At 47.5% G+C, this 143,466-nt stretch overlaps 1 protein-coding gene and 1 long non-coding RNA gene across 2 annotated transcripts in view; one reads left to right on the plus strand and one right to left on the minus strand.

The window, feature by feature from the left end:
* The window catches only part of LOC142818287 (uncharacterized), a 6,776-nt gene extending 3,619 nt beyond the window's left edge, over positions 1 to 3,157 (minus strand). Inside the window, exons 1-2 of the long non-coding RNA XR_016350678.1 lie at positions 3,066 to 3,157; positions 1,359 to 1,594 (exon numbers count right to left, since the gene is read on the minus strand). This is a non-coding gene — a long non-coding RNA (uncharacterized LOC142818287). The remainder of the gene's footprint in view (positions 1 to 1,358; positions 1,595 to 3,065) is intronic.
* A 5,009-nt stretch (positions 3,158 to 8,166) lies between these two features.
* Positions 8,167 to 108,390, plus strand: SMAD6 (SMAD family member 6). Its single transcript, XM_006132107.3, has 4 exons — positions 8,167 to 10,596; positions 20,398 to 20,454; positions 24,250 to 24,327; positions 107,491 to 108,390. The coding sequence occupies exons 1-4, from the start codon at positions 9,888 to 9,890 to the stop codon at positions 108,030 to 108,032; spliced, it is 1,386 nt and encodes a 461-aa protein (XP_006132169.3). The 5' UTR covers positions 8,167 to 9,887; the 3' UTR covers positions 108,033 to 108,390.
* Positions 108,391 to 143,466: the final 35,076 nt, after the last annotated feature.

Genomic DNA, 143,466 nt, shown 5'->3' on the forward strand with positions numbered 1-143,466 from the left:
TTTAGCTTAGAAAAGAGGAGACTGAGTAGGGATATGACAGAGGTCTATAAAATGATGACTGGTTTCACTTTGGAGAAAGTGAATAAAGGAAAGTTATTTACTTGTTCCCATAACATAAGAAGGGGGTCATCAAATGAAATGAATAGGTAGCAGGTATAAGGCAAACAAAAGGAAGTATTTCTTCACATAATCAATCTGTGGAACTACTTGCCAGAGGATGTTGTGAAGACCAAGACTTTAACAGGGTTCAAAAAAGAACTAAATAAATTCATGGGGCACATCTACACAGCAGGGCAAAAGTCGAATTAAGATACGCAACTTCAGCTACATCAATGGTGTAGCTGAAGTTGAAATAGCTAAATTTGGCTTTTGGCACTGTCTACACAGCAGGAAGTCGAAGGAAGAGCACTTTTCCTTCAACTTCCCTTACTCTTTGGCTACGTCTAGACTGGCAGGATTTTCCGGAAATGCTTTTAACGGAAAAGTTTTCCGTTAAAAGCATTTTCGGAAAAGAGCGTCTAAATTGGCACATACGCTTTTCCGCAAAAGCACTTTTTGCGGAAAAGCGTCTGTGCCAATCTAGATGCGCTTTTGCGCAAAAAAGCCCCGATCGCCGTTTTCGCGATCGGGGCTTTTTTGCGCAAAACAAATCTGAGCTGTCTACACTGGCCCTTTTGCGCAAAAGTTTTGCGCAAAAGGGACTTTTGCCCGAACAGGAGCAGCATAGTATTTCCGCAAAAAGCACTGATTTCTTACAGTAGGAAGTCAGTGCTTTTGCGGAAATTCAAGCGGCCAGTGTAGACAGCTGGCAGGTTTTTCCCGAAAAGCAGCTGATTTTCCGGAAAAACTTGCCAGTCTAGACACAGCCTTTGTGAAATGAGGGTTATAGGAGTCAGAGTAAGAAGTCCTCCATCTCCATATTATTTCTAAATAATGGCTTGCTATGAAGACATGCACTTTGTTATTTCAGAATAACGTCAGTTATTCTGATATAACGCTGCTGTGTAGACGTACCATGGAGGTTCAGTCCATCAATGCTTATTAGTCAGGATGGATAGAAATGGTGTTCCTAGTCTGTGTTTGTCAGAGGCTGGGAACGGGTAACAAGGGTGGATCACACCATGCCAACTAAGAGTATGTTCTTTTCTTTTCTTTTCTTTTCTTTTCTTTTCTTTTCTTTTCTTTTCTTTTCTTTTCTTTTCTGTTCAATTTTCTGTTTTTAATAGTGAGTAGTACATGTTCAAGCAGCCCAGCTTGTATAAATAATGAGCCTTAGACATCTAGAAACCATCATTCTTCAACTAGCTTCACCTACGTATAAAAGTTTGAAGCTAATAAATACATCAGAAGGTCCTTACCCTATTCTGTATTAGTAGGAGATCTGTATTCCTTCATTCCTTCAGGCATGCACGCCTATAATGCATACCTTCTATAGTCATCTATTGTTAAGTGCTGCAGAAGTCAAATAGTCGGGTGGTTAAGGCACTGGATTTGGACTCAGGATACCTCGGTTCAATTTTTGCTTCTGATTTGGTCTTCCTGGGGAACCTTCTGCAAGTCACTGGCATGGTGCAGAAGATGGAAGTTCGGTTTCCTGAAGAATTTCAAGATTTCTAAATTTGGTTTGGTTCCAAACTGGAATGCCCAAAGAACCTCCACATTTTGAAATTCCTCACAGGACAAAAGGCCAGGCCATGGGATGACTAAAACATTTGCTTTCTATTCTGACTTTTTTTACGTTTTGTTAATACAACATAGCACAAAAGCTAAAAAGTTCCAAAACGAAGTAATTTCAAAATGAAAAATCAAAATGTTCCATTCAAAAAATGTCAAAACTGGATGTTTCAGCAGTGTCAGAACTCCCTCCCTCCCTACTCCTCCTCCTCCCCACTCCTCCCTCCCCCCGGCTCTCTTCCTAGACAAAAATCTGGCAAAAGCTACCCGGTTTCGCAAGACTTCTTGATTTCGAAGGAAACACACGTTCTGAAGGAATGGGATTCTGTTGAAATTTTCCCAGCCAGCTCAACAAGTCACTGGCTCTGGCTGTGATTCAATTCCTTGTTTGTCAAAGGGTGATAATAATTCTTGTCTCCTAGCCTTTGTCTGTTCTGTCCCTTGAGGTTGTAAACTCTGAGGTAGGGACTGTTCCTTGCCACATGGAAGTACAACACTCAGTCCAATGGGGCTTGATCTCAATGCAGTCCTCCAGGAACTACCTCAATACAAATAATATCACATCAAAATACAAAGGTTTTTAAAATGTAAATGTTAATCTTTCCGACTATTTTTCAAATCACTTCTTATCCCTTCTTAATTCGGTTCAAAGCCTTTTAAAAAATACTGAAGTTATAAAATCTAGACAATTACTAGGTTCTTTTTCTTACAAGAAGATTTACCCAGCATTGTTCGGGTCATTAACGAAACTGAGTTTTGTTTTTCTTCATTTACATCATTGCTCTGGGGTGGGGTTGAGAGGAGGGTTCAGGATGCAGGCTGCCCTGGGGAGAGAAAACAACCCCAGCTCTCTCTCACCACAGCAGCTTGAGGCCAGGTGAAAAGCCCCTCTCCATGGCAACTACAGCTCAGCGGGCACAGTCAGGTGAGAGGTGCATGCTCCCCAGCTGGGAGGACAGACAAACACACAGACAGACACACAAACAGGCAAACTCTCTGAAGTATACAGTAGATAGCTGTCCCTTTCTCCTCTGTTGCCCCAATGGGGTTATAGCTGTCCCGGTCCCTATTTCTGGCCTCTTGCTGCCCCCCTGTGGTCATTCTGCAGTATAACTGTCCCTTCTGCCAGATCCCTCCCTTTCCATTTTATGAGAAACAATCACATTCCAAGCACATCCCATTGTCCTGGCACAACCAAACCTGCCTTTGCTCTAAGTTAGGATAAAAGGGAGCTGCATCCCAAATTTGGTGCTCCTGGCTCTTACCGATTAGGAGGAGTTCTTGAACAGGCAGGCTCACAGATGGACAGACAGACAGGTGGACATTTCTAAAATAGATAGCAAGAAGATCAAAAGAATAAAATAAAATGATCCCTCCATGCAGGCATTGACCTCAGTTTTTCCTTACACTGGTGTGCTGGCCACTGCAAGTCTCTGCCTCCTCTTTCCCTCCCGTAATCCAGATGCACCCTGGCTCTCTCTGGCTGACTCATTCCTCTGTCTCTTCTACGGCTTAGAGTTTGACCTTGCACAGTACCTGTGGGTGGAATAAAAAAAGGATCAATTTTAGGCAACTGGCAAACTTGCACTGCCTTCTAACACTTTATCCAGCTTTTATTTGGAGACCTGTGTGATAAACTGAAGAGTATCTCACAAGCGCGTTTGCCCTTCTGAGAGGCCAAAAATGCAGGGAAATAGCACACCACAATTAATGACTAAAAATCCTTTAATAACCAACATTATTATAAATTATATCCCCATTATGAAAAGTACAATTGAGTTCTCTGTTTTTCCTGCCCCGTTTTGTAGCGCCAAACAATGTGGTCTTGTTGAAAAAAAAAATAATGAAATGGATGGCACATTTAGTGAAACGGGGACTCCTGTATTGCATACCTCTGCTTGCAACGAGAGCAGGCCTCAGTTATTATCGTGAAGGCTCCATTGTTCTTTGAGCTATACCGTATATGCTCTTGGAGAAGCATTTTGTATTACTTGCCAACCCTATGTCAGGTTTTTATGTTTCAATGCCCTAGTAATTGCACGTGTGTGACAGCTGAATTTGGGCACCACCTTGCAATGCTGGTATTACAATGAAAGGAGTTGGCTGCATGTAAAGGGATAGATCTGTGAATCACCGTGGATTGGTTCGGCAAAGACAATTTTTAAAGGCATTGGAATCCATCAAGTTCTGACCTATAAAAATGCATGAATTCTGAGTAGCTAGAGGCAGGATTACCAGATGGTTTAAAAAAAAAATATTGGACAAAAATTTGTCGAACAAAAAAAAACGGTGGTGGGGAGTAACCAGAGAGACTTGGGGGGTGGGGATTTGGGTCAGGCCGAAATGCGGTTACAGTCGCGTCCCCTTTAATTGCCACGTGTCCTGAGCAGGCTTCCCTTGGGCGCCTGAGCTGGGCCCGGGGAAAGTAGAGAAACGTCCTTCCTTAGAAAATACCGGACACATAAATGTCAATTTCTTTACCGGACACAAAGTCCAAATACTGGGCTGTCCGGTTCAATACCGGACCGCTGGCAACCCTAGCTAGAGGTCTAACCACGGCTCTGGGATCTCATGAATTTTGCGTGTGGCTCTGAAATTGACTTTTTCTGTGACCTTAACAAATCATGTAATGTGCATCCTAGTTCTCCATTGCAAAATGAGGATAATACTTATGGCAGGAGCTAATATTTGTAGATAAGTGCAAAGTGCTGTCAAGCTTGCAGTTCACTCCTGAGCATTGAGGTATCTTAATATTTGCATCAGTGTTCCAGTAAGCTGAGCGCTTGTGCAAGCCACCAGGAGAAATCCAAATGCCACCCAGCTGATTAGCAGAGCGCCCACAGCTATGTTTTGTGTTTTTATTGGTGGTTGCCTCGGTGCACATAAAAATTTATTCTGCGCATGGATGGAAAAAAATCCACGCATGGATGAAAAAGATTAGAGGAAACTTTGATGATCATGGTCTCTTACATGACATAATTTCCATGAATAGTGAGTCAACCTTCACAGGAGAGCCTCTGTATTCACTCACAGCCAGATTTCTGCATAGAACCCTAGTGGGTCTTCCTGGGACAGTACTGGAGAGAACAGCTAATCAATCCCCCCATAAGCCCTGAAAAACCTGGGAGGTGGAAAGAGGATTGAGTGGGGAGGGATAGGCCTCCGCTTTCCCCACTTTCATTCCCAAAGGAACATAACGTCCCAAGCACCTCTCCCCAGCCCAGTTAAAATAAAAAGAGTTTTGCAGCGTGCCCTGAAGGTCAATACATTTGGGTTGATTTGGACTGGGGCGGAAGTGAATTTGGGACTTGTCTGCTCATAAATGTAGCTAAATCACTGCAGCCCTGTGTGGACATACTTACACAGGTTTAAAATTGGTTATATTGTGTAAGCATCCACACAACAAAATCAGTTAAACTTCAGTTAAAGTTGTGATTGGAGAGAACTTGAAATAAGTCTGTGATGATGCCTGGGGTTAGTGAGAAAATGGGGGAGAGGGAGGAAATCATGAACATTTTAATTTCCTCTTGTTATGTTTTATATTGAAATTGTATTTTCATAGAAATTTCTTGACGGGTTCAATCACTGGTTGGAAAGGGGAGGGGTGGGGTAGCTTGGGGGTAAACGATGAACATGTCTAGTCTGTGTATGCTATCATTTTTCAACTGGTTCTAGGATCAGGGTTAGAAGGTCTCCAGGTCTGTTCATTTTTTGTTATATTTATCTCTGATGTGTAGCTTTGAATTCCCAAACAATTACTTCATTAAGCATTTGTGTCTGTGAGAAACCTCCCTCTTTAGCTGCCAAACTACCTTGTTCTGATGAGTGAGAATGAATGGAGACAGGGGAATTGAGCAGGTAAAAGCCCAGGAAAATGATGATGTGTTACGAATTCTTTTATTATCTGTAGCACAATAAACCATGTTTGGCAAGGAGTTTGGAAGCGTCTCTTTGCTACTCAAGAGAGACCTTTTTCCAGGTCTAAGTCCCTGTATAATACTGTGTTATGAGAGAGCTACACTGCAAGCATCAGTCAAGCAGGTGTTTGCTACCAGAGTAAAGTTATTTTACAGTAGCAACCTCTCCCTCGATATTTAAGTATTTGTATCCATGTTCCTGCCTCACAAGGTAAACATCCAAAACGCTGTACAATAAAGGTAACATTTAATAAGAGGCAGGTTTCAGTAGGGATGTGATAGTGTAGTCGATTAACTGATAAGCAAAAGCGTATAGGTTAATGCTATAGACTACATGCATTTCTTCCCCACTACACCAGTACATTATTTAGCAAGATGGCCAACAGCCCAGATCAGTCCTGGCTTGCCCCAAGTCTGGGACCTACCCCAGGCTGTGATTCTGCATTTAAAGTGTATTAGGAGCCAGGTGGGCAGGCAGCCCAGCTCAGTTCTGGCTTGCGCTAGGTCTGGGAGCTCAGCTCCATCTCTGGACAGGGGCTGCTGCCACCCTGCACTGCTGCCTCTGTATCAGGGGAGCTGGTTTTTAAAGTGGCTCCCCTCGTGGACCAGCGGCTGCCTGGCCCCCCCATACCTCTGTATCAGAGGCAGCAGTGTGGAGTGCCAGGCGGCTCCTTGGGAGTGGGGCCGTAATGCACTGGCTGCTGGCCCCAGCCCCGGCAACTATACAATAGGGCTACGTCTACACTGGCATGAATTTCCAAAAATGTTTTTAACGGAAAAGTTTTCCGTTAAAAGCATTTTCGGAAAAGTGCGTCTAGATTGGCAGGATGCTTTTCCGCAAAAGCACTTTTTGCAGAAAAGCGTCCGTGGCCAATCTAGACGCAGTTTTCCGCAAAAAAGCCCCGATCGCCATTTTCGCGATCGGGGCTTTTTTTTGCAGAAAACAGTACTATGCTGTTTACACTGGCCCTTTTGGGCAAAAGTCTTTCGGAAAAAGACTTTTGCCCAAACGGGAGCAGCATAGTTTTTCCAGAAAAGCACTGATGATTTTACATGAGATCGTCAGTGCTTTTCTGGAAATTCAAGTGGCCAGTGTAGACAGCTGGCAAGTTTTTCCAGAAAAGCAGATGATTTTCCGGAAAAACTTGCCAGTCTAGACACAGCCTAGTCGAGTAACCGATAAGATTTCATGAGGTTAATAGACTATTCAGTTAAATGATATTTACCACCCCTTGTTTGCAGTATCACTCAGAAATCTCCCGGAGGGGTCAGTTGCCACTTCAAAGTGAAATTCAGTTGAGTTGCAAAGGCCCTACAATTATAAGTCATATTTTCAGCATAATAAACCCATCGAGTTTTCAATAAACTTTTGTAGTCCTGAGATGATAAGTTCAGGAAAGCAGGCTGGTTAGCCATCCGGTTTCACGCCAAAAGCTTATGTTCCTAGCAGGAGAAAGCTGCTGCTACTTTTAACAAACTGTACCATATTAATGGGTGGAATAAATCAATTTCTCTTCCCCAGAAAATGTTTCAACACAAACTTGGCAGCTGTGAGGTACCAGAGCCACCCTCTAGTGGACGGACATTGTAATACAGCTTCATTCCTGTGACCTGCAACAGAGACAAGGCTGCACTTTAAAGATTAACAAACATGCCCTAATAAATGTGTTAGTCTTAAAGTACTTTTAGCTGTTTTGGCTGAAACAGACTACCAGGGCTACTCCCTCTGACACCTGTGACATACAGGCTGAAGTGCTCATGATATAAAGTCTAAGAGGGGCAGCTGTGTTAGTCTGTAACTTTAAAAACAACAAGTAGTCCTGTGGCTCCTTAGAGACTAACAAAAATATATGGAATCATAAGCTTCCCTGGGCAAAAACCCACTTCCTCAGCTGATTAGCTGCCATTTGAATCAATAAATTCGCTGCCATCTAGTAATTAATCCCTCAGTGGTATTTTCTAGCCCAATATTCATTTTATTTCGTACACCTGAAACTCAGGACCTGGGCATTTTACTTAAACTAGAGACAGACCTATGATATCCACGATCTAAACCCAAGCCTTCTAACTTCCTCAGGGAGACTTATTTTTAAAGGGAGTCAGGTTTTGAGAGCAAGTGTAGCCAATTACAGTAAACTACTCGGAAGAGATTATAAACGGGAGCAAAACCAAATGCAAAGGCTTGTGCTGGTGGACGGTAAAGTCGTGGATTGTTTTTGTAAAAAAAAAAAAAAAAGTCAAGTTCCTATCCCTCCTAACCAACATCAGGTGAATGGGGCATAAATACCGCTGAGGACCAATGACGATAACGGAATTTCTTTCATTCAATGACAATCTGTGCTAGAAAGTAGGTTGCTCTAGTTCACCAGCCCGCCCAATCAGCATGGAAGGGGCGAGGCATAGCTCTGCGGACAGCCAATCGGGACTTTACAAGCCTGAACTTTTGCCACCCTGCACAAGTTAATACAGCCAGGGGGTGTGTCCCAGTCTGACTGACTCCAGGGGAAGAAACTACCTTAACTCTTGCAGTGCTGGCCGCCTAGCTGGAGCAGCTGACTCAGAAGAGTTTCGGCAGCTTTTTTTTTTTTTCGGAGCTGGTTTTCCACGTGCAGTTGTGGAAGGGCGCAGGGTGAAGCAGCACCATAAACCAGCAAACCAAACCAAAAAGTCCTTGGGGGGGGGGGACCCGCCCCCTCGCGGGGAGGCTGTCAAGCAACATTCAGTAGAAAGGGATTTCCCGGGAAATGTCCCACGAGCGGGCCAAGGGACATGGACCGCTTCAAGAACTGATTGAGCTCGGAGATGCTGCTTCCCTAATCCCCGCCGTGCCGCCGATGAGGAAGCCAGACCGCCCCGTGCGCCCTGCCCGTGGTCTCCGAGTGATGGTTCCCCTCGCTAGCAGGGCGTCCCCAGGGACAGGCGTGTGCGGACCGCAGGCCCCCGAAGCGCAGCCCCAGGCGTAGCCCTGCTGCAGGGAGGGCTCGCTCCCTGGTTCTGCTGCGCGAGCAGCCCCGTCGGGCCTGCCCGTCTCGCCCGCCGCCTGTGCCCAGCGCGATCAAAGTCCTCTTCAGCCGCCCGCGAGTCAGGTGGCCTGGGCCGGGCGCCGCTTTTCGGACAATGAAAAATGAGGGGGCGGCGGAGGCTCTGAAACAGGCTGGAACCAGCCCCCATGCGCCTGGCGCCAGCTCGGAGGAGCGGTCCCTGGACCTGCAAGCCCGTTTCTGGTGCCCAAATGGCCCCTGTCATTTTTGTTGGGGGGGGGGGCACGTCTTGGAGCAGCCGCTGCCCCGGTGTGCCACACGGACGGCTGCCCTACGCCGGGCACAGAGCATGCCCCCCTCCCCGCAAGCCTTCCCCCCGGGGCCGCGCCTCTGCGAGGGAGGTGTTTTCCTTTAAGAGTTAAGAAACTTGAAACCTTGTTTGCGCAACAATCTGTGCAGCAGAGAGCCGCCAAAGTGTCTAGACTGGCACATGATGGGAGGCAGCCAATGACTCCGGCGCGCTCCTAGGGGGCCCTGTGTGTGTTTTAGAAGAACAAAAAAGAGCGAGAAAGAGAGAGCGAGCGAGAGAAGGGGGAAGAAAAGCAGCGCACGGGGCTGCCTGGCCAGAGCCGAGCGCAGCCGAGCACGCAGAAGTCACTTTCCTATCCCGGCCGCTGGACAGTGGATTGGACCCCTCTCCCCCCCTTCATTAAGGATTTCCAGCCGCGCTCTCCGGGATATTTACAATTTCCATTCATGTGTTGAAACGCGCCTGTGTGGGGGTTTTTTTAAAGGGAAATCGCTCCCAGCCTCTTGCAAGGCTCGGACCTAGGGCAAGCGACTGAGCCAGCCTGCGCTTTCGGATTTGCCACCTCCCTTTCCAGCCCGTGGATGGGGCTGCTTTTCCAGGCGGGGCTGCTAGTGGAGACGCCGCGGGGGACCCTGGCTGCCCTCTCGGGGGCTGGGAGTTGCTAGTCCATGTAGGGCATCTCCTTCGGCGGTTCCCGGGTCACGCAGGAGCCTCTGCAGGCGACCGCTTGGCGCAGCCTCCCCCCCTCGGGGGCGCGTCTCCGGACCCCCCCCCCCCCCCGCCGCGGCGCGGTCTATGCCCTTCCTGCCCCCCCTCGCCGCCGTCTCCCCCATGTGGCAGCCCTGTGGCCATCTGCCGGCGATTCGCGGGGCGAGGCTGCTGCACGGCGCTGCGAGGGGCCGCCGCTGCAGGCGGGCTGGCGAGCGCGGGGCTTGCGCCGGGCACGGCTGGGAGCGCCCCGCCAACTGAAGCAGCCCCCCGCGGATCCCAGCCCCGAGCTGTCGTATGTTCAGGTCCAAACGCGCGGGGCTGGTGCGGCGCCTTTGGAGAAGCCGGGTCCTGCCGGACAGGGACGGGGGCGATGCGAGCGCCAGGAGCAGCCCTGACCAGGGGGGCGGCACCAGCAAACCCCCGCCGCCCGAGCCCGCCTGGGAAATCCGCCCGCTGACCCGCCGCCCGGCCGGGGACGCCGCGGAGGAGGGCAGGGGGAGTCCCATGGCGGCGCCGCGGCGGCCGGCGGGGGACGGCGAGAGCCCGGCGTGGGCGCCGGAGAGCGAGGGCCAGACGGTGACCTGCTGCCTCTTCAAGGAGGCGGGCGCCTCCTCCCCGGCCCGGGCGCTGCGCCCCGGCGCCTGCCCGCAGGAGCCCCGCAGCCGGGAGGCCCGGGCCCGGCTCCTGCTGCTGGAGCAGGAGCTCAAGTCCGTCACCTACTCGCTGCTGAAGCGGCTGAAGGAGCGCTCGCTGGACAGCCTGCTGGAGGCGGTGGAGTCCCGCGGGGGGGTGCCCGGCGGCTGCGTCCTGGTGCCCCGCACCGAGCTGCGCCTGGGGGGCCAGGCGGCGGCCCCGCAGCTGCTCCTGGGCAAGCTCTTCCGCTGGCCGGACCTGCAGCAGGCGGCGGAGCTGAAGCCGCTGTGCGAGTGCCAGAGCTTCGGGCTGGCCGACAGCCCCACGGTGTGCTGCAACCCCTACCACTTCAGCCGGCTCTGTGGGCCAGGTAAGTCGCGGGGAGGGGGGGGGGGGCTATGGGACACACACCCCATCGCCGGGCGGGGGGGGGGGGTCTAGCAGTCCCCCTCCCCGAGAAGATGGAGCCCGACTTCTGTGCACGGGGGGTTCCCGCTTCACAAGGGGTGGGTTGGAAGATGGAGGGTTCACCTGGTGGTCTTGGTCGATCTACAGGGCGGGGGCGGTTTGGATCCTGGTCTTTGCCCCTTTCTCCGCTATTCCCTCCACGCAAACACACCCAGGCAAATCCTTTGCAGAATGGTTTTTGGGTTTTTTTTTTTAAACCAGCAGCAAAATCTGTCAGATCTGTCAGTAACTTGCCCTGGGCATCTGACGCCCTTTCAGACCACTCTCCAAAAATGCCCCTAAGGATCCAGCAATATCCAGGCGGGGGAGTTAAAGGGGAGATGGAAAGTTGCATAAAGGCCTATGCAAGCCCAGAGCTCAAGCCAAGAGAAGTGGCAACATCACCTTTTTGCTCATTTCAGGGCCCCTTTGGGACTAGATTGGAAGTGTGCTGTGCAGGCAGCCTTCAGGAACTATTGGGGGGGAGGGTCATAAAAGGGAAAGATGGGACGTGATTGGCCATTTAAGGGTTTCAGACCAACAAACAAAACTGAAGTGGGGCTAGTGGGAAGGGACATTTTAGTTCTAGCACTGCCAGGAGCATTGGGGTTGGTTTAACTAAGATACCTTTGACCACCATCTAGGTTCAAGATGATGCTCTTGGCTTGTCTCCTAAAGTGGACCGGTCTGTACCAAATAGCCCATCACAGCTGTTTTAGTAGCTTGTATTGAAACATAGCTCTTGCTCATTCGGATTGGGACAGTGTTCAGCAGTGCACTGCCTGGTGGGGGATCTCTTGCAGTGAAATGCCCCCGCAGGTCTGGGTCAGAGTTGGTCCCCAGCCTTGGGAAGGTGCAGAACCGTTTCCTTTATGTGTAATATGGGGTACCTAGGCCTGCATACCAAGCCTGAGCTTCCTGATTTTCGTGGCTTTGGTGTGTTCAGTGATTTGCCCCATTGTTTCCCAACGGAGCCAGGGAAACACTCTTAAGATGCAGCCAGCTGATGTTATGAATTATGATTTTCCACCCATTGAAGGAGTTTGAGAAGGCCTCAGTGCACTGGAACTGTTTGTGCATAGTCTCTTGCTGTCTCTGTCTCCCTTTTAGGCTGGCGGAGCACTGTCCCTGTGTGCAAAGGCCAGCAGGAGGCGCCAGAGTGAGGGGGTGCCGAAGGCTGCTCTCAGTTGCTGTTGCTACCATTCTCACACAGCATCTGTGCAGGTCACCTGGAGCAGGTCTCAGTCCCAGCTCCCCTGCACCAGCCACACGACCCAACAGACCAGGGAGCTCTGGTGGCATGGGGCAAACATGCCAGGCTGTGTTGCCCTGGTATGCTGCTGAGCACCGTTTCACCTGCTCTCCTGGGGCTGGACTAGCTGCTGTGCTGAGAGCTGCTCTTGCTGTCAAGGGCCACAGCTGGTGTATTGGCATTTACTGCCCCTGGAGCGTGTGTTGTGTGCAAGCAGGCAGGGGGAGGTAGCAGCCACTTGGGGCAATAGGCCCTCCAGGATGCAAAGCCCATAGTGAACTTGGAACTGTCACTTAGTCAGTTTGCTGTTCCCCCACAGGCAGCTGTCAGGAGTGAATTTATCCCCCGCCCTGGCCTGGGCTGTGAGAGGATGAGGGGTTGAGAGACAAGGGGGAGGGGAGGGAGAGAGACCAAAGCCTCCCAAAGCTGGGGGATGTCTGAGACCCCCTTCCCATCCGCTCTGTGTGAGCTAGCCCTCCCCAAAGGGAGCCTGCAGTCCCTCTTGGAGAAGGAGCTGGGCTCTGGTAACATTGTGCGCATAGCTCGTACTCATCGATGCATGGCTTGATAAGGCTCTGTAATTTCTGTCATTGAGGGAGGCGAACTGGGCTTTTCCTTGGGCCCCTTCTCCAAACATGCTTTTCAAAGAAGGATGTAAAAGATGAGCCCCTCCCCTTTCTCCTTTACCCCCCACTTCCAGTGAGTTGCATTTGCAAAACCAGTGCTTTGGAGAGAGGTCTGTCCTCAGTTAAAAGGTGCCTGGCTTTCACCCACCAGATCATGGACATGGTGCATGTCTGATGTTTAAAGCCCCTTCTCCCCAAAGCACCCATTAACTGGGAATAAACCCCCTCTCCATGCTTCCCCATTTCTTATTTCGCTGCAAACATCTTCCCGAAATTGTTAGTCTCTCCCTCACACTGAAGGAGACCCAACTTGTAAGTGACTTAGAAGGCAGCTTAGGAAAATCATAGGTTTGCTGAAGCAAAGAAGAAGGGAATTAAACAGACAAAAACTTTTCTTTTCTTTGGCCTGGCATTATCCCCTTTGAATTGAGATCAGTTTCAAGTTGTGCTTAAAAAGCTCTTTTTTTCCTAAGGAGGGGTCCCCCCTCTGCTATTTAGGTGAAGAAGTGGTGATAATATGCAGTTTGCATATTGCTGGCGCCAGTCTGACTAGCTGTTTATCTGACGGAGTGGGGATCTAGTCAATTACTGCTGCTTTCTTAAAGCTGCAGTGCTCCCTTCTTCCAGCCAGCTCAGGCTTTCTGGGGGGGAAATAGCACATACTCCTGTGTGGGAGCTCTTAGTGCAGAGAAAACCGGGAAGAGTGAACCACCTAAACAATGAAAGCAAGTTATCCATTGTCTATGTAAAAATACAGTTTGGAAATATAAGAACAAAAGAGATTCCAAGATGGAAAGTGCCGACCAAAGAAAACGTTTAACTTTTTGCGTGGTCTAAAGTTTCTTGAGGTGCATTAGCTTATTAACATGCTGGTTTTCTTTTGTTATGAGCAGACATCCCGAAGAACATTAAATATCATGTTAATTCTCCTTTTTCTTGGGAAAAGCTTTTATTTATTTATTTTGAAAACAGAAATCCTCTTTAGTTCTGTACCAATTATTTGTAAGAAACTACTGTATTTTATGCCGAGAAGTAAGGCAGTTTTTCCCCTTGGAGATTATTAGGTGCCTGAATGTGAAATCACATTTTAATTGTAGCAGATGTGCATTAGAGAAGGCTACATCTGTAGAACTTTTCAAGTTACCTTTTTATGTAAAAGCTCTCCAAATAATGTAGAATTAAACCCACAAACAGCACAGCCCTTAACTGGGTAGAGTATCTTTTGATCGTTTCCATACTGCCAATTTGTGGTGAGCTACCCACTGGGGGCTAGATTTTGCTCCCATTGAGGGCAATCTGGAAATGAGAGTCTGGTAAGAATTGTATCTGGCCGTAATGCCCTTTCTTCAGACATGCCTGTGTGCCTACCCGGGATTCCGATTTGTGTGTGTGTGTTTGCACCCATATCGCTGCCCATTCATCAGTGGGCTTACAGTATGTAGCTAGCAGAGCCAGCAGCAAATGCACTCTGTGCTGTGACAGATGAACTAGTACAGTGTTAAATGTGTCTTTAGCATGGAGGAAGGATATGGTGCAGACACAACTTATGCAGCGAGGTCCCATTCCTTTAGAATCAGCACAATCTGGCAGGTTGGCTATTTTTTTTTCTTTGAAGCTCTTAAATACTTAGGAGCAAGCAATCTTGCCTGTGCAGATCCGGTGCGCTTAGCAGCGTAAGAGCCCTGCGTATGGTGACAGGTGCTCATTTCGGGAGGCAGGGCCTTAACTCTAGCCATCAATGACTGCAGTCCAAATTGAAACCCTCACACAGTGCAGATTGAGGTCAGTTTTAAGAAAGTAATCCAAAGGGTGTGGCAGATCGGGTAGGGGGGTCTTTGTGCCGTCAGGGCCACTTGTTTTCGGGCACCATAGAATGCTGAAGAACACAGGGTAATACCTGAGAGCCACATCTTGCTGTTGAATTTTAAGCAGAACTCATGGAAACCAGAGGGAAAGTCTGCAGAACGCTCCTGAACCGATACAAGCCCCTGCCCCTAGCACCCTAGCATCCCCTCCCCTGATGTCCAACTTCTGGCATCAGAGGCTTAGGAACACCTGGCCATGAAGTTGTGTCTCTGACCGGCTTGGCTGATAGCCATTGATGGACCTCTACGAACGGGTCTCATTCTGTTTTGAACCCAGTTCTGCTTTTGACCCTCACAACCTCCCGTGCCAATGCGTCCTGGATTGTGCGATTGTGCGTAGTGGGAAGAGAAAACTTCCTTTGGTTTTTCACCCGGTTGGCCATGAAGTTACTTGGGCCACCTTGAGTTCAGCATTTTTCAACTTTTTTTTTCCCACGGACCCCGTGGAAGAAAATGGTTGATGCCCATGACCTAGCATAATGATATTTCTTCACTAGAGTGCAGGTTTCAGGGTGGGGCCGCAGGGAGGAGGGGTGGAGGGTGCAGGGGTTGAAGACTTTGCCTGGAGATGTGGGCTCTGTGGTGGGGCCAGAGATGAGGGGCTTGGGGTGCAGGCTGGGGGGTGGGGCAAAAGGGTTCAGTATATAGGCGGGTACTCTGGTGTGGGGAATGGGTGTGGGATGCAGAGGGTCAGGCTATGGGACGGGGGCAGGGATGAGGTGTTTGGGGTCCAGCAGGGGTTTCTCGGTTGGGGGGGGGGACCTCAGAGCTGGGGCAAGGGGAGTGTTGGGACACAGGCTGACCTCCAGCGGCTCCTAGTTAGTGATGCCTCAATTGGAGCACTGATTCAGCCTCAACTGGAGGTTTGTGTCCAGTTCTGGCCACCACATGTCAAGAAAGATGTGGAGAAATTGGAGATGGTCCAAAGAGGAGCAACAAGAATGATGAAAAGTCTAGAAGACAGGAGCTGAGGGAAGACTGAAAGAATTGGGCTTGTTTAGAAAACAGCAGACTGAGAGGGGGCTTGATAGTGGTTTGCAAATATCTAAGAGGGCGTTACAAGGAGGAGGGCTCATGTTGGGTTTGGTTTGCAGTGGGACTGGCTTCATTTTTTGGCTTGTTTAGCTTTTTTCTCTTGGGAGAGTTGGCGACTCGCCTCCACCTAGGAGCCAGACCTGCTGTGACAGCTCCCAGGGCACAGCGTGGTCCGCAGCGCCAGGCCAGACAGGGAGCTGCCTTAGCGCGCCCACTGGTCACCGTACAGCCAGGCGGCCTAGTTCCTGGCTTTCCGCCACCTCGTAGTGGGTTGCTCCCCGTAATGAAAGCCACGGCTCCCGTCCACGCATCATGTGACTGGGTAGATAACACTTCCTCAGTTTCTCTTCGCCGCGCACCAGTGTATAAACCTTTAGGGGAGCTGACGGCCACACTGGGCCCTTGTGGGTGGGTGGGCAGCGGGGGGAGGTCTGGCTCCATGCTCTCAGAAGGGGCGGTGTCTCACGCAGAACGAGTAGGGCCACACCAGCTCCGTTTACCCATAGAGCTGCCCGGAGCAGTAACAGGGTGATGTTGCTGATTTAAAGGGCAGCACTGGGCGCCACGGCCCTTTGGAATCACTGGGCCACAGCTGTTCCATACCCCTAGTAAGTCTTGTTGCTCTTCTCTTTACCTTTTCCAGTTCTACTCTATTTCTTGGAGCTAGAGGGAGCAGCACTGCATGCAGGGCTCAAGGTGTGGCCGTACCCGGGATTTTTACAGGGCCTTTGAGAGTCGCCGTTCCTTTCCCCACACCTCCATACATTCTCTTAGCTGCTTTGACAGCTGCCCCACATTGAGCGGATGGGTGCAGAGAATCCCCCACAGAGGATCTCTTTCGTGAGCAGTATTGCCCTGTGGAAACCCCGTCCCTTTGTCTGTCCCGCTGGGATCGTGTTTCCCGATGCACATGACTTCGCACTTTCCGACACCGAATTCCATCTGCCATTTTGTCGCCCTGTCACTCAGCTTTGTGACGTCCCTTAGTAACTTCTCAGTGAGCTTTGGACTGAACAATCTTGAGGATTTTGTGTCACCTGCACACATTGTGACCGTGCTGCGTCCCCTTTATCCCGGACCATTTATCAGTGTGTTGAACGGCAGTGGTCCCATTGAAGATCCTTGAGGGGAAGTCTCCACTCTTTGTTTCCTGACTTTGAACCAGTTACAGATCCATGACAGCTTAGTTTGCTTCAGATCCATTGGTGAGGGACCTTGTCCAAACCTTTCTCAAGGTGCCAGGATACTGTGTATCTCAGGGGTCTCAAACTCCCGGCCCATGGGCCATCCCCGGCCGGAGCCGTTGAACAATCCAGCCCAGGACTCCTGGCGGACTGGGGGAGGGGTGTCCATTCCCATTCTCCTAGCCCCGCCCCTTCCTGCCACTGCCCTGCCCCTTCTTGCCACTGTTCCACCCTCTCCCGCCCCATGGCTCCCTGTTCCCTGAGGATGTGGCTGCAGGGATTACCAAGGGGCAAGGGAGTCTGGTGTGGTGCAGCAAGAGCGGTCGGGACCATGGGGAAGCGGGGTGCACTCGGCAGGCGCACTTGCTCTGCTGCACTCTGCTTCCCTGCGCCTCCTGCCCCCCGGTAATGCCCCAAGCCATGTCCTCGGGGACGGGGTCACATGGGGGGAGAGGACGGGGTGATGGCGAGAAGGGACAGGTCTTGGGGAACAGGAACAGGTCCCCAGCTTGCCTGGACTCCCAGGCTGGATTGCACAGCTGCTTTGGCCAGGGATGGCCTGCAGGCTGGGAGTTTGAGATCCGTACAAGCTCTGCTGGATCACGCTTGCCCACATGTTTGTTGGCTCCCGTCCCCTCAGAATTCAAATAGATTGGCAAGGCATGAGATCCTTTTATGCCAGCCCTGTTGACTCTTCCCCAGCATATCGTGTTCCCCTGTGTGGATAACAATTCTGATCTTTACTATGGTTTCAGACGATTGCGATAGTACTGAAGTTAGGCTTATCGGCCTGTAATTGTCAGGGTCGCCTCTGGAACCTTTTTTATTTATAATCACCATTGCGTTAAGTACCCACCAGTCATCTGGTGCAGAAGCTGATTGACGTGATCAGTTACATACCACAATTAGAAGTCCTGCAGTTTCGTATCTGCTCCTTCAGAACCCTTGGGTGACCTGGATCTGGCTGGGTTCATCCCTGTGTAATGTATCCGTTTCTTCCAAAACTTCCTCTTTGGCATCTTAGTCTGGGGCAGTTCCTCAGATGTGAAACCTAAAAAGAAAAGCTCAGGTGTGGGACTCTACTTGACATCCTCTGCAGTGAAGCCCAGTGTAAGAATACAGTAACTCCTCATTTAACACTATAGCGATGTTTCAGAAAATGATCGTGTTAAGTGAAAATGTGGTATGCGGGGTCAGTTTTCCCATTGAAAATAATGGAAAAGGGGGGTTGCGTTTCAAGCGGTGGTGTCTGTTGGGACTGGGACATAAGGTTGGGGGAGAAAGGGGACTGGATTATAGCAGGGAGGGGAGGTGTTTGGCTCTGGGGAAGGGGAGGGGAGGAGGAGGGAGGGGGATTGGGTTGGGAGTACAGTATGCCCCTGTGATGGGTCTGCTGGGACCCGCACTGTGTCCGGCAAGGGGGGGGTCGCTGGGGAAAGGTGCAGCGAGCGGTGAACCCTCCGCCACTTTGAAGGGAGGCGGGGAAGCCCGGTACAGCCGCCAATGACAGGCCGGCTGGGGAAATCGTGTTATTCCGGGGACGGTCGTGTAATTCAAAAAAGAGCCCAATTTTTTTTTTAGGGAAATCGTGAAAACGTGTTAAGCGGGCACGTGTTAAATGAGGAATTACTGTACATTTAGCTTCTCCGCAATGGCTTTGTCTTCCTTCGATGAGTGATTCTTTCTTATCGTGCATCCCTTGCTTAAACTGCAGCAAGGGAGGTTTAGGTTGGACATTAGGAAAAACTACCTGCTTGTCAGGATGGTTAAACACTGGAATAAATTGCCTAGGGAGGTTGAGGGATCTCCATCTCTGGACATATTCAAGAGCAGGTTAGACAGACATCTATCAGGGATGGTCTAGATGGTACTGGGTGCAAGGAGGGCAGGGGCGTGGACTTGATGACCTTTCGAGGTCCCTTCTGGTTCTAGTGTTCTATGATTCCATCCAGTGGCTCCTCTGATCATTTGGCGGGCTTCCTGATTCTGAAGTACTTGCAAGTAATTTTGTTGTTAGTTTTTGTGTCTTTTGCTAGTTGCTCTGCACATTCTTTTTGGCCTGTCTGATTATATTTTTACATTTGACTTGCCAGAGTTGATGTTTCTTGGTAGTTTCCTTGGTAAGATTTGAAACTTCCAATTTTGAAAAGAAATCTTTTGGTCTCCCCTGTTGTTTAGCCATGGTAGCATTTAGTTATTTAGTTATTTATTTTTGATCCTCTGTTTTTGTTTTTTTTTTAATTGGGGGTATACGTTTAGTTTGACGCTCATGGGGCGTGTTCAGAAACTTTCCCATACCGTTTGCAGTCCTTTCACGTTTGTGACTGTTCCTTTTAATTTCTTTTTTAACTGGCCTCCTTGTTTTCCTGTAGTTCCCCCTTTTTGATGTTAAATGCTGCTGTGGTGGGTCTCTTCAGTATTTTCCTCCTGACGTGACTGTTCAATGTAATTACATTATAGTTGCTATTACCGAGTGACTCTGCTGTATTTGTCTCTTGGACCACATCCTGTGTGCCACTTAGGACTGAATCAAGAATTGCCCCTCCCTTTGTGGGTTCCAGAACCAGCTGATCCAAGAAACAATCATTAATGTGTCTAGACATTTTATCTCTGGATTTGGTCCTGAGGTGGCAGTCAGCACTGGGATAGTAAAAATCCCTCATCATGGAGTTTTCAGTTTTTCTGGCCTCGCTAAACTTTCTGAGCATTTCACAGTCACTATCACCATCTTGGTCAGGTGGTAGAATATTCCTACTGCAATCCTCTCGTTATTCAAGTCTGACCCATTATAAGGCTTTATTATATGACATTATTTTTTTGGGTTCTTACCTATGAAAGTGGTCCGGGAGCTACTTAGGTGGCCCTGTTTCGAAAGATCACTTAAGCACATGCTCAACTTTAAGTCGACTGTCAGTAACTTAGTCTCATGAGTAAAGCTAAGCACGTGCTTATGTACTTTGTTTTTGTTGAATCAAGGCTGATGTAGTTTTGCAAGATTGGCTAACGTGCCATTATGGTAGGCTATTACTACTGACCTTTTATTCTGTCTAAGACAGTGTTTCTTAAACTTTTTAAGACCGAGGAACACCAAACATTTTTTTTATGAGGAATACCAAAGATATTTTTGTTGGGGGGGGGGGAAAAAAAGGAGGGGCCGGGGAAAAGTTATTGACCAAAAAACAAAAAAGGGTCGGGAGGAAAGTTATTGTGGGGGAAAAAAAGAAAAGGTTGCCTGCCCCGTTAAGGGTGGCCATTTTGAACTTTGTTGTTCTCCGCGGCGCCGCAGAACACAGTTTAAGAAACACTGATCTAGGAAGTTTTAGAGACAGAGCAAGTTGCTTCATTGAGTTTCCTGGATTTACATTGGTGTATAGATAGAAAGTCTTTTTATCAACATTGTGCAGCTCCTTAGTCTTTGTGACACAGTATCCAGGGAATCCCATGGTTATGTCTTGAAACAGGAATATTTTAGACAATAAAAGCCAAGCTTTTCAAAAAGGACTGAAGTTGGATAACTGGATTTTTGGAGATGCCCCAGAGGAACCTGATTTCAGGGGATGGGTGCCCACTACTTTTGGAAACGCCTTACAGGTGTGTTACATTGGGCACCACAAATCACCAGCTGCTTCTGAAAACTTTTGGCCAAGATTTATTTGCATAGGACTGTTCTGAACCAGGATTTACCTTATCACTGAAATATTACTTCGTAGGGTTGGAACTTTTAACCTGATATAGCATTAATGCGAGGTCTTGTTTTTCCAGAGTCGCCACCGCCTCCTTATTCTCGGCTGTCTCCTCATGACGAGCAAAAGCCACTGGGTAAGTATCTTCACTTTACAAACTCTCAGGATATTCACAGTTCACAACCAACACATTGTATTATTTTCTACGGGGCTTGTTTCCAGCTTGGTATGTAAGACAAATGTCAAAATATAGGACTGTGTCGCTCCTCACTAAGGATAACAGGTAGTCGGTTACCCAGTTAGCATCACCCCTAATGGGCGATGCTTACAAGTAATGGTTAACCGATACCTGGGAGCAGGACTGTAGGCAGAGAGCTGCTCCATCCCTGCTAGGCTCCCCATGGGGGGTTGCCGGCTCCCAGCTGGCTTGTTCTGGGAGCCAGCAACCCTTGTGTGGGGAATCAGGAGAGGAGCCATGGCAGCCCCCACATCAGGGTTGGGAGCTGCGGTGGGAGCAGTGAGGGCCACTTTAGCCCGACCCCAGCAGGCGGGGGGGGGGGAGGGTGCCTCCCCAACACTCCCCCCTTTAATCAGTTAAACCAGATTTTACATCCTTACTCCTCACTGATTCTGATCAAGCATCAGCTGATGGAGTGATCAGAAATAGAACGACTAGAAACAAAATAATGTGTATGTTTTTATCATATTTTAATGACCACATTTTAATTTTTATTTCTTAATTCGCATTCCTTGCTGCCTCTGTATTTTTCAGATTAATCTGCACTCAAGTGAAACGCTGTCATTAATAATGAAGATGTAATGATAGACAGATCCATTTTTTATCATATAAATTGGCTGGCTTAGTGGAAAGAGGGTCAGAATGCCTGGTTCTATAAGTGTCCTGCTCTCTCATCGGGGGCATATCACCCCGTAACATGGGGTTGATTATACTTTTACTGAAAAGTTCCTTAAGCTCTTGAGACGAAGAGCGCGATGTAAAGTGCTCAGGATTACCAGTATAGTGTTTATCAAACGGAGACATGGGCTCTTTAAGCTCCACACTGTAAAACATTTGAATGGAATTTCACCTTTTCCAATGAATTATTCTGACTTTTTAAAATATTCATTGAAATAAATGTGGTCACGGCGAGGCATAAAATTTGACCAACTTTTAAAGTTGGCAAAATTCAATAGCGAATGCCTTTGGCTATGTCTAGACTGCAGGCTTCTTTCGGAAGAAGCTTTTCTGGAAGAGATCTTCCAAAAAAATTCTTCCAGAAGAGAGCGTCTACACAGCAAAAGTGCATCGAAAAAGTGATCTGCTTTTTCGAAAGATAGCGTCCACACTGAATGGACGCTGTCTCGCATGTAAGCTGTGATTACTATGGACAGAGTGGCCACCAGAGCACCTGTGCTTTTTTCTCTTTCCTAGTCTTTCGAAAGAACTCCCTCTTCTCCGTCCACACACACCTTTTTCTGAAAGAGCTCTTTTGGAAAAAGGCTTTTTCCTCGAAGAAAGAGGTTTACCAATGTCGGAAAAACCCCTCTGTTCTTTTAATTTCCTTTCAAAAGAATGTGATTGCAGTGTGGACGTAATTGAAGTTTTTTCGGAAAAACGGCTGTTTTTCTGAAAAAAACTCTGTAGTGTAGACATACCCTTCCAAAGCACATATTGTCACTGGGAAATTTTAAAAATACCCCTTAGTAGATGCTGTGCTAAATTCTGCCCTGGCTTTCATGGTATTCAGGTAAATAGGAAGTAACAAGTGCACCTCAAAGAGGAAAGGTTTGATGTGGTTTTCTTGTGAGACTCTATAGGCAGTGGGCCAGATTCTGAGATTGTGTGGTATCTCAGGGCAGGTCTACACTAAAGGGGAAGGTCGAATCAAGATATGCAATTCCAGCTACGTTAATTACACAGCTGGAGTTGATGTACCTTGATTTGAGTTTCCCTGCTGTCCCTGCAGCAGGAGGCTGATCGAAGAAAATGCTCCCATCAGCTTCCCTTACCCCTCGCAGGAGTAGGAGTACCATCTGGCACTGAGGGCACCCTCTGAGTTTGATTTAGCAGGTCTTAGCCAGACCCGCTAAATCAAACTCTGGAAGATCAATTGCCATCTAATTGACCTTCCACTGAGTGAAGACATGGCCCTACTCCTCCAGTTCTCCCATAGGGTATGTCTACACTACCACCCTAGTTCGAACTAGGGTGGTAATGTAGGCAACCGGAGTTGCAAATGAAGCCCGGGATTTGACTTTCCCGGGCTTCATTTGCATAAAGCCGGGCGCCGGCATTTTTAAATGTACGCTAGTGCGGACTCCATGCCGCGCACCCACACGCGGCACGGACTAGGTAGTTCGGACTAGGAAGCCTAGTCCGAACTACCTAGTCTGTGCCGCATGTAGCCGCGCGGCACGGAGTCCGCACTAGCGGACATTTAAAAATGCCGGCGCCCGGCTTTATGCAAATGAAGCCCGGGAAATTCAAATCCCGGGCTTCATTTGCAACTCCGGTTGCCTACATTACCACCCTAGTTCGAACTAGGGTGGTAGTGTAGACATACCCATAGTCAGTAATGTTGGCTCACAAAAGAGGATGTAAAGAAAGATGTTCATTGCAGAGCTGTTAGAATCACAGAGGGGGATAAGGAAATATTCAGAATTTACCAAATAGATAAGGACAGTCTTGGCAAATGCATTGCTGTGAGGTCTCACAGAGATTTAGAGAGGGCCTGTTCTTGAATTCTCTGTGCAAACACCAGATTGGGACTTGTGGGCTCATACAAAAGGTAGAGTCAGACCCAAAAGACTGAGTAAAGATCACAGAATCGTGCCTTTGAGCCTTTCTAAAAAACACCAGAACACACACCAGAAAATCGAGCAACCAAAGAAATCCCAACCAAAGCCAAAGGCTGGACCGGGTCGTGGACCATGCCCCTATGCAGGAGCCTAATGAGAAAGGAGAACCCTTTTGTGCAGGTGATTCACACCTTAAGCCCAGCTGTGGAGCAGCACTTGGGCATTGTGTATTGTGTGCCTAGTACTCTCTCCATCCTAGAGCAAGTGGCAGGGAAGGATAAGCAATGCCAGCTGAATTAGTGTGGGAAGTTTCCTAATTCCCGGATGGTCTGGGTCAGCAGCGAAGTACTAACCCCCACAGCAAGAGAATTCGGGAGGGGGATGTGTCTCGGCAGGGTGCTTCTGAGACACAGTGCTTCCTGGGACTACATTTAGAGGGATGCAGTCCCTGCCCCTTACTAGATTCACCAGCTCACCCTGAGAAGTTGCTCACAGTGGGTTTTGCTTCATGTCTAATGGTTCACTCCAAAGGTCCAACCATGGAGTATCTCAGAAAGCAAAAGGGCCAGTTGTGTTCGTTGACATTACATAAGAAAAGTAATCTCATCATTAATTCCGTTTAGGAGCTACCTGTGCTGCAGGTACGGAAAACGGTCAGATGTATTTCAAGGGTGTATTTGCCTGAAAAAATAATCTGTGAGCAAACACTGGAGCGCTTAATTAAAGGGGCAAGAAAGAGAATAACAAGGACTCTTAACTTGTTAAAACAAAGTTTCCTTAGCTTCAGCAAAGAGGAAGGAAGGAAAGAAGCAAGAATAAACAGCTTCAAGAATTTTAATGGTGATAATTAAGTATAGTAACTATGAATTGTTTAGCGGCTTAATGTAACTTTATCCAGTGCGCACCAAGTTTCTACTTGTTTCATCAACTGAACTGCAGTTATTTTTGTGGTCAAAGCAATTGAAACGTTTCATTTTTGCGTGGCAGAGAAGAAAAGTTAAGCACTTAACTTGCCACCTTGGCTCAGCCGCTGTTTCTCTGTGGAAGGGCTGAGAGTGGCACCGTATGCCCGTGGATGATTATATCACATTTGTGGCGCATAAGTACTAAACACTCTCCTTCTGTTTTCCAGATCTATCAGATTCCACGTTGTCTTACACTGAAACAGAGGCTACTAACTCACCAAACATCACCCCTGGAGAATTCTCAGGTTGGCAGACGTTAACACATCAGTTGAATGATTGCTGGGTTGCAGCTGTTCTGGCTGGGTTCGCAGAAAAGCCGAATGAAATATAGTTCTGCATGTGAGATTCCCAGGGAAAACAAAAAAGTGAAGGGGCTGTTCAAATTGGTTGGTCTAGTAGAGTTATTTGTATAGGCCAAGCTTTATCAACATGGTTTTAATTGGCTGAGGAATGCTTGGAAAAGCAAGGAGATTCAAAGGTAGGGCAGGAACGCCGTTCCTACTCTGGAGAGTTGTGCAGACTTTAAGAAAAAATCACTGTGAGAAGATCCTATTGAAACCTTGACCCAGAAGGATGAGCTGCGAATGGTCTCTAAGCGCCCAATATTTTGATTGAATAGAGTTCTGTTTCTGTCCCTGGCGAATAGTCACTGTGTGGATTAACTGTGATGTTTCAGGAGCTAGTATGCAGAGCCTTGCTCAGGGGGCGAGGGGGAGGGGGCTGGGGGCAGAAAGTATTCTCCCGTACAATTCCATTGAAGTCTTGGAGCAATAGTTTGCAAAATCAGCCCATAGATCCATGGTGTCCGACACGCTAGCCTCTAGGCAATGTGGCTGTTTGCCCGGTGGAGTGTGGCTAGTGGCTAGTGCTTTCAGAACTGGGTGGACACCACGGTTCTCGACCCTTCTTCTGGGATTGGCTCCCCTCCATCTGCACAGAACTTCATTGATTTTCATGGGACTTCACTGAGGTCCAGTCCCTGGCAAGCCCGTTGCAGTCTTGGAGACTTCGATTGTAAGCTGCTGTAGAGAGGAACTTGGTGCAGCTCCATGTCATTCATCCCCGGTGTAATTCCACTTCCTGGAGTGGAGCGGTGAGCCCGAACCATTCTTTCAGCTTGTACATTTCGGGTGGGAGGTCACAGTCCGCAGCCTGAGACCTAGTTTTCATGCTAAGATACCACAGCTGAGGGTGAACCTCAGGTGGCAGGGACAAGATGTTGGCGGAATGGCTGGTGGTCTATCACATGCACTCAGGGAGTGAGCGTCCTTTCATCCTGCTTTTGGACCCGTTTGCAGAATCATGGCTGGTCGGTGAACTTGCCCATTCCCAGCCAGCCTGAGATTGCCCCGACCACGGGCCTTCTAGTCCTGGGTTTCCAAAACAAGGTGTGTGAGCTTGATGTTCCACCCGCTCACTTCACAGCTGTGTTTAAGACAGTGGTTCATCAACCAAGTAGATCTGGGAGCTGCTGCTCCGGTCCTATGCCGCCTTTGCCTAGTAGGATTATATCACACTTGTTCCGCACACCAAAAGGTACAAGTTTTTTGTGTGTTCTAAATCCCGAGACCGTTGCTGATGATTGGGTTTACAACCACGCTTAAAGATCAGAGAATTCTGGCATCCTGTGACGGGGCGAGGCAGCCCCGCACTGAACCTACAGGTCCCAGCCAGGGTTATCTGGCTGCAGAGGCCCCTCCCCCACAGCTCTACTGAGCATGTCCGGGCTGCAGCAGGGCTATAAAAGCCTGGGGAAAGACTCAGTCTGGAGAGACAGCCGGAGGAGAAGGACCGGGGCAGGGAGCTCCCTCTCAGCTGTTGCTGGGGACGCCAGGAGAGGCGGAGAAGGACGCGGAGGCGAGTTGGGGCAACCCCGGGACTACCGACCGAGGGGACGCCGGCACGGAGCTCGCAGCCAGCTGGGCAGGTACAGGGGAAGGCACCCCCGGGGACTGGGTAGGAAGTGGCCCAGGGCAGGAGCGGGAGCTGCCTCTCCCACCCAGAGAACCTTGGTGCGTTTCAGCCGGACTGCCCCGCCGAGGGAGTGACCCGTTACCCGGTCGCTCACAGGGCCCTGGGCTGGGACCCGGTGGAGTAGGGTGGGCCCGGGTCCCCCTACCCGGGGGTGTGCCCCGCTATAACCCCTGAGCTGCATTGTGACTGTGCTGTGGACTCAGGCCAGAGGGCCTAGGCCTTGCTTAAAGGGCCAGCTATAAACTGCATCGTAGCGGTGTTGGGGACTCAGGCAGGAGGGGCTGCGAATGATCAAAACATCAGTTGAGGTACTATTGGCCAGTCTCATAACTGAGGAGACCTCCTCTTTGTCCTACTCCATTTACCTCATCAAAGAGTTCGCCCTGAGCTCTGGGAGAACGCTGTATTTCTTAAGCTGTTTAAGTGGTTCCCTCATTGTGGAAGAGCTACACGGTGTGGATTGGCATTGCTCTTCTCCCTGGTACGTTTTTCCTTGTCTTTTGGGATTCTTCTGGTGCCGTTGAATATGCCGTCCTGTTTTGACATACTAATCACATGGGACTGTTGCCCATGGCAGGGGAAAACTTGATAGCGGGGATTTGGATTGGTTTGAGTTGCATTGTAAATAAAACTATGTTGGTGATTTTGAGCAAAAACTCCTCGTGCGATGGAGCATGTGCTAGTTCCGTGCTGTGTCCACAGTGCTGCTGATGTGCCTAGCTTTTAATGGCAACTTGTAAATAGCCATTCATTGTCGCAGCAGAATTTTAGAACCAGAGTTCCGATGGATGTTGTTGGTTTAGTTTCTGTGTTATCTGAGTTGGACGTCTGGAAGGTTTTCCGCAGTAGAAGAGATATTTTAGCTTTTACTTGAACAACGTAATGATAATGTGACCCGGGTTGTACTGAAATTGGATACCTTCTCTCCCACTGTGTAATTTCAAATGGTGCAACACTTAATAAGAGTCTGGGGCTATGTGATTTATTTTCTCCCGATAGCCGTGATTACAGATAGAAGATAAGAGTTGCATTGAAGTTAACGCATGCGTGTTGTCAACCAGGAAGTGAGAAACGTAACTTGGAACAATATGAGTGCCATATTTTGGTTTGTTTAGTTTCGGTTGCAACTTACATATGCCATGCCATTTAAAACTTGTGTCGGTCGTGCCTTCTCCATGTAGCTACGGAACTGAAGTGTGCATTTAACTCCTGTTCCAAACATAAGAAAACTTTGGATGTAGCATCAAGCCACTACTGTTTATTATATTAGCTTTGATCACCAAAAATGCCTTTCCTACTAAAACCACAAACTTCAGGTTGTGGGTAACAAAGAGGTCCATTCTTCATAGTTGTTAGTTTAGCAGATGAACTTGTAGCCAGGAAGGTTTAGCCACTAGTCAAATGGTTATCTCTGTAAAACAAAACAAAACCCCTCTCCCTTTGAACATGACCTTATTTTCATGTGCACAGTATTGATCCTAGGAATTTTGAAAAGTCTCTAATGGACCAACAAATCCACTCTAAAAATTGCCAAGTCTGGGTGGCATGGTCCTAGCTTGGAAAAGGACACCCACAAGTTAATCTTATCTTTTTCTCTTTATCAAAAGCCTTTTAAAGATTACATTGGGGGGGAAAAAACATAGACATTTATCAAGCTATAAGAGAAAGCTTCTCAAATGTATGGTGCAAAATATGATCACGTTTGTCCTGTGCAAATGCATGCAACGGTGGAGGCCCGGGACCCTCCCTCAGCTGGGGTTTCAAACATTTTGGACACAAAAGGGAATCTTTTAGTCTGGGATAAGGCTGTGCCAAGCATACTCTCCCGTGAGAAAGCAGCTGTAAAAGGCAGCGAAGTCTGCAGCGTCTGGTTTCTTGATAAGATAGGACAGGTTTGGAAGATTAGGATTGCTCAGAAAAGGCAAATACGAGTGTTTGGTTCCAAAGTCTCCAGTCTCTGAAGTTCAAGCAGCAGCTGATTTAGGGTTAGGAAGTATAGAGAGAGGTCACATATTTTCGTGGGGAGTTCTTTCCCCTGCTCTCTGTCATTACTGCTGACTGTTGGGGGTCTCTGCTTAAGAAGCCTGGGGAGGACAAGTCACTGTTGATCCTGCAAAGGCCTGTGGCCGACTGGGCCAGCCACATGTCCATTCTCACGCCTGAGCCATGTGTCAATCTGTGTGCAAGTGTGCGCAGGTAAGGAATTGATTCCGAAAAGGGCTGAGCTCTCAGGTTCTGAGCCAAAAAGGCACTTAAGCGTATGCTTAGCATAAGCACATGTATGGGTCTCACAAGATCTTTACTTCACGGGGCCTTGTGTTCACGAGACTTCTAAGCATGCTTATGTTAAGCATGTGGACCCTCGTGCTCACGAGACTTGTACACATGCTTATGTTAAGCTTATGGACCCTTGTGCTCACGAGACTTGTACACATGCTTATGTTAAGCATATGGACCCTCGTGCTCACGAGAGTTGTACACATGCTTATGTTAAGAATATGGACCCTTGTGCTCATGGGACTTGTACATATGCTTATGTTAAGCATGTGGACCCTTGTGCTCACAAGACTTGTACACGTGCTTATGTTAAGCATGTGGACCCTCGTGCTCACGAGACTTGTACACGTACTTATGTTAAGCATGTGGACCCTTGTGCTCACGAGACTTGTACACGTACTTATGTTAAGTATGTGGACCCTCGTGCTCTCGAGACTTGTACACATGCTTATGTTAAGCATATGCTTAACTGCCTTCTTGGCTCAGAACCTGAGAGCTGTAACCCAGTCCCCTTTCTCCCCCAACCTTATGTTCTGGTCCCAACAGACACCACCGCTTGAAACGCAACCCCCACCTTTTCCATTATTTTTTATGGGAAAATTGACCCTGCATAACATGTTTTCACTTAACATGATCATTTTCTGAAACATCTATAGTGTTAAATGAGGAATTACTGTACACCAAAGAGATTTTGAGTTCAATACCCCATGGAAGCAAAAGGGGAGATAAGAGCTACCGAAAAGGGGAAAAAAGATTCGTTATGGACCAAGAATTGTAATGAGATGGAGAGACGGTGGGGGGAGAAGAACAGGAAAACAACGGCAGAGGGCAGGTGTGAAAAAGGAGAAGGCTCTTGCACTAACAATGGTAGGTTATGTGGAGCTGGGCAAATGCAGCAGAAATGTTTCTGTGTGTGTGCTTGTGGATTTTCGAATGATTCACTTCCCCCGGGGCGTTTGTGCCCCACAGACGTTCTCGTGAACGGATGTGCTGGCAGGAGCGTGCATCTGAAGCGGTGACAGTTCAGTCAGTCCTGTGAGACCAGTCGTGAAAAGCAGAGTTCCGTGCCACACTCTAGCTGTTCACACCAGAATCCTTATTCAGAGGGTTACGGTCTCCAGTGAGGACGCAGAAACCGGCCCACGTGGCCTCCCTGCCGCCGCTCAGACCAGCTCGAATGTCCAGGGCTTGCACCAGACAAAGAACGATTTGTGGGAATTAATGAATGTTGTGAATAAGGAGTCGAGTCTAGAAAATGCAGGCCTGCTTGCGGATGGCTCCCGAAGAGAAGAGGTGAGAGCTGTCACATAAATGGTTTGTTACGAGTTACTCACCCTGCACTAATGCGGAGAGGCAGAGAGGGGAGGCCAGTGCTAACGGAGCAGAGGAGCAAGGAGTGCAAGGGAGAGAGCCTGGCTATGAAGCAGCTTGGAAGAAATCCACGGACGTTTTTGAAATACAAGAGGGGGGTGGTTTTGATGTAGCCCTGTCGCTATCTGGGGAGCCAGTGTTTGAGGAGGAGATGACACGTGGGTGGCTGTGTGAATGGGGGGGCAGCAGGAGGAGGGAGCTTGTTAAGATGGAATTGTCCTCGTGTTCAAGATGGAATATGCCCCCGAATTACAACGCAAAGCAGTACGCAGGCAATTCCCTTAGCACAGGGGTGGGAAAGCTACCCCGGGCTGGATCACCGGCACCCTACTTCCCACCCAAAGGCCACAACCCCTGCCCTCTCCTATACCCCCACTGCCCTCCTGCACCCTACTCCCCTGCCTGGCTCCCCCACCCTGAGCCTGCTCCTGCACCCTCCGCCTTCCCAGACCCACTAGCCCCCATCACACTTCTACACTCTTCATTCCCACCCAGACCCCACATCCCAAGGCCTCTTCCCGGCAGTCCCTCCCACACTCTGAACCCCTCATTTTTTACCTCACCCCAGAGCCTAGGGGGGCCCACAAACTCTACTAGCCTGGGTCCCACTGATGTGAGAGGGGGTGTGGGGATTGACTTTCTGCTTCTCAGTCAGGGGCCGTGTCCGTGAGGTGTTGTTGGTTTTTTTTTGGGGGGGGGGGGGGTTGCTTCTCACATTTGTGCGGCCCCCGACGGATTTTCCTGTGGGTCACTGGCCCCCAACCCAAAAAAGGTTCCCCTCCCCTGCCTTAGCACAAAGCAATGGGTGTGCTGATAGCAAGCAGTCTGGATGAATGGAAGGGAACATATTTTGAGGCCCAACTGTCTGGAGACATGAATACCCCCCTCTCCACCCCACCTCTCAAAAAAAGCCTGGCAAGATTTGTGCTAAGGAGGAAATGTATGAAGATGTCCTCTGTTAGGAGTGTGAAAAAAAAGTCTCTAAATATGTGAGGCGGATGTGTGTGGAAACTGGGCAAACATGAGCCTTTCCAGGTTTGAAGAGAGATTGTGAAATTATCTGTTAATAGAAAACCCAATACTATTTTTCACCGGAATTAAACCAGGAAGGAATTTCTTGCTGGAGGTAGAACATTTGTTTCCCAGCTCTGTAGCAGTCCCTACTAGCCTGGGAGGGCAGGCTCTTCCTCTTGCTGTTTTTCCGCTCTGTGTTTGAGATTGTGGCAATAACTGAAATCTTTCTTCACTCCAGGCTCTCCATTATTCTGTGTAGGCTCAGTCACTGCTCCCTGAGTGTACGTCTACACTAGCCCCCTAGATCGATCTAGGGAGGCAAATGAGGGCAACTGAAATTGCAAATCAAGCCCGGGATTTAAATATCCCACGCTTGATTTGCATGTTCCCGGCCGGTCGCCATTTTAGACATTGACTAGCCCGAAGTAACTGCCTGCGTCTACACGCGGCAGTGAAACAGGATTCCGATTTAAACCCCTAACTCGAATTAGCTGGTATTCCTCCTGCAATGAGGTTTACCAGCTAATTCGAGTTAGGGGCTTTAAATCGGAATCCTGTTTCACTGCCGCGTGTAGACGCAGGAAATTACTTCGGGCTAGTCAATTTCTAAAATGGCGACCGGCCGGGAACATGCAAATCAAGCGTGGGATATTTAAATCCCGGGCTTGATTTGCAATTTCGGTCGCCCTCATTTGCCTCCCTAGATCGATGTAGGGGGCTAGTGTAGACGTACCCTGAGTTAGACCCGGATCCTGCAATTAACCATGTACAGCAAACAGGCCCCTTTGATTTTGTTGGGGCTCTGTGCAAGTACACAGTCTGCATATGCAGAATCAGAGTCTCCACAGTATTGTATAATTTTTTTAAAAAGGATGTCGAGTTCATTTGGAAAAAGCCAATGCCTGTCTGTGCATCCAGGTTAATCATAGACAGATGTTTATTTATGCTAGTAATGTTTTCCTTTTTCTTTCATATTTAACTTCAGGTTACTTGGCAAGTCTCCTCGCTCTGAGCCGTCTATAACAATCAGGGCTTGGCTAAAAAGTTTTCTTGTCAGGGCAGCATGTTTGTTGCCAAGAGCTACTTCTTTGATGCAAAAAAATACATCCTGGAGGTGCTTTGTCAAATGTTTTTATATTAAATATTTTTCCTCCATAGTCCTAGTTTGCCAACGGGAAATAAAGTGCATCTATTTTCCAGTTTACTTTAGAAAATAATTCTTGGCTTCTTTCCCTATATGGCCCATACAGCTTTATAAACCTTTAAATTAAAATCCGAGGGCACGATTGAGCAATATCATTTCTCAATGAGTTGAAAAAACCCAACCCCAAACAGTAATGTACCTTCACTTTAGTTTTTGTTAATACAAAACTTTTTTCCTTGTCTGGAATTGACATCAAAGCTAACACTTGCATAAAGCAAGGTGAATCACTGTTCAGATAACTAATTAATCTTTAAAAGGAAAGTTAGGGAAAGTCTGTGATATGTCATGTTTAATATTTTGGAACTCGCAGGTGGCAGGGGAAATCCAGGTGTTGTCGTTTATTTTATAGCCAAAGTTTAATGTCTTTCTGGATCGACATTAAATACACCAACAGCCAGCAAGGCAAGACACTGATGGGCATCTGGATTGGATTTAGAATTATATCTGACTCCATAGGTGGCCCAAATAATAACTGTATGAATAAAATTGGTTTTCTAATAGAAAGCTGAAAAACTGACAATAACAGACTGTGTAGTGTGGTTGACTTTTAGAAACATAGAAAGAGAGCCCATTATGTTTGTGTAGGAATAAAGAACATTATATAATATAGGATGGTCCGCTAGCACCAAGATAATATGCTACTGAAAACATTGTCCATAATAATTGGACTTAATTAATATAAGTTGGATGTGATTTGCAAATGGAAGGAAAAGCTCCCAAGATCAAGTTGCATGTTAAATGCCCTGTATTCTACAACAGACTGCAGAAGTTACATTTCTGTGCACAATTACTACTATATTTAAATATTACAATACACCACTGATTGGCGGCAAAAAAAAAAAAGCGAATCTGGTATTTGTGTCTGCGTATAACTATTCAGAGAAAACTTGCCAATGAATATTTAATATTTGATGTCAGTGAGAAAATTCCCATTCATTTTAGAGTGGTTGGGAAATGCAGACCTTAGGCCATGCCTCCACTCGCGTGCTGGAGATCAATCTTCTGGCGTTCGATTTATCAGGTCTAGTAAAGACTCTCTAGATTGAACGCTGAGAATGTCCCTGGTTGGCGCTGGCAATTGCAGTCCCTAGGAGTAAGAGAACCAGATGGGAGTGTTTTCTCCTTCCATTATGAAGACAACGCCAAGCTCGTTTTAAGGTATGTTGACTCCTATTACGTAGCTGGAGTTGCGTACCTTAAGCCGACCTTCTGGGTCTAGTATAGATCTGGCCTTAGTGTCAGGCATCTGAAAGGAGAAAACATTCATCCAACAAAGTTAGCAAATGTAGAAGAATTTCTGAGGTGAGTTCATTAAACAGCCCTGCTCGCTATGGGCCTACTTGAAACCTTCTGCTCTGTGAAGTAAAGTCTAAACTAAGCCATGGAATCATAGAATACTGGAACTGGACTACTAGGACTGGAAGGGACCTCAAGAGTTCATCAAGTCCAGTCTCCTTCCCTCACGGCAGGACCAAGCAACATATAGACCAGTGTTTTTTAAACTTTTTAAGACTGCGGAACACCAAACAATCATTTTTTTAATGCGGAACACTGGGGGAAAGTTATTAAGGAAAAAAACCAAAAAAAAGCAGTCGTGGCCCCTTTAATTGCCGCACGTGTTGTCCCAACTGAGCTTCTGTCTCTGCCGGGGGAAAAAAAAAGTTGAGGCGGCGGTACACCTCTGACTGTCTCACTGCACACTGGTGTGCCGCGGCACACAGTTTAAGAAACACTGATCTAGATCATCCCTGATAGATGTCTGTCCAACCTGCTGTTAAATATCTCCAGTGATGGAGACTCCACAAACTCCCTAGGCAATTTATTCCAGTGTTTAACCACCCTGACCATTAGTAAGTTTTTCCTGATGTCCAACCTAAACCTCCCTCGCTGCAATTTAAGCCCATTGCTTCTTGTCCTATCATCAGAGACCAAAGAGAACAATTTTTCTCCCTCCTCCTTGTAACACCTGTGTAGATACTTGAAAACCACTATCACGCCCCCTCTCAGTCTTCTCTTTTCTAAACAAGCCCAGTTATTCATCCTTCCTTCATAGGTTATATTTTCTAGACCTTTCATCATTTTTGCTCTTCTCTAGACCCTCTCCAATTTCTCCACATCTTTCTTGAAATGTGGTGCCCAGAACTGGCCACAATACTCCAGTCGAGGCCTAATCAGCACAGAGTAGAATGGAAGAATGACTTCTCGTGTCTTGCTCACAACACTCCTGTTAATGCATCCCAGAATCACATTTGCTTTTTTTACAACAGTGTCACACTGCTGACTCATGTTTAACTTGTTCCACTATGCCCCCTAAAACTCTTTCAGCAGGACTTCTTCCTAGATAATCACTTCCCATTCTTTGTGTGAAACTGATTGTTCCTTCCTAAGTAGAGCACTTTGCTTTTGTCCTTATTAAACTTCATCCTGTTTACCTCAGACCATTTCTCTAGTTTGTCCAGATCATTTTGAATTTTGACCCTCTCCTCCAAAGCACTTGCAACCCCTTCCAGCTTGGTACCATCTGCAAACTTAATAATCAAACACTCTATGCCAATATCTAAATCATTGATGAAGATATTGAATAGAACCGATCCCAAAATGAACCCCGTGGAACCCCACTTCTTATGCCCTTCCAGCAGGATTGTTTACCGTTAACCATTCTCTGAGAGTAGTTATTATCCATCCAGTTATGCACCCACCTTATAATAGGTTGCATTTCCCTAGTTTATTGGGAAAAAGGTCATACAAGACCATCTCAAATGCCTTACTAAGTAGACTGCATCCACTTCTTCTCCCTTATCCACAAGGCTTGATATTCTGTCGAAGAAAGCTCTCCGAATGGTTTGACATGATTTGTTCTTTACAGATCCATGTTGGCTGTTATCTGTCACCTTATTATCTTCCAGATGTTTGCAGATGAATTCTTTAATTACTTGCTCCATTATCTTCCCTGGCGCATAAATTAAACTGACTGGTCTGTAGTTTCCTGGGTTGATCTTAGTTCCCTTTTTATAGATGGATACTTGATTTGCCCTTTTCCAGTCTTCTGGAATCTCTCCTGACTTCCATGTTTTTTCAAAGGTGATAGCTGAAGGCTCAGATACCTCCTCTACTAGCTCCTTGAGTATTTTAGGATGCATTTCATCAGGCCCTGGTGCCTTGAAGACATGTATCTTTTCTAAGTAATTTTTCAGTTGTTCTTTTTTTCATTTTAACCTCTAAACCTACCCCATTTCCACTAGCATTCAGTATGTTAGGCATCCACTCACCATCAATCTTCTTGGTGAAAACTGAAACAAAGAAGTTTTTAAGCACCTCTGCCATTTCCAAGTTTTCTGTTCTTGATTTCCCTCTTCACTGAGCAAAGGGCCTACTCTTTCCTTGGTCTTCCTCTTGCCTCTAATATATTTGTAGAATGTTGTCTTGTTACCCTTTGCATCTCTAGCTAGATTTAGCTCGTTTTCTGCCTTTGCCTTTCTAATCTTGCCCCTGAATACCTGTGTTGTTTGCTTATATTCATTCCTTGTAATTTGACCTAGTTTCCACTTTTTATATGACTCCCACTTTTTATATGACTCCATAGGATCTCTTGGTTGATCCAAGGTGGTCTCCAGCCATACTTTCTATCTTTCCTATGCAGTGGAATAGTTTGCTTTTGGGCCCTTAATAATGTCCCTTTACAAAACTGCCAACTCTCTTCAGTTGTTTTTCCTCTTAGTCTTGCTTCCTATGGGACCTTACCTACTAGCTCTCTGAGTTTACTAAAATCTGCCTTCCTGAAATCCATTGTCTCTATTTTGCTGTTCTCCCTTCTACCATTTCTTAGAATCATGAGCTCTCTGATTTCATGATCACTTTCACCCAATCTCTCGAGGTCCCTTCCAGTCCTAGTATTCTAGGATTCTATGATTCAATCTGCTTTCCACTTTCAAATTCTCAACCAGTTCCTCCCTATTTGTTAAAATCAAATCTAGAACAACTTCCCCCCTACTAGCTTTCTCAACCTTCTGAAATAAAAAATTGGCTCCAGTGGAGTCCAAGAACTTGGATAATCTGTGCCCTGCGGTGTTCATTTCCCAACAGATGTCTGGATAGTTGAGGTCCCCCATCGCCACCAAATTTGCACTTTGGATGATTTTGTGAGTTTAAGAAAAAGCGCCATCCACCTCTTCCACTTCTTGTGTGCAGAGGTGCAGGGCCTTCAGGCTGTTCCATTGTGGATGCAGTAAGATACTTGTGCATAATGAAATCGGGTAACTCATCTCTCACTAACATCAAGTAAGAATTATTGTTCTCCACTCCTCTGCCTTTTACAAGGCCAAAAGGAAGTAATCACAGAATCCGATTGGCTTTCTGAGAAGGGCCTTTTCCAGGCTGGGATGAGGGAACATTTCCCTTGGTGTAATATCACGTAGGGAGAAACCATAAGCTCTTGCACCACCTTCTTGTTGAATGTCTGGAAAGGGAACTCAGCAAGAGTAGCGTTCTTCCCAGCTTCATTGGGTGGTGCAGAGAGAGACAACTGGAGGAAGACTGTGGCATGGACCTGTATACGGGAAGGCCAATGCCCACTTGGTGTCTTGTGTCCCCAAACACTATCACAATGCCATACAGTAGCCATGTGTGGTGCTTTACAGGTCATAAAAGACACTTTCCCTGCCTGGAGGAGGTTCTTTCATCCATGCTTTTGTATCCTGGGGGCAAACAATGCTACTAATAGTTCCCCAACTAATTTCCACTCAGGTTGCACAATGGGCGTGCACATGCCCCGTGCAGGCAAGACTGGATCCTGTTTGAGCGACGGTGTTTGTTGGGGCCACACCTGCCTGTTGGGAGCACTCGCAACTTCAGTAGCCAGGATTACAAAGGTGGATTGGCCCCAACCACCTCGTGTTTTCTGGTTAGTGAAAGTGGCTGCACGACAGGAGCCACCAGTTTTATGGCCTAGCTACTTTAGGCCTTTGATAAATTTTCTTGTTCTTTTCCCTGCCTCCCCCGTGCACCATACCAACTCCTCCAAACATATGCCCCCAAAGGCACGAGTTAAGTCTCTAGGGTTTGCGATTAGTCCATCCTCGACACAGTCATGCCATGAATTGGGAGTTCTCCAATTTCATTGCATCGTGACCCTTCTTCTAACCATAAACATTACTACATGGCCCCAGAAAGGAGAACCAAAGCTGGGCGGGGGGAGGGGAGGCCAAACCCCATTACTTCAGGTGAGGGGGGAGGGGGGGAAGCCAAAATCGAAGGTCTTCAAATCCAGGTGGGGGAGGCCTGTGACCTGAATCCCATGCAGGGTGCACTGAGAGCCTATTTTCATTTAGACAGGGCTGGGTCAGTTAGACCAGAGGTGCTCAACCTTTTTTTTAATACGTTGGATACAAAGCCAGGAAAACAAAATGGTGGCCGGCCCGGCACTGCAACCCCCAGGAAAACAACCGCGACCCCCTTGACCATGGGTTGTGCACCGCCGAGTTGGAGCCTCCTAGACTATTTGCCACAGGTGCAGAACAAATGAGAGGACGACTGATATTCTTGCCCAAACTATCTCAAAGGGTTGCAGGAAGGTCTCAGTCTGACTGAACCCAGATGCCATTATCTGCTTCTTTGAACGTCATCCCACTGACTGAGATTCATAGGGAGTTCAGTCCCTACCTTTACTACTTGCTATGTCTTGTGGCAGGCCGCTAGAGCAGCGGCCGATTTCAGTAGAATGGTCTTTCAGTTGACACTTCAGTAGAACTCCTCCGACTTGCCTCTGAGCTTAGGTTCTTGCTTGTTAATCATCAGGAGCCGCATTGGTGAGGAGAGTCACGCGAAGGCGCAAGAATGGTTACTGCCCTGGGTCACTGCCAAGTTGGCGTCCTGACGTATGGGAGTCTTGATTGGCAAAGGGATTGAGAGGTGCTTGAGGTTGCCCTGCCTCTTGGGTGTGGCGCCTCAGCGGGCATTGCTGTTCCCAAAGAATCTGATCTCACACACCTCGGGCATGTGCTTCCCAAGGGTGGAAACTGTTGTGGTCATAGTCACTGTAAGGGAAGTGACCACACGACTACAAGATCATTAGTGGTAGCACTAGAGGTGGGACCTCTCTGGTCCGGCATCCTCGGGACCTGAGAGGTCCCCAACCAGGGAGTTTGCCTGGCTACAAGAGGTCAAGGCTCCTCTCCCGGCCATCAGCCCCTCTAGGATGCCAGCCCTAACCACTGGGCTTCGCTCCTGGCCCTTGTCGATGAGATCCACTCCCAGCTCCCCACCATGCCAGCTTTGCTCCTGACCTTGTCCGGCCCGTGCATCCATCTGGGCTCTCTGGTCCAGCAATATCCGAGGTCCTGCCAGACCATGGATGTTGCCGGACAAGAGAGTGCTGGATTTTAGAGGTTCAACCTGCAGTATAATAGTCTCTAGCAACCTCAGCCAAGATCAGGGTCCCGTTGTGTTAGATGTTGAACACAACACTGAATAATCCTCACCTGAAGAATATATGTCTAAGTAGATAAGACAGATGAAGACTCGGAGAAAAGGATTCGTACCCCGTTTTTACAGGTGGGGTACTAAGGCACTGAGAAAGTGATTTGTCCAAGGTCACCTGAAAAATCTGTCTCAGAGCTGGGAATTGAGTCAAGATATCCTGAACCCCAGCCCAGTCTCTTAACCACACCACCATGTTTCCTCTCCCAATGTTATAAATATTGCTCGCACGTCTATCTTGGGACATGCCCCTAATCTTGGGGCACTTTACAAAAGTGGAAAATCACCGCTGTCCCAATTAAAAAAAAATGGGAATGAGGCACTAAGAAAAGACTTATCCCACATTGAATAAACAGTGATAGAACTGGGAGTCCAAATTAGGTCTCATTAGCATTTAGCCTGTGCCAAATCCACTAAATCAGAGCTACCCCACAGACCACACTTCTGCCTCAAGATGTGCACACGCAGCTCCCGTTGCTTTACACGGGACACCCAGAATGCAATCATGGAACATTGCCCTATACTTCCAGACAATTTTTAAATTGCTGCATCGTTGTGCTTCTGAATCTCAGCTGTGATTTACAAAGACATAAATTTTCTAACGCTTATATTTGCAAAGGAAGCCTTCCAAGCCTGAACTCAGTGCGAACTGGTACAGTGATGCCTGTCTGAATTTATAGACAGCCTGAAAGAATAACTCCAGGAGCACCTTGTTTTTCAACAGAGTTGATTTGTCTAATCAGAACGACACTGGCTCAGACGGGGAAACTGTCTGAGACAGGCAATATTAGAGGACGGCCATCCTCCTTTCAGTAACTTAGCAAAGTGCCCTTCCTCCCCCCCTTTACCTGGAATTGGAAGTGGGTTTTCATAGTTAGTGAGAATGTTTTTCATGTACAAGTTCTCTGAGCAAGCACAACACCCAGATAAACTATGTGTTTGTCTCTGTTTCACTGAGTAGTTATGATGTTTGACCTTGAATCACAGAATAATCATAGCCCTTGTTTCTCTAGGCACCTAAGCATCACACTTAAAAAGGAAACATCAGGAAATACATAAGTTATTTAAAAATAAATGAATTTAGTCTTTCTAGCCAAAACATTACAATCTGTTCCCTGTTAGGATTTGAATGTGACTTTCTGGGTCGTAAAAACGTGTGTGATGTCACTCCTGTTGTGTCTTTTAAATAATGTAAATCTGAGGGGACGTCTTTGTTTGAACTTGACCTTTTTTTCTCTGTGTGTGTTTTGCTGCTTAAAAGGATTTGCCGAATGCTAGAGATAACTTCCAACCTTTGAAAATAGGGAACGGTTTGAAATAGAAATTCTGGTTTCTGATGTGAACTGGTAGGGAGACGTTAGAATTCGGAGTCACAGTAATAGGTGTTTTGTTTTGGTGCTTTGATGAGGAGAGGTGTTTTATAGGCTTGATTCATAACTGAGTTACTAAGGTTTTCCACGGAAATAACTTATTAAAAGCATGGCGCTCACCGAAACGATTGAAGTCTGTAGATTTGGTATGCATCAAAGGCACCTCCTTTCCTGGAAGCCGATACCTAACAGAGTTTTTCACCTCTGGAGGATGCTGAAGTCTAAAAGGGGTATGTGGTGTGGGAGTGGGAGGCATGTTTGAGTAAGGGGGGAAAAAACCCAACAAAAAAACCTCTCCTAACACAAACTGGAAAAAAAAGTGACTTCAGGAAAATATCCACCGTTCTTCAGAGACCCTGATGGTTAAACCTGCCTCTCTGGAACACTGGATATTTGTGTGGATTTTACGGTGTTTTTCAGCCGCTGACAAGTAACTGTCCTTTCAGTTTCTGGCTCTGCTGCCGAAGACTTTGAACTGCCTAGCTTCCTTGGGACCACAGGTCAAATTTACTGGCAGAGTAGGCTGGGCTCTGGATTGGAGGGGGCTCCAGACATGTGCATTGCTGTTTATGTCTTCATTTCCAGGCTCAGTTACGCCCTGCTTGGTGTGCGAGTCGGGGGAAGAGAAAGCGTGCAGTCATAGAATCATTGAACACTAGGACTGGAAGGGACCTCGAGAGGTCATCAAGTGCAGTCCCCTGCCCTCGTGGCAGGACCAAGCACCATCTAGATCAGCGGTTCCCAACCTTTTCCAGGTGGGGACCCATTTTGATAATTCAGGAAGACTTGGTGACCCAAGGCAATTCAAAAATGGGGGGAGGAGGAAGGGCAGAGCCACCTGGGGAGACACTTAGTGACCCTTTTGAAATGTAATGGCGACCCATTGGTTGGGAGACCCTGATCTAGATCATCCCTGCTAGATATCTGTCTAACCTTCTCTTAAATATCTCCAGTGGTGGAGATTCCAATACCTCCCTCGGCAATTTATTCCAGTGATTAACCAGTTAGAAGTTTTTCCTAGTGTCCAATCTAAGCCTCCCTTGCTGCAATGTTAGCCCATTGCCTCTTGTCATGTACTTTGTAGAGCAGTGGTCACCAACCAGTCGATCGGGATCTACTGGTCGATCTTGGAGCCTCTAACAGGGGATCCTGACTGGTTTGGCCAAGAGGCTGGCAAGCGCTGGCTCTTCAGCTGCCCCTTCCCACTACTGCTGCGCACCTCCTGCCCTTTGCCTTGGAGCTGCCCCTCCGTCCCCCAGGAGCCTCCTGCTTGTTATGCCGGGCAGGGCAGAGGAGGGAGAAGAGGGGCGCTGATGTCAAGGTGCCTCCTCTTCCACCCTGTATCCTATCTCCGCAGAGCAGGGTGGGGGGCACAGCAGGACATGGGAGGAAGTTCACTGGCTGTTTTTGGGAGTAGTTCAGGGCCAGGGCAGGGGTGAGCTTTAGTCCCACTGCACCACCACCCAGGAGCCACCTGAGGTAAGTGGTGCCCAATTGGAGCCCACATCCTGAAACCCTACCCCAGTTATGAACCCCCCTCCTGTACCTCCCCTCCCTGGTCCGGAGCACCCCTGCATCCAAACCCCTCCTCCCAGAACCTGCACCTAGAATCCCCCTCCAGCACCTCAACTGCCTGCCCCAAGCTCAGCTCAGAGCCCCTCTCACACTCCAAGTCCCTTAATCCAAGACAAGAGCCTGAAGCCAACCTGCTGCCCCGGCCTGGTGAAAGTGAGGGAGGATGGAGTCAGGGCCGCATTATGACTTTCGTGGGCCCTAGGCACTTTTGCTTTCGTGGGCCCCTTCCTCCATTAAAAAAAATATTAAAAATGATTTTTGATATAACTTTAAATACTTCAACATTTTATTTTTTTCCATTTTAGGCAAAATGTAATCGATTTTCGTGGGCCCTAAAAGTTTCATTTTTTTCTGATGTGAGGGGAAAAAAATTAAAACATTTCCTTCGACCCTACAAGTTCATTTTTTTTCTTCTGATTTTAAAAGAAATTAAAACATTTTCGTGGGCCCCTAAAAGTATTGGTGGCCCTAGGCACTGTGCCTAGTGGATAAGTCGTCCCTGGATAGAGTGAGCAGGGGCGGGGCCTCGGAAGAGCACAGAGGAGGCGGGGCCAGGGTATTTGGGTTTGAGGTAGCTCTTGGATTGCACTTACATTCCAAAAGTGATCTCATGCTTCAAAAGGTTGGAGACCGCTGCTGTAGAGGATCTGCTGTAAGCGGTGGGCTAGGCATTCCAGAGAGGATGAGGGAGAGCCCCATTCTGCCGTCATGAGCGGCGGTAGGGGACGTTGGCTCCAGGAGGGGAATAGCAGCAACTGCATTCCCAGGTGCACTGCGTTTGAGGCATAACGCATCATGGGAGCGCCTCTTGGGGCAGTACCTCCGCCACCCATGCCCAGTGTCGGTCACATGGGCTAACCGTGCAGCCTCACTCTGAGCACTTGTGCAGGTTTCGTTAGCTGGAATCGTCCGCCGTGGGACGATACGCTTTCTGGCCTCTAGTACGCCTGGCCTCCGTCCACTGGGCATCACTCCAGAGAATGTTTTTCCCCTCTCCTTTAATATCAAGGCAGTGTTTATTATTTCCCACTGTTCACCTTTGGCCAGAAAAATGGTCCATTGTACACATCTCCTCAGAAATGGCTTGCCCCTTAGAAGCAAAGATATGCAGCCTGATGGAAGCCACAAGCAAAGACCGACTCCTCATGGTCATTTTCTCTGGCCAGGCCAAGTTTTGCATGTGAAACGCTAGCTTTATCTACTGCTCCCTCCCAGCAGCCGGCTGTATTTCCTGTCTCTTATAGCTCACATTCCTGCCTCAGGCGCTTCCCTCAGAAAGAGGGTACCAGGGTTACTTACTGCTGTGGGGGTTAAGTACCTGCACAGTCCTCAAGCAGAAAGGAGGGTCTAGGGTGACCGACTGCCGTAAAAAAAAACGTACGCAATAAACTATCAGCATGAAGTACGTTGAAAACTGTAGTTTGGTTTCTCGTAAGTATAAAAATATTTTTCATGGAAATGCCTGTCTTGGCTGACCTCCTCCTAAATTACTACATGCTGTATTGTAATAGCCTTTACAGCTTCTTGGTTTGGAACAGGGATTAGACCAAGTCCAGTGATAAAACACTGGAACTTGTTAACAGTCTGTTCCGCTAGCCCCTTCCTTGATCTATTTACTTGGCTTGTTGCCCTCGATAGGAATCTGAATGTCAATTGAGTTAGTCATACATGCGGTTCAGTTGGTGTAAATATGGACAGCATCGGACTTTAAAGTAGATAGATGCACTTTAAAGTAACCCCTCCCCTCCCCCCCCGAGCCAACCTGTCTGCTAAACATTATCATGTATTTTTAAAAACATTTGAAATCAGTTTGCTCATAGTGTTGGAAGCATTTTGCTTTTAGCCCACCACAGGCGTTGTGTGCATGAATTTATTGCTCCACCCTTCTCCCTGGCCCAGAAAACTCAGGGTTCGAACCTGACATCAGGGCATTTGGTGCTCTGCAGGGCTGCACCAAAGGGGGGCAGATCGTAAGACGTGCCAGTCTTCAGGGAGCTATTGAGCTGAGATTTTTAGTCACTGTCTAAGGCCAGGTCTACACTAGACCTAGCTGCTCGGCTTAAGATATACAACTCCAGTGTTGTAGAATACGTAGCTGGAGTCGGCTTACCTTAAGCTGAGCTTGGCAGCATCCCTTACTTCTGGCAAGAGCAGAAGTACTGGACGCTGTCACGAGTGCCCTCTGAGTTCAATTGATCAAGTCCTAACTAGACTCACTAAATCAAACTCCGGAAGATTAATCAGGGCAGTGTTGATCTTCCGCAGAATGAAGACATGGCCTGAGTGGAGGTAAACAAACATCCCCAGCCGCTTGTTGTGACTAAGGAGCATTCTTGATTTCCAGGCCTGTGTAATAAAACCTGTTCTTGGGTCCAAAGCTGGGTGTGAGATTCTTTGAGCTATGCAGCTGTTGTATTAGCATTCTTAAACTTTGTGGTTTGTCATGCCCGGTGTGTATGAAAGGCAAGGTAGAAAACCAAGTAGTCCCAAGTCTCCAGTGGTGTGAATGAGAGAACCCAGTTGACGTTCCTGGAGCAGTAGAACATCCAGGGGCCGTGGTGAGTAGATTGTAACCCGGAAGAGCTGGGTTCGGGTGCTCTGCGCATGCGCAGACTGTCGGACAGCGCAGCTGGTGAGCGGGGCTCGCCGTGGTTTGGCGAGCCCTGAGAATATCCATTTTCTGGGAAGGGGAAATCCTGTTTTCCTGGTTCCTTTCTGAGCGCAGAGGGCATCCGGCAGCAGGACTAGTGTGCAGCGTTTGCAGGGCTGCACATTGGGTGCGCACCCCCATCGTAGAGTGGAGCTGCATGTGCTGTCCCTGGGGGCAGAGGGCTCTAGAGGCGATGGAAAGACGGTGCTGGCAGATCTATTACTTTGCAGCTTCTCCAGTCTATCCTGCGAGGGAAAGGAAGGAGCAGGACAACAGGGGCAGCTTGGGAGCAGTTCCCTCCGCTTTTCGTTCACTCCCTTCCTAGCCTCTAGCCCATTACTCCGCCACAGAGGCCTTTGCTGTAAGAACGTCAGTGAATTGACAGTCTCAATGCCACAGAAGCTTTGGAAACTTGCCTTCCGCACCGTTTAACGGTGGATGTTAGGTCACATGTGTTCTTCCACCTCCTAACTGCGATGTTCATTGAAAGGGTGGTTTGAATCTGGGGGTTAAAGCCGGTCGACATCGAGACAGCGCAGGGAAGATGCTACTCTGCCGACAGAAGAGCAGCTCCCGTTGGCGTCGTTCATCCATCACCCTGAGGAGTGGGAGAAGCTGTCCCATCAGCACTGTGCAGTCTCCACCGGGCTTAGGTCAGTGTAACTACGGGGGATTTCTCACCCGCCAAGCGATGTGGTTAGGCTGAGATTGGTCGGTAACATAGACCTGGCTTGAGGCTACACCGCACTGGATTTATGTTGCCTTCTGCATTTGGACGAACTTGCTGTGTACCGTGTATAGCAGTGATGAAAACTGTTTCCCTCCCTTTCCTGTGGTCGTGGACAACCAGGAAGGGTGTGCATGACTTTGAAGTCACTGGCATCTGTTTTACGTCTTATCCAAATCTGAAGTGTGGCCCATATTAAACAAAGACATTTGAAGGCAGAGGCTGTGTCCCTAATCGGCACTGCCCTACCACCAAGGGGAGGGAAGGGGGATGGGATAAAGATCGTTGGGTTCTTGCCGGTGATTCTCCTGGTTCTTTTTTTTTTGTCTTAGTTTTATGTTGCAGCTGGAGGGAGGCAACGTCAGCATGTTTGGCTTGGGGAAGCCACAGAAGCTGAGCTGTGTGGTTGAATGGTTGGAGGTCTCCCCCCATTGATCCAGTTCCGCGAGGAGCCTTCTTCCTGTCCCTTGTTCCCTTCCTACTGTGTCCCCTCTCAACAGAACCCAGCCCTGCTCCCTCCTTTCCCAGCACAACGTGCGTGCTGCCTGTTGGTGCCACTGATCTAGAACTCGGGAGCTGCCGTTCTCACCAGCGATGGTTTCCATTTTCCATCCCAGCAGGCCTCTGAGTCTCACCTGGGCTGGCTGTAGACTTAGAACCTCCCAGTCTCTGCTTCGTTTATTTGGGAGGCTTTCTGTCCATCCCGCTCCACGACCCGCCCCCTGATTGTACAGGTTTGGGGTGCTCTCTGGTCGGTACTCCTCTCTGGGGGCGGGGGAGGGACACGTTCCTTTTCAGCAACAGCCTTTGGGGAGGAAGAGTAGGCACGAGCCTTTCTTCTCCTGTAGACACCTCTGGATAGCATGCAGCAGAGGCCTCATTTCCACTACACTCCTAGACTCTCTCCTGCATTGTGTTATCCTGCAATTAATTCCTTCTGACGGGGACTATAGCTCACTTGGGAAGGCAGAAGCATGTGTCTAATTTTGGTCCCGGGCCTAGTATTAACCCGTGGGATTTCAAAAAGAACAAACCCCCTTTAAAAGCTGTTTAATGGCCAAGAAGAACCTCATCTGAAATACCTGGGCTGGGGAGCGGGCTGTTCCGCAGGGCTCTCGCGGGGAGCGTGCCAGACTGATCACCATAGTCCGTCAACGGAGGAAAAATGCTTCATCAGGCCAACTGGTTTTTTGGATCTTTTCATTTATGAGGGCCCAGATAGATTTTTTTTCCCCCCCCCACCCAGGGGAAAAGCCAAAGAATGCGAAAGGCTTTGTTTCAAAAGAAAAAGGCCGTTGACCGTTTCCGTTGTTTTTTAACGCAGTTCTCTTTAAATAATTACCTCAGAAAAACCAACCCCCGCAAAGCACGCCTTGATTGACGAGGAGGGGTTCACTACTAGAGAGGTGAACAGTTAACTGGTAAGCATCCCTCTTACTGGTTCCAGTTAACTGGTGGGGGCTGTTTGCCAGTTAAGCTGTTACACAGGATTTTACAGCCCTATTCACAGGTTGCACAGATGACAGTGTGGAGCCTTGTACTTCCGAACATTGTAGTGGTGTAAAAGGTTAGCCGGTTACCCAGTAAGCATTAGCCGTACCAGCATGCTTACTGGGCAGTGGGTTAACTGCAGGGCTGGGTCTGGTTGGAGCAAGACTCCCTACTTTGCAGTGTGGCAGGATCCCTGCCCGTGGGACCCCAGCCCTCCACGATTAACCAGTCAAACGTGTCATTTAACCACTTCACTTTTGAAATGGGTCTTTCCATCCCTAGAACATGGGGGCCAGATTCGCCGCTGATGTAAACTGGGCCAACTCCATTCAGTGGGGAGATGCTGATTTACACCAGCTGAGGTTTTGGTCCCCGCAGGTGCCACGTACGTGCCGACCCACAGCACTTCGCCTTCCGCCTTTCCTTTTCGTGACTGCTACAGAGAGTGGCCGTTGACAACCGAGCGCTTGTTCCCCATTCTCGCCCGAGCCTGCGGGCCAGCGCCTGCTGTGGATTCAGACAACAGTCTGTTTGTCAGGCGATACGCCGGGAAAATGTGCATCTGTCTAGTTCAGAGAATGACTCGGTTGAGTCACCCTTTCCAGCGGCCAGGCTCAGTAATCTGTGAACATCCCCGTCTGCTCCCTACCCGGGGCACGTGGAGCAGAGAAAGCAAACATTGACCGTTGTCACTGTAAACTCCCCAGCTTGGGTCTTAGGCGCTTCTGAATGAATGGCAAGTTGTCCCTATTCACAAGGGCCGAACGCTGCCTTTGAGAACCCATCTGCAGCTTCCCTCCAAGCCAATAGGAGCAGCGTGGACATACACAAGGGCAGAATCAGGCCCTGAATCCTTCAGCATCTTTTATTCTTGTGACCTCTGCGCATTAAAAGTGAGCTCCTGTTTACTGTCACAGCTGCCATTCACACTACGTGTTACACGGGTAACAAGCTGCACTTGTTCCGTTCCTTCCTGCATTCATAGAATTGAAGGGCAGAAGGGACGGCTTGGTAGCCTGACATCCTATCAAAGGCAGGCAGACCAGTCACTTGTGTTGGACTAAATCATCTCTGCCATATATTGGCTGCCCACCATGTATAGCTCACCCATATGCTAAGATCATCAGCTACTGCAGTCACCAGGGCTCCCTTGATTTCCCCCAGTTGAAGATATGACCCAAACACTTGACCTCTCCCTGTGAGGAGGTTCTCTCATCTCTTTTCTGTACTAGTCCAGACACCTTAGCCCGGCATGGAGTCATAGGGCTAGCAGAAAAAATGTCCTCCGTTTCTAAATGTGCAGAGACAAGATCTGTGCACGGAGCTAGGAACTTTCTGAATAGAATGTGTTACACATCGACTAAAGCCCGCTATTTAAGGTACCACACAAAAATAGGGATCGTACGGCTATAGGCTACTTCTGGAAAGGATGCAGCCAATATCACGTTAGGAATATAGTTTTCTACTTCTTGGTCTTCTCTATTTTGTGCCGTCATGTAAAGTATATTGTCCACACAACTAAGACTACATTATTAGCCTTTAACATTCTTGTGTTGTGATTAATATATCATTGTACTGGATTCTGTATGGCATGAAAAATGTAGTGGCATTTTATAGTGCAAAACCAGGAAGGAGAAGAGTTGGAATTCTCTTCACTTTTCTGGTCGTCTTTGGTTTTTGTGACTATACCAGGGCTGTCAGACACTCTGTTCTCAGATTATGGATTTTTGCCACCGTGACTGGTAAGGGACTGGTCACTTCCATTAACGAACAAACGAACAAACCGTCCATTCCAGTGGGTGTGTGCAGAGCCGGGGTGACAGGGAGCAGGGGGTAGTCTTGCTAGTCCCTTAAACATAGGACTCACGCTGAACTTAAGAAATAGTCGTTCATAATTAGTGACAAGCCCAAGCTGTCAAATTCAGATCTGGATTCCAGGTAGAGACGGGCCAGGAGTGAAATCCAGCTCGAGGTTGGACTCTGAAAACATGGTTCTCAAAGATTTGCAGGTGTTTATATTTGAGAGCCAAGTTGTACCCATCAGAAAAAAAAAGGAACACGGGATAATAAGCCCCCTCTCCCCCCCTCCCCCCGTTCTGGGGTGCCCAGTGCTGCAATCGCGGCCCCGCCTCCCAGCTGGGACTCCCAGGCTGGAAGGCGGGGCCTCCATTGGCGCTGGGAGCCTGTGATTGCACAGAAGCCTGGCGGGGATGGGGGGAGTGGCTTGGAGTCCAGCCACTCCCCCCCTCCCGCCCCTGCCATGCTTCTGCGCAATCACAGGCTCCCAGCGCTTATCATGGCCCCGCCTTCCAGCCACTCCCCCCGCCCACGCCAGGCGTCCGTCTGGTGCACAGCCGGAAAAATCAGGGAATACATTGCACATGTCCGGTATTCTCTGAATTTTTTTCCCGGACAAAGAGCACAAATACCGGACTGTCCAGTAGAATACTGGCCACCTGGCACCCTAGCCACAACCGCCCTAGAGATCAGTAGGTGCCGGGGTTTTGGTTTCAGGCTTATCCCCATTCAGAATGAGAGGATTTCTTCCCGTAAAGAAGCAGCAGGGCACCACCAGGTGTTCATCTCACCAGTTGTAGTGCTGGGGTTTCTGGCCACCCTCGGTGAGAAGCGGGGGAGACGTTTGCAGGGATGTGGTAGCTGTGTTGGTCCCCGATAGCTGTTCTTCAGGTCTGAAGAAGACCCGCGTAGCTCAGAAGCTTGTCTCCCTCCCCAGCAGCAAAGATGCTACCTCTTCCGGGCTTGTCTGTGTGGCAGGGTGTCACGCAGCAAGCGACATGTTTCTAGAGGCTGCAGACCACCCCCGGGGAGGCTGGGTCTGTCCCGCCAGCGGCTGCGAGTCGAGAGCCACCATCTTTTGTCGGTTTTGCTTTTCTGAGAGTAGGAGCAGCAGACCAACGAGCCTGTGGTTGATGCTTTATCCTGTGTACCCTCTACCCGCGAGCAGAGCAGAGGTGATGAGTTCGAGGTGATGTCGGGCTTTTATCCCACTACGACTCCACTTCAGGTTTCCAGACTCTCCCTGTGAAGCGAGAGAGGACTGGATTCTCAGTGGACATGACCAGGCACGTCACCATTAAAGGCAGAGGGATACCACACACGCTGCCAGCCTAACACTTCTAGGGGAGTGCAGGGCCTGGGACAAACCCTCACATCTGCCCCAGGTCCTGGCACACCCTGCTTCTTCCCACCCCTGCCCCCAAGCCTCCACCTCCCCTGCCCCTTCTCCACCCTTTCCCCCAAAATCCCTCCCCTGAGCGATGTGACTGGGGATTTGTAGGGGGCCTGGTGCCGGCAGCAGGGGAGGACCTGCCCCCCACCCACGCGCCACGATGGGAAGCAGAGCAACCCAGCCCCAGCCTGTTCTGCCCCCTGCCCCCCACTGCTGCGTCACTGCACTGCCCACCGCCACTAGTGAGAGCAGGCAATGGGGGGGATGTTCCACCCCATCTTCCAAGCCCCCTCGCCCTGCGTGAGGCAGCGGGGAGCCAGGGGAGCAGAGAGGGCTGGGGCCGGGTCTCTCTGCTTCTCACCCCTGCCGATGATTGTGGGGATGGGCCTGACCCCCTCCTGCCAGCACCAGGTCCGGTGCCCTGCGGCGCCCCCCGAAGCATGGGGCCGGGTGGTTGCCCCGAGCTGTCCGATGGACGAGGCGTCTGTGCCGAGCCATTCACCCATTTCAGTTTGGTATCGTTCATTGCGCTGGAGGCAGGCACCCACCAGGCCTCAGACAGGACCCTGGCCTGAAACGATGTCAGGATGGGATTTCAGCGCTTCTCAGGGGATGCCGTTAGCTCTGCCGCTCAGACGGAAAAGAGGACGAGAGGCGGCCCAGGTCAGACAGGCTGCAAAGAAGAGACATTTTCTGAACTTCGGAGAGCACCTCGGGGAACAGGATTGTCCTGCTTTTTACACGCCCCCCACTCTCCGCATTTCTTTGACGTCTGTCTCTTTTATCCCACCGGAGAGAGAACCCTGTGGGGGGAGCGGTTGTGGGAGTCAAGCAGTGGGAAATCAGGCTTTTTAATTCCCTCCCAGACTTGGTAATATGCTGCCCACTCTAATTTCTGAGCTGGATTTGTCTGTCTGCTTTCAGTGGCTCGCCGCGCTAGGAGCTGAGCTTCGGAGGGCTCCTCTGTATGAGAAAACTGCGTTAGTCATTGAACGGACGCAAAGGGCTGTGTGGCCCACGTATCTGCAAGAGACAGGCTTTTGGAGACCAGTTCCTAATCGTCTTAGCGCGACCGAAGTAAACCGCCCTTTTACAGAAATCAGTCTCCTCACAGCCTCACCGCTTTTACTCCGGCGAGACCGGAGCCGCTGCCTCAGGGAGAGACATTCTAAAAGACAAGTCATTTCGTAAGGGCCAGATTCTGAAATCTTGCCTCCACCGTGCTTCACACCCGGTCCCATTGAAACTGATCGTAAGGGCTAGATCGTTCCGTCCTTCTTCCTAGCAAAGTCGTGCCTGACTCCTTGAGTAGTGCTGTCAAACCCAGCATGGAGTAAGCTGCAGCTTGCGGGGAGGGGAAATCTTGCCCCAGTTGAAGCCCATGGGAATTTTGCCGTAGGTCAAGAGCATCTATCTATTTACTTTGATCTACTTAGGTTTAAGTGCCCATTCTCCAGATACTTAATGATGCTCTGTCTCACACACCCCCTTCCTTTTCTCTTTTTTTTCTTTTTCTCCCCCCTCTCCTTCCCCTCTCCTATTTATTTCTAGTTTTCATATCCCCTACTCATAACATCTGAAGAAGTGGGCTGTGCCCATGAAAGCTCATGATACCATCTACATGTTTTGTTAGTCCTATAAAGTGCTACCAGACCATTTGTTGTTTTTTTTCTGTAACGGACTCACTCGGCTACCCCCTGAAGCCCATAATGTAACAGAGGCGGCAGGGGTGCAGAGCCAAACCCAGATGTGAATCAGACTCACTGAAGCTTGGGGAGGGGCGTGGAAGGTGGGAGGAAAGGCGCTTTTTTGTCCTTGGTTTTTGTTTTTGGCCCATCTCTAAGCACAGCAAGATGTTTCCTGTGTGGGAACCCTGGCTACTTCAGCGTCAGCATTGCGGCGTACAAGAAAAAGCGCGGAGACCCAGGCAAAAAGCCTCTGTAACTTTCTCCTTTTTAAAAAACTGGAGTCCAAACTTTTGTGGCCTGCCAAGCGAAATGAAAGGCAAAGTTTCTGATTTTCTAGTGCTATTAACCAGACAGGTTGGTGTGTCACTGGCAAGAACAAATACGTCAACCTACAGCAGTGGTTAAGGGTTTTTTGCCAACAGTTTAAAGCAACTGTTTGTTGTTTGTAGCCAACTGCATATCCCTCCGTCTCCTCCCTGCCTCCAGGCACCTCCATGGCTAATCCACAACTGTTTTCGCATGGAGGCAGGGCAGCTCTTTTAAGTGTACTCTGGGAACACCAGTGCGTAGGAGACAGGCATTCTCACAGGGATGGCGTGGTGTTTACCCGGGGCAGGTTTTACTGCCCTGGGAAAAATTAAAGAGGGCCGGCGTACAAAAGAAAGAAAGAAATACTGCAAGTGGGGCTCAGCCGAATATATGTAATTAGACTATTGAACAATGGAATGTCGGTATACGTTTTGGTTTGGTATTTTTTCCAGGCAGTTCTACATGGCGTGACTCATAGTTCAGTTTTCAATATTGTATAAACAAAAGTCAAACGCTCAGTTCCATGAAAACGCCAATCGTGCAGAATTGCAGGCTCGAAGCATTAGGCAGCCAGGAGCACGGACTGTTCCAGGCGCCGTGCCGGTTGGGGGAGCCATGCAGCACTGTGCCGCAGAAGACCAACTGTGGCAGGATTGCATGGACCCATCCACAGTGGAAAAAGATTCATTCTGGACTTGCTGGGCACGGATGCAATTATTTGTTCCCGCTTTCCCAGTTTGAACTGTGTTTAAGAGGGTATTAAGCTCGTTTTTCCTGGGGAGTTTCCAGCCTTGCCTGTTCACACGGTGGGTACATCTGTATTCTCTTAGCTAAACTCGTTTATGCCCGTGCTGGAAAGATTTATGCCCATTGCGCATCAAAAAGAAACACGTGAAAGAGAGAGACCCAGTTGTCGCTGTGCTGCAAGGCACTTGGAGTGACTTGCATGCAGCGGGAGGCCGATGTATGGAAACTTCCACTCTGAAAGAAATCAAGGAAATTCCTTTGCAAGGACAAAGTACGGTAAAGATCCTATATGCATGGGGAGTTGTTCACCCCTCCTGCCTCCATTATTGAGCTATTTTAATGAAAGGGAAATGTCAGCACAAGTACGTACAAACACGGCACTGGTTTTCGAATGGAAACCCTCTGGGCAGCTCCAAAAACTAGTGGCTTTTGAAAGTTTTCAGGTAATTATGGCCATATATTCTTAAAATACTCATGGTGTTTTCCACTCAAAACCAGCGATATGAATCTTGGGAGCTGGAATTGAATTCAGCTGTGCTTGAAAGGGTCAGTCACTTGAAACTCTGAACATTAAAGATCTTTGCAAATGAGTTTTGCTCTGGCCATGCTGAATTTGTTTGTGCAAAAAACCTCAGTGGCTTTTGGAATGTGTCCTTCTTTGAAGGGGTTTGCTTCAAAGGCTCCCTCACACTTCGTATTTTAGACCAGGAGATACGTTGGTTGTTGCTTTTGGGGGAAACCTCAATGACTGGCTCAGTTCAAATCCCCAAGTAAGAAAAACGAGGCCGACATTTTCAAAGCCACCTACGGATTTGGAGGCCCAGTTCTCGTTCGGAATACAAAACTAACCTCTCAGGTTTTGAAGCACTTGGGAAATGGCCTGGTCAGCCTCTTTTAACCGCAGCAGGGTTGTGTGTAAAACTGTCAGGGCAAATATCAGAGGCTGTTTTGGAAGTTTGGCCAACGGGACGCTGGCCGTTGGAGTGGACACGCTCAGTGGGGATCCATGGGATCTTGCTGTTTGTTGGGTGTTTACTTTCTGTTGTGTTGCAAATGGGCCCTTCCTCAAAACCGCAACCGTGTCTCCCTTGAAATGGAACGGGGTTGACTTAAGATGGGGCGACCGGCTTCTCATCACTTGTCTGAGACTCTGAAGCCCTGCTGATGCACCTCTTCTAGGGGTACCGTTAGCCTTGCAACGCCGTTGAGTTCAATGGCCGTGCAAATGGTGTAAATCAGTACTGAATCTAGGGTGAAGAGTCAAGAGAAGGGCTTGGGCGAGTTCTTCATCAGGATGGCTTCATTGGAGCTGGCGGGGTGGCTGGCCTCATTAAGCGGGGGCTACAGAAAGCTACTGGGAAGAAAGGATGGGGAGAGAGAAGGGAGGCCAGGTCATGCAAGGCTGTGCTTCCCTTCTAGCAGTAGAAGTTAGTGGTGCTGGAGGCTGCAGGCCTGAACTTTGGAGGTGGGGGAAACTGACACTGTCAACCAAGAGAACAGGCGATTGCACCAGAGCAGAGATCTCTGGCTGATTTGTGAGTGCAGAAATGGCCAAAGGTTGAGACATCTGGCCACCCTAAGAGCATCTCTTCCCTTCTGCAGTGAACCCCCTCGGGCATCGTTTGGCCCCGCTCTGTATATTGCCACAATGAGTCTTGGTGCCTGATCCTTCCCGCACTTCATGGCTTCACGCCAGCTTTGCACCGGGGTGCGAGGAGAACAAGCCCTTTGGAATAAGAAGGGCCACACTGGGTCAGACCAAAAGTCCACCCAGCCCAGTGTTCTGTCTTCTGACAGTGGCCAATGCCAGGAGTGAACACAACAGGGAATCATCACGTGATCCCTCTCCTGTCACCCATTTCCGACCTCTAAAAAACGGGGGCCAGAGACACCATCCCTACCCATCCTGGCTAATAAGTATTGATGGACCTAACTTCCATGAATTTTATCTAGCTCTTTTTTGAACCCTATTAAAGTCCTGGTCTTCCCCACATCCTCTGGCAAGGAGTTCCACAGGTTGACTGTGTGCTGCGTGATGAAATTCCTCCTTTTACATAATGTAAAATGAAACAAGACTGAAATGATTTCAGCCTGTGGTGAGCACCCACAGGCTTCACAGTTTTGAGGGCTTCTCTCTAAACATTTGCTGTCCCTCAGTGCCAACATACCAATATTGTGGTGCATCAGGCCTGCAGAGAGATCAAAAGGCTGCAGTGCTGACAGGGCATTGCAAGGTGCCTCCAGGACACTGTGGCAGGATGCTCCTCTACGGGGTGTGACCAGCACACACCTGTGGCGCCGGGCTTTGACTAACTCATGCATCTGTAGACTGCAAGTCAGTCCCTTGCACCTGGTTCCCATTGCTGCTGCTCTTTCCCTGAATGCCTACTTGATTGCTTCCCAAATGAGACTCTGAAATCACTATTCCTTATGTTTGGGCCTCCTGGGGATTGGCTAATACAGCCCTGCGCGAGGGGCACGGAGAACATGCGGCCATTTTAGACTGTGTCTTAGAGCGTGCTGCATCGAATGATAGGGGGCCAACGGTTCACTTATCAATGAAACTTAGATCGTGAAGAACACAGAGAACGTGGGCCAGCGTTATCGATCGTCGCATTGTGGCACCGATCCCGCCGACTCTCTGCCCAAACTGCCCTGTGGAGCGCACTAGTGGTGAAATGATTTGCGAGTCTGAGAGCCCTGCGAGGGCTGTTAGCCATCATGGAATTGAATAGACGTGTAAGCGCACGAAATCTTAGCGGTGACACGACTATTTGATAGTCCCCGGGGGCAGGGCTGGCAGCCAGTGCGCTCCCATCCCCATTCTCAGGGAGCCCCCTGCTATCCCACGCTGCTGCCTCTGTATCCGAGGCAGCAGCGTGGGGTGCCAGGCAGGAGCCGGTCCACGAGAGGAGACAGTTTAAAAACCAGCAGCACAGCAGCAGCTTCTGTTTGCTAGCGAGCTCGCCCCCTCCCGCCCCCACGGAGAGAGGCTGCTGCCACGGACAGCCTCAATCCACGGTAAGCCCAGGCCACGGCGGACAGAGGCTGCTTCACGACAGCCTTCCCTGCCCCACCCCCAGCTGCCTCTGATAGAGGCAGCAGCGTGGGGGGGGGAGCAGAGGCAGCACTGTAGAGCTAGTGCTAGTGGGAACTGGCTTTTACGTCGGCTCCCCCCAGCACCGGCTCCTGCCTGCCCCTGTTTGCTGCCTCTATAGGAGGCAGCAAGGTGAGAGGAGTGGGCTGGTCCTCGGAGCCACACGCACGGGAAACCTGTTCGAAAACCGCTCCCCATATCAGCTCCAGCCTGCCCCCATCACCCTCCGCACTGCTGCCTCTCTATCAGAGGTAGCAGTGCAGGAGTGGGGGGGCAGGTGGATCCAGTGCTCATGGAGAGCAGGCTTAAAGCCAGGTCCTTGTGGGCATTAGCTCCCCCCCCCCAACTTGCTGCCTCTGATAAAGCGGCAGCAAGGGGGGGGGTAGTGTGTGTAGTCGACAAGATTAACCGATAAGCCCAGGCTTATCATGTAGTTGACTAGACGTTGACTTCCCTAATCATTTCATGGTATGAATGCAGGTTTCAGAGAGGTCGCCGTGTTAGACTGTTTCAGCAAAAACAACAAAGAGCCGGTGGCGCTGTGAAGACTAACAAATGCAGTAGGGTATTACAGCATAAGCTTTTGTGAGCTACAACTCACTTCCTCGGATGCTGAAGAGAAAAAGAGACAGACCGACTGACGGACAAATCGGACATGAAGAATGGTAACATCCAAAAGCCAGTGGGAAGCATTTTCACTTGCTTGGGCAAGAGCTTCAAACTTGCAAGTTGCCATTCTCAGACAGAAAAACGGCAAAGAGAAACTGCTGAGCTGGCATTCGTATGCAAATTCAACACCCTGAACCACACACATGGACTGGTTCTCCCTTTACGGGTACAGGTACGGGTACAGGTACATCCACCTTCTCACCGCTGCTGGAGATTAGCCACAACCATTTTGATTTCATGAGCAGTGTTGTCACACTCCCATCTCCCTTCCTTCCTTCCTAGCTCACAAAAGCTTATGCTCTGATACCATAATAAATTTAATTTAAAAAACAACAAATAGTCTGGTAGCACTTTAAAGACTAACAAAACATGTAGATGGGATCAGTTCTGGACATCCAACACTCTGGTCATCTGAAGAAGTGGGCTGTGCCCACGAAAGCTCATGATTCCATCGACATGTTTTGTTAGTCTATAAAGTGCTACCCCAGACTATTTGTTGTTTTTTAAGTTTATCCTGCGCAGACTAACTCGGCTGCCCCCTGCAGCCATAATACATTTGTTGAAGTTCCACTGGACTCCTTGGATACGTCTAGATTGCATCCCTTTTTCGTAAAAGGGATGCAAATTAGACATATCGCAATTGCTAATGAAGCGGGGATTTAAATCTCTCTCGCTTCATTAGCATAAAAATGGCTGCCGCTTTTTTCCGGCACGGAGCTTTGCCGGAAAAAAGTGCCAGTCTAGACGCGGATCTTTTGGAAAATAAAGCCTTTTCTGAAAGATCCCTTATCCCTCTTAAAATAAGGGATAAGGGATCTTTCGGAAAAGGCTTTATTTTCCGAAAGATCCGCGTCTTGACTGGCGCTTTTTTCCGGCAAAGCTCCGTGCCGAAAAAAAGCGGCAGCCATTTTTATGCTACTGAAGCGGGGGAGATTTAAATCCCCGCTTCATTAGCAATTGCGATACGTCTAATTTGCATCCCTTTTACGAAAAAGGGATGCAATCTAGACGTAGCCCTTGTTTTTTATGATATAAATGCCAGCAACAAAAGGACCAGTTTCTTTCAAACAGCACGCATTCATCCTGCGGAATTATTTGCTGTTGGTGGTCGTTGAGTCAAAACATTGTGGCTTGATTTTGCAAGAGCTGGATTAGTTTGTGACCAGTAATAACATTTGTAGCTAAACATACATGCTAAAGCACAGGAAATAAAACCTCATGTTTCAAGACATAAGCAGATAGAAAAAGAATCTGGAAAATAGTGTCTTCTGGGATAGCATCGTGTCCATTGACTTTTCCGTGTTTGTATTATCAAGGTGGAGCATTGTACTTTGGCATCAGGGTGTTCCTTCTGATAGGCCTGTGCTGTAATCTGAAAGGTTGTATCTTTCACTGATAAAAATCCATCAACTTCTGTTGGAGGATGTAGGACATGTATAGAATCCATCAGGTTTGTCTGACTGAGTATCTATCTAGCAGAGAAGCAAATAATCATTTCAAACAGAACGCCTGATTTAACGTCAGACTAAAAGAACATATTTCCCTTCATTACTACTATCCTGCCCTCTTCCTTAATATGTTACCCTTTTGGGAGGAATAAGAGTTTTTCCTTGTTGCTTTATGGGGCACAGTTTGTTTTCCCTGAGTGCATCTACACTGCACCCATAGCTCGAAATAAGCTACTCAATTTGAGCTACACAAATTTCATCGCTTATTTCGAGTTAATTTTGAAATAGAGCACTAGTCTGAAACAGCCCTTAATCCTCATGGAATGAGGTTTATAGGGATGTCGGAATAGCATGCCCATTCTTTCAAAAGCTGTCGCGCTGTCGGGATACAGGAAGTATCCCAAAATAGCGCCACTCTCTAGACGTATCCCCTGTGTTTGTTGCCTTGTGGCTGTGTTTGGCATATTTGGGGCTGGGAATGATTTCTGCTGTAGTTTTTGCACTCTCCTTGCTTAGCATATTTCCGAAAACACCCAAAGAAGACAATGCACTCAAACACTGTTCCAGCACTCTTCTAACAATGTACCTGTCAGATGTGGAATACTATTACTACTACTATTACTGCTTCTGCTACTACTACTACTACTAAAAATAATTTAATTGCTTATAGACTACTAAGGCCGTTGTCCACGGAGATGTTGGCAGAATGCTGTAAGAAATTATGGTGAACAGCATTCTCTGGAAGGTTTGCAATATCTGGGATAAAATTCCACCAACCAAGGGATGGAGACGGCTCACAGACCTCTGTTATATGGTGCATCAAATCTGTTCTCCATGGGGCTTTAGGTCCCATCAAGCTTTGTGGTCGCACAGGAATGGACTGACTGGCAAATGATCTCGATGAAGAACAGTTGCTTGAGGCTCCAGCGAGATTGAGGGATTGTGCTAGATGCTAGACATAGAGTAGGAGATGGTCCATGCCCTGAGGGGTTTACAATCTATTTAGGCAATCAAAAAGTGGGGAAAGAAATACATTATTATCCTGTTTACAGATGAGGAGCTGGGAAGTAGAAGGTGTTCTCCAGAGTCTGTGGCTAGGGTCAGAAACGTCTGAGAACTGGCCAAAATGCCATGACTATCTTCTCCCTTTGTCATCCATCAATTCCCCCCACCCTCCTACTTGTGCAGAATTCTCAGTAAACAGACATTTCTGAGATTCCCTAAAAAGAGGAACGTAGGCCTCATCCTGCAGAAACTAACGACATCCGTGTAGGATCTGTATGCAGAGCAGCTGCAAGAGCTCGGTCTATAGTAGTTGTGATTGCTAGGCACACCATGGACAATACAGCAGGATGCTTTGGAGGGAGGGATAGCTCAGTGGTTTGAGCATTGGCCTGCTAAACCTAGGGTTGTGAGTTCAATTCTTGAGGAGGCCATTTAGGGATCTGGGGCAAAAATTTGTCAGGGCTGGTACTTGGTCCAGCTGTGAAAATAGTAGACTGGACTCAATGCAAGGTCCCTTCCAGTTCTAGGAGATAGGCAATCTCCATTGCTTTATTTTAATTTATCCCCAACATTCATATAAAGCCATTTAAAAATGAGACAACTGTGAAAAATACTCATGCCGTTACTGCCATGGCCAACCATGTCCCTCTTTGCAAGGAGCTGATGGCCCATGTCAGATGCCTTTAAGAACATAAGAATGGCTGTACTGGGTCAGACCAAAGGTCCATCTAGCCCAGTATCCTGTCTGCCAACAGTGGCCAACACCAGGTGCCCCAGAGAGGGTGGACCGAAGACAATGATCAGCGATTTGTCTCATGCCATCCTTCTCCAGCCTCTGACAAACAGAGGCCAGGGACACCATTTCTATCCCCAGGCTTGTAGCCTTTTATGGACCTAACCTCCATGAAATTATCTAGCTTCTCTTTAAACTCTGTTATAGTCCTAGCCTTCACAGCCTCCTCTGGCAAGGAGTTCCACAGGTTGACTACACGCTGTGTGAAGAAGAACTTTCTTTTATTAGTTCTAAAGCTGCTACCCATTAATTTCATGCAGATGCAGCCGTTTTCAAACACTGAGATCCGCTGGTTCTGTTTCTTTTTTTGAAGTGTGAATTTCAGGGTTAGGCAAAGGAGCCACATGGGCAGCCTTGGGAGACCAAAGTTCTTTCTTCACAGATCAGGAGAGTACAGGTGGCGGCACTTGAAGGATTAAGGAACCGTTCAGTGTCCATGATCCGTAGTCCTTGGGCTGGTTGTTGTGACTGCCAACGAAAGGAATGTGATGGTTGGTTTTGAGCTCTGAGGCTAATAGGCCATGAGCAACGGCGCTGAAGGCCATTGGTTTCGTTCTGATGGCTACAGAAACGTCTTACGTGGTCTGGATTTGAACCAGCGATGGCTCACCATTCTCTAGACGTTCAGTAAGCAAATATGAAAAGGCTCGGGACGTAAAAATGTTTTTTCCCCAAAATAAACTGGTTTCGAATGCAAAAACGCCAGAAACTGGCAAACGTATTTTGGACAAGTAATTAGACCCGTATCTGAACAGCCTTTATGAAATAAAAGCTAGGGGGCGGTGCTTCCTGCTTGCTACTCCTCCCCTTCCCCCACCTGAGTCTCTGCACTCGCCCCTCCGCCCAGCCGAGCCTCTGGCTCCCGCCTCTGTTCCCTCCCCCACCCCCTGCTTCCCCTCCTCCCCTACCCCGGACAGCACAGGAGCTGCGTGGTTCAATTTGAATTCTGGCAGCCGCCCACCCATGTGACAGAGGGACACTCAAGGGCCGGGGGTGTGGGAGGGAGAGGATTATGGGGGGGGAAGAGAACAAACTAGGGCGGGGATGGGGGCCGATAAGGGATCAAGGGAGGGAGAGAACAAACTAGGGTGGGGGGGAGAGGAAGCCGCACGCACCAGGAGCCACCCAGCTCACGGCTCCTGCCACCCCAGGCCTCGGCGTGGCAGGTGGAAGCATGGCTGAGGATGGAGGGAGGGGCTGCATGCAGGGCCGACTTATCCATTAGGCACAGTAGGCACAGTGCCTAGGGCCCACAATACTTTTAGGGGCCCACGAAAATGTTTTAATTTCTTTTAAAATCAGAAGAAAAAAATGAACTTGTAGGGTCGAAGAAAATGTTTTCATTTTTTTTTCTCACACACGAAAAAAATGAAACTTTTAGGGCCCACGAAAATCAATTACATTTTGCCTAAAACAGAAAAAAAAATGTTGAAGTATTTAAAGTTATATCAAAAATAATTTTTAATGTTTTTTTTTTTTTATGGAGGCAAAAGTGCCTAGGGCCCACGAAAGTCATAATGTGGCCCTGGCTGCATGACCTCACTCTGTCGTCCTGCAGGAAAAACCTTTTTAAAGTATAGTAAGATCTGAAAGGCCAGAAAGCAATTTTATCTGTATGCAGAGTTTCAGCACGGTGCGAATCGTAATGACGGTTTTTTAAACACAGGATAAAAGGGTTCTAATGGAACCACCTTCGGACTCTTAAGTCTTGTGAGGCTAATGGGGATTGCTTTAATAGCAGAGTACAAAACTAGTGTAGGCATTATGCAAAAAAACCTTGGTTTGTTGCCCGCATCGAATGTAAATGCCCCATTTGTGGCAAATTACCTTTGGATTGTGTTACCCAGCTGATTCAAATGAATAGACTGCGTTTGAGAGATTTATGTACATCACACGAGCAATCCCAGTTTAAATGAGGACAAACGAAATAACACAAGAACATTTTTAAGAGCTAAAAGATAATCCTAAATCAGCTGCCGTTTGCTCTACCATAGCGCCCCAGTGTCTAAAAATCGTTTCCCTTCCCCCCTTTTGACTCTCACTGACATTTGTACACAATATGATTATAATCCGTACGCTCCCTAGCCTCCCACCCCCAGGTATCTAGGCAGGCTGTGAAAAGTACGCAATTAGAAACAGCTGACGACAAAAATGAATTTTCCCTTGAAGGCAGGAGCAAGCTGTGAGCAGAGGCCTGGCAAGGTAGAAATTGGCAAGCAGCAACGCCAGTGCATGTTCATTGCTTGTTTCTTGGTGCTGTTTGGTGTTCTCTCAGCTCTCGTAGCCTTTGAAATGTTTTGCTTCTAGATCTGTTGCTTTTGAAACGTGGGTTTTTCCCTCTTTACAGCTGGCCCGTGGAACCATGTGTCGTGTCAGGTTTATGGAGAACCATCCAATGAAGTTTCGCATGCTGGCGGGGATTTCTGTGTAATTTCTGTGTCCTGCTTACGTGCTTCAGAAAATCCCAGTGCACACCTACCTGCATCTTTAGGGGCCTAAGTATCTTTGAAATCAGACCCTGGTGCCTCCGGCTGGCTTGAGGTGCTTATACTACAAACGTTTTGAATTTGAAATGTAGCCCAAACACATACAGGGAATTATGCTTATCTTACAGATGATCTGTTCTGCTGGGTAGATCATATCTCCGCAGCGATCACGCCTCTACTGCTGAAATGCGTCCACCTTATGGGTGGAATCAAAGCCGTTGCTTAGTACTGCACAGCAGCGTGATTCACTGCAGATTAGGATGGGAAGTGTCTGGAATACTGTAGATTTTCCAACTCCTCCCCTTGTGGGAAAGCCCTGGAGAGTTGAGTAGGGATTAATCCAGGAGGTTACCATAGAACGTATACTAAGGAGTTATAGCCAGGGCTCATCAAGCGGCGCCGAGCCCCACTCGCCAGCCACGCGGTTCTGCGGTCTGCGCATGCACAGACCAGGCTGCGTCGGCTTTGCAGCTTGTAATGTACTCACCCCGGGTGAGTAGATGACATAATTTGTCGAGCCTTGGTTATAGCATTCATCAGACAGTGCTGTTTCTCCAGACTTCCATACCAGAAAGCCTCTACTAGAGGGATAATTTTCTGTGCCATTCAGTTGGATGGTCCAAAAATTCCTCTTGGATAGTTAACCCTTTCTGCTAAGGCCGATTCCTGGGCCGGGATGAGGGTAACAAACATACTGAGCTTTAAGAAGCTACGCTTGGGCGAGAGGCAGCAATCAGATTACTTCGTGCTTCTCATCCTGGTGTTATGGCTGACTGCCAGCCTGGGATGTATCTGAACCAGTGGCCGAACCTCGTCCTACATCCAGCGATCCCCCTCAGCCGTTTCCTTTGGCTTGGGTAAAACACGAAAAGCAGACGGGATCGTCAAGTGGTCGCCCGGCTTTCGGTTCTCGCTTCAGACCCCTCACTGGCAGCCGCCTGCGTGACCTGCCGGCACGGCTTTCCTCTTTGGTGAGCACAGTCTCCATGGCGCAGACGGTCCTTTGGGCCGTGAGAGTGGTTCCTGCGGAACTCAGCGCTCCCGCGAATCCAGCATCCCCTCCCAAGTGACGAGCATGTGCCGGATACTCTGCAGCTTCCCAGCGAAACACTAACCCCACTTCCTCGAGAGTCCGCCATCGGCTGAAGGGCTGACTCCGCGAAGGACGGGGAGCCATTTTCAGCCCCGTTGTGTTCACTTACCTTGGAGCTCGATTTGTCTGACAGATTCCACGGGAAAAAGTCTCCGGGGGGAAGCTGTGTGAGTCTGTAACTTTAAAAACAACAAGTAGGGATGTGACGGACTAGTCCACAGCCTTGTCGATTAATTGCTCTATCGGGGGGGGGGGGGATGAGAAGGGGTACTTCAAAGCGGCAGTGCCATGTGAAGCCAGGCTACAGGTGGTACTGCTGCTTTGAAATGCCGCGTGCAGCCCGGGGCCAGCTGGGGTGTCCCCAGGCTGCACGTGGTGTTCGAAGCGGCAGTGCCACATAAAAGCTGGGGACTCCCCTGCTGACCCCGGCCTCCGTGCGGCGCTGCTGCTTTGAAACGCTGCAGGGAGCCCGGCGTCAGGCTCTCCGCGCCGCATGGAGCCATGTCCCCAGCTGATCCCCGGCTCCACGGGGCACTTTCGCCTTTGAAGTGTAGCAACAGCTCTTGGGCTGTTGCTGCACCTGAAAGGCAGAAGCGCCCTATCGACTAATCAAATAGTTGATGCAAAATTCATCGGCTGTTTGATTAGTCAATAACTCACAATTTAACATCCTTAATAACGAGTAGACCTGTTGCACCTTAGGGACTCGCAGAAACATGCAGCTTTGAGAGTGTGTGGCATGAGATTTCATGGGGCTGGAGAGAACCTGTGCTTTATGCCCTTCTCTGTACGTTAGCAGTAATAACCATGACCTTTCTGGTGGTGGCTTTACTTTTCTCCTCGATAACGGTGAATGTAGTATTGATGTCATACAAACACACTGACACGCGCCATCTCACATGCCATGAGGTTGCTTCCTCCACGGTGCCCCAACAATCTGCATCATCTTTGACTTTGCAGTGTGTCCTCCGTGGTCGGTCAGTCCCTGGCCCCCCTGGTTGGTCCCTGTCATCATTCTTGAACCAGTGACTCAAAGGCAAAGGGCTTAGTAGTCCCAAGTTACTTAGTGTCATTGTTATTTGCCCATTGGTATTACTATAGGGCCAAAGGACTCACTAGCCACTGTTCCCCCATCTGATGGGGTAAAACTCACGGCCTCAGTTGAAGAATCTGAATAATCCAAAGAGTTTCCAAGGCTGTTGAATGGTAGTCCCGTCCAGCAACCATCTGTGTAGGGGGTAAAGATTAGATTGCTCCCCGGGGGTAACAGTTGAGTGTTCATAAGTGGAGCCTCCATTACATTATCCTTTCTACCCCATGCTCATCGACTACTCTTGACTGACGGCTTTGGCCGGTGTTTGGTTTCCACGATGCTCTCTGCCCCAGTGGAACTCCCGTCGGGAGGTGAATAAATCGGGAACCCAGGTTTGGAAATAATGCGACTCGAATACTTCCACAGTGGCGCCTCTGTTTTGAAGAAGGCTGTGGGTTGTTGATTTGAGGGAAGAGAGGCCTCTGCCAAGCATTCTGCTTTTCCAGCCTGACTTTGTAGCAGGTGGAAAGATCTTGGAAGCTCTGTGTATGTGGGAATAGCCTTTTAGTGCGACGGGGTTGAATTCTCTGTGAGCTGGTGTGCTTTGCGGCGAGGTAATGACGTAAACTGGAAGTCATCTCCATACAGCATAGGGGTCATCAGCTATGCATTAATCACAAGGCTCTCTGATTCCTTTTCGTTTTCGAAATGCCGAACCTGGACTGACAAGAAAATATGCTTGGAGAAATGTCTGTTAGCCTAGTCACTGGGTTGGGGCAGAGCTCTACAAATCTCAGAGCTTTCAAAACCATTGGAGTCTGAACCCTGAGGTTTGTGATCAAACAAAACTTGTCCGAAACTGCCAAGTATTTTTTTTTCCTGGTTTCTGGTCAAAACTGCTATGTTTTTCCCCCTGATTTCAGTCCCAGGCATTGGCCTGCTAGAAACTTGGCCCAGAGTCACCAAAAGAATTACAAACATATTTGTGTCTCTGGAGTTGTAAGGAAACCTGAAACCAGGTGAGTTTGGCTGTCTCAGGTCTCATTAGGGAAGTTTGGCACAGCTCTAATTGGTTGCCCCCACACCCCCTCTTTGCACAGTTTAGCTCAAATTACTGGCTGCCAATGTCTTATAACAAGTCTGTGTGCTATACACCACTGTGAAAATGAGTGGAAAATCAAATTGGCTGTGAACTTTAAAGAGTTCAGAAATGAATGGCCGTTCTTATGAACGTTACGGGCTGGGAACAAAGCTGACGTATATAACTGAGAATGGGATTGTGTGTCCCATGCTCAAAACTGTATTTCCAGGACACGGTCTTATGCTCCGCATCCCTTTGACATGACCATCTACCTCCAGATACCCTGTAGTTGAACAGTTCAGCCAGATCTGTTGGTGAAGTCCAGGCAGCTTTCTGTGCGCAAGGAGAATATGGGAAGTGGAAGCAGGAAAAAAAAACCCTTTATCTTTAATCAAGTTATTGGAATGGTAAGACACATTCTATAATGTGTCTACACCTGCACTGATATGATGATAGGCCACACAGCCAAAGCTATGGAGCCATCTCATGTGGATGAAGGAAGACTGGGTTTCATTCTCCTCTGGGAGGTTGTGCTGTTTCCTTTTGCATGTCAGTGACTCTCTTGACTAGCTGAAGAGGCCCTTTGCAGACTTGAATTTTCTGCCGCAAAAGAGAAGGTGGAGATGGTCAACTTGCTTAACAAAGGGAAGGGGAAATGCAGTGTGAATATTCAATGGAGATGCGGATGCTACAAGGCTAGTAATGAACCCAGGACAGAATGAAGCAGAATTTTTATGGACGTGTCTGTTATGCATGTAAAAAGGAAATCTTTAGCAAGTTCTAGTGATGCAGAAAAACTTTAGACTTTTAGAAGGATCTTTTTAACCAACAGGCTCACAGTCTGTTCTTAGCAGTTCAAACAGGTGGCTCCATCAAACTGCAAAACAATAGCAGCTCCTAAAAGTGCTTCTAAGGTGAGATGCGGGCTTCCTGATGTTAGAGTCTCTCGTGTGCCAGCTTCAGTTAATCCCTATCCTCCCGGCTACTTGAATTCCACCCATCGTTTACACGCTTGATGCCATATGCGAATGGAGCCTGGCACTTCCTCGCACAAACGTTCACTTTTTAATGGGGTTTGTGGCATTTGAATGATGGCTTGGTGTTTTTTATACTATTCCTGGTAAATGCCACTTTGGGTAAACTGAGACTGATTATAGCCGGCAAACTAGTTCCCACCCCAGTACGCTGAATAACTCGGCCACAGGTTGGATCAGTAGGCTTTCTAATTAAGGACTGGGGTTGCTGATTTTTGTGAGTGTGGGGCTTGTGAATTGTGCACTGGGATATCTTTAAAAGGATCATCCTATTTATGTTAGCAGCTGGAGGGGGTGTTCTTTTTTCCTGCTTGGAAACTACGGATGTGCGTGTTGTTTTCAGACACCCGGAAAAACAACCTGGGCCCGTAGGTAAAAAATACCCTTCAGTTTTGCAGGTGCAATTAAGTGAGAGCACAAATGCTAAAAGTTAGGCACTCTTTGCTTGTACTTGCAAATAGCTCGATGTTTAAATGCTGGTATTTGCATACACCATTCAATGCTAGCAGTTTTAAGCCCAAACTAACATAAAGGCACAGGGCATTTTGTCTGTAAAATTGGTGAAAACACTAAACCATGAGAGACCTTGAAACATTTGTCTGTGTGGAAATAATGGAGAAATATTTGAGATCATTTGGTGGCACCTGGTGCTGTGTGTTTGCTATAGAATTTTGTCATCTTGGTTGATTCTGTTTGGCCGCCAAGCTAAGGAAGTGTGTTGGGGTGATCATCTGTGGCATGTGAGAGAGAAAACCCATTTTTCAAAATCAAAAATACTGTAATGTATCAGCCTCTGCCTGCTCCCTTTTACATCAGTGGCAAAATTCTTGTTAATTTGAATTAGAGCTGGGTTAGCGTCATTGTTTGAAGTCAAGAACATGATGTAACAGGCAGCAAATATCATTAATTATCATGGGTGTAGGAGTTTAAAAATACCATCTTTTTGTTTCTCCCTTTTATAGTAACCCTCTGGAAGCTAAAAGAAGCAACTTGTCCCCTTTCTAAATGTACAAACACGAGGTAGTTAACATAGGGTTGCTTCTGAGCACTGTATCACCTTCATATTACATATCTATATTTGTCATTTATCAATCGATAGCTACATAAAGCAATCTCAGCAGATTATTATGTGAAGAATACCACACATGAATATACAGTGTTGTAGACATGTCAGTCCCAAGATATGAGAGAGACGAGGTGAGGTCAAACCTTTCATTAGACCACTGTCTCTTGGTGAGAGAGACAAACTTTTGAGTTTACCTGAAAACTCGTCTTGCTTACCAGCCAAAGTTGGTGCAATAAAAGATACTACCTCACCCGCCGTGTCTCTCTAGTACATGAATATGGAGTTTTACTCTAACACATGCTAAATAAACAACAGAGTCGAAAAGTCTTACAGATTTTGCTATGGATGAAGCCGATAGGGTTTCTTAAATACTCAGGAGGTTCTATAGATGTTATTCCAAATCAGCACAGAATTTAGTAAAGAAAGAGATCTTTTCTGTTTTTCCTCCTCCGTTTCCTTTAACTGTTGTATGGAATTCTGTGACAGACATTTAATCTCTTAAATTCTGTAGAGTGGCTAAAAATACCTATAGCGGGATTACAGTGTTAATTTAAATTCTATGAGTCTTTCCACAAGGGGAGATAATCTAAGATTTTGAGTCCATTAAGCGCATATACTATAATCAAGCCTACGATTTCGTCACGGAGCTCTTGGAACTCACAGAATCTGTGACTTCCAGTGACCCCTGTGACTGCAGGGTCCCACCGTAGTCTGAAGGGGCAGGGAGCTGTGGGGCACCCCTCAGTTCATGGCTGCCGTGGATGGCGGGGTATCCCGAGCTCCTGGGTGGCAGAGAAACCCCCCAGAGCTCCTGGCAGCGCGGGCTTTCAGAGCTGGGAGAAGCCCTGAGCTCCAAGTTGGTGAGAAACCCAACTCCCCCCTGCTCCTGGCCATTACTGGGCCCCAGAGCTGTGGATGGCAGGGGTAGCCCTAGCCCCTGTGGACGGAGGGGGAACCCCTCGAGCTCCCTGCCACTGTGGGCCCCTGTAGCTGCTGCAGACTGCTCCTGTCCCTCATGCGACTGCCCCACTGCAGACGATGTGGGGACTCGCAGATCCCTATTTTGTCCCAGCTTCCATGAAGTTTTGGGGTTTTTTTGCCCACGACCTGGCCGTGACTTTTACTGAAAATATCCGTGACAGAAGCTTTAACTGTCATTTCATCCTGTCTAGCACTGTTGCCTTTTGTGTGCTTAGCGTCAAGCAGGTGCCTGAGGGTATGTCTACACTTGCAGCCTATTTCAGAATAGGGCTGCAAATGTAGGCATTCGGAATTGCAAATCAAGCCCGGGATTTAAATATCCCACGCTTGATTTGCATCTTCCCGCCTGGCCACCATTTTTTTAAATTTACAAGCCCGGAATAACTGCCCACGTCTACACGGGGCAGTAAAATGGGCGTTCGTAATAAAGCCCTATTTCGAACTACCTGTTATTCCTCCTGCAATGAGGTTTAACAGGAAGTTCGAAATAGGGGTTTATTTCGAACGTCCGTTTCGCTGCCGTGTGTAGACGCAGGCAGTTATTCCGGGCTTCCAAATTTCAAAAATGGCACCCAGCCGAGAAGATGCAAATCAAGCGCAGGATATTTAAATCCTGGGCTTGATTGGCAATTCTGAATGCCTACATTTGCAGCCCTATTCCAAAATAGGCTGCAAGTGTAGACATACCCTAAGGCTTCACTAGATCACACTGCGATCACAAGGAACAAGACACAAACGTGGTTCAGAGACGCGCAGTGCGATGTGTTGGTTACACACGGCCTCTGGAATGTGTCGTAGAGGACAGAGCTTTTCAGAAGCATTTGAACAGAGCAGCAGAAAGCAATTTGGTGATTACAGAGGGTGAGACGCTCCTTGCTTTACTAACCGTTTTAGTCACAATGGTTTTGTGTAAGCAAGGTGAGCAGAATTTAGTCCCCCCGCTGGCTGCGTGCTCCCTGCGGCACTTATACCGTTGAAATGTAACAAGAACTGGCAGGACTCTTGCTGCATTTCAAAGGCAGAGGTGCCCTTATTGACTAATCGAATAGTCGATGCACGTTGCATCAGGTGTTTGATTAGTTGATTAATCTAAATTTTAACATCCTTAGTATCTGCTGAATTTGGAGGTTCGTAGCGCTGTCTGATGCCACGGATTGAAAATTCTCTGCTGAAGACAGTGGGGTGTTAGCTCCTTAATAACGGATGGCAGTGAATGTCATTTAGAGCAAGATGCTCTTTTTTTAAAAAAAAAAAAAAAAAAAAAAAAAAAAGAGTATTGAATATCCAGAACCACATGCTCCTCTCGGCAGTGTTCCCTCTAAGCTGTGAGCTCAGGTGGCCACCCAGGAGAGATTCAGCTGCTGCCCAGCTGATTAGCAGAGAACCACAGTCACTCACAGCTGGAAGCATGTGTTTCTATTGCTGGTGCGCATCCACACATGCCTCGGTACATATAATAAAATTAATTCCACACGTGGGTGGAAAAAAATTAGCGGGAACATTGGCTGTCAGTTACACGGGTATAAATCCAACATATATGAAATCCATGGAACTATTCTGGACTTACATCAGTGTCACTAAATCCAGCTGCCACCGTTCACATTGGGGAGTGGTTTAGAATAAAGTGAAAAAGATAATGCGGGTTGGAAAATAAACACAGGCTGCTCACCATGTAATTAAGAGCTGGGCACCAAGCACATAATGACCTTTTATGTCTTGACACAACTTGCTTTTGCAAAGCCTCAAACAGCACTGTTCACAAGGCTGGGGGCATTGGGGTACAACAATAAATAAAAATGAGAAGTGCCGGGAATTTGAAAGCCTTTCAGTGATTTAGTCAGAGACAAAGTTATTTACCCGTTCAATTGAACAGCACACTTTCTCCTTTAAAACAGTAGCCTTTCACTGCCATCCAAGTCTTCTCTGACTTCCTTTGCAAATGTCATCTGACACAATACAAAGCCATTCGTTTGCGGCGTCAATAAGCTTGTGTTTCTCCATCGCCGTTTTTTAAGGGTTTTTGGTTTGGTTTGGTTTGGTTTGGTTTGGTTTTTTTGGCCTCAAAGACAACTAAACTGCAGTAAGGAAACACTTTAATGGAAACTGTGCTAAATGTGTTGTTTGCCTGTTAGTTCGGACAGTTCGCATTTATGCCACATGGCATTTGCAAAGAAATTATTTCGTTCTTGAAGCAGTAGGACTGCAAATGAAATAGAAGTGACTTATTCCAGTTTTACATCGTTTTTGCTCCTACTACAAAAAAGATCCAGTCATGGATTTTACATTGAAAAATTGCAGCCCTTCCATTCATAATGCAGACTATTGCGTGGCAACTGTCGGTAGTTTAGAAAAGATATTGAGTGACTACTGGAGGTATGCTTTCTGGAATGATTTATTACACAACCACACTCCATTTTGGGAGAAGAGGTGGATCGGGTTAGTAATTATTTCCTGCTGATTTTTAGCACGAGGAGCAGCAGTGTATAAGCAGGGTTGCCAGGTGGTTTCAACAAAAATACCAGACACACTTGACATTACATCACAATCTACATTACATCACATTTAGAAAATACTGGACATTTATATTTTCTCAATTTGTTTCCCAAACAGAAAGCTCAAATACTGGACTGTCAGGTTCAAAATCGAACACCTGGCAACCCTACGTATAAGTGTGGCAGAGGAATGGCTGTGTATTCATGAGTTCTCCAAAGGCTCTTTGTCACAATTGACTATAAGGGTACATCTCCAGAGCAGCGTTATTTTGGAATGACATCCGTTAGTCCGAAAGAACTATGGGAGCGTCTACCCAACTTGCCCATTATTTTGAAAAATAGCCTAGTGTTTTAGAGAGACCGTATGGTCTGTTGGGTCCAAAATTAGCTTTCAAAAATGGCTGTTAGAATTTTTAAAAATTGTGAAGTGGTGCTCAAACAGTAGACAGCAATGGTTTTGACATAGAGATTTATGGCCGACTAAGTACATTGTAGGAATTTCATGAAGTACCTTAAATATTTACACAATAGGCATTTAAGGAAATGCTGGGATGTTTCCAAAGGAGCTGTTGATCATTTTAGATCCTGCAGACCACTTTTTTTTAATACACATTTTCAAAAACTTGTCTGTATTCCAGGAGTTCTTTTTCACCTAATTGCTTTTAAATAGACAAACAAATGGAAACTCATACACAGGAACCTATAAATAACATGAATGGCCTGGCTGGAACCCTCAGGAGCCAGGAAACATAGAATCACGACTGAAACGTTGCCCTTAGCACCTTAACTGACGGTGGATTGTGGAGCTGATTCGATTCTCCGCCAAGAGACACCAGGGTAGTCACTTGACACCAGAGTAGTCACTTGACTCTGTGTGCCACCCTACCGAACTCCCGGGGTTGAGCTGAGAGAGGAAGAAGAGTGTTGTTTAATGTGTAGAGCCCGGGACTGGAAATGAGAACTAATAAGACGGATTCTACTAGTAGCTCTGCTACCCGGCTTTGAACAAGTGGACTGACCTCTGCATCTCTGTAGTCTTGTCTCTGAAATGGGAAAGAGTGCAGCTTACGGCCTCATAGCAGTCTTGCAAGGCATAGTTCAACACTATTCCTAAGTAGAGCCCTACCAGATCCACAGCCATGTGAAACTCATCATAGGATCTGGTCTTCGCGTGCGCTGTCTCTCTGGTCTTTCGGCTGCTTTTACGCCGTACTGCACAGAGTTCCTGGGAGAGACCAGCGTTTCTCAAACTGGGCGTCCTGACCCAAAAGGGAGTTGCAGGGGGACCACAAGGTAATTTTAGTAGGGACACGGTATTGCCACCCTTACTTCTGCCCTGGGCCCGTGGGGAGGGGTGGTTGGGATGTTGGCCGGGTGCCCAGCTCTGAAGGCAGCGCCCCACAAGCGGCAGCACAGAAGCAGGGGTAGCGCCACAGTGCCCCATGTGCCCTCTCAGCACGGGGCTCCCGGAGGGGGGCACTTGCTGACTGAGGTCCCAGCTGTGCCGGCAGCCGTACAGAAGTAAGGGTGGCCACACCATCCCAGGCCAGCCGCTGCCTCTCTCCATCTGCCCAGCTCTGGAGGCAACGCTGCAGCCCGCAGCGATGCAGAAGTAAGGGCAACAATACTCTACACTTGCAACGCCGTGAGATTTCTGTTTTAAATACATGACATCATGGAATTTATCATGTTTAACATCCTCTGGCCGTGAAATTGACCGGAATGGACAGTGAATGTCGGAGGATCCTATGCTGAAGGCACTACACAAGCCAGATGTGCCAGAGGTGAAATTAGTGCAAAATAATCATGACTTACAGTTTTGGCTTAGAACTCGGCTGGTGTCAGCTTTTGTGGCAGTAGCTGTCCGAACGTTATCATTTGAGGCTAGCCATTGCGCCGTCTGCGTTCACCAAAGAGCGCAGTGATCCTACGGAGATGGCTGGGAAGCTCTGTCAGGGACGATTCTGATGGAGTTCTTCAGTAGCCTTTGATTCCCGTGACGGCAAGACTACCATATTTCCCAGCAGTGTAGATTCACTGCCTGCAGTTGGCACTGTGGTTGCTCAGCTAGCGTTTCGGTGTACGGGACTCCAGCTATGGATGGGGGGGGGGGTGCCTTGTGATTAGGCCTGAGGTGCTAGACAGAAGCGTGACTGCTTTGGTTTACATGTGTCGCCATACTTGTGTCTCCTCTGAAACGTAGCCTCCTATTCACCTCCCGCTGAAATCTACAAAATGCTCCTGTTGACCTTCCCTGGGAGTGGAATGAAGCCCCCAGTGCCTTCACTGGATTACAGCTCTATCCCCGTACAGTCCTTTAAACTTTAGCCTTTGAAAATGTTCCCCCTGCCATCAGCTGTTAAGGGTGTAAAATTCCGTTTCATTCATGAGCTGGTTAAGTTAGCTGATTGAACAGGGGAGGGAGTTGGCAGCTTCACAGGTCCAGAAGCAGCAGGGGGAGAGGGCTGCCGGCCAGTCTCCTTGCCCCTCACGTGCTACTGCTTCCACCTTGCGCAAGGCTGCCTACTCGCGGGCTGGGAGCTGGCACCCTTCCTACCCTGCCGCTTCCCCCTCTGCTGACTCCTGGGGGGCCATTCCCGGGGAATGCTTAACTGGTTACCTGTTCACACCCCTACCAACTCTGGGCCATCAGTAAAGATCACTTATAGCAGTGAGTTCACTCTCCATCCGTGTGGTCCAGAAGGACTCAGAGAGGGTGGAATAAACAGGATGTCTGAGTGATCAGACAGCCGGCAAGGTGCAACTTTCAGACGTCTGCATTTCTTTGGGAAATGCCGCTTTAGAAGACACACCCTGGAAGCAGAATGGTGGCTTTGTCACCTGTGTCTTCGTCTTTCTGTACCGCTTCTGCGCTCAGTAAATCTGGAATCACTTGATTGATTCACTGCCGCATAACCTGGCTATGTGGCGTGAGGGTGGGCATTCTTGTGCCATCTGACTATGCAGCCGAGACATGTCTGAGGTTGCTGCTTCTTAATTTCTCCAGCATTAAGGTATTAAAAAGGATCCTCGGATCCCGCGGACTTCACTGGGACTTGCTGGTATGGAGCACCTCCTGGAGTTCTCAGCTCAAGGTCCATGCGACCCCTAGTGGACACTCCGCTGTAATTTATCAAGCCCTTTCAGTTGATCAGTGAGATTTTGGAACCGAGCAATGGATCTGTTGGTGCTAGTGGTTAGCAGGGCTAGAGTTTTTTGGCTGGATCCTGCATGTACCATGCCTAGGAAGGAAGACTGAAAGAATTGGGCTTGTTTAGTTTGGAAGATTGAGAGGGGACATGATAGTGGTTTTCAGATATCTAAAAGGGTGTCACAAGGGTAAAGAATGTGAGTGAGGCCAAACAGCAAAAATTAAGATGTTTGTACACCAATGCGAGGAGCCTAGGCCACAAAATGGAGGAACTAGAGCTATTGGTCCAGAAAGTGAAACTAGATATTATAGGAATAACAGAAACATGGTGGAATACTAGTCATGACTGGAGTACAGGTATTGAAGGCTATGTGCTGTTTAGGAAAGACAGAAATAAGGATAAAGGTGGTAGAGTCGCATTGTATATCGATGAGGTAGATTGTAAAGAAATAAAAAGTGATGGAATGGAAAAGACAGATTCTGTCTGGGCAAAAATCACATTGGGGAAGAAAACTATCAGATCCTCCCCTGGGATAGTGCTTGGGGTGTGCTATAGACCACTGGGATCTAATTTGGATATGGATAGAGACCTCTTTAATGTTTTTAATGAAGTAAATACTCATGGAAACTGCGTAATCATGAGAGACTTCAACTTTCCAGATATAGATTGGAGAACAAGTGCTAGTAATAATAGGGCTCAGATTTCCTTAGATGCGATAGCTGATGAATTCCTTCATCAAGTAGTTGCAGAACCAACAAGGAGGGATGCCATTTTAGATTTGGTTTTGGTGACTAGTGAGGACCTCATAGATGAAATGGTTGTAGGGGACAACCTTGACTCGAGCGATCATGAGCTTAATTCAGTTCAAACTAAATGGAAGGATAAACAAAAATAAATCTGAGACTAGGGTTTTTTATTTCAAAAGGGCTAACTTTAATAAATTAAGGAAATTAGTTAGGGAAGTGGATTGGACTAAAGAATTTATGGATCTAAAGGCGGAGGAGGCCTGGGATTATTTTAAGTTACAATTGCAGAAGCTATCAGAAGCCTGTATCCCAAGAAAGGGGAAAAAATTTATAGGCAGGTGCTTTAGACCAAGCTGGGTGAGCAAGCATCTAAGAGAGGTAATTAAGAAAAAGCAGAAAGCATATAAGGAGTGGAAGATGGGAAGGACCAGCAAAGAAAACTACCTTTTTGAGGTTAGAGTATGTAGGGACAAAGTGAGAAAGGCTAAAAGTCAGGTAGAGTTGGACCTTGCAAAGCGAATTAAAACCAATAGTAAAAATTTTATCGCCGTATAAATAGGAAAAAAACAAAAAAAGAAGATGTGGGACTGCTAATCACTGAGGATGGTGTGGAGGTTAAGGATAATCTAGGCATGGCCCAATATCTAAACAAATACTTTGCTTCAGTCTTTAATGAGGCTAATGAAGAGCTTAGGGATAATGGCAACATAACAAATGAGAATAAGGATATGGAGGTAGATATTACCATATTCAAAGTAAGAGCCAAACTCGAACAGCTTAATAGGAGTAAATCGGGGGGCCCAGAGAATCTTCATCCAAGAATATTAAAGGAACTGGCACATGAAATATCAAATCCATTAGCAAAAATTTTAAATAAATCTCTAAACTCAGGGGTTGTACCATTTGACTGGAGAATTGCTAATATAGTTCCTATTTTTAAGAAAGGGAAAAAAAGTTACCCGGGTAACTGCAGGCCTATTAGTTTGACATCTGTAGTATGCAAGGTCTTGGAAAAATTTTTGAAGGAGAAAGTAGTTAGGGACATTGAGGTTAATGGCAATCGGGACAAATTACAACATGGTTTTACAAAAGATAGATCATGCCAAACCAATCTGATCTCCTTCTTTGAGAAAGTAACAGATTTTTTAGATAAAGGAAATGCAGTGGATCTAATCTACCTCAATTTCAGTAAGGCATTTGATACAGTACCACATGGGAAATTATTGGTTAAACTGGAAAAGATGGGGATCAATATGAAAATTGAGAGGTGGATAAGCAACTGGTTAAAGGGGAGACTACAGCAGGTCATACTGAAAGGTGAACTGTCAGATTGGAGGGAGGTTACTAGTAGAGTTCCTCAGGGATCAGTTTTGGGAGCAATCTTATTTAATCTTTTTATTACTGACCTCGGCACCAAAAGTGGGAGGGTGCTAATGAAGTTTTCGGATGACACAAAGTTGGGAGGTATTGCCAATTCAGAAAAGGATCGGGATATTATACAGGAAGATCTGGATGATCTTGTAAATTGGAGTGATAGCAATAGGATGAAATTTAATAGTGAGAAGTGTAAGGTTATGCATTTAGGGATTAATAACAGGAATTTTAGTTATAAGCTGGGGACACATCAGTTGGAAGTAACGGAAGAAGAGAAGGACCTTGGAGTCCTGGTTGATCACAGGACTATGAGCCACCATTGTGACATGGCTGTGAAAAAGGCTAATACGGTCTTGGGATGCATTAGGCAAGGTATTTCCAGTAGGGATAAGGAGGTGTTAGTGCCGTTATACAAGGCATTGGTGAGACCCCATTTGGAATACTGTGTGCAGTTCTGGTCTCCCATGTTTAAGGAGGATGAATTCAAACTGGAACAGGTACAAAGAAGGGCCACTAGGATGATCCGAGGAATGGAAATCCTGTCTTATGAAAGAAGACTCAAGGAGCTTGGCTTGTTTACCTTAAACAAAAGAAGGCTGAGGGGGGACATGATTGCTCTTTTTAAATATATTAGAGGGATAAATACCAGGGAGGGAGAAGAATTATTTAAGCTCAATACCAATGTGGACACAAGAACAAATGGATATAAGCTGGCTATTAGGAAGTTTAGACTCTAAATTAGACGAAGGTTTCTAACCATCAGAGGAGTGAAGTTCTGGAACAGCCTTCCAAGGGAAGTAGTGGGGGCAAAAGACCTATCTGGCTTCAAGATTAAGCTAGCTGGGCTTATGAAAGGGATGCTTTGATGGGATAACGTGATCTTGGCAACTAATTGACCTTTCACTATCAGTGGTAAATAGGTCAATGGAGGGATGATCGGAGTTACTATAGAGAACTTTCTGGGTGTCTGGCTGGTGAGTCTTTCCTAATGCTCAAGCTTCAGCTGATCGCCATATTTGGGGTCAGGAAGGAATTTTCCTCCAGGGTAGATTGGCAGAGGCCCTGGAGGTTTTTTGCCTTCTTCTGTAGCATGGGGCACGGATCACTTGCTGGAGGATTCTCTGCATCTTGGGGTCCTTAAACCATTTGAGGACTTCAATATCTGAGATATAAGTGAGAGGATTATTCTAGGAGGGGGTGGGTGAGAGTCTGTGGCCTGCACTGTGCAGGGGGTCAGACTAGATGATCATAATGGTCCCTTCTGACCTTGAAGTCTATGAGGAGGAGGCAGAAAAATAGTTCTTCCTGGCCTCTGAGGATAGATCAAGAAGCAATGGGCTTAAACTGCAGCAAGGGAGGTTTAGGTTGGACATTAGGAAAAACTTCCTACCTGTTAGGGTGGTTAAGCACTGGAATAAATTGCCTAGGGAGGTTGTGGACTCTCCATCTCTGGAGATATTTAAGAGTAGGTTAGATAAATGTTTATCAGGGATGATCTAGATGATACTGGGTCCTGCCATGAGGGCAGGGGGACTGGACTCTGACCTCTCAAGGTCTCTTCCAGTTCTAGTGTTCTATGATTCTATAGACCCGTAGAGATCGACTGCCTAATGGCATTTCCACTAGGACGAAAGGACTACTCCGATGAAGGGGGTGTAGAATTGTCACATGGTCCCATCATAGTGGTCTGCTCGAGAAGAATCTGGACCAAACTGAAATGCTGGCCTAGCTTAGAAAAAGTGATCCAGAGCCATGATGTTTGCTGCTTCCTTTCATTCAGGGGCACACACTGTATTACTCCTGGTAGTTACTAGAAAAAACTACGTCACCCTCATTGAAAGTCTGGTTCCCTCTTGCGCGTGCACACACATAGCAGCCCTCCAGATAGATGTTATTCTGCAGATTTCATTTACCGCCTGCTGACATCCTTTACTGAGCTGCTTCCAATTTTGCCCAGCTATGTTAGAGGAGGCGGCTGACTTGGAAGCGACGCATATTTTAATGGCAGTGGGTCATAACATCATTGAGCCTGTGCAGCCAGGGGACTGTGAGTGCTCCCAGATCTGACGTGCCGCTTGTTTAGTGGCACAGGCATATTCTTTTCTCTCTGCGCCGTACAGCTTGCTGATTGTTGTGTGCTTCCTGAGATGCGCCGTTTTCTCCCAGCACACGGATGTCTAGATCACAAAGGAAATAAACATGCGCTGTACACAGGGAATAGCCATCCGGAATAACAGACTGAAGTGTTAAATGCTGGGGGTGGAGGGGAGGAGAGGAGAGAGATGAAGGTAAAACACTGGAAGCAAATAATTGGTTTTACATTAGGGATGTAAGTGACTAATTGGATAGTCGACACTCTAGTCGACTAGTCGCTTCCCTCCCACTTGCTGCCTCCATCAGAAAGAGGCAGTAAGTGGGGAAGGAAGAGGAGGAGGTGCTTGGGGGAGCCAGCTGAAAAGCCGGTTCCCCCAGCTCCAGCTCTGTGGAAGGGGGTAGGGGCGCAGTGGCGACGTTCCACCTTCGAAGTATACAAGAGTCCCCACTGGGGCTCTTGTACATTTCAAAGCGGAAGCGCTGGATGGAGCCCGGGGCGAGTGGGGGACTCAAGAGTCCCCCACTAGCCCCAGGCTCCATGCGGCATTTCAATCTTTGAAATACACAAAGGCACTTCTGTAGCACTTCCATCTTTGAAATGTTGCCACAGCCAGGTGGGCTCTTGCTACATTTCAAAGCAGAAGCGCCCTTTTCGACTAATGGAGTAGTCAACGGAAAATTCGATTCATTTCTTAATCTAATTGTAACATCCCTGTCTTGAATTTCAAAATTCTGTTCTTCTTCTCCAAGATCCCACATCTGTCTTGTTTCACTGCGTGTTGCATTTATTTTTGCTTTTTATTTAAGGAGCAGTCACTTTCAAAAGCAACTTCGTTTGCTCATGATCCTTCGTTATGCAGCGGAGGTGGATTACGAGAGAGGTGGATTTTGTTGGAGGTTAAAGGCTAGATTCTGACGGGGGCTACCTGGTTGCACAACGGAACGTGGGGGGAAGTAAGAGCATGCAATTCTTCATTTTGCTGAGGTCCACAGAGCCCTTCGGATGGGCCACGGTTTCCCAGCCTATGGGTTGGGACCCAAATATGGGTCGCCATTACATTTCAAAAGGGTCGCCAAGTGTCTCCCCAGGTGGCTCTGCCCTCCCTCCTCCCCTCGTTTTTGAATTGCCTTGGGTCACCAAGTCTTCCTGAGTTGTCAAAATGGGTCCCCATCTGGAAAAGGTTGGGAACCGCTGGGATGGGCACTCGAGCCTGCTTGCAGCATGGGTGCAGAACTAGCTGTGACGGTCGCTGGCTTTGAGGGAAGTCCCGCCTCTCAAGTTCCCATCCGGTCTTTCTGTCTCCTCAGTGGCTGGTAGCTCCCCCAGCCTTTCCTGCCGCAGAGCGTTTGGGAAGGAAATTGCAGCCTTTATTTCCAGTTCCTCGCTGATCGTGGGACTCAGTGATGTGTCTGCCTGATTCCCAGCTGTGTCTAGGGCTGCAGTTACCCTCTGGGGAGTTTGTCTCTGGCCCTGCGGGATCCAGGTTGAGTAAAAAGATCCCCAGTTCGGGACAACACTGGAGTTAGGTGGATCCTCCAGAATGGAGATGGAAATCGACGTCCAGAGATCTGGGTTTGTCGCCTTAGGCTCTGCAGTAGATATTTTTTCCTCAAACTCCATGCAACCCAACCTATAGTTCAAGGAAGTAGAAATGAATTATCCTGGCTGCCGACATCCCAAATGGAGACACCTTCAGGGGATGGGGAATTCCCTGGTTTCCTGTGATTGGCAAGGCTGGTCCCGTCTCCTGGCTGTAAGCAGGCTGACGTACCTGTTGGAACAGATCTCGGGCGCTTGTTACTTCAGGCTAGCACCGTAGCTGGGTGTAACTGCGTTGTACAGGGGTGTGAAAAATCCACCCCCTGAGTGATGTGGTGACAGCAAAATTCCCCCCTCTGTAAAGCAGCATCTTCGCGGAATGTTTTAAGGAGAGAAGGAGAGAAAAGGAGAGAAATTGTCAGGTGAACACAGAACTCCACCTGGAGGGGCTAGGAGTAACTAGGCACCATATGCAGCCTCATTCCTACTCCTTCCCCATCTGCTGCTCCGTGGCCAGCACAGCTGAAACTGGCCTGGCCGGCATCATAATGCACTGCTGGGTAAAGTGAGCAGCAAACCCCTGGCAAGGAGCGAGCCAGGGAGGAATTGTGTCTCAGTGCCTCCTGCAGCTACTCCAGGCCTGGGGCAGAGGGGTGTTCAAGACCATGGCTAACACGGCAGTGTGGCCCAACGGATGTCACTCACAGACAACGCCCCGTGCAAGATGGCTCGTCACACACGCCCCACGCTACCAGACAGAGCCGGGAAACCAGAGTCAAGTGGCAGGGCAGAGGAAAATGGGCCCGGGGTGGATGTTTATGTTAGTAAGTCTGGGTCTGGGGCACAGAGAGGCTCTTTGGAAGGGATGGAATGAAGAAATGCTGGATGCCTGGCATTGTGGGACCAGGAGGTAATTCTGTGCACCTAACGGGTACGCCTGCACCACACAATAGAAACCCGCAGCCGCGAGTCTCAGAGGGACAGCCGACTCAGGCTTGCACTGTGGGGCTAAACGCAGTGGAGACACGTGTCCCCTCTGATCTTTTTCCATCCAGAGGTGGATTTTTTCCTATTCATGTGCAGAATACATTTTTATGTGCACTGAGGCATGTGTGAGAGTGCACCACCCGGAGGAACACAGACCTAGCTGGGGGCGCTCTGCTAAGCAGCTGGGCGGCACTGGAATCTCTCCAGAGAGGCTGCCCAAGCATATGGCTTACAGGGAACACTGGGGTAGACCAGCAGTTCTCAGATTTTAGCCACCTGAGGTCCCCCATTTTGGTTTAAAATTTTTCATGGACCCCCCTCCCCCGAAAGCCTCTCCTCCTTGCTCAGCTCCTGGCCCTGCCTCTTAAGCCCCGCCCCTGCTCCACCTCTTCCTGCCCCTGTTCCACCCCACTGCTCCCCTTCCCTCATGCATGCCATTGAACAGGGGATAAGCATGCAGGAGGCCTGCGAGGAAGCAGGGGGAGGAGCTGAAAGAGTGAAGGGAGGGGGGCGAGCTGATCTGCAGGGCTGGCAGGCGCCTGGCGGTTCGCAGACTCCAGTTTGAGAAACACTGGTGTAGACGGTTGAGCTCAGGCTGGAACACCCTGAAATGACACTGCAGTTTTGAGCTAACTGGGCAGCGGGAGCCCTGGTTGGCTGGCATTGCTCTGAGACCCGCTGCTGCCATGTAGGTGGGTTTTGCCGTGGAGACGCCCTCAGAGGCCCACGGAAGAAGGCAAGAACACTGGAATGGGAGAAGAGCACATAAAGTGAGCACGGGCGGGCGGTGCGGGGGGTGCCCCGAGCCTCACCTGCAGCCCCGCCCCCTCTGCTGAGGCCCCGCCTCCAATGGGGAAGAGAGGAGGCGGGGCAGTGCATCGCACTCCCCAACCTCCCTGGAGCACCGGGGGAATGAGAGGGAGAGGTGAGGGAAGAGTGGTTCCAGCCAGGAGCACTGGGAAGGCAGGCGCTGGGGACAGCAACGCACCGCCCCCAGAACACCTACAGTAGGCAGGCCGTGGGCGCGGCCAGGCTGGCTGGCGGTTTGGGAAGGCAGAGCCTTCCCCCTAGGGTGAGGCAGGTCTGATGGATGGAGGAAAAGGGCGGGGAATGTGATAAGTGACACTCAGAAGGCGCTGCTGTGTTGTTTGCTACGGCACATTGGTGTGAATCAGAGTAACACAAATTATTGTGGGAGCTCCTGGGGTCTCCCAGGCATTACAAACGATGATAAGTAGGGTTGTAAAATCCCATGAAATAGGTGAACCCGTTAAACGTGAAGGACAGGGGCTGCTCCTGATGCCTGGAGCAGCCCCTGTCTGTGTTGGGCCACACGGGGCTGGAGCAGCCCCCTACCCATGGCGGGCGGGGAGCTGTTTCCGCCCCCACCGGTTAACCAGAATCCGGTAAGCATCACCACTTACAGTCATCTTCAAAGACATATAGATGAAAGTGTCCCGATTTTTAGTTTACTCTATGAAATACATTTTATCAGCCATCCCATCCCTTTCTCTTGGACCCACCGCTAGCTCCAGGTTCTGGGCAGGAAAACGTTATGCATTATCTTCTTTGATAAGATAACGAGCCTTGTGGATAAGGGAGAAGCGGTGGATGTCATATACCTAGACTTTAGTAAGGCATTTGATACGGTCTCGCATGATATTCTTATTGATAAACTAGGCAAATATAACTTAGATAGGGCCACGATAAGGTGGGTGCATAATTGGCTGGATTACCGTAGTCAGAGAGTTGTTGTTAACGGTTCTAAATCCTGCTGGAAAGGGATAACAAGTGGAGTTCCTCAAGGGTCTGTTTTGGGACCCGTACTGTTCAATATCTTCATCAATGATGTAGATATTGGGATAGAGAGTACGCTTATTAAGTTTGCAGATGATACCAAACTGGGTGGGGTTGCGACTTCTTTGGAGGATAGAGACATAATTCAAAATGACCTTAGCAAGTTAGAGAAATGGTCAGAGGTAAACAGGATGAGGTTTAATAAAGAGAAATGCAAAGTGCTCCACTTAGGAAGGAACAATCAGTTCCATACATACAAGATGGGAAGCGACTGTCTAGGAAGGAGCATGGCGGAAAGAGATCTAGGGGTCATAGTGGACCACAAGTTGAATATGAGTCAACAGTGTGATACTGTTGCAAAAAAAGCAAATATGATTCTAGGTTGTATCAACAGGTGTGTTGTAAGCAAAACTCGTGAAGTCATTCTGCCGCTCTACTCTGCGCTCGTTAGGCCTCAGCTGGAGTACTGTGTCCAGTTCTGGGCGCCACATTTCAAGAAAGATGTGGAGAAATTGGAAAGGGTACAGAGAAGAGCGACAAGAATGATTAAAGGTTTAGAGAACATGACCTATGAAGCCAGGCTTCATGAACTGGGCTTGTTTAGTTTGGAAAAAAGAAGATTAAGGGAGGACATGATAGCGGTTTTCAAATATCTAAAAGGGTGTCACAAGGAGGAAGGAGAAAATTTGTTCCTCTTGGTTTCTGAGGACAGGACAAGGAGTAATGGGCTTAAAGTGCAGCAGGGGAGGTTTAGATTGGACATTAGGAAAAAATTCCTAACTGTCAGGGTGGTCAAATATTGGAATAAATTGCCAAGGGAGGTGGTGGAATCTCCCTATCTGGAGATATTTAAGAACAGGTTAGATAGACATCTGTCAGGGATGGTGTAGACGGAGCTTGGTCCTGCCTTGAGGGCGGGGGGCTGGACTCGATGACCTCTTGAGGTCCCTTCCAGTCCTATTATTCTATGATTCTATGATTAACGTGGTGCGTGTGATGGGGCATCACAAAGACTGCTATATTTCCCCGGGCCAAAGCTGCCAAATGAATGCTTTTAGCCCATCTCCTTTCCGTTGAAGAATTCACTGAATGGAACGTAGTGACACGGTCCCTGGTGTGGGGACGGACCTCCAGGATCACCATGGTAGCAATGGAATGACTTCAGATGAACGTCGGTGTAGGGCAGATGTTTGCCTTTTGTGTGCCGCAAGAATACTGCCCCCTTAATCTTTAAATAACAGCTAGACCTAGTTCCGCATCTTACCGTGTAAACAAGCACAATGTGGATCAAGCTGGAGGTCTGTGCTCGGAACCTGTAGTCTTGGCTGGCTGCACCGCTCTACTGAAGGTGGATTGAGTGCAATGAGCTTCATTTTATACAAATCAAGGGCATCCCATAGGCCCAGGGCTCAGTAGACAACCAGCAGCCCCTCAGTTGTGCAAAGGTTTGGACGCCGCTCTTGTGGAAACTCCCAGAGTTTGGCCGGTTTTTTAACATTTCATGGCAATGAGGATTATTGAAGAGGATTCCACTGGGTTTATTGTTTTTCTCGGTCGCTCTATGGGAAAGCTCTAGGTAACGTTATAATTACTGCAAACATTGTGGTCCGCTGAGGTGGCGACGAGGAGGACGGGGAGTTTTTTTAGACTTTATTTGATTGTTTCTTTGGGAAAGGCGAGCCTCGTGCTGTAGTCGTCACAGTTAAAATAAGGATTAAATTACAGAGCTGGCTGTGGGTTTCCCCCCTTTCTTTCAGAATTTTTGCCAACTTGCAATTTACTTAATGAAACCCTGCTCTTTCGTTTAACGGGGATATTTTTTGCAGATGTTGATTTAACCCAGCTTTATAAAATATGTGAATTGTGCAGTTTCTTTCCTATTGTTAACAATGTAAGGATGCTGGTTCACTAACTGGACAGCATGTATAAGGCCAGCAATGTTGGGTACTGTAATCAGGTTTAACAGTGTCCCATCTGTCACACTTACTTTCTCCCCGCCACAAAGAGTGGGAAATCTTGTGGGGAGGGAGGAATAAAGCTAATCTGGTGTAAATAGGAATTAAGCATGTGCAGGGTGTGGAACTGTGTCAACAGCTCTGCTGATTTACTCCAGCAAAATACAACAGACCTCATTTTTTCACTGAATATTTTTTCTGCTGGCTTTTGGGGGCGTATTTCTTTGTGTACACTCGTGTGTGCACGCACGTGTGTGATCTGTACTGACAAGGTCCTTCAGCAGTAAAGTGAAATGAGATAGCTTGAAGCTTTGTGATCACACTATTGCGTATACTTCAAAAATATTTCTTTTATTTTTTCCATCCGTTCACACTGAAGAGCAGAGGAACGTTTTTCCCTCGGTGCTAAACTCTGAGTAGTTGTGTACGGTCTTGAACTCGTTAGCCGTGATGAAGCATTCGTATGCTCTGTTAATCTGACTGCCCCTGATTTGCAAATTTTCCTACTGCCCCTCCTCTCCTCTTTTTCCTGAAATGAGAAAGTCATTTAGTGTTACACTCAACCAAGCGCTCTTAATTACCAGTGTTTATAACTGAATTCTTCAGACTTTCCCTCAGTGCCAGAATGTTCTATGGGCATTCTACGCGAAGCCCTGGCAGGGCTACAGAGCTAAGAGCAATAACATCGATCAGGCTGGGCATTTTAGATTTGGCGTTTCGTGGGAGTAAATTGAATGCTTTCTGGAAAAGTGATTTATTTAGCTTTAAAGTCTTGCCGTGCGCCGCCCCCCTGATGCCTGTTTGTCCAAGAAAGCTAGGAGGATACATCAGTGGAAGGCACTTATTTTCCTGAGAACAATCATATTTCTCCTGACTGCTATGACCCCCATAATGACCCCCACAAATGATTATAGTTAAATTATGCTGGATGAGTGACATGGAAAACCAGGAGACTCGAAGTTAATGCTGTCCATGTGTCCTCGTTGTACACTTTGTGGCTTAAGTACTAATGTGTCCATTGTGTATCAAATCACCCCCTGCTCTTTGGAGACACAAAACAAGGCACGATTAATGCACTGCCTCTGGATTGGTGTGAGTGGAACAGCAGAATAGAAGGTGAATTTTCTTTCATAAGTTGGTTTCTCTCCTGTCATTTGGGAGAAGGGGAGGGGAAGGGGCGTGAGTGTGTGTGTTGGTATTTTCTTTTGTTTCCATTTTTTTTTAAACTGTGGTTTTTAGAACTGAAAACAAATCCTTCTGGGAAGGGTGGGTAGTTGGCATGAGTCACCTCCATTCTCATGCATGGTGAGGGATTTTGTCAAATGGGAGAGTATGGTGAAAATGCTTAGGGGACTTATAAAAACCAGGCATTACTGACTTGCTGGGCTGTAATGGATTTCTGCTAGAGGCTACGCATTAGCTATACCTGCTTTTTTAGATAATTTAATAAACACATGAGGTCCAGTCCCACCAAATGAAAGTATATTCAACCACAGTGCAGAGTTGTAGCTGCTAATTCCATGTCTGAATTTGTTCTATTATGGTGCTCTGATAGACGTGGGTACATTGATGGGTCCCATTGTAGTAAATATAAAAAACATAGTTATGCTTGTTCCACAGCTATGTTTAATCCATGTTAGTAGAACTATCCACTATCGTGTAGTAAAACTATCCACTATCGTGTAGTAAACCTATCCGCTATCATCTAGTAAAACTATCCACTATCGTGTAGTAAACCTATCCGCTATCATCTAGTAAAACTATCCACTATCGTGTAGTAAACCTATCCGCTATCATCTAGTAAAACTACTCGCTATTGGGTAGTAAACCTATCTGCTATCAGCTAGCAAAATATCTGCTATCATGTAGTAAAACTGGAGTAAAAACTCTTAGGCTGCGTCTAGACTGGCAAGATTTTTCGCAAAAGCAGCTGCTTTTGCGGAAAAACTTGCCAGCTGTCTACACTGGCCGCTTGAATTTCCACAAGAACACTGACTTCCTACTGTCTGAAATCAGTGCTTCTTGCGGAAATGCTATGCTGCTCCCGTTCGGGCAAAAGCCCTCTTGCGCAAATGCTTTTGCGCAAGAGAACCAGTGTAGACAACACGGTATTGTTTTGTGCAAAAAAAGCCCCGATCGCAAAAATGGCGATCGGGGCTTTCTTGCGCAAAACCGCGTCTAGATTGGCACGGACGCTTTTCTGCAAAAAGTGCTTTTGCGGAAAAGCGTCCATGCCAATCTAGACGCTCTTTTCCGCAAATGCTTTTAACGGAAACTTTTCCATTAAAAGCATTTGCGGAAAATCATGCCAGTCTAGATGTAGCCTACGTATTATTAATTTTCTCTACTGAATATTGAGCGTGGGGGTGATATTCAACAGCACACATTGAACTACCCAAACAGTGCTCCAGTAGAGTATCCAAATGGCACAAGAATTATTTTCCATGGATGTTTTCTCTCGTAGAGACCAATTCACGATGCTTTCATATATAGAAAGAGTCCGGAAGGCAGGGGGTCTCCAACTTTCCGTGAGAGGATTATGAATGTTAAATAAGAAATACTTATGTAGAACCCAAATCCTGCGTGCTTGATTCATTGTTTGCTCGTTGCCTTACGCGGGACTAAGAGCCCACATATTTTGGGCCATGAGTAATCCTCAGTGGGGGTAGGCGGAGCAGAGGGGCTGCTGACTGTAAGCAAGGGCTGTAGTCATCCCCGGAATGTCTACACTTACATAAACAAGCTTGTTATCAGAAAAATTTGCCAACTGTGTGTGTAGATGTGTGGTCAGCATGTATGTGTGTGTGTGTGTGTGTGTGTGTGTGTGTGTGTGTGTGTGTGTGTGTGTGTGTGTGTGTGTGTGTGTGTGTGTGTGTGTGTGTGTGTTTACGGGCATGAGTATACTGGCAGACCAGGGGAAGAGCAGGAATCTTTCCCACATTCTCCATCTGGAGAGGCGAAAATGTTACTGATGCACAGTAGCCTTAATGCCCACCATTATTCTGTCCTGTCCCAAAGGGCAGAGTTAGCTCCCCACGACAGAGCCCACTTTGCCACAATCACCCTGGCAACACACAGTTTCAGTCAGCCCGTCTCCAGAAGAAAAGGAGAGTCGAATTAGGGATGTGAACGACTAGTCGCTTCCTCCCCTCCCCCACCCCGCCCTTGCTGCCTCTGTCAAAAAGAGACAGCAAGGGGTGGGGGGGAAGAGGGTGCTTCAAAGTGGCAGTGCCGTGTGGTGCCTGGGGCCAGAGTCTGAGCTCAGGCTCCATGTGGCACTGCTGCTGTGAAAGAGCACAGGGCCAGTGAGTCCCCTGCTGGCCCCGTGCTCCCCGCAGCCTTTGAAGTGTAGCAACAGCCCTGGGTCCGCATGGAACTGGCTGCTCCTTTGAATCGTGCAGAGACGGCCTTTTAAAGGGGCAGCCCGCCGCACAGCTGATCCGCGAATCAGCTGTGCAGTGGCCGCCTTGGGGTTTCAAAGTGGCAGTGCTGCACCCCTTCCCCCGCCCCTTTGTTGCCTCTATCTCATAGAGGTAGCAAGAGGTGGATGTCAACTAGTCAAAAGACTATCCCGATAAGCAAGTCGATAAAGACTAGTCGACTAATCTTTAACATCCTTATGGTGAGCAAGACACGAGAAGTCATTCTTCCGTTCTTCTCTGCACTGGTTAGGCCTCAGTTGGAGTATTGCGTCCAGTTCTGGGCACGGCTTTTCAGGAAAGATGTGGAGAAATTAGAGAGGGTCTAGAGAAGAGCAACAAAAATGATTAAAGGTCTAGAGAACATGAGCTATGAGGGAAGACTGGAAGAATTGGGTTTGTTTAGTTTGGAATGGAGAAGACTGAGAGGGAACATGATAGTGGTTTTCAAGTACCTTAAAAGGTGTTACTAGGAGGAGGGTGAAAAATAGTTCTCCTTGGCCTCTGAGGATAGGACAAGAAGCAATGGGCTTAAATTGCATCAAGGGAGGTTGAGGTTGGACATTAGGAAAAAGTTCCTACCTGTCAGGGTGGTGAAACACTGGAATAAGTTGCCTAGGGAGGGTGTAGAATCTCCATCACTGAAGATATTTAAGAGAAAGTTGGACAGACACCTGTCAGGGATGGTCTAGACAGTGCTTGCTCCTGCCGCGAGGGCAGGGGACTGGACTTGATGACTTGTCAAAGGTCCCTGCTAGTTCTAGTGTTCTATGAAACAAAATACAGGACTATGTAGCACTTTAAAACTGAGGCACCCAAATCACTAATCACTCCTGAAAATTTAGTCCAGATTTGGGTTGTAAGATACTCTAGAAATGCGTCTAGTTGTTTGAACTGCCATTTGACTGGGAGTCTCTCCGCTTCTTGCTACCGTGTGTGGTTTTCCCGTAGGGTTTGTTAACAGGCACCAGCATGGCAGAAACTCCCATTCCTGTAGTGTGCAGAAACACATGTGTCTGGAGAGTGCAAGCAAACGTGCCCTGGTGTTTTCACTTTGACAAGTTTCTTAGTAACATAGAGTATAACAATGGCCCAAATGGCACGAATAGCTGGCCATATGCTTGCTCGGCTAACATGGTGCTTGCAACAGCTGTCCCTTGTTGTTCTAAAAATGCTTATTTCTGTTAGTTATTACCCTAGAAACCTGGAAAAATCTGCCACGAGTTTTTTTCCATCCTCTGCATAGAGGCAGCATCACTAGTGACTAGAGAGAATGTGACTGGAGACCTGGGTTCTGTTCCTGACTATGTCACAGATTTGCTGTGTGATACAACCGTGACAGTTGTATCCAGTGACAACTAGACAACTAGTGGATCAAGAGCTTGATCCAGTGCCTACCAAAGCCAGTAGGGATCTTCCATCTGATTTCAACAGGCGCTGGCCTGCTAGGCATTAGAAATTGAACTGTTTGCCGGACCAGTTTAAAACATGATTCATTCTAACACTGGTTAACACACTTTTAACTTGACCAGGGACAGATGATGTAATGATCCACTGGGACTTACTGCAGTATAATTAATGCATAATACAGGTTGAACCTCTCTAGACCGGCAGCATCCAGAGACTGGCATGATTTGAGTTATCATGGGGATGGCCAAGTTTCCCACGGCCTCATAAAAGTTTGTTTGCAGCCACCAGTCCTGGCTCCCAGTGTTCTGTGCAATTATTTAGATCTAACTTACCCTTAACTGTCTTCTCAGATTCCAGGAAGCAGTGGAAGTGTTGGTGATGCTACTAGACATTATGAACTTCCCATAGTCTGGCAAATTCTCTGGTTCGGCACCAGTTAGATTCCAAGGGTGCCAGTGTTGACAGGTTTAATTAGTATTGTCAGTCATAATGACACTAGTGCCGGATGGACATGAGTGTTCACACAGCGGCTAGATCACCAGTGGAACTTGATTGATAGTTTTGCAGAGGCTGGAGGTGTGAAGGTTTGAACATCGGTAGCCAGGCCTTTACAGCTGCCTGGCATGACAGTCTTACCAAAGCTCTTGTAGTCTAAGTCCGCATAGAACACTTTTGTACAGTGGCCGTTCCTGGCCTATGCTGGCCGGAAGAGCAGTGTGTATGGCTTGTTAGTGTGAACCATGCAACAGATGGTGTTTTAACAGCCTCAAATCTCTGTGCTTCAGTGTATCCTCTTGTAAGATGATCTTCTCTAGTGGTTAAAGCAGTGGACTGGGAATTAGAAGTTGTGCATTCTCTTCATAGCTCTGCCATTTACTTTTTGTATGGAGTTGGGTAAATCATTTGACTTTTTCTGCCTTGGTTTCCCCATCTGTAAAATAGTGCTAAGTCATAATTCATGAACCTTTGTAAAGTGCCTTGAGAACTAGGCCTGAAACTTACTCTGAAATTGGGTCTAATCATTAGCTGGTGTTTGTAAAATGCTTTGAAGCTCTCAGAAATTATTTACAGGCGCAAGAAATTATTAGATTGTTTTCAGGGTCTGCTGTTTAGGGGAGCACGTCCATGTCTGCTTGTTGACGTTTTGTCTCCTCATCTCTCGTGGAGTGGTTTTTTCCCCCTCAGCACTAAAGTTGGGATTTTCAGTGCATTCTGCATTGATCTAACTGTGCCTCCATTGAAATCAGGGGTAAAACTCCCAGTGGTTTCAGTGGGAGCAGAGTTAATCCTATAGAAATCTCGCCCCAGCGGTAGGAAAATGGTTAATACATAGTTATGTGTCAGAAGCGTGGCTGATTTTTTTTTTTTTTTTTTTTTATGTTTGAGTCTCAATATTCTTTCTTGCAATTTGTGGTCACCAGATACGGTGAGGATATTGCAAGGAGCCTAATGTAACTAAAAGGATTTGGCAGGCTGAATTTCTGCCCACCGTCCCAGCCAAAGTAGGAAGTGGTTAGGGTGGCCAGGAATGCAGCATGCGCCCCCTAGATTAATTAATAACAAGAGTTGGCTCGCTGCCACCCCAAGCAGCCAAGAGATAAAGCAAACAAAGGATGGTTAACAGTGGGGGGAAGGAAGAGTTTGACTTTGCTGTGGCTAAAAGGGAAACTTAACAACCGAATGATTTATGAGATGAGTTCTCCCAGAGCCTCGTGTGTTTTCTGTCTTATGTTTCTGGTCAAGGATTGCAGACACACTTTTAGGCTCTGAGAGTCACAGTTCCCAAGATCTGAAGCTTTGGCAGAGGGCAGGGTAGTTTTTAAGAGATTTGAGTGCCCGCTCACACTCCCCTGCTCCCTACCTCCAGGGGGCGCTATGTGCATTGGGGGATTTCTCCATATAGTGCTATGGGGCCGTGAGAACAAAGCAGAAGGGCGCATGGGAAAAAAAAAAAAGCAGAGAAATGAGCTAAATCTTCCCAAAATGAACCCAGAAGCCTGTTGTAGCTGTAGGCCCCCCGATTCCTTGGCAAGTTGATCTCTGTAACCCTTTCCTCCTCCCCTCCAACATCCGCTTCCCATCTTTCATCATTTTGCTTCTCTCCCCTCTGTCTAAACTGGAGACGATTCCTGTCTGTTTGGGTGGGAGCTGCTTACCTCAGGAAGGCTCCTGGCTGCGTATCCTCTGACACGGAGTACGTGTCACCCAGTTCTCTGTAGGCCTTGGCGTCATGCCCTCTTGCTTTATCAGAAGAATTGGCCTTGATCGGAATATTTGCTGAGATCTTACTGTTGTTGGAGTCAGTGGCAAAACTCCCATTGACTTGTATGAGATGGGGCATCCTGCAAACAACTGAGAAATAATTGGTAAGGAGGGGCTGGCAGGGAGCGGTTACATATGGAGCCCCTTTTTATCACGTATGTCTATGCCTTCACGCGCCATGTACAAGTATCAGTTACGTGTACCGCATAGCACACAGATGTGCTCAAATGTCATGGATGTGCCTATGAGAAATGGAGATTAAAGGGCTAAGTTATCTTAGGGGAAAAAATCACCTTTGTGTGTACCTGAAAACACTGTACTCAATGGAGTTGCAAAAAGATTAGCGGCATCCTCATCATGCAACAGACTTGCCATATTTGGGGTAGTGAAGGAATTTTTTCCTGGGTCAGATTGGCAGATACCCCGGTGGGGGTTGCTTTCCCCGATAGCATGGGTCATTTGTAGGTTTCAACTAGAGTAAATGGCCATTTCTCTGTAACTTGACATCTTTAAATGATGATTCGAGGACTTCAGTAACGCAGCCAGAGGTTAGGGCTCTGTTACAGGAGAGAATGGGTGAGGGTCGGTGGCTTTCACCGTGCAGCAGGTCAGAAGACAGCAGTAGTTTTCAGCTTGTAGTCTGCACCTCTGGGGCTCTGCAGACCACATCCATGTCATGGGCCCACAGAAGGTTGTTATATAGGAGAGTGGTTTGCAACCTGTGGTCTGCAGACTTCTGGCGATCCACAGACTATGTTTAAGCTTAGTCATTCAACATTTTATAGGGGTCTGCAAATGACAAAAAGTTTGAAAACCACTGAACTAGATGATCATGATGGTCCCTTTTGGCTGTAAAGTCTGAGAGTCTAAAAATACTTTCTTTGCCATTTGTTTGTTTTTTCATGCTTTCTTCTGTATAGCCAGTTTCTCTCTTGCCAAAGAGACCCTCATAAATATCAACAGGGGAGCGGAAAAGAACTTACCTATAATATTCAGGACACAGAATTTAAAAGGCAAGGCAATGACCTATCAGACACCAGAGTTTCTTGAAATTAGTCCCTTCAAAAAAGCCAACTTAAGAGTGTCATTCGAATTGGAGTTTTCAGACCAGAACTCAATAGGAATCTGTATTGATCCGGGTGGTAAGTTTTTCCAGATGGTTTTGTGGAGTGGTTTCTTTTATTCAGAAAAAGTTGCTGGTATGCTAATAATGCGTGTTGTCATTAGTCCCTTCCTTCTGCTTGTTGCTTACAGTAGGATTTTAATTGTCTGTCAGGGAGGCCGAACGTCCTGTGATAGAGTAAAATACTACACAGTACAGGTAAGTGTGAGGGAATCTGGCCTTTATTGATTGGGAAGTTATTTAAAGAAAAAAGATGATTGCAGAACTTAGATAATGTAGTATGGAGTCTTTGGCAGCAAAATCACCAACTCAAATAGAGCCCGGGTCAGGTCATGAGGGAAAGCCTGAAATCTGTGATAGCGTCTCAGAGGCCTTCACAAAATGATGAGTTATTGGTTGTGGTCCAGGTTGGGACGTTCTAAGGGTTCTGAGAGAGTTACACACCCCAGGCATAGATCATCCCAACTATCTAGGCATCGTGGGAGTGAGGTGTCCAAATACATGGGAGACCTGAGGCCCAGTCCCCGGGGAAAATCAGCAGGCGCTGGGAGTGTATTTCCTATGGGCCCCTGAGAAAATCAGTTTGGCCAACTTGAAAGTGCATGAGATGGAGAATCAACAGCTTCCCTAGGCAATTTGTTCCAGTGTTTATCTCCCCTGACTTTCCTAGTGTCCAACCGAAACCTCCCTTGCTGCAATTGAAGTCTGACGCGCTTCTTGTGTATATCAGAAATACCGGTCAAGTTGTCCTTCGGGATGGATTCTGCCTTCACTGGGAGCTTTCCCTGAGCCGGAATGGCCCCTCTGGAAACATCTGTATGCAAATAGTTCAAGTGTGTGCTTTGTGTAGAAGGGAAGTCTGAACTGTATTCCACAATGGGATTTTCCTGTTCCGGAGAAGATCCTGCTGAAAAAGCGAAGGTACCTCGCAGGCTCCAGGCTGTTTTCTGGACAGCCTCCGTTCCCCTTGCTCTCTCAGTGTGGCATAGTAGCCTTTCTGAAGGAGCAGGGCTAGTAGTGCCCATGAAGTGCAGAGGCCAGTGGGAAATTCTCCTGAGCTGGTCAGACACACACACCTCAGTTTTCTCTGCACACCGTCTGGCGTTCCCTGGGCAGAATTTTGCAGGGGCTAGGCATGTTAGATATCGGATAATAGATTAGTCGAGTAACCGCATACATTTAAATCGGTTACTCAACTAGTCTATAGTTCCCTGGGGGCGGGGCCAACAGCCAATGCACTCCGACCCCACTCCCAGGGAGCCCCCTGCCACCCTGCGCTGCTGCCTCTGTATCAGAGGCAGCAGCGTGGGGTGCCAGGAGAGAGCTGGTCCATGAGGGGACCCAGTTTAAAAAGCAGCTCCCCGTGCAGGTCGGCTGCCCGTCTCCCCGCGCTGCTGCCTGTGTGTCAGCTCCCCAAGGACAGAGGCTGTTTGGGTGGGGAAGGCTGCTGCAAAGCAGCCTCTGTCCACGGCGGTCCAGGCTGGCTGCAGACAGAGGCCAGACCTGCGGGGGTTCCCAGATACAGAGGCAGCAAGGCTGGGGGTAAATGCAAGTAGTCAAGAAGATTAACCAGCAAGCCTAGCCTTATCGGTTAATCATCTACTCGACTATTTGTCTACATCCCTAGCTCTAAGTTCCTTTCTGAGGAGGCAGCCGATGGCAATATAGTCATGACTCAACTCCCAGGGGAGTGACACATACCCACTGCTCCTCCCCTCGAATGGGATCCGCTGCTTTTCCTTCCAGTCCCTCAGGAGTGTCCTCCTGGCCTTTCCATGAGTGCAGGATGCTGAACCCCCTAGCTCTTCCCAATAGGAACAAAAAAGTGATACCCTCACATCTTACTTTTCTTCTGTCCTTCACTGGGGCCTTGTCTATACTAAAGCTTGAAGGTCAGCTTAAGGTACGGAACTCCAGCTACAGACATAGCGTACCTGCAGTCGACATACCTTAAGATGAGATTAGCGCTGTCCCCACAGAGGGAGGTGGATGGGAGACATGCTCCCATCGACTTCCCTAGCTCCTCGCAACTGCGAGGAGTACCACGGTCGACAGAGTGCACCCTCAGCATTCAGCCTAGCGGGTCTTTACCAGCCCTATTAAATCGACCACTGAAAGATTAACCGCTGCCATGTCGGTCTTGTGGTAGTGAAGATATGACCTGGATTTTCATGCAGAAGGGATAACAACTAAGAATTGAAGCCTGGCATTGGGGTGTTTTATGCTGTGTTGCGGCCCTCGAGGCACTTATTTTGGTGACACATTGAAGAGTATCCATAAAAGAAATTACACTTACTTTGGTTTTCAGTTCTTCCACAAAATGAACGGCGAAATGCTGGACTCTGGAAGAGCTCCACCGCTCAGATTTGTGGAGCATCTTCCTTCCCTTGGATTGGTGGCTTATTTTCCTAAATCTTAGAACTGAAATGAAATGGCAGTTACTGATAGTCTAGGAACCAGTGGCTCTGAAGTTATCTCAAAGACTTGGTCTCCACAAACAAGCAATTTTAGGCATCCTGTTTTAAGTGGCTATCTGCAACAAATCAATATCTCTGCACCTCGGAAAAGCAGATATAAATGCTTGTAAGAAAACAGTGGAAAATGAGAGCTTTTGGGATGATCATATTCTGTGCGCTATACATGATCACATATGTAATTTCTCCACAGGCAGAAAATCCACACAGGCGTCTTTTTGTTGGAGCTTAATGCAATGTAGTAGTTGGTGGGGTGGGGGGAACGGCTTTTTTTTAACTTTTTTTTTTTTAGTGATTCATTCCAGCTGAAACTTGTAAGGCTAAAGTATGTTAAGTATATTGGCTTAACAGAAATGATTGTGAGCATTGCTGGGGCAGATTGACAATTAATTGTTTTTTGTAGGGCCATAAAAATTCCATTTCTACATTGGAAAGTTTTAACCTCTTCACTACCCTGGAACTTATTTCAAAGAATATTAGCAGGGTTTATTTCCACTGATGGCTCCCTTGTGGGGTGGTTTGGTTTTTTTTTAATATGTAAATTTCTTTTTGCTGCATTTTCTAGCTGGACCTTGCTTAGGAAATTATTCACAGCATAACATCTATATCTACAATTATCTCTGTTGTATGCTTTCATATAATATGTGGTGTTTATTTTGAAGCAAAGGTAAGTGATTACTGAACATTAATATAATATAATATAATATAATATAATATAATATAATATAATATAATATAATATAATATAATATAATATAATATAATTAATGTGAACCTCTCTAATCCGGCACTCTTCCAAGTTTCCTGTGGTCGCATAAAGTTTGTTTACAGCCACCTATCCTGGCTCTCAGTGTGTGCTGTTATTTAGCTCTAATTTATCCCTAAGTGTCTTCTAAGAGTAAGCAGTAGAAGTATCGGTAATGCTGCTGGACAATATTGACCTCCTGTGGTTTGACAAATTCTCTGTGTCGGCCCCGGTCAGGTCCCGAGGGTGCCAGACTAGAGAGGTTCAACCTGTATAGTCTAAAGAGGGATAAAAGTAGAATGGAAAACTTCCTGCAAGCTTCTCCATAGAGTAAGTGAAGCATATGGTTGCAGACATGGTATGTGGCCCATTACACATTAGAAATTCTTTATTACAGATCCAGGGTATGATTTTTTTAAAAATCCTAAGTGAATTAGGAGCTCAGATCTCATTGAAAGTTTGTTGGACTTGTTCTCTTAAATAATTTCGACACTTCAAATATTGCAGTCCAGCCCTTTACAAGAAAGTCCTAGGTGACTTTTCAAGTCCATGTCTGTTAAAAGAGTTTGAGAGAAGAGTTCCCTGTAGACTGAGCGCTTGGGTGGCCACCCTGGAGAGATTCAGGCGCCACCCCGGTGATTAGCAGAGCGCCCACAGCCGGCAGCCTGTGTTTCTGCCTTGTGGAGAACAAAACGTATTGCTCACGAGGATGAAAAACATGAAAGGGAACCTTGTTTGGGAGATGCAATAACTTTGTTAAATTATCTTTCCTTTGAGTAACCCATAGTAAGTGTCATTCAGAACATATGTAAACAGCATCCCTTTGGGTTACTTTGTAAAAGTTCAATACCATGGGGTTACAGTTCTCATCCCTCTTGGGAGTCTCCATTTAGAAAATAAAACAGCTTGATTTGTGACTATTTAAGAAAGAGGTGGAGAACCTCAGGCCCGGTGGCCCAATGCAGCCCCCGGTTTTCCTGGATCTGGCCCCCAAGGTTCATGGCTTCCCTCAGCATTGAAGAGCCTGTGCTGGCTGGCACTCCAGCCCCTCCCCCACCCCGTGTGGGGCTGGAGCACACAAAATCTATTTGGCTGGTTGCCCCTGGGCTTTGGGGTGCAAAGGGAATGTGTGTGTGCGGGGGTCTTTCTCCTCAGCATGTCAGGGTTCGGGGTTTGGCATTTTGTTTTTTGTTTTGCTTCTCCTTTGTGTGTGGCTTCCGACTGATTTTTCTGAGTCAGTGGCCCCCGACCCAAAAAAGGCTCCCTGCCCTGACTTAAGATACGATAGCACCGGAATGATAATACGCTTCAAAGCATTGTATTGATTCCTTTCTGTCTTGAAACAAAAGTACGACCAGACGTCATTGCCACTTTACCACAGTCTGAATCACAGCAGAACAGTGATCAAAGTTTGATAATCAGTTTCTGAACACACCCACCCACCAGATGACGTGTAAATCTCACTCCCAACCAAGGGTCTGTGTTATGGAAGGGACTTAGCAACTCTTAAGAGTGTGGGTGGAAGTTAGTCTTGAGTAGTATTAAATCCTTCTATTTCATGTGCTAGTGGTTGAATTTAGTCTCCAGATTTAACACACAGAGGATCTGGATCCTGCCAGGTGTCCAGAACCTCTTTAACCCTTGCAGTAGAGCCTCATTAATTTGCTTCAGTGGGGTGCCACATAGATGCAGAAGTTTTCCCCTGCCCAGAACAGCTTGGATCTAACTTTTCAGCACAGGGGGTCTTAAACTCACAGCCTTGAGGGCCATCCCCCACCAAAGCAGTTGTCCTGGCCGGTGCAGGGAGGAGAACTGTTGGTTCCTGGCCCCGAAGCCCTGCCTCTTCCCACCACCATCCCTCTAACCCTCTCCCGCCATGGCACCACGTCCCCTGAGGGAAATAGCCTTGGAGATTATTAGGGAATGGGGACTGACATAGTGGGGCAACAGTGGTCAGGCCTTCCCACGTTCCCTGTGGCGGCGGGAGCTGCAGAGAAGTGGTGAGGAACTGTTCTGGCCAGACATGGACCGTGAGTTTGAGAGGACTGCTTTAGCACATACTTTATGGAATAGGGGTGGCTTGAAGTATGTGCTTATCGGTCAATACTACTAATTTGGGGCCTCAATTTAAACAGAAGCAGAGCTATTTCAGTCCTGCATGCTAGCAAGTAGCTAGTGATTTTTGCATGCTCTCTGGAAAATGTTGGTAAAATGTGCTGGACAATTCGGCAGCACTTCTAACGTTAGTACGAAATAGCCAGCAAAGGCATTCTTTGTTCGCATTTCGTTTACAAGAGGCATTTTATTAGCGAAGGCGCTTTGAACTTGACTTGCATTTAAAGGGCTGTCAGATCACAAAACCATCCAAACCTCAAGGTAGGTTTTCTTTACCTTGAGACCCCACACGGAGAAAGAGAATTGCCTTTTGGGCTTCCTTTTGGATGTGTCTGTGGGGAGGCACAGCTTCACCGGGGGAGACGGTGACACTGCGGAACAAGCCCAAAAGTAAACAAGAGCCAGAGTTCCAGTGTATACGTCCGATCGATAAAGCTGGCTTTGATGGCAGAGATAGCTCTGACGCCAGCCGAAATGTGGTTGTTATAAGTTGTAGCTGCCTACAACGATAGTTGTTAAAAATGTGGCCGGTCCCATTGAGGAAAGCAGGAACGGGCTTACAGACTTTTCCGAAAGAACTTGAACAAGCACGGCTCTGTCCAAAAACCCCTCCTGATCTTCTTGTCAGCCCATCCAGGACAGCGTGCAAAAGAAGGGGAGACTCCAGCTATTTATTTAAATTGCAGGGATCTGTCTTTCTGTCCGTTGCCCCTGCTGTCTGGTGAGTGGTAGAGTCTAATAGCTGGAGGCGAAACTAATACTTGGCAGCGGATAAGACACAGAGCAGACTCTCTTGTAATAGGGGCTGGCTAAAGTGCTTGCTTTATGTCAGGGCTGCAAAATGAGTTCATCTTTTCAGGATTTGTTTGAATACGCCGGGAGATAAAAGAATGAAAACCAATCCACCTCTGCACAGGCAGCCACTTTGTTTAGCAGGGGAGACAGCCGAAAGCGAGGCTGTGTACGGGGCTCATAAAGAGACCCTTTAGAAAGCTTTCCGGAGGCACCGTCTTTTCACTGGAACATTTTAACTGTCTCCTTTCAGTGTGTTTTATTTGCCTTTGGGCCTTAGATGGGTTTCCTTTTCAGCTCTTGCATGGCTTTTAAAAGCCATTATTAGCCCACTCACCACCAAAGAAAAGTAAGATTGCAGGGGTGACTTTTCGCTGCCTTGTCTGTCCAAATGCTGTTAACTCAAACTACCATCCGTCTCAGCTCCAAGCACAGGAGATGTTTCAAATACTTTTTCATTGCTTACCTCCCTCCTTTCTGGACAGCCTTGAAAGGAACTGAAATGAGGGGAAAAAGAGATGAAGTGTGTTGGCTGGTTGTTTTGGATGAGATGTATTGAGTGGGTGTGTGGATGGATGTGTGTGTACACTCCTGTTTGGGCAGACAGCTATATGAATTGATTCTCAAGTCACGTCTGGAGGTTGTTTTAATAAAAGGCATTTAATCTCTTGACTTCATCAACAGTGATGTAATGATTGATTAGGAACATCCTAGTTGAAAAAAAAAGTCCCTTGTTTTCACTACTCCAGATAGGGAGGAGGAATTCCTATCAAATTATTGCATATTCGTGGAAAGTTTGCATACTGTTGGGGACAGTAACAGCCTGCTGTTGGAGCTGGAAATTGATGTTGAGCGTATACCGCTGCATTCCTTAGTCGTTGGTTTTATTGGACAGCAGGCAGAGCGATTTGCAATAAAAACACCTTTTTAAAATGTCTAAGGCTGGCAGGTCTCAATAATTTTACTTTTAACTCCATGCAAAATCGAGCATTGATGTTATCCTCCTTTGAGTTGGTTAGAGAAATTTAGGGTTAAGGGGTAATTTCTGAAAAATATAATAACAAAAACTACTTACCTAATGGGCAAACGGGGCTTTGCAGAGGTTAGGAGGTTAAACAGATGCAGAACTCTGTAATTGCTACCAGGTTCCAGACCCTACAGATGAAAAGCCACAAACTTTACTGTAGCTCAAAGACTGTTGGCATGACTAGACTTAATGTGAGACAACAACAAAACATAACATTTGGTGTAGGAAGGGGATCTGATATAGAGGGTATCTCAGATACATGATAGTCTAGGGAAAAGATTATCTAGAAAGCTAGCAAAAAGATACAATTATTCTGCACAGCAAATTCTGTTTGTTTACAGTGTACGCCATGGACGATTTAATTACAAATGAAACTCAGCCGCTCAGTACCTGTGCTCTGTTCTTTTTACTATAGTTCTGTCTGCCAGTCATCCTCTTTTCAGAAAGCTTTAACATTTCAGTAGAAATATATAACTGTTTGTTTTAATATTATATAAAGAAAATTGGCATGGAACAAATTATTACTCTCATTGGATGGCAATACACAGGGGAAAATTGTAATAAAATACCAGGTTTGCTATACCCATTCCAAACTCCTTGAATTCAGTGGTTTGTACAAACATAACTGAGGACAGAATTTGATTTGACGGATAAGTGTTTTGGAAATGCTTGAATGGATGAGACTTTTGTCAGGGCAGATTTATGTTAATATCATTGACTGTATCCATGCAATTTTGCAAACACTGCAGTTCAGAAACTTTTTTTTCAACTGGTTAAAATTACTTCTAAAAATCTCAAAATGACTGGTCTTTATTCTGATTAGAGATGCGTGAGGCTGAAAAATGTCATATTTGAATCCAAACACATGTTTATAATTCAAAATTAACTTTGAATCGGTCTCCCAAAACTGCATGGTCCCAAGATGAGTGGCTGGCAAGTCACTGTGACATATTTTGGGAAGAGCAGAGTCTAGCCAACACTATTTATTGATGTGCTTGGATACAAGTTCCTCACAGCACCATGGATGAAGTTAAGAGTAAGCCTGCTCATCATTTAATTTCCCCACAAGCCAGGGGCTGTATGTCCTTTCGAGATGGTAAAGGAGATAAAGTCTTTTGACAAAGGGTTAAAGAAAAAAAATCTTGTGTTTACAAATTCGTTGTGTTGTGAACAGTCTGGAGAACTTGGAAGGACTCTTTATTATATAGTGACTCACTGAACAGTTTCCAGCCATCTAGGAAGATGGAAGGGAAATTTGCCGGAGCTGGGATTCGTTTTTTTGCTTTGGAGCCCAAAGCAAACAGGTTGTAAGGGGACTTTTGTTTATGTTGGTCAGTGTGATGTGTCGAGCCACAGGGCTAAGTTATGTGATTGTGCTGGATGTTACTTCCCAAGATTAATTTTCTTAGTTGAACAGGAACTTCAGCTTCCGTCCAACGATTTGACAATTAACTGCATTCAGTGTGTCCCAGTGTCTCCGCGCTAACTCTCAGTGTGTCACAAGGCATATGGCAGACCTTTTACAGCACAGCCTATTGATTTTCAACGTTGAGCTAAAACATTGCCGAGTCCAGGACGGGATATGCTGTTCATGAGATGAAGGGTTTACGAGATGAGGAAAAGCTAACCTTGTGACTGTCCGTGAGCCAGTCAAGAGCTGAATAAACCTCTTTCTTATCGCTGGGGATGTCTGTGTGAGGGATGGCGAGAGATACAGCCGTAACAATGTCATTTATGATTACAGAAGAAAAACACGGGTACGACTTCAATGTGAAAACAAAAGACTCCCATTTCCTCAGTCATAAAAACATAAGAACGGCCACGCTGGGTCAAACCAAAGGTCCATCTAGCCCAGTGTCCTGTCTGCCGACAGTGGCCAATGCCAGCTGCCCCAGAGGGAGGGAACAGAACAGGGAATCCACACGTGATCCGTCTCCTGTCATCCATTTCCAACCTCTGACAGAGGCTGGGGACACCATCCTGGCTAATAGCCATTATGGACCTAACCTCCATGAATTTATCTACTTCTTTTTTGAACCCTGTTAAGTCCTGGTCTTCACCACTTCCTCTGCCTGTGTAATTTGCTGATCTTCTGGAGTCAGGCTGCAAATTTCAAAGGCACCTAAGTGAGGTAGATCACTTACTCCCAGTTGCATTCTGTGGTATGTGGGCACCAGACTCTTGATGCTACATTGAAAACAGCAGCCCCAACATTAACCATTCTCTAGTTATTCCATCAGGCAGCTGTTTGCCTTTCGACAGTGGAAGTAGGGGGCCGTCAAGTGGGACTACGCATCCTATCATATTGCTGCTAAATTCTTGTCTGTATTAATTGGCTTTTGAAAGACTGACAAGGGAAGTGACATGTACCAAAGGATGGGTCAGTGGTTAAGGAGCAGGTCTGAGGCCAGGTCTACACCAGGGGAGAAATGCAATGTAAGGTCTATTAGGCTCTGTCATGATCACCTCATGGAAGGGGGGTGCCAGGGAGCCCCCCTGTTAGGGGCTTTTCAAACATGCTGCTGAGAACAATCTTGGGAGCTGGATTTGGATTGACTAATAGGCCTTCTTCATTAGGGATGTAAAATCCCAGTTCATCAGTTAAACGTTAGTTTGACCTAACGTTTAACTGGTTAACTGACGAAGCGTGATCCTGCGTGGGGGACCGCACCAGCCCACGGGGTGCCCTCTCCCAGCCCTGTGCGGGGCTGGCTGCCAGCCCCTAGGCCCAGCCACCGGCACCCAGCCCCAGCTGTGTGGAGCTGACTGCAGGCTCCTGTCCCTGGTAGGGATGTTAAATATCGGTTAATTGAATAGTCGATTAACCTCATGAATTCTTATCGGTTATTCGACTATCCTGTAGTCCCCGGGGGCAGGGCCAGCAGCCAGTGCTCTCCGGCCTCACGTCTGAGGAGCCCCCTGCCACTCCAGAGGGTGCCAGGCGGGAGCTGGTCTGTGAGCAGAGCCACTTTAAAAACCAACTCCCCTCGCGGACTGGCTGCCTGTCGCCCTGTGCTGTTGCCTCTGATACAGAGGCAGCAGCGCAGGGTGGCAGCAACCCCTGTCTGGGTTGGGTTTGAGCTCCCGGATCCAGAATGAGCCAGAATGGAGCCGGGCTGCCTGCCCACCCAGCTTCTAATACATTCTAAATGCAGACCCACAGCAGGGGTAGGCCCCGGACCTAGCACAAGCCAGGACTGAGCCAGGCTGCTGGCCAATCTGCTAAAAAATGTACTGACAGAGGTGGGGGAGGGAAATGCGTGTAGTCTATAGCATTAACTGTTAAGTAAAGGGTTTTCTTATTGGTTATTGGTTAAGTGTCTGCACTATTACATCCCTAAGCCCCAGACACACAGGGCTGGCAGCTTGCTCCCAGTCATGTGGGGCTAGCTCCCGGCCCTGGGTCTCTGGCTCCAGCTGCTCAGGGTGTGCTGCCGGCTCTCAGCTCCTGGCCCTAGCCACTGAGGGGAGCGGGCTGCTGGCTCTCGGCTACTGGCCCCAGCCACTGTGGGGGCAGGATGCCAGGTCTTGACTCCTGGTCTCAGCCACTCGGGGTGAAGGGGGGGGCGAGTTGTCAGCTCTCAGTTCCTGGCCCCAGCAGCACGGGGCAAGCTGCTGGCTGGCGGCCCCACGCGAGGGCCTGTTGGAGCTGGAGCAACTCTCAGATCAGGGGGGAAATTTGCTCCCCTAGACCCAGTTAACCGGGTTCCCGTTCACACCCCTACTCTGCATCTTTTCTTTCTAAGATCCTGTGAAGAAGAATCTTATTTAAAATACATCGCCTGGGTAGTATATTAATGAATTCAGCTCTGCATTATTTTTCACCCAGGCTGTGTCTACTTTGTCACCCTTTTCCAGAAAAGAGATGCTAATGAGACAAGTCGGAATTGCAAGTGCTGCGGGGAATTTAAATATCCCCCGCGGCATTTGCATGAACATGGCTGCCGCTTTTTTCCGGCTCGGGGCTTTGCCGGAGAAAAGCGCCAGTCTAGATGGGATCTTTCGGAAAATAAAGCCTTTTCCGGAAGATCCCTTATTCCTCTTAAAATCAGGAATAAGGGATCTTCCGGAAAAGGCTTTATTTTCCGAAAGATCCCATCTAGACTGGCGCTTTTCTCCGGCAAAGCCCCGAGCCGGAAAAAAGCGGCAGCCGTGTTCATGCAAATGCCGCGGGGGATATTTAAATTCCCCGCAGCACTTGCAATTCCGACTTGTCTCATTAGCATCCCTTTTCCGGAAAAGGGTGCCAATGTAGACACAGCCCCAGAGTTTTAGTAGCCTGCTCATCAGAGGCACTCAGACACATTTCTTTGCATAAGAGTTACAGGTTCTGAGCACGTAGCTTCTGAGAAATCCTGTTTACAAGCAGAGCAGTGGTAGAGCCAAAAAGATGCCTTTAGCCCTCCCCTGTCTACTCTGAGGTGCAATCCTCGCCATATTGAAATCACTGGGAGTTTTGCCCTTTACTTCAGGGGGGACCAGGACGACACCCTGAATTTTTGGTAGCAACTGAGCACTGGGTTGCTCCTTCAGACAAGCCACCTCAGAGAGCAAGGGAGACTCCAGACCTTCAGTCTTCAGGGTGGGGGCTCTGGAGAAATAGGGCTGGTGCTTCTGCTTGGCAGCCGTTCACATGGATGGGGCCTGGAGCTTCTACAAACAGATGTGTGGGGGATGGGAAGAGTCGGTCTCCTCCTGTTAAGGTTTGTGCCTTGGACAGCTCATGAGCGTCCACCTAAAGAGGCTGATGCTGGACAGTGAACATACCCCAGCCTTGTCTTGCAGCATGCAGCCAGATTTGGGCCAGGCCACCTCTATGTTTAGAGGTGGAAAAGCCCAATTATCTACCTTTTCTTTTCCTCCTCCGCGCCCCTCCCCGCCGCCGCCCCTGGTTTAAAGTTGTAGAGTTACAACTCAAGTTAAACTCTCACAAAGCCGCTTCATTCAAAGGCTGTTAATGGGAGGGAAAGCCCATTCCACTCCAGTGTAATTTGAGAATGAAAAGAACTGGGGCTGTAGGCCTGTGCTTTAAATCCGGTGCCTTAATAGAGTCTCTGAAGCAAAATAATGGCATCACTCTGTGTGTGAGTTAATCAGACTTGATGGCATGAAGGCAGCAAGGTCAAGAGGCCACGGTCTTGTGATATATTGTCAGGGAGCTTAATGCAGGGTACAGAACAAGGCTGGCTCAACGCAGAGCTTCGTGCCGGGTTTGTAACTCTGAGACCCTGGCCCGGAACAAAAATGTTAGGCCTATTTTATACAGAAGTGGCCGACTTAGCTTGGTTATGAAAAGACCAGCCTCCCTCCTCCCCCGCCCCCCATGCAGTAACAAATGAAGTAATTGTTTTCTTTATGTCGTGTTGGCTTATTTGGTTAAGCGCGGCACTTGTCGCTAAGCACAGTTTTGCCAACGGAGTAAACCATTTAGCACTAAACCAATTGGAAGCAGAAAAATCGTAGTCCAAAGTGCACCTCCATAAAAAAGATTACTGTCAGCGAAGGAAAATATGCAAAGCTCACTTTTCCGGGGGGTGGAATGTGTGCATGTCATGAGTGTTTTGAATGCTGAGAGCTCTGTGACGGGGGAGCACGTATGCTGTGCATTATTAGTAGCCGGAAGATATAAGCTAAATCTAATGGCATTGCAGCTGAAGAATGGAGACCCTGGATGAAGAATCTATTTATTATTCAGTCATCCTTGAAATCAGAGCCGATTTTTTTGGTGGGGGGAAGTCTGTATTCATCAGGTCCATGCATTTGGAAAGAGCTTGGTTCACCTTTTAGGGACCCTTTTAAGAGATGTGAATTCTGTTATGGTTTCAAGAGGCCCTGTAAATAATAATAAGCGTGAATTTTAAACTCGCCTCTCACTTCCCAGAACCTCCATTCTTCACTGAATGTGGCTCACAGAAAGAGGAGGCTTCTTGTTGGTGGGAAGATCAGCCAGTCAAGGTTGCACACATACACTTGTGTAGTTTATGGAAAATATTCTACCGTTGCCATGGAAGTGGGCCTTTCATTTCTTATTCTCATTAGAGTGACACCAGAGCCTTTACCAAAATTGTTAGCTAGGAGAAATCATCCAAACTATAGTTGCATTCAGATCCTTTACCTTGAAAGGTAGTAACATTTCAAGGGTATATCCATGCATTACGTGTCAACATGAGTTTCCCTTTGAAAACAAAGGTACGTTGGTGTACATGTTTGGTGACTAAGATCAAGTAGCCCTGACTGAAGTAATTTCTGTTTTCAAAAGTTAGTTGGAAAACATTTCACAGATATTTTGTGTCCTTTGGTGTCCTGGATTGTCAACGGAGATGATTAATGTTTAAGTCAATGTGATAGAAATGTAGCCGTGTTAGTCTGGTGTAGCTGAAGCAAAATACAGGACTATGTAGCACTTTAAAGACTAACAAGATGGTTTATTAGATGATGAGCCTTCGTGGGCCAGACTATTTGATCTGAGGAAGTGGGTCTGGCCCACGAAAGCTCATCATCTAATAAACCATCTTGTTAGTCTTTAAAGTGCTACATAGTCCTGTATTTTGCTTAAGTCAATGTGGGCGCTTACTGCCTGGTGTTCTGATAAAATACTTCCCTCTGCCTCTGACAACAGGTGTAACATGAAGGAACTTGCATTGGTTCTCTTAGCACTTGAGGAACAGTACAGTGGTCCAGCTGTGTGTGACATTTACTGTGATCACGAGATGGGAGACAGTGTACAATATGGAATAGCACGTGCACCATAGTGGCCAGACCAAGTATGCAGTAGAATTTATATGAATCGGGTGTTGGATGAGCAGTAGGTATGTAAACGGGTAACTGGTTAACTGGTAAGCTCTGGGATTTTAGCAAATCCACCTTACTGGGTGATGCCTACTGGTAACTGGTTAACCCGCACCCAGATTGGTCAGAGCTGCTTGTGGTGCGGTGGATCCAGCTGGAGCACCACCTCCCTATGGCGGGCCAGTTAAACGTATCATTTTAAATGGGATTTTACTCACCCGCTAAGAGTTTGCACAACCTGTTCCATTTTTATTTTGTGACTCTTGACCCTCCACTCTGGCCCCTTTGATTTGTATCCTCCTCCTGCTAAGTCTTGTCTTTTGGACTGCAAACACTTTGGGACAGAGATTGTTGTTTGCAGGAGCAGCCCAAAGCCCCTGCCTGCAGAGCCGTCAATGGACTGACGTCATTGGGGGCGCCCGGGGTAGCAACGCCTTAGACAGTGACCGAGTCCCCCATAGCCACGGTCCGCCCCTGTTTGTTTGTATGTTTGCACAGCACCGAGCACAAAAAGGTCCAGCCTGCTTGTGGCTTTTAGACATGCTGCCAGTGAGAAAGAGGAAGTGGTATGTGTTTTGGCAAGTCGCTTGGGATAGTTTGATGGTAGTGTTGCCAGGTGTCCGGTATTGACCCGGACAGTCCGGTATTTTTGCCTCCTTTCCAGTAGAAAAAATTCAGAAAATACCAGACATCTAAAATGTCCGGTATTTTCTGATATTTTCCCAGCCAGGAGGCGAAAATCCCACGTGCTTACCTGGTTCTGCAGGGCAGCTGTCTGGCCCAGAGCAGGAAGACAAGATGGTGGACAGCCGCCAACAGCCTGTTAGGGCCAAAAAGCCTCAAACGCGTTTCTGAAGGGGGTCTTTATTATTAATTATTATTATTTATATATATATATATATTTATATATATATTTTTTGCTTAATGCTCAGGGTCCTTTTTTTTCCTCAACAATTTTGGTCTCCTCCTCTTCTGTTTTTCTCAACAGAATTTTTTCTCCGTTGGTTTTTTTTGGTGGGGGGGGGGTGTTCGGTATTTTTGGTGAAACCATCTGGCAACCCCTTTTGATGGCCCTGGTGTGAGCACAGAGGATTTGCCGTGGAGTCGATTTAGCTTGGGGTTTCTTCCCTTGTGTCATTTTCAAGCCGTGATCGTTATTAAATGGGTTATTTGTGTGTGTATGTGTGAGACTAGAGCTGTCGGTTTGAAGTCAGTCGGTGCTATGTGAGCAACCTTTGAATGTTCCTTTGCTTTTATCCCTCCCACAGATGCCAGTATGTCCCCAGATGCCATTAAGCAGAGCCACTGGTGTAATGTTGCCTACTGGGAACATCGGACTCGCGTGGGACGCCTCTACACAGTGTATGAACAGTCTGTCAGTATATTTTATGACCTACCTCAAGGAAATGGCTTCTGTCTCGGACAGCTAACCCTGGAAAATAGGAGTGAAACTGTTAGAAGGACTCGGAGCAAAATCGGCTATGGGATTTTACTTAGCAAAGAGCCAGACGGGGTATGGGCCTACAATCGCAGTGAGCACCCTATCTTTGTCAACTCCCCCACTCTGGACATTCCCAATTGTAGGACTTTAATAGTGCGCAAAGTGATGCCTGGCTATTCGATCAAGGTGTTTGATTACGAGAAGTCTTGCCTCTTACAACACGCCACGGATCTGGATTATGCAGATGGGCCCTACGACCCAAACAGCGTTCGGATAAGCTTTGCGAAAGGATGGGGGCCGTGTTATTCCAGACAGTTCATCACGTCCTGTCCTTGCTGGTTGGAGATATTACTCAGCAACAGTAGATAACAATCAACCTCTGCCGAAAGAAAGGAAAGAGAAAGAGAGAGAGAGAAACAGACTATCCCAAATATCATCTACCTAGATTTAATATAAAGTTTTATATATTATATGAAAATATATATTATACTTGTAATTATGGAGTCATTTTTACAATGTAATTATTTATGTATGGTGCAATGTGTATATGGACAAAAAAAGGAAAATGCACTTTGGCTTATATAATTCTTACAATACAGATTTTAAAAAATTATACAGCAAAAATAGGAGAAAGCCCTTAATTTTGATGTATGGTTTTTGGAAATATTATTAATACCAGACAAAAAGCTAATACCAGTCACTCATTGATAATAAAGTATTCGCATTAGAGGGTTTTTTATTGTCTTTTTTTTTCCAACGAGGGAAGAACGGTTATTTTTCTGACTTTAAATAGCAGTTTTGAGCCATCTCTCCTCAGGCATTCTGGAGTCAATTTAGATTTTCCCGAGTGCAGATTGCAGGCTCGAATCCAGGCCAATTCACTTAAAAAAAAAACCCAGCTCCTTTCTGACTAGAGGGCTCCAGTTGTCTTCAATGCTTCATACATGAAGGGAGGCCAAGAGCAACGGGGTGGAAAAAAAGATGAAAGAAAATGTGTTTGAAAATGTAGTTTTGCGTGCTGGCTTGTATTCCAGTTGGGAAAACAAGTATGCTGGTTGGGACGTAGTGAAGTCTGCGGGTGTCTTCAGGATGTTAGTGATGAATTGAACAGTTGTGTAACTGCATCAAATATTATCAGTTACACGACTATTCGATAGTCCCTGGGGGCCGGCAACCAATGCGCTCCCAGCCCTGCTCTCCCATGCTGCTTCCTCTGTATCAGAGGCAGCACCAACCCCTGTCCGCAGAGGTCGAGGTCGAGCTCCCCGTGGTCAGAGGCTTGGCCAGCATCCCACAGAGCAGCTTCTGTCCGTGACAAGCCTGGGTCCACTGCAGACAGAGGATGCTCTACAGCAGCCTCCCCTGCCGCACGCTACTTACTGCCTCTGATAGAGGCAGCAGCAGGGCAGGGGTGGGGGCAGAGGTGACTCTGCAGAACGGATGCTTCGGTGGGAGCTGCCTTTTAATCAGGCTGTTCTCCAGCACTGGCTCCTGCCTGCCCCCCTCACTGCCTTTGTGGAAGGCAGCAGGGGGGCAGACAGCTCCGCGGAGACAGCACATGAGGGGAGCCAGCTTCAAAGCCGGCTCTTCCCACCTGCTCCCCCCTCTGCTGCTTGTAGCTATTCAGTCTCTCTCCAGTTCTTAAGTAGAAAAGCCCAAGATTGTAGAAAGCAACTGGGAGTTTTAGAAGCCTCCATTTATGGCAGGGGTGGGGGACCCTTTTTGGGGTCAGAAAAATCAGTCGGGCCGCACACAACTGAGAAACAAAAAAACCCTCTCTCTGACTGAGACACAGAAAGACCCTTCCCACATGCCTCTCACACATCAGAGCTTAGGGGTCCCAGGCTGGTAGATTTTGTGTGCTCCAGCCCTGCAGGGTGCGATGAGGGGAGGTGGGACTGGAGCACCACCATGGGCTCCCCAATGCTGGGTGAAGAGCCCTGAGCCTCAGGCTGGATCCAGGCAAGCCGGGGGCTGGATTCTTAGGTTCCCCGCCCCTGATTTCTGGAATGCACAAGCTGATATTCCGTGAAGCAGCCTGATATTGTGAAAGTTGAAACTGGGCAACAGAGCATAGATCACCTGTCCTGTTTCTTCCCTCTGGGGCACCTGGCATTGGCCACTGCGGGCAGACAGGACACTGGGCTAATAGACTTTTGGGCTGACCCAGTCTGGCCGTGCTTATGTGCCTAAAGTGCTTGAGTACCCATTTGAGAACATCATATGCCTTTTAAATGGCTTCATCGGCACCCAAAAATGGGAACAGCCAAGATCTCCAGTCACTTTTGAAACACTGCTCTGGCACCCTGGAACAGTGGTGTTGGGAAACATTGTACGTCCACTCTTCTACAGGTTGAACCTCTCTAGTCCGGCACCCTCTGGACCTGACCGGTGCCGAACCAGAGAATTTGCTGGACCATGGGAGCTCAATGGTCTAGCAGCATCGCCAATCTTTCCACTGCTCGCTGGGCTCTGAGAAGACATTGAGGGGTAAATTAGAGCTAAATAGCAGCACAGAACGCTGGGCACCAGGACTGGGGGCTGTAAACAAACTTTATGAGACCGCGGGAAACCTGGCCACACCCATAAGTGGACACTGGCTAACTCAAATCATGCCAGACCATGGATGTTTCCGGACCAGAGAGTGCCAGACTAGAAAGGTTCAACCTATAGTCTACATTTTAGCCACTAAACTAAGAGGGCAGACCATTGTTTTGTAATCACATTTGGATTGTGATCAGAAAAGTGATTGGACAAAAGGCCTTTCTGCTTTAGCAGCCCTTGTGAATTCAGGGTGAAATCTGTTAACTTTTTTGATGAGAGATGTGATTTTCCTACATTTTATTCCGTACTCCCAAACCTACTCGGCTGTGGAATAATAGTGGGAAGTTTTCTGTCTCCTGCGTTGTCAGTACAGGTGTTTAATGGCATCCGAGTCTCCCCCATGTTTGTTTTCATACAGCCACAATGTCTGAAGTCCTGTGATCAAGTGAGAGTTTCAGCTTTCATTTAAAAAAAGTTAGTTTCTTGCCCTGACAATTACAGAGAAAAACATGACCCCAGAAAGTCAATATACTAGAAACACGTCAAAAGAACACCACATGTATTATTTTAAAAAAACTGATGAACTGAAGTGAATGCCGTAATTTTGGGGAACCTGGCCCATTATATTTCGTGGCAATAACGAATGAGGATGCATACGCCAGGTGGAGTACTGCTCAGCTCTCAAGTCCCAGGATCAGGCATGCTGCCATACCAACAAAAGATCGGTCAGACGGCCAGACCAATGGTCCATCTAGCCCTGTGTCGTCTCTTCCATCTGTGGCCGGGGACAGATGCTTCAGAGGGAATAAAACGAACAGGCTCATTCATCAAATGATCCATCTCTTCTTGTCTAGCCCCAGCTTCTGGTAGTCAGAGACTTGGGGACACCCAGAACATAAAGTTGCAAATCTGACCATCTCAACTATTGGCCATCAATGGACCTATCCTCCATGACCTTTTCTAATTCATTTTTTATCCAGCTGTACTTTTGGGCTTCACAACATCCCTTGGCAGTGAGTTCCACAGGTTGATTGCATTGTGTGAAGAAGGACTACTTTATGTCTGTTTTAAACCTGCTGCCTAATAATTTCTTGGATAACTCCCTAGATCTTGGGCAAAAGGGTAAAGAGCATTTCCGTATTCACTTTCTACACAGCATTCATTGTATTATAGACCGCTATTGTAGCCTTCCTTAAATCATCTCTTTTCTAAGCTGAAGATTCCCAATTTTTTGCTCTTCCATATCCCTAATAATTTTTGTTGCCTTCCTCTGGAGTTCTTCCAAGTCTAGTACATCCTTTTTGTGACGGTTCAACCAGAACTGCATACAGTACTCAAAAGTCAGGGCGTCCCACATAGTTATACAGTGGTATTATATTTGGGCAATTTAAAAAAAATCTTCTCACTTGTAAAATAAGCAAACTTGATACCAGAGGTATCCCGAAATTGCCATGCACTGTAGACTTACCTTGCTTAGTCTTTCATGTCATGAGAATAATTGCAGTGTTAGGATTCATAAAACTTGTTCTTTTTTAGCTTGTTTGTGTTTAGGGCTTTAGAAGCTGATGGTCCCATTTTAAGCAGAGCACCCAAATTTGCTCACATAGGGTCCAAAAATGGCAGTTTACCAGGAGCCCACAGGAGATTCCATAAAATGATCGGCTACGTCTACACTGGCATGATTTTCCGGAAATGCTTCTAACGGAAAAGTTTTCCGTTAAAAGCATTTTCGGAGAAGCACGTCTAGATTGGCAGGACGCTTTTCCGGAAAAGCGTCCGTGGCCAATCTAGACGCGCTTTTCCGCAAAAAAGCTCCGATCGTCATTTTCGCGATCGGGGCTTTTTTGCGGAAAACACTACTGTGCTGTCTACACTGGCCCTTTTCCGGAACAGTTTTTCGGAAAAAGACTTTTGCCCGAACGGGAGCAGCATAGTTTTTCCGGAAAAGCACTGATGATTTTACATTAGATCGTCAGTGCTTTTCCGGAAATTCAAGCGGCCAGTGTAGACAGCTGGCAAGTTTTTCCGGAAAAGCGGCTGATTTTCCGGAATAACTTGCCAGTGTAGACCCAGCCCTCATGTGTGTGCTACCCCTCACCTTTGATGGAGACCATGTTCTGCCTGTGGGGACTACAAGTCCCAGCAAGCACTTCTGTAGCTCTGACGTACCCAGGTCATAACGATGAAGGTTGCCATCTTGCAGAATTCCATTGCCATCCTCCCACCCTCTCTGTGCTGAAGTGTGACAGTTTCATAGTCTCCCCCCCCCCTTTTTTTTCCTTTTCATACATTTCAATTGTGAGTGGATCTTGATGATATTTGGAAAACACATACTACGCCCAATCATCTTCATGCATGGTGGGGTTCAGTATGCAGTCTTTAGATCTGCCGGCTGGCTGACCGGGCTTTCCTTTACTCCTCCACAGGGGGAGACCAACTGGCCAGTAAGGATGTCAGTGGTTAACTGGCGGCCTGGCCAGGGTGGAGCAGGTCTCGGCCCACAGGGCAGAGGAGTGGGCCTGGCCCAGCCAGAGCAGCCCCCGCCTGTGGTGCAGTGCAACAAGCCCATCCTGGCCCAAGCAGCCTCTTCCTATGGTGGGCCTGAACAGGCTGGAGCAGCCTGCAGTGTGTTAGGCAGGGGACACTCATCCCAACCAGGCTGGAGCAGCCACCCGCTGACCCCCATATAAGTGGTTAAACATGACATATTTCTTCATGCAGCGCAGTCAACCTGTGGAACTCCTTGCCAGAGGATGGTGTGAAGATCAGGGTTCAAAAAAGAACTAAATTCATGGAGGTTGGGTCCATCAATGGCTGTGTAGGAATGGGGTCCCTAGCCTCTGTCTGTCAGAGGCTGGGAATGAATGACAGGAGCAGGCTCCCTTGATGATTCCCTGTGCTGTTCACTCTGGGGGCACCTGGTATTGGCCACTGTTGGCAGACAGGACACTGGGCTAGATGGACCTTTGGTCTGACCCAGTCTGGCCGTTCTTCTGTTCTTAGCTGATTAAATGGGATTTTACATCCCTGCTGTCCCGTTGGATCAGGGTAATATGCAGAAAAGCGCTATCACACCGTTATCGTTTTATTTTTAAGGTGCAACTGCAGTGGCATTGACTTGGCGTTGTCGAAAACCCCCTCTCGCTTAGCAGGACACAGATGCCTGATTCTCCACTGCACGGCCTTGGCTGCAGCGTCCCTCAGGCCCGCGCTGCCAGTCGGATCTGCCAGCGTTACTTCGACGGGGGTCAGTGCACAGTGTCCTGTGAGACTAATAACATCTTAGCTTTATAAAAACGAATGACTTCCTGGCAGCCCGCTCGCGGCGCACGGTTTCTGTTGGGTAATTTTTGCTCTTCACTCAACTTGGACATTGTTAGTGACTTTTCTTTGAACCCAGTTCCTGGCCGGTAGCGCTGACAGGGCCTCATGAGAGCACAGCATTGGGGTTCAGGCTTCCAACGTGCGATGGAATGGCGACGTCCGAGGGGGGGTCCAGGTTGAGAGGGGGTGTTTTTGGTTTTGTTTTTCATTTCATGTACACTTTCCCAGGAATAAATCTGGAAGCTAATTGAGTCTTGAAATGTGATTTAGGTTTTAGGAAGAGGCTATGAAATTAGACCTCCACTATTGTTTGCCGCTGCCAGATTGAGTCATTTAATACACGTAGCCAGGACTTTTTAGTCCTTACTAGCTATTGGACCCTGTTCTAGGTCCTCACTACCCTGAGGGTAAATTCTCTGAACGCAAGCCCCAGCACCACTTCTGAACCTGATGGCTGCTTGGTAACAGTAAATCAGCACGTCCAACAGCCCTCATTTGGCTTTCAAGACGTCTCCCGTGGAAAAGGCCTGGCAGTCGGACCACCCAGAGCTCACTCCGAGTCACGCCATGAGTCATGCGGTGGAAGTGCAGGAAACTCAGCCTAAACAAGATGGTTTTCAGAAGTCAGATAACGACGGAAGAGAAAGCGAAAAGGTTCCCTCTGGCCTCTGAGGAAGGTGAGTGTCTCATTTTGTCTTTCCTGAGAATAACCTCAGCTTGGTCTCTTGGACACAGGCCCACTGCGGGGTGGGGGGGGAGCAAAGGGAGTAGTTCCCCTGGGGCTTCCTGCTGCTTATGCGGTGACGGCAGCGGCCGGGGCCCTGGGCCCTTTACATCCCTGCTAGAGCGCCCTGTGGTGCGCTCCAGGTGGCTCTAAGGCAGGGGTGGGCAAATACTGGCCCACAGGCTGGATACCCGCCCACCTGGTGGGCTGCCACCGCTATATTCACCTGCGGCTCCACAGGGCAGTTGCAACCCCTATTGGCCGCGGATCGCTGTTCCCAGCCAATGGGAACTGCGGGAAGCAGTCCTGGTCCACTCCCCTTCCCGCAGCTCCCATTGGCTGGGAACAGCGATCCGCGGCCAATGGGAGCTGCCATCGCCCATGCCTGCAGAGGTGCAGGCAAATACAGCGGTGGCCTGCCAGGGGCTAACCCTGGCGAACTGCCGCCATTTTATTGCCCACCCGTGCTCTAAGGATATGGGGGGCTGGCCTGGCATACTCCAGGGCTATGTCTACACTCGAGGCTTCTTGCGCGAGTAATATGCAAATGAGGCTAAGCGTGGAATATCGCCGAGCCTCATTTGCATACCTAATGAGCCACCATTTTTTTCAGAAGAGGCTCTTGCGCCAGAAGGAGCGTCTACACTGCCCCTCCTTGCGCAAGAAAAACCCTCTTGCGCTCTGCCGCTACACCTATTCCTTGACAGCAAGAACGGCAGTGCGCAAGAGGGTTTTTCTTGCGCAAGAAGGGGCAGTGTAGACAGACGCTCCTTCTTGCGCAAGAGCCTCTTCTGAAAAAAATGGTGGCTCATTAGGTATGCAAATGAGGCTCGGCGATATTCCACGCTTAGCCTCATTTACATATTACTCGCGCAAGAAGCCACGAGTGTAGATAAAGCCCAGGGGGCCTGGAGGGCTGCCTGCCCCCAGCCTTGCCCCTTCCACCTGAGGCCCCACCCTTTCCGGGACCCCCCCCCCCGGCCCTGGGGTGTGCAGCGGCTGTTGGAGCCCTGCTTGGACCTGCTGCTTTTATTTCACCCCGTTCCCTTTGTCCGTTCACTTGGCCTGGCAGGGCATTAGCCAAGGCGCGTGTGGCCAGCCTGCTGCAGGCCTATGTGGGAGCCCCCGGCGTCCAGGCCAGGAGGAGCGGTCTGGCTTCATGCCCGGTCGCGTTCCTATTTCCGCAGCTGGAGCTCCTGCGACGGGGGCCGCCCGCGGGGGTGTGTTTGGGTGCGATTTGGATGCCTGTGTCCTAGGAGGGGCTTTTAGGCCACAGACACGTTTCATGGGGCCTCCAAGCAGCCAGCACGCGACACACGCTCCCACTCGCTGGGTTTGAACTACCAAGTAGCTCTGGACCCTTGTTCCAAACCCCCCAGCTCATCCAACTACCCCTGTTCTTACACTGACTTTATGCTGGGTAGCAGAGCTACGTAACCCTCGGCACCTCAGTTACCTAGCTGCTGAGTTACCTAGCAGCAATGCCCTCTGTTACTTTCAAAGATTCAGAGGCTATCTCGCCAGGACCACGCATTGGAATCACAGCGAGGCTGTAAATCTGCCTTCCTCCCCTGGGGGGAAGGGGTTTTACATCAATCAATCAATCAATCAATGACACATGGCGCTGTCTCCCTACATGCGCCTGACACACCAAAGGCACTGCAGACAGCTGCAGGAGTTTAGTGGAGAGCTGCCTTATGCACTCCACAAATGGGAAGATGCCAGCCACCTGTTCTTTATAGTAGGGTTACCTAGATTTCCAGCTGTTACCACCTCTTGTCAATTCAACCCTCACTTCTTCCGGGCCTTCCAAGACCAGCCTTACCTGCAGTAAGTCACGGGCTCTCTGGTTTGGTTTGTTCCTGAATCAGAGAGCTAGCAAAGCACATAGGTAACGTTTGCTCTTGCTGGAAGAGAACAATTTATTTTGTGTTGGTGTGGAAAGTGCTAGTCCCAAGGGGAGGCAGGGAAGGGTATAAAACCTGAGATCTGTCTAAGTAGCAATCGTGTTCTCTTAATTCTGGTGCAAGCTATGTGGGCAGAATGCAGCTTGCCCCAATGCTGCCTTGAAAGTGGGGCCCAGGAAAGGCCCCTGACATAAGGAGAAATGAACTCCAGCAGCAAAGGTCACTTCTAAGCCTCCCTAAAGTTTGCTGTCTGGCTGGATGCCAGTGTTGGATCAGGCCCTTCGCTAGAAATGAGACAGAAAGCAAAGTAAGGCTTCAAACAGCAGCGACAGCTGTTTTCTCACTGGCCTGGTTTGGCTTAACTCCCTATTCCCCCCTTCCCCTCCTGCTTTTGGTAGCATGAAAGTGATGTGTGCTATGGCTCCAGGGGCAGTGGGTGTCTTACAGACCAGGCAGTAGCCCTGTTCAGAGCAGATGTAGGCAAGGCAGGATGTCAAATACTAATGTCTACTAGCACCTTGTGTACTGCAGTACTCCTGCTGATTCCTCCCCTCTGGGTTCTGAGCAGGCAGCATTGTGGGGGGGAAGGGGCAGGCTGGTCGGCTACCCGCCAGCGATGCTAGGGGTCTGGTGGCGGTGTGCCTAGCAAGGCGCTCCGCTCCCTGCCTGCGGAAGAGATGGGCAAAGACACGTTAGATGGTAGCATTAAAAACAGGGGCAGTTGGTGTGAAATCTTATGCAACAGGGTCAGACTCTTTTCTTAGATGAAATTCTGCCGCTTGTGATAACTTGCAACGGTAATTTTAAAAAAGCCTAGCAAAACGGTGATACAGGGCTAGTGCCCGCTAATGTACCTCGTTCCAGAACATCCGTGGGGTTTAATCGGTGGGTTGGCCCGTTAGGAGAAAAAGTGACGGCAGATCAGCGCTTTCTCCTCAAACCACCGAACCCGAGTGGCCTCCAGGAGGGGGGAACACTGGAGTTCGGGAGTCCTCTGGCTGCTCCCCCTCTCTCCCCCTTTGCTTTGGTCATGACTTGTTTACTTTGGCTTGCAATGCCAGGTGGCACAGATCTAGCCAGGCTAACAGTGTGTTGCTGGAGGATTCTCCAGTGCATTGGTTAGCCACTTAAGCCAGCTCGAAGTTGTCTTTATGCTTCCTGGAATGGCATGTAGGAGACACAAGGAAAGCTGAGCATCTGGCTCCTGGCTCTGTATTTATACTTTAAAAAACAAAACAAAAATGTTCTGAGGCCCAGGTCCTGATTCTGCGTTTGGATGCTCTGGAGAGAAGCGCTGGGCTTGTCTGTGGGATCACGTCCCTGCTGTGAAGTGTTTGGATTTGGTGGCATCAGGGTGCTGATGTGGGCAGAGGATCTATGCTAGGGCATCTGTTGGTTAGATCTGAGCCTTTGTGTTCTTTTAACGTAGCTCAGTGCAGTATCTGTGCACTTGAGCAAAAGTAATGAATGAAAAATGGAACAAGAAAACATTACTAAGTTCCAAAAACAAACTCCCCTTCTCAGCCTTAACTCCTCCCACCCCAGTTAAGGTTGCTAATAGCAATTACTAAGTTACTGACCTATACTGAGCAGCCTCAAATTGAAGGCCACAAACATGCATGATTTTTGCCTACAGCCCCAGGATCTCCTAGTTGTTATTACCACGGCTGATACCCCCCTTCAAGGGACATATCTACTAGGCAGCACTGCCTCCCCGTGCATGGAACATATATAACTGCTGTCTTCATGAGAATGTTGCAATGTCCCTTAGGCAGTTTGACACTAATGGTCAGGGGGAGTGCTGATAAGCACCTGGTGATTAAGGGGTTAAACTCAGGTAGCTAACAAAGGGGTTGGCAGGGAGCCAGAGAACCAATGAACGTACAGTGTTGAAATCTGAATTCATATAAGATCCTTGCCTATTTATTTATTTATTTATTTTTGCAGGGGGGATAGGAGGGGGGAGAGAACCCAGGGACTGAGAGACACAGAACGATTTAACCCAGGCAGGACTGCCATGCCTCCCAGGAATTCCGGGCATGGAAATGGACTGAACTAAAAGAAGATTGAAAGTAAGTAAAGGGAGGGGGGATGTGAATCTAGTTGTGTTCAGCGTAATTTTTCTTTCTTTTGTGGTTTGGTTTGAACTGTTCTGTGTGAATCTCTGCCTCCCCTGTCCATTTGCCATCTAAGCATCGTTCCCAGAGATCTGCCTCCGTGTGTTAATTTGTTTTCCTTAGTTGCTCTATAACATCTCACAACCAAGGATGCTTTATCAAGTTTCTTTTGTTTTGTAATAAAAATCACTTTTTTTAAGGTGCTGATTTGATTCTTGTCATGGCAGGTCTGTCTGTGTGTGTCTGCAGGCCTCTGACTGAGGGGTCAGCTACCAGAGACTGCAGCTTGTTTTCCTCTTTTCTTTTGTCGAGCTCTTTTCGGGCAAAAGAGCTCGGGGTACCGCTGGGAGTGAGTTCAAGTGTTCACCCCTCATTTTTTAGGGATAAAAATCACTTGATGGTGGCAGCCACACCCCCTCTTCCCAAATTATGTGTATTGTGATTCTGGGGGGAAGTTTTTGTAGCCAATGCCTGCAGAGGCAAGGTTTTTAAGCTCTCTTGCATGCCCTTGCCTTCTGCACTCGGAGTGCCAGAGTGGGGAGCGCCCTGTCAGACACAATGTTAACTAGTAAGATATTTTCATTTAACTGTATCCTTTCAAGGAAAACTTTAAGTACCATATATTGCAGTAGTAACAACTCGGTGGGTCAGAGTTAAGGTTATTGTGTTGTGGTTAAATATACATCGGTTTTCTACTGGGCAAGAATGCATGTATTGTGTAGGCAGCGTCACATTGATGAGAGCCAGAAAATGAGCAATTGTGGTTGATCCTGGGACTTGGGTCGCTCAGCGTCCTCAGGGGTGGCTCACTTTACTCTAAACCATTTTAAGGGTAGGGTGCTGAACTGGGAGTCAGGAGACTTGGATTCAGCTCTGCCAATGAGCAGGCGTGACTTGGAGCAAGACGCTTCCCTCCTGGAGTCTGCTCGTTCCCCTCCTGCCCTGTGGCTTGTCTCCGTACATTGTAGGCTCCTTAAGGCTGGTGGACTGTCTCTCACGAAGGGCTTGCCTGTACTTAAAAGGCTACAGCCAGGCCCACTCACAGGGAGTGTAAAGGGGGGGAGTTGCCCAGGGCAAGCGATTTTAAAGTGCCCGGGGTTCCTGGCTGCTGAAGCTACAACAGTGGTGATAGCTGGAGCCCCGGGTCCTTTAGAATCGCTGCTGGAGCATCAGTGTCGACTCTACCTATGCTGGTGGGGCAGGGAAGTCCTCATGTAGACAGCCATAAGTCAGCCCCCCGCTTAGAGTGTGGATTTGTCACCCCTGACTGTTGGCATAATGACACCCTAATGTTCTAGTGGAAACCAGGCCTAAAAGTTGCTACCATTTTGCAAATCTTCATTAAAAAGAATTTTGGATCTGAAATAAGCCGGGAAGAAACCTCTCCCTCCTTCCCCATGTGGATACTACTCTTGCACTGGAATGCTGAACTGGTGAAAAATCGCACACAGAAGCAGAGCACGCCAGGCCATTGGCTGTACCTGTAAAGTGTCACAGATCACAGCACACTAGAACTGGAAGGGACCTCAAGAGGTCATCAAGTCCAGTCTCCTGTCCGGCAGGCGCAAGCACCGTCTAGACCATCCCTGCCGGGTGTCTGTCTAACCTTCTCTTGGTATCTCCAATGATGGAGATTCCACAACCTCCGTAGGCAATTTATTCCAGCGTTTAACCACCCTGACAGGCAGGAAGTTTCTTAATGTCCAGCCTAAACCTCCTTTGCTGCAGTTTAAGCCCATTGCTTCTTGTCCAATCATCAGCGGTCAAGGAGAACAATTTTTCTCCCTCCTTGTGACACCCTTTTAGATACTTGAAGCTGCTATCCTGTCCCCTCTGTCTTCTCTTTTTCCGAACTAAGCAAGCCCAATTCCTTCAGCTTTGCTTCATAGTTCATGTTTTCTAGACCTTTAATCATTTTTGTTGCTCTTCTCTGGACCTTCTCCAATTTCTCCACATCTTTCTTGAAATACGGTGCCCAGAAGTGGACACAACACTCCAACTGAGGCCTAACCAGAACAGCACGGAAGAATGACTTCTCATGTCTTGCTCACAACACTCCTGTTAATGACGGATGGTTGTTTCATGCCATTTTATGGAGCTTGTTCAGAGCTCTCCTAACACAGTGTTTGAGGGGAAAAAAGGTAAGAAGAGTCCAATGGTAAAGGAGGAAAGAGAAGTAGTAGGGGATTTCTTCACTCCCTTTTCTGTTATTTTCTGCTCTTTTCTTCCCTACCGTAGGAGGGCTGGAGGTTTTTATCCCTGCACATATCTTGGTTCTTGAAAGGCAGGCATGTGCGTTAAACAGCAACATTCTTGAAGAGGTGTAAGAAATCCTCCTTCAGAAACCTGCCTGTATCTTTTCAGAGGTACGAGGGTGCTATTTGGAAGCCTCACTGCTCCCCTTGACTTCCTATGGGACTCGAGTGACTAACCGCCTTTCGAAAGGCCTAAATGACAGAAGGTGCCTGCTGAGCTACCTTGTGGTCTTCTAGTTCCAATTTCCCCACAAGTGCCCCATAGTCTTTCTGATCAGATCCAGGAAAGCGTCTCAGTGCAACACCATTGACCGCCCAGGGCTATTTCGTACAACAGTCGTTTTATTCCTGCTTTGCGAGACAGTTTTATCATTTTGCTCTTCACCGAAGCTGCTCTCGGTACTGCCTTGGTAATCCTCTTCCCTTTTCCTGATTTACGACCCATCACAAAGTCGCATCCGTCCGATGCACGCTGTGGGAACCACCCAGAGTTGCTCCGCAACGAAAATGGATTCAATATCATTGCAAGCCTATTCAATTAGAACACATAGCACACACATTACACAATAAACCACAGCTATTTTGTGGATCAACATTAAGTTTTATTTGGGCAAATTACAGCCTTTCTTACAGTTGTGCCTTCGTGAAACCATTCCTTTTTAATAAAAGCAAGCCTTTTTGGTAGACACTCTTGAAGAGTGCATTTCCCAAGAATTGCATACACAGTTGTAATTTTTTTTAAAGCATCTCTGTGGCTAATTGTCTTCTCCCATTTAGGACAGATTCAGACATGAGGAAGTTGTCCTCCTCCCCTCCCCCCCACTCTGTTAGGATTTCTTATTCCTCTCCATTATTTTGGTTATGGAAGTCAGCAGCGAAACCTTCTACTTGTTAAAAAGCAGCTAAGCATTTCCCGGAGTTCTTGAGGAAACATGACTCACTAAATCACCCTCTAACAACTGCTTTGCCTGCTTTGCTGCAAAACAAAGTTGCTCCATGAATAACATTGGCATGGGAGGCGAGGGTCAAAAACAAATTTCTGGGCCATGGATCAGCTTGGACAAAGGGAGTCATAAGGCATCAGATAACAGGCCTAGAAAGATAGCCCGCTGAAGGAGCAGAGAGCTAGCTGGTTGACAGCGAGTATGAAGAATGTTTACAGGCCTGAAAGCATCTATAACCCAACATTTCAGTGTTCCTGGCCCTTCATGTTTGGTTTAATTGTCATTAATTGCCCATTGACTGCCCTTTAGATGGGACATAGAGAAGGTGCATTCTTATGTCCCGTGTTCTTCTGGTTTGCTTGACAAATTTTCAGTCGTCTTAACTCTGCTGAGAATAATTGGCTGAATGTTACTCTCCAGTGGGCAAACAGGTTTGAATACAATAAAAATAACCCAGACAGCTCTTTGTGAGGCTTGAAAAATGCTGCTTAACTGTTTTTCCTGCCTCTCCGCTTTCCGGTTTCAGTCGAGGCCAGGGGTAGAGCCACCAATGTTCTGTGAGAGAAGCTTTTCCCACAGTGTTCTCAGCCAGGACCAGGAAATAGAGGATATCTCACAAGTACAGGCTTCCTTGGGTGATATCCAGCCCAATTTATAGACCAATGAGATTCAGATGAGCACCTAAATCTTTACTTTCTTTAACGAAGTGCATGGAAACTTTGCAGTGCTTAAATGCCTCCTTTTTAGTCATAATGGCCATGAGGCAAGCCGGAATGGTGAAAACACATCTATTAACACTTGATGCGAGTTCTTCACCAGTCGCAGCTCGTGTGCCGATTCTCCTCCTCTCCTGTTCCGTATCACGGCGACCCGTTGTTATCTTTGCCCGCTTCTCCGTGGCCAAAAGAAGTTGCCGCACATCAGGGTACTTGAGGTCAGTGGAAGAAGGATGAAAGGATGGACGCAGGGAGATCACGAGGGGGATAGGATGTGTGCCCACAAAGCTGTCTTTAAAATGTAGGGTTTTTAAGAAAACCAGAAAAAGACCCAGAATTCCCATGCTGAGTTCTGGGTCTAGCATGATCCGGGGAATCTGAGAGTCTTGAACCTGGGCGGTACTATAATCAGAGGTAGTGTCTTTTAGATAAGAGGGCTTCTGATTCCTGGTGCCACTCTCTGTGGGTGAAGTAGTCACTGCAATCTACTGTTGCAACCCTACATTTCTCCCCAAGATATTTACCCTGCAATGGGGGGATGAAATGACCCTTTGGACCTCTTTCATGTTGCCTTGCGGAGCGCTTTGGAATGAAAGGCGATACGTTAAAAATAAGAGGGTTGGTCTTGTACACTACAGAGGAGAGCCCTTAAGTGAGGAATTGCTTTGGTTTTCTCAGACACGGAGGCTGGCCCAGTCCTAGACCATCATTGTTTTCATCATATGCCAAGGAAAAAATCGCTGACCCAGGTCAGAGGACTACAAGAGAAAAGAGAAGACTGAGGGGGGATGTGATAGCAGTTTTCAGGTATCTAAAATGGTGTCAGGAGGAGGAGGGAGAACTTGTTCATCTTGGCCTCTGAGGATAGGACAAGAAGCAATGGGCTTAAATTACAGCAAGGGAGGTTTAGATTGGACATTAGGAAAAAATTCTTAACTGTCAGGGTGGTTAAACACTGCAATAAATTGCCCAGGGAGGTTGTGGAATCTCCATCTCTGGAGATATTTAAGAGTAGGTTGGATAAATGTCTATCAGGGATGGTCTAGTCAGTACTTAGTCCTGCCATGAGGGCAGGGGACTGGACTCGATGACCTCTCGAGGTCCCTTCCAGTGCTAGTATTCTATGAAAACCTTGTGGGGGCACATTTTAACCTACCCGGGCAGTCATTAATGCATTTAAAAGTAGCCATTCTGCTACAAAGGTTTTTCAAAACCCGACTGCGGAACTGGCCTTCCTATGCACACTTGACACAATCACTCATGGCGTGAACAAAGACATGAAATGGATGGGCCATTATAAAACCTGCTTTCCTTACATTCAACACCCACTGGACATCAAAAGCTAAGTATAGGACACTTCCAGCCCACTCAATTAGCCTCATTAGCACCTGTACTACAATTGATAAGTATTTTCCCCCCCCTTCCCTCATATGAGCAGAGTGGAGAGAAGGGGAGACCCTCACAATTTAACACAGAAAAAGAAGGAAGTGGGGTTTGTCCATGAAAGCTCATGATTATGTAATCATGAGCTTTCATGGGCAAAATATATAAATACATTTGTTAGTCTCTAAAGGCATGTCTACACTAGGAAATTATTTCGAAATAACGTATTTTGAAATCGCTCCCAAACAACTATTTCATAATAGTGTGCCCACACTACAGGGAAGCCTCAAAATTAGTCCAAAGCAGGCTCCCTTAATATGGATGTGCTACCTCGATTTAGAGCCCCAGGAAGCACTGGGAGGTAATTACTTGGAATGACTCTGGGGAGCAGTTATTTCAAAATAGCAGCAGCTGAACGTCTGCACTCTCGCTATTTCGAAAGAGCTATTTCCAAATAAGCTTTATTCCTCGTGGGAAGCAGGAGTGCAGATTTTGAAAGAACCAGCCCCTTATTTTGAAATAACGAGCTTGGTGGTGTGGACGCGCCGCTTGTTAAATAAGGAGAGTTATTTCAAAATAACTCCCTAGCGTAGACCATGGCTTACATGGCTCCCTAATGTAGACCATGCTAACCCTCTGAGGCCTTAGAAGAGGCAGGGGTCCGGAGCTGAGGCTGTCGTCTTGCCTGCTGTTGCCAGGTTTAGATCTGCCCCACTGTTTGTGACCGTCCCAATGCCAGCCATGGTCTAAAAGCTCTTCATGTGGTGCGCGACTGTCTTCCCGAGAATGAAGGCTACATCAGGAATGACAGCACAGTCGGAGTGTTCTGACATGGCTGTATTTTGGGATTATGCTGGGGGCACTGGTGTATAATGGGTATTTTCTGCAGGCCTCCTCCAGTGCAGGGGTGGGGACATTTTTTTTTGTTGGGGGGCCGCTGACCCACAGAAAAATCAGTCCGGGGCTGTACAAAAATGAGAAGCAAACCTCCCCCCACAAATAAACCCATTCCCCTCCCACAGTAGAGCCAAGCAGGGGCCAGGCTAGTAGATTTGGCGGTGGGACCAAAAATGAGGAGTCCTGTCTGTGGAAAGGGACTGCTGGGAAGCAGGCTTGGGGCGTTGGGTCTGGGAGGGAGGGTGCAGGAGTGGGTTGGGGGGGCAGTTAATGGGTCCGGGAGGGTGGTAGGTACAGGACTGGATTGGGGGGGTGGTATCTGGGAGGAAGGGGGACCACAGGGCTGGAGTGCCAGCTCCCCAATGCTGGGGGGGGAAGCCCCCGAACCTCGGGGACTGGATCCAGGAAAGCCAGGGCCAGATACGGCCCCAGGGCCATAGGTTCCCCACCCCTGCTATAGTGGTTCCTTTATGTACACACCTATCTGTGTATGGAGGTGTCCACAGAGGAGACTCCACATCTGTGTCTCCAGATAGTACCTCTAACCTGCAGTCTCTTGCTTGGAGGAGTGAATTTTAAAATGACCTAAGAAGCTGTATATATTAATATTAACCAGGTAACTCCTATCAGTTTGGATGCCCTTCTTAGGCAGGCTTTGAAATATAATGCATCCTGGAATCAGCCCAGGTTTATTGGTGAGCACAGCTGACCAAATGAGTGGGGAAAAAATGCATTGTGAATAAATTATCTGCCAGCTGCAGAAAAATAATGGTAACTATTTTATTGGACAGACAGAGCTCAATCTGGTAGATGTGATTGGGGTGGAATTATTCCTGTGGCCGTGCATTATAACAACTCAGGCTCAAGGCCTGAATACTCAAGACTACAAAGAGAGGATGGGAGGAGAGGAATAATTATTCTTCCTGTTTCTACAAATGGGGATTTGGAAAAAAGTAAGTAACATGGCCAGGGTCCTGTGGGGAATCTGTGCCAGAGAGAGAGTAGCCAAATGCAGTTCCAAAGTCTCAGGATGCTCTGGTGGCTAGTGTACTAGGAGTTTCTCATGATGAAACTAGGAGTTTCTTTAATGATAATTAGGTCTTAGCCCCAACAAACTTATTCTGTGGATTTAAATAACCCCAAAGTCCAAATCCAGGGGTTTGATTTGGACCAACATCTAGCTCTGATGGGTATAACCGAGAGCCCTAAATTGCCTTCGTTACATGACCAGTGCACCTGGTGCTCCATGACTTGGGCCAGGTCTGCACTGGGGGGAGAGTCGACTTTAGAATACACAGTCTATGTATGAGAAGAGCATCCTTGAAGTCGACTAGCTGAGGTTGAATTTCTCTGTTATCCCCTTTACCGGCGGACAATCAGAGAAACTCTCCTGCCAACTTCCCTATTACTCCTTGTGACTCTGGGGAGCACTGTCAGCAGTTGATTTAGCGGGTCCTTACTAGACCCACTGAATCGAACACCAGAAGACATGGGTGCCATGTATGGAACTGGGGGTGGGGTGGGGTGGGCAGTAGCTTCCCCCTTCCTAGTTTGAACCCCTGGATTTCATATTTGAGGTCTGCTTAAAGCTGCATGCCCTGGTTCCAAAAGCAGCTGTTAGCAACTCAAATTCTATTGCAATTCACAGCTTTGCCTTTGGAGCAGGGAGTTTGTTCTACAAAGAGGGAAGCAGGTGATTAACAACAACAAAAGACTGGTGGGGAAAAAAACAACAAATGGTCTGGTAGCACTTTATAGACCAGTGGTTCCCAAACTTTCCAGCATCATGCCCCCCCTTTCTGATTTTTGAAAAACCCTCACCCCCCCCCCCCCAAAAAAAAACCTTGTTGAGCAAAACTTGATGGGTCATCTCGTGCCTCCCCTGGAGTTTCTTGCCCCCCGGTTAGGGAACCCATGTTATCATGAGCTTTCGTGGGCATAGCCCACTTCTTCAGATGACCAGAGTTCAAGTAATTAAGGGATTGTTAGCTCATCATGAATACATTGCCAGGTACTTAAAAGATGGAGTGGGGGGAGGAGCGGTAATGAGTGTTGTGCTGCTGGGGTTTGAATTTGGACCAGTACTGTGAAACTTCTAAATCAGGCATGTCCAAAGTCCGGCCCGCGGGCCAATAGCGGCCCGTGTTCTGGTTTAATACGGCCCCACGGGTAATTTGGCAATATCTATCTTTTATGGCCCCCAACGAATCCATATGTATTGAGATGAATACATTGTAAAATCTCAGTTAATGTCAGTTGGTCTAAATCAGTTATAAATGTATTTGGACACAACATGTATACTTGGTGTTATGTTCCTGTTCATATTTTTTGAACTTAAAAGTTGACAGACAACCTTTATTACCAATAATATATAATGTACTTTACAATGTTCCTGACATATATTTCAGCTTCCTGGATTTTTTTTTTTCATCTGGCCTTCAGATATGAAAGGCAGAGTGATTTAACACCTGTTTAGATTTGTCATCCATGTGACGAAATGAAAAGTGTGCCATTTGCAATAAACTTTGCATAAAATAGTTAATTTGCATTTAATGTTAATGGTTCAAAGAATGTCAGGCAAAATGGTCGGCCCTCACGCATGTTCACTTCATCAAATCTGGCCCTCTTTGAAAAAAGTTTGGACACCCCTGATCTAAATGTTCTCAAAAAAGGGGTTAACAGGGAGATGGCAAAATTTGCAGATATTACAAAATAGTCAAGTCTAAGGCTGACTGCAGAGAGTTACAAAGGAATCTCGCAAATCTGGGTGACTGGCAACCCAAAGGCAGATAGAAGTCAGTGTGGAGAAATGCAAAGGATTGAACGTGGACAACTATAGCCCCAACTACAGATACGCAAATGATGGGGTCTAAAATAGCTGTCACCATTCAAGAAAGATCTTGGAGTCATTGTGGACAGTTCCCTGGAAACATCTGCTCAGTGGGCAGTGGCAGTGTAAAAACGAACAGGACATTGGCAATCAATAGGAAAGGAATGGATAAGACGACAGAAAATATCATATTGCCTCTATATCAAGTCATGCTATGCCCACATCTTGACTACTACATGCAGATTTGGTCACCCCATCTCAAAAAAGATGTATTGGATTTGAAAAAGGTACAGAAAGGTCAACAAAAATGATCAGGGGCAACGTTCCCTCTAACTTTTCCATCCAGGTGCAAAATACATTTTGTTCTGTGGAATTGAGGCATGCGGGGATGTGCACCACCAATAGGAACACATTCTGCCAGCGGTGGGCTTTATGGGCACTCTGCCTATCAGCTGGGCGTCGCCTGAATCTCTCCTGGGTTGCCACCCAAGCATTCAGCTTGCAGGGAACACTGATTAGGGGTAAGGAACAGCTTCCATATGAGGAGACATTAGCAAGACAGACCTTTCAGCTTGGAAAAGAAATAACTAAAGGGTATGTGTGTGTGGGGGGGGGGGAGGGGTTTATGTTGGAGGTCTAGAAAATCATGAATGGTGTGGGAAAATAGAATAAGGAAATGCTATGTTAGGAGTAAATAATACAAGGATTAAATTAATAGACAGCAGATTTAAAACAAATGAGTTCTTCAGTCAACTTGTGGAACTCCTTGCCAGGGGATGGTGGAAAGGCCCAAACTGTAGCAGGGTTCCAATAAGAACAAAACAAGGAGGATAGGTCCATCAGTGGCTACTAGACAGAATGGGCAGGTACGGTGTCCCTAGCTTCTGTTTGCCAGAAGCTGGGAATGAGTGACACAGGATGGATCGTTTGGTGAATGCCTCTTCTGTTGATTCCTTTTGAAGCACCTGGCATCGGCCACGCTCAGAAGACAGGACACTGGGCTAGATGGACCATTGGTCTGACCCAGTCTGGTGGTTCTGATCTTATATAGAGCCCAAAGGCATCTGCCCCCTGTTGTAACCCACTAGGCCCCACTCCCCTTCCAGAGCTGGGAGGGAACCCAGGAGTCCTGTCGGTCTCTCTGGTTAGTAAGAAATACGACTCTAATAAAATTTGAAGACTAACCCATGTCACTTTAGGCGACTTGCCACAAGATGTCAGAACATGTTAAATATTAGACCCACTCAGCGCTGATGATATTTAAGTTTTCTTTCTTTTATATAGGGTTTAGATACAGTGCTCCTGTCAGCTAATTGCTAAATTATCTGCCAAAAACTCTAGAATTTTCCAGGGCCTTAGTAGCTCTAGAAAGAAGTGATATAGATGTGTGTGGGGAGAAGGTGAATGGAATCAGCCTCCCCCCCCCCACCACCACAATTTGCTGCTTGGCTTGTACTGAGCATGCGCAATAACACTGCTGAAGCTGCTGTCCTCCTGCCCCCCCCCCCCCCCCCATGCTGTCACTCTCTTCCCCATCCCACATCAGGGCATGCACAGGTTACACCCCCCCCCCCCCCCCCCAAAAAAAAATCTGAAATGGATCTCTGCTGTGTTGATCTCTGGGTAAGCATAGGCAAGGCCTCAGTCTGCATAAACGTGCATAAGCTTCGACCCCCTTCACCCGCCTACTTGTCTGTCAAATGGTTTCACTTTTCCTCTACATACTTTCCTCTCAAATGGCTTATTTGACAGTTTCCCTCCTCGCCCCCAATTTATTCCCTCAAATACATCTTGTTGTGGGCTGAGCGCACGCCTGAGGACTGGCTGGCAAACGGCCGTGAAGAGCCTCCTCCCAAGTCTAATGATGGTGGCTGTTCTTGTAAAGTCCCCCTCCTTCCTCCCGATGGAATGTCAAGACTATTTCATGCTCCTTCTTCCCCACACCCACCCCTTCTTCCCCTCCAAACCACAAATAGAAAGCAGAGGAGGGCAGGCTGATGTGCTGAAAGCTTTTTCCAGTCCTTTTCCTGCCTCTGCAATGGAATCCTTGTAACATCTGGAAATCGACACTGGTATAGGGGTATGGGATGTCCCCCGGGTGCTAACCAGTTCTGGATTCATGTAGAAAGCTGTGGCACGTCTCTCGTTGGGATACTAGCGCAGATCAATGGCACCTTTCTCTTCTGTATGGGAAATGCATTCCGCAAGCTGTTCGAACACTGCGTGAGTGGACGGGCCCGCCGCCTACGGCCTGCTGTCACAGCAGCCGTGTTTGGGACTGCCTCCTCGTGGAACGCTTCTGAAAGTCTGCACAACGTTTCCCAAATCCATCTGGGCGCTATTGCCATACGGTCGGGAGTTAATTATAACGCTCTCTCTGAAATCCCATCCGCCCTGGGCTTATAGGGCTGTTTTCACTGGGACCGTGTCCACAGGCAGTTGGCGGTTTGGCAAGCAAGTTGAATCGCATGCCACTGAATTGTTTGTTGATCTGTGTCACCGTTACCCAGTGAGACCCTCCTGGTCTCTCTGACCCCCCCCCCCCCCGCCACTCCGAGACACCTGGCTTTGGTCTCTCTTGAGGTGGAATCACGTGACTCTCCAACTCTTAGGGTAGGTCTCCCCTGTGCTCAACTCTGATTACCTCAGCAAGCTTGACGCCAGTGGCTGGACGCCCTCTCCCTCCAAGAGCAATGACTGGAATCCAGAGACCAGGCAGTCACCGTGGTGTGAGTAGGGATGTAAAATCCCGGTACCTCAGTTAACTGGTGAAAACTCAGGTTAACTGGTTAACGGATTAAGCAAGCTAATTCTCCCAACCCCCACCACCTGTGCATGGGGCTACCACATGACTGGGAAGGGTTGGCATCCCGAAGTGCACAGTGTTTATTCAGAAGCATTTCAGAGAAAACGGATCTTAGAGGTAACCCAGTGAGGCCCTTACCCATTCCTGTCCTCAGGTCCATGCAGCAGTAAGTCTTGGGGAAAGATCTGAAAGGATGGGTCTTTCCCCTCCTCTACAGAGAATCGCTGGGTTAGCCGGTCTCTCCTGAAACCTGCTAGCTTCTCCCACTATCTTGGTGTTGACGCCAAGGCTATGTCTACACTGGCGGATTCTTGCGCCAGAAATATGCAAATTAGGCTAAGCGTGGAATATTGCTGAGCCTCATTTGCATATCTAATGAGCCGCCATTTTGCGGAAGAGGCTCTTGCGCCAGAAGGAGTTGTCTACACTGCCTCGTCTTGCGCAAGAAAAACCCCCTTGCGCACTGCCGCTACGCTGATTATTTTCAGGAATAACAGCAGTGCGCAAGAGGGTTTTTCTTGCGCAAGAAGGGGCCGTGTAGACAGCTCCTTCTGGCGCAAGAGCCTCTTCCGCAAAAATGGCGGCTCATTAGATATGCAAATGAGGCTCAGCGATATTCCACGTTTGCATATTTCTGGCGCAAGACCCCACCAGTGTAGACATCGCCTAAATGTTGGAGGGTGTGTGGCTGGACCTCTTGCCTTTGTTTCCCTGCCTGGTTTCCCCGCTTGCGTCTATTAAACTATAACAATGCAGCCCAGGTCGCCTACAGGGTTCATAACCTAACGATGTGGAGATATCGTTTTATTACGTAGCAGTTCTCTGGCCACTGAGGTAGTATTCACGGTGCACTTTCCAAACATCAAGTAGGCACAGTCTGAGGACTGCTAGGCAAACGAGCAGACATGAGACGGGGAAGAAAACCGCTGGGATGTTTCTCCCATGGGAGAGCAAGATGCACTGAACTGCCTAGAGTGGAGCTCATGGACTTGTCCAAAAAAAAAAAAAAAAATCTCAGCTTGAGCTTTTGCTGCCTCCTTGTGGAAAGCAAATACTAAGGGGCGGGAGGGGAGGGGATTCTGCCTCCTTCCATGGCCCTTTTATGCTGCTGTTGTAGCATGGAGGGGGGAGATGGACCAATGTCCCTGCTAATCTTCTCCATCCATGTGTGGAATAAAATTGTATGTGCGCCAAGGCATGTGTGAATGTGCACCACCAATTGAAACAAACAAACAAAACTAGCTGCGGGCACGCCGCTAATGAGCGGCCACACAAATGCCACCCAGCTGAGGAGAAATTCAAATACCCAACCTACAAGGAACATGGGAGAAGAGGGACATAAGTTCCAGATCATTCTGGGCCCATAGGCCCCTGGTACAGGAACTGAGTAAGATGGCCACTGATTGATTGCCTTGTGAGGTCCCCTCCACCAAGCCTCCAGTAGGGAGTAGTTGGGGGTGGGGCTGCCGTGGCTGTCGCTACGGCGAGTCTGGGTAATACTGTCACACATAGTCAGCCCAAGCAGAGCTGGGTAGGGTGCACTGCAGCGGTCCACAACAGGGCTGGTATGAAGATGGCTCTGAAAGTTCACCTGAACTTCCTTGCCTGGCCTGTCAGCTTTGTGGTGCTGCATGCGTCCCCCAAGGCTTGAGCCATAGCAGTCATCTGCCTGCTTCGTGCCCGTTCTGTTCTTTCCTGGACACACTTGCAGAAATGCTGGCAGCTAGCCAGCCCACGCCAGTGTCTTCCGCAAGTCGGGAGAGGTGCTTTCTTGTTCTCCTGCACCCCTGATGCCAGGTCAAGAAGCAATGGGATTAAATTGCAACAGGGCAGGTTTAGACTGGACATTATCAGGGTGGTTGAACACTGGAATAAATTGCCTAGGGGGTTTGTGGAACCTCCGTCACTGGAGCTAGTTAAGAGCAGGTTAGATAGATGTCTATCCGTGATTCTCAACTTTTTTTATAAAGTACCGGCAGTACCTACAGTTTTCAGACACACACACTTTTTTTCTACTGTTGCAACACATTTGTTTAAACAAAACTTACTTGTAGCGAGGTGGGCGATGAAACATTTGGGTGTAAAAAGTACAAAAATAATAAAACGCTGCAACTTAAAACAAAAATTCAGTTTTCTCCAAATTTCAGATGTGTTGACGTACCCCCCCAGACTTCTTCCCCCCCCCCCCACTGGTTGAGAAACACTGGTCTAGACAAAGCTTGGTCCTGCTGTGAGGGCAGGGAAGTGGACGCCAAAATGAAAGCAATTCGTCATTTAAAGATTCTCCTCTATAGTGTGAGACCCCAATCCTCTTCTTTTTAACGTATCGCCTTTCATTCAGAGCAGAGACGGCCCAGCTATGACAAACGTAGGGGAAAGAGGGAGCTCCTGTAGATTCTGGGAAATGTAGCTTCTAATCCCAACCATACTTAACCTGAGTGGGATTACACAGGTGCTTGCAGGATTGGGGTCATGTTGGGTTTTTTGCTTTGGTTTTGGTTCCTATTGTGCAGTGTTGAATGGTAGAAGCTCTTGCATGGGAAAATATAATTCTCTCCATGGAATTTAAATACCATCACTGAGCGTTGAATGTCTTTATCTTCACCTCCACCCCTATGAAATAGGGCAATACTATTATCCCCATTTTACAGATGGGGGAACTGAGGCACAGAGACTGACTGACTTGTCCTGGGCCCAGCAGGATATGATTGGCTGAGCAGGGACTGGAGCCCAAGTCTCCTAAACTCTAGGCTTGTGCTCTAACCATTGGTCGTCCTTTCTGCTCGAGGGGTGCAGGCCAGCTATTTTGGTGAAGGGTGTCTTCTTCCTTCAGTTTGTCACAAGTAAATAATCTGTGATTATTCCTGGTTTATTTCAGGCCTCTCTCCAAAAATCTTTATCTTCTACTTTTCAATGAAGTTAAAAAAAATCAAGGAATGTGATAGAATCTCAGCAATGGGCAACCTAGGCTAGTGAATGGGTCGTCAGAGTGGCCCTCCTCCATCCCAGCGGGTCTCAAGACTGTTGGAACCAAGGCAGGCTTCTGGGATAGGGTAGTTTTCCTCACTGCAGTTGCATACTTGATTGCCAGTGAGAGCCATGCACTCCCTCTGCATCCAATGTTGTGTGCAATCAGCATGCACTTCACTTTGCATGCCCTTGCTTTTTGGACATCCACACCAGCCCCTCGCTTCTCCAACGTAGTCAAATCCCACTGGATTATTATTAGATCTCACTCTTGAAAGGAAGAAATCAAAGTTGGCGATGAAGAGTTTCTCATGGGTGGTAAAACTGTGCAAGCTGCCACTACAAATGTAACGTGCACATAAAAGTTATACAGCTGAGAGAGAGAAATGGAAATTTCTATCCCATGAGAGAATCCATTTTTTAAATACATTTTAAAGAGAGAATGATAAAATTCTGAAATATTTTGTTTTTGAAACATCCAAATGATTTTTACCAGAACGTTTCATTTTAATATTGGCATGTTTCTTTTTAATGTTAAAACTTTTAATATGAAATATTTAGTATGCAGTTAAAGTCCAAACAAAATGAGAGAGCTGGGATGCAATGTGAAATTTTTCCCTCTGATTGTATCGAAATCTGCATGCTCCTCTGAAATGTTTTGATTGTGACAAAATGGCATTTTCCAGCACAGAACTATTCCATTTAATTTTTTTGACCTACTCTACGATGTTACGATGCAAGGTAGACTGGTCTCTTTGTCCTTCTGTCTTCTGGAATTACCACATGGCGCATGCCTCCCAGAGAGAAATTTATCATAACGTGGTTAGCAGCTAGCTCTTTTATGGTTTCCCCTGTCTTTGAAGTAAAGCTCACAGATTACAAAGAGGGCAAAGATAATTGATCAGCTATGTCAAAATGCACATTAGTTTTCTTTTCAATGGACACAGTCCACTTAACAGGTATTTTACCTACCCCAAGTCCAATTTTTGTAGTTGTCACGTTTTCCTACTATAAAGCTGTTTTTAATCCCTGTGGCTCTGCGTGGAAGCTTGTACGCTCAGGCTGTTTCCCCTGCAGTTTGTGCCTTATATCCCAATTCCACAATGATGCACACTTGCTCATAGCTTGCTGCAGATGAATAGTCACAGTGAAGTCAATGGGATCGAGCCTCACATCCACTGCTGTGCTGATGTTTTGTCTCCGGATCCAGACCAAAGTGATAAATTAATGGAGATTGCCTAGCTCCTAGAACTGGAAGGGACCTTGAAAGGTCATCGAGTCCAGTCCTCTGCCTTCACAGCAGGACCAAGTACCATCCCTGACAAATGCAGGATGATGACCGATGCAGGAAAATAAACCATCCCACATAACATCGCTCGTGTTTTGGCCCCATTACTTTTTGCCTGAGGCATTTAAAACTCCAGTGTAAAGGTAACCAAATAACCATGGAGGTAAATGCACATTCCAAACAGAATTGTCGATGGTTCTTAGGTTATATTTACAGTGTGCGCCTGCAACACATATATACACATTCACGGACTGCTATACTTGACCTACACGATTTGAAGGTGGACTGAATGGAAATCTACCTAGAAGAAGCCCTCCCCTGCACCGGAATGAATTTAACGTTAGAGACCATTTTTTTTTTTTTTAAATTCCCACTGACTTTTGTGAGAATTTTGCTTAAATAAGGAATTTAGGACCAGGCTTAAAGCTCTTAATGATGGTTCCATAGCTGATTCTGCTGTAATGGTAGCTGGTTGGCGTACAAACAAGCTCTTTTGGTTTTTGATGGGTAGCATGGGAGTGCAGTGTATGAAATTTGTCATCCTTGTGCTTTCACGCTGCATTAATCCCATGTGTATTCAACAATACGTTTAGCGCGATCTAGATGTAGGTTTCTTCTGCAGGTGGGCTAATGGGTCTGCATCTCCCCCTCAGGGCTCCTACGCTGCCAACACCAGCGCCTTGCAGAGATGCCTCTCTTTTTTTCAGCAAGATGGCTGTCACCTGCAGGTGACCCAGAACTGTCATTGGTAGGTCAGTACTTTCTTTGCGTAGACTCCTAGGCTACGTGTACACCGCAGGCTTCTTGCGCAAGAACTGTTCTGCGGAAGAGTTCTTGTGCAAAAAATCTTCCTCAAGAGCGCGTCCACGCTGCCATGTGCTTTTGCTCAAGAGCATCCATGGCAGTGTGGACGCTCTATTGCACAAGAAAGCTCTGATGGCCATTTTAACTATAGAGGCTTCTTGCGCAAGAAATTCATGTTGCCTGTCTACCCTGCCCTCTTGTGGAAGAGCTCTTGCGCAAGAGGGCTTATTCCTCGTGGGGAGAGGAATAACTTTTCCAGAAGAAGCCCTGTTTTCCAATGCTATACTGTAAATTTACTTGCGCAAGAACACGCGTGCAGTGTAGACAGCCAGCAAGTTTTTGCGCGGGAACAGTTGTTCTTGTGCAAGAAGCGTGCAATGTAGACACAGCCTTACAGTGGGAAGAGCTCTCAGGAATCCAACCCCCGCTCCAAAGCAGGACCAATCCCAACTCAATCATCCCAGCCAGGGCTTTGTCAAGCTGGGACTTAAAAACCTCTAGGGATGGAGATTCCACCACCTCCGTAGGGAACCCGTCCCAGTGCGTCACCGCCCTCCTACTGGAATAGTTTTTCTTAATATCCAACCTAGACCTCCCACACTGCAACTTTTCAAATACAGTTCCCAGTCTACTCCTGCCTAGAAAAGTTGCTTATCTTGTGAACGCTCCAAGAGCGAGGCTCAGCAACATGGGGAGCTGTGCGGTAACTAACTGCGTCGCCATGGTAGAGCTGTAGGTGATTGAGTCTGTTTCGAGTGTGCTGCTCTTCGCTGAGATGCATCCTGAAACGTCCTCACCGGGACATAAATGGGGGGTTAATTTGGGAGCCGCACCGTGCTCTTCTCCTGGTGAATGAAGTTATTGAAAACTTTGTGGTACCCCCTGATCCAATGGTGGTGAAGGTCTTCAGACCATCGTCCCTAGGAGCCAACCTGAATGGGGGCTCCGAAGAAATGAGGCCAAACTATGGTCTCCACATTTACGCTGCTACAACGCAGAGCACGGTTTAGCCCCATTGTTGTCCTAAAATGGGGTCCCCTGGGAGCCAGACAGTTAGCTCGAGATTTAAAGACTCACCCGATGGAATATTGTAACATACTAGTCTGCGGTATGTGAGGGCTGTTGTATCTAGGGCAGCGTTTCTCAAACTGTCGGTTGCAACCCCCCAGGGAGGTCGCAAGTAACTTGGGGGGGGGGGTCGCAGCTGGATTCGGTTTTTCACTTGTGACCCCTCTCCCCCGGGCCGCGAAGAGTGGCAGGGCGGCGGAAGGTAGCCGCTGGCAAGCTGCGCAGTGTGGCTGGGGCTGCGGGACTCCAGGAGGAGGCAAGGCGGCGGGAGAGTGAGGCTGGCACCGGCGCAGGAGCAGACATGCAAGGGGCCGACAAGGGCACAGTTGCTGGGTGACCGAACACTTCCCCAGTTGGGTGGGGTCCCTCAGGCAGCGGGCTGGGGGACTGGGTCGGGGGAGAGGACCCGGAGGTAAATAAGGGCAAGTGGGGATCAGAGAAGGAGGCAGAGGAGACGTGGAGGGGAGAGAGAGAGCACCAAAGAGACACGGAGCGGGAAAGAGACGGAGGGAAGAAGTCTACAGGGGGGAAGGAGCCTGGTGAGAGGGGGGAGGAAGCGACCCAGGGTGGGGAGGGTCACACAAATTCATTTAGCATTTTAGGAGGTCGTGGTATCGCCGGCTGTGTCTAGACTGGCAAGTTTTTCCGCAAAAGCATCTGTTTTTGCGGAAAAACTTGCCAGCTGTCTACACTGGCCACTTGAATTTCCGCAAGAACACTGACGATCTCATGTAAGAAATCAGTGCTTCTTGCGGAAATACTGTGCTGCTCCCGTTCGGGCAAAAGTCCTTTTGTGCAAAGCTTTTGCGCAAAAGGGCCTGTGTAGACAGCTCAGATTTGTTTTGCGCAAAAAAGCCCCAATCGCAAAAATGGCAATCGGGGCTTTTTTGCGCAAAATCGCGTCTAGATCGGCATGGATGCTTTTCCACAAAAAGTGCTTTTGTGGAAAAGTGTCCGTGCCAATCTAGACGCTCTTTTCCGAAAATGCTTTTAACAGAAAACTTTTCCATTAAAAGCATTTGTGGAAAATCATGCCAGTCTAGACGTAGCCACCAAGTTTGAGATCCCCTGATCTAGGGCATAAAGGCAGATGAAAATTACCCCTCCGGGTGGCTACAAGGGCGTTATTTCTTTGCTGAAATGGCAGAGCTGAAGAAGCAGCATTTTAATCCCTATTCCCAACGTGGGTGGAAGAGATTTGTCCAGCAGTTATGGCTGTCACTCGCAGGGTGTGAATTTCTCACCACCCATTAGACAGCGCAAGCTTTAGCCAAAGGTGGAATGTGCAAAATCACAGAGGCTCACCCCCAGTAAACGAGACCTGAGACGATAAATGTATGCTCCCGTCACACTGTTGGCTAGCCCGGTGTGAGGTTATTCAGCATAGGGGAAGCCTTGTGACCTCATACACCACTGTGGGAGGCATGGCTGAGGCTGCTTGGTGTGCTCTGAGGTGTGTGTGCGTGCGTGTGTGTGTGTGCACGCATGCACCTCAGACCAGCCCCACTCAGACAAATCACCAGGAACGGGCTTTATTCTGTAAAAAACATAAAACAGGATCATCAATCAGCAGCCCCTCCTCTCAGCATGCAGCCTGTGTGCTGCTTCTAGCACAGTCCCTGCTGAGACCCTGCTGGGGGCAGAGGACACATCCTAGCAGGAACCAGGAAGTTCTCCCAACATGCTGCAATTTGTAGTCTACAACTTGTAGTTCTGAGGGCTGCTGCTGAAACACACTAGACCTTGGGCTACACCAGGAGGAGGGAGGGAAAAAAATATTCTCCTTAACCGCTAAGGATCAGCCAAAAAACTAGGGGCTTAAATTGCAGCAAGGGAGGCTTAGGTTGGACATTAGGAAAAACTTCCTAGCTGTCGGGGTGGTCAAACACTGGAATAAATTGCCTTGGGAGGTTGTGGAATCTCCATCATCGGAGATTTTTAAAAGCAGGTTAGACACACACCTGTCAGGGATGGTCTAGATCTGTGGTGTCCAACCCACTAGCCACATGTGGCTATTTGGCTGGTTGAATGTGGCTAGTTCGATATAGCAGTAGCCGCTGCTTCAGAACTGGTTGGACACCACGGTTCTAGAGGGTGCTTGGTCCTGCCGTGAGGGCAAGGGACTAGACTGGATGGTCAGTCGTGGCCCCTGCCAGGTGTAGTGTTCTATGCTTCTCTGATCAACGCCACAATGGAACTGGTGTGTGCTTCCCTTGGTCCTGGAATCCTTCCTCAAGCAAACTTCCCATTCGGCATGGTCTGAGTCAGCATGGCGGGGAAATGCAAGCTGTGCGAATAGAGTTAAAAATTGCTGCACGGCAATATGACAAGAAGAAACTAAACCTCAGCAGACTGTCAGGAGGGAAAAACAAACACCAACACGCCAGTTCAGGGTGATATCCTGACAAAGACGACATCCCAACCGTTAAATATGTGGAGGCAGTACTTGACAACCCACTGGCTAAGCCTGTAGATGGAGAAGATTGTGACTTTGAACTAGGACCTATTGCCAGAGTGGATGTAGAGGGAGATATAGACTCACATAAAGTGCTGCTTTTTCTATAAAATCATAGAGGAGATATTTTACAATACTGAAAAGGTGGTAAGGGAGAAAAAAAGTTCAATCTATTTTATTTTTGAGAGAGGCATGGAATAGCACAAGACTGGAAGTTAAGAGACACGGAGTCTGTTTCAAACTCTGTCGCTGATTCGCTGTAACACCTTAGGCTGGGTCTACACTAACGGGAAGAGCGACTCAAGATACGCAACTCTAGCTACGTTAATTACGTAGCTGAAGTCGATGTACTTTGATTCAAGTTTTCCCCACCATCCCCAAAGCGGGAGGCTGAGAAGAGCAAATGCTGCCATTGGCCTCCCTTACTCCTCACAGAAGCAGGAATACCAACCGCTGCTGGGTGGCCTTCTGAGTTTGATTTAGTGAGTCTTAACTAGACTCGCTAAATCAAACTCCAGAAGATTGATTGCAGCAGCATTCATCTTCCATTTAGGGAAGACAGGGCCTTAGACAAGACTTTCTTCTAATTTATTCCCCTCCCCCATGTGTATTGGCATTGTGAGCTTTGGGAGGGACTAGCTTGCTACAGGTGTGTACCAGTACTGAGAGCACTGGGGCTCGATTCTTGTGGGGGCCTCTCTCTGGGCACTGTTCTGCAAATAATAATAATAAAATCTGTCAAGTATGCCATACATTTTCTAAATGTGCGCACTTCTGAGGAAGAGTGCTCATTCTCCTGAGCCTGCTTTCTTCCTAGCTGGGAATCTGTCACATAGAAACTTGTACTGTACTTTGACCGATGTCTCCCTTCGACTTTCTGATTTAATTTGTTACATTTTCTATAATGAGTAACTTCCACAAGGCGCCTCTTAAGGCAGAGGTTGGGGGTTTGTGTTCCATTAAAACTGATTGGCCTGTTGCCTTCTGGTTTTGGATTTTTTTTTTATCCTTTTGTCTTTTGCAAGAAGTACACTTGACCCTGCAAAATCCAAGCACCCTTAGAGGGGCCCACCCTTACCACAGGCATTCTAAAAAAAGCAGTGGAGATAAGATCACTTATACATTTTATGTCAATTTTAGAGGATTATTTCTGCCAAGACAGTGACCCCTTGTGGATTTCACAAAAGCCTTTTTATCTACTTTGCTTTCTATAGTCAAACTGCTTTCAGACCTTTCCTTTGTCCCTTGCAATGCTGACGGGTCAGGAGATTTATTATTAAACAGAGGCTCCAGGATGATTTATGAAATTATAGCTGAAGCATATTGCGTGCTGGTTACAAATTGCAAACTTATTCTGCGGGACATGCGCTCCAATGAGCAGCGGATATATTACACTGTAGGGAGAAAAGGAGTTTAAAACCAGCTGGCCAACTGTAACAACTACAGCCACTCTTCTTTTGATGAGAAGATGATCTACATCTGGGCTTAATACAAAAACATGATGGATTGACACAGGGCTCCATAAAGATCTTATACAAACTGGATAGCTTTCCGTGGGTTTCCTATAGCTGCCATTGCAATGTTGACTGGAGTGTTACATTCGTCTTTTCCTCATATGCCCTTGTATTGTCTTAGCTGCGTATGGCTGAGGACTTTCTAAGGTGCTGCACATCGTTGCCTACCAACAGCTAGAAAGGGTCCGGAGCTCACACTGTACATACGGGCAGCAAGTTTGAGTGGTTGTAAAGCAACAGTCCAGTACTACATGTGGAATCATCACTCTGGTGAAATCAGCTACCTATAAATATGCACCAGATGTTAGTGGAGAAGAGGGAACTGGAACCTATTATCAGGAAGGGTGTCTCTTTCTAAAATGAAAGCTCTCCCCTGGAGACCACTCTTCTAGCTGCTACTTCTGGTTCAACTGTTCCAGGGAAAATGACCCGAGAACCATATGCTCTTGAGGTTGCTCTGGGCTCTGTGTGCATGCTCCAAGACATCCCTCAAGCTACCTTCTTCCATTGGAAGTATCACAGAGCCAGATTATCAGCTGGTGTAAATTGGTGTTGCTCAAATGAAGACAACCCAGATGTCAGGAACTTTAGTTAATAGAGAGATGCTGATTTCTTCCAGGTGAGGATTTGGTCCAGGATCATTAGCATGTCTGAAATTAAGTGACTGGTTGGAGTTGGCCTAATGATTTGAAACAAATAATTCATTCAATGAAGATTGCTGCCGACTCTTGTGGACAGTTTCTCGAATAAGATTATTCACAATGGAAAAACTTCTGCAAATACGTATTCTCAACCTGTAGCCTGTCTGAGCAGGTCACTGTGTATCTGATTAACTTTTTTGATTGGCTACAGAGATCATATGGTATTCTTTTTGTTTGTTGATTGGGTGAGTGTAACTCTTAAGGTCAGATTTCTAATGTGGTCACTTGGAAATTCAAATTGGGATTATTTTCTTCTGCCTGCCAGTGTTTGTGTATTTCACTGACTTAAAATTGGCTGTTTGGGTGAATCGTCCTGCCAGGAAACTTGCTTCCTGACGGTAATCCAACAAGCCCAAAGGGAATGTGAGCAGGGCCTTCGAAGAAATACTTTTTAAATATTCATCTGAAGTCTCCAGACAGTTCCATTCCTTGAGATACTTGCAAATCATTGTTCTAAATGGAAATCAGGACCATCCTTACTCATATTCAGAATACACAGCTGCATTGGGCATCCGACAATTTGGGGGCACCGCTGGGTCTTAATGTCTACCCACCGGCCTCTACCTATCCCTGCCTTGTAGCTCTGCTTCCTCTGAAGTGGCTCTAGTTAATTTAAAAGAGGGGAAAAAAACCTGCCAGACGTCTTAGCAGAACATAGCACCTGTGAACAAGCCATTCAAGCGGTAATGAATCCAGTTAACAAGAATCTGCCAGCCCTAGGTATATGCTGTCAGTCTGTGAACTTAATGTGTTAATTGATGGGGCCTTAGTTTAAAAATTGCTTTAAAAATAGTTCAGTAGTGTGATGCTGAAGATTATAAAATCACATCTCTACAAAATTGCCCCCCCCCCCCCGGCTTCCATCAGACATAGGGGCACCAGTGTAATAGCATGACATAGGCCCCCATAAACTCCAAGGATGGCCCTAGAAGAAGTCCCCTTTTCACCTCTACAGTTCATTTGCAAGGATGCTTGTGTTCTATGAGAGGGAGGTTTTCCCTGGACATCAATTTGGTTCTTTGGAATTGAGTGGGTTGCAGATGATTCAACCAGATCTGCGTAAGAGAATCTCTGTGCCACTTCCGTCATTAAGACACGCAGGCGTTAACGCTCCAGAGAATTGGAGCAGTTTGATAACCAAGTGACTGTATTTGACCAGCTTGCTGGGAAGTCAGCGTGTTTGGGACAGGAATGTTTCCAGGTTGTTGATAAGAGTGGACAGTGTGTTTGTGTGTCAGATTCATAGGAAGGACCATGTAGCTAAGTATGCAGGGCAGAAGAGCTGTGTGGTTAGTCTCTTTCGAATGCAGACGGCAGTTAAGCTCCCATCTCTGGACACTGTGGACACTTGTAATCGATCAGGGAATTTGATATCGGGTTCCATGTGGAAACAGAGGTTAGAGGTAGAAGGACAAGAGACTTGTAAGTCTACAGCTTATTGTTGTTACCCTACTGATTGGAGGGTAGGGGAGAATGCCATGGCCATTGTGAGCAAGGGAGATACACCCAGCCAGCCCTTTGTCTCTGCTAAGACAAGTTTTGAGCCCACAGGACAAGGGGGTCTGGAGAGAACTTGCTTTGCCAAAAGAAAATTGCAGTTTACACCTGAAGAGTCAAAACTATAATACTGTGGAGCCAAAGATGTGGCATGAGAGAAAGTCCTGTCAGTGTACACTGGATATGGATTTGTTCCAATTACTCATGTTAACTTTTGTAACCAATATACTTTTGTTACTGAGAATTGTAAAGATGTACAGTGTGCATGATCTTATGGAAATACCATGTAACCTGTCAAGAAATGTACCAAATGGCAGACTGTATGTTAAAGGACCTTGTGATGTTGATATTTCATGGTTAATGCCTGTAACTGATCTTGGAACCTCTTACAGGACCACGCAGATTCCAGCAATAATGTGCTATGTGAGAGGGGAAACTGAGGCACACCACCATTATGTGTTCGTGGCTAAGGGCCAAGATGCCTACATTATGGGAGATGAGAATTCCTATATGAACTCAGTGGTAATTGGATTTCAGAGAGTTGCCTGAGCTGGCATAGATAGATTTATTATTTTTCTTTAGCGCTGGGCAAGATCACATGACACACACAGAGCTCATGCTGCAAAAGCAGATCCAATTGGCTGGGGTTCTTAACAACTTCTACCTTAGGTTTGTAAAACAGTGCAAGGATATGGTTGTCCCTATGACAGACCTTGCAATGTTGAAGCCTATTTTAGGCAACTTTGGTTTTCATACACTTGTCCAGTTCTGCACTGTGGTTTCTAATATTGGATTAGAATGTGTAAGACAGAGCCAAAACATGGGGAGGACTATGATGCCCTCAGTGATGTTACTGGCATCACTTCCTGCATCAATTTTGGGTTGGGAATGCCATGTTACTGGATTTTAAAGTGAGAAGCCAAATCACTGCTGTCCCATGGGAGGAGGGGTTGCACCAAAAGTCGGTACAAAGGGGGCCATGTGAGGTGTCCAATGAAAGCTTATGTTCTACTGATTCTGTATATGCCATTCACGTACTTGTATAACATCTGTATGGGAGCT

The sequence above is a fragment of the Pelodiscus sinensis genome, chromosome 14, assembly GCF_052426305.1.
Source record: "Pelodiscus sinensis isolate ZL-2025 chromosome 14, ASM5242630v1, whole genome shotgun sequence".
Taxonomy (NCBI): Eukaryota; Metazoa; Chordata; order Testudines; family Trionychidae; genus Pelodiscus; species Pelodiscus sinensis.

Coding starts and splice junctions, on each gene's coding strand:
- SMAD6 (XM_006132107.3), top strand. CDS start 9,888: ATGTTCAGGTCCAAACGCGCGGGGCTGGTGCGGCGCCTTTGGAGAAGC. Junction 10,597..20,397: donor CAGCCGGCTCTGTGGGCCAG/GTAAGTCGCGGG, acceptor TTGTTTTTCCAG/AGTCGCCACCGCCTCCTTAT. Junction 20,455..24,249: donor TGACGAGCAAAAGCCACTGG/GTAAGTATCTTC, acceptor TCTGTTTTCCAG/ATCTATCAGATTCCACGTTG.